Below are 144,179 nucleotides of genomic sequence, written 5' to 3' on the forward strand. Positions count from 1 at the left end.
TATGCTGTTGACGAGATTGAGAGAGGAGAGAGAGAGAGAGAGGAGGAAAGGAGAAGAGAGAGAGGAGAGGAGATGATTGAGAGGAGACATTAAGTGTGGTAAAACCTTAATACTGATGTTGACGAGAGAGAGAGAGAGAGAGAGAGAGAGAGAGAGAGAGAGAGAGAGAGAGAATATCATTAAGTAGTGCTGACTTAATATTGCTGTTGACTAGAGAGAGAGAGAGTGAGAGAGAGAGAGAGAGAGATCATTAAGTAGTGCTGACTCATTATTGCTGTTGACGAGAAAGAGAGACCTTAACCTTACATCTTGTTCGGGTTGCCCCAGGTCCCTCAGTGTGAGGCACCTCTAATGTCTACCAGAGAATTGCTAATGCATCTTCCGGTATATTTTGCATCTTCCAATCTTGGATGGTCTGGGATGCAGCTTAGATATTTGTCGAGCTTATTCTTGAACACATCTACGCTCACTCCTGATATATTCCTCAGATGGGCTGGCAACGCATTGAATAGATGCTGCATTGTCGATGCTGGTGCGTAGTGGATTAATGTCCTGTGTGCTTTCCTTAGTTTTCCTGGTATAGTTTTGGGCACTATTAATCTACCTCTGCTTGCTCTTTCTGATATTCTTAACTCCATGATGTTTTCGGTAATTCCTTCTATCTGTTTCCATGCCTGAATTATCATGTAGCGTTCTCTTCTCTCTTACAAGATCCTGAACTTCTTCTATTCTAGCTGAAAAAGACCTTTGTACACTCTCTATTTGTGCAATATCCTTTTGGTAGTGTGGGTACCATATCATATTGCAATATTCAAATGGGCTATGAACATACGTTTAATAAAGCATAGCCATGTGTTCAACATTTCTTGTTTTGAAGTGCCGTAACAACATTCCCATTTTTGCTTTGCATTTTGCCAATAGAATTGCTATTTGATCATTGCATAACATGTTCATATTCAACATCACACCAAGGTCTTTAACTGCTTCCTTATTAGTGATTGTCTCGTTATTAGGTCCCCTATAAGCAGATAGCTTTCCTTCTCTATCCCCAAAATTTATTTATTCAAATTTATCAGAGTTAAATACCATCCTATTTACCCTTCAGAGAGAGAGAGAGAGAGAGAGAGAGAGAGAGATCATTAAGTGGTGCTGACTTAATATTGCTGTTGACGAGAGAGAGAGAGAGATCATTAAGTAGTGCTGACTTAATATTGCTGTTGAGGAGAGAGAGAGAGAGAGAGAGAGAGAGAGAGAGAGAGAGAGAGAGAGAGAGAGAGATCATTAAGTAGTGCTGACTTAATATTGCTGTTGACGAGAGAGAGAGAGAGAGAGAGAGAGAGAGAGAGAGAGAGAGAGAGAGAGAGAGACTTCCTGCTGTGGAACTTCATTAATTAGTACTGACTTCATATTGCTGTAGAAGAGAGAGAGAGAGAGAGAAGTTCAGCTGACAATACGCAGTTTGCAAGATTGATTGGCATATTATGAAACAAAACTTATAGACGTAAATATTTCCGCAAACGTACTTCAAAAAGAGGTTGCGTGACATGCACATTTGCGCATCATCATTAGTAAATATTTCCGCAAACGTACTTCAAAAAGAGGTTGCGTGACATGCACATTTGCGCATCATCATTACTTGTAAACATTCTGTGGCCATTCATTTAATTATTTAATGCTTTTATAGATTCCCGAAGGATTCATACTGTCCTGCAAATCTCTTATTTATTGCCCTAAAATTCTTGAGTTGGTTTTTTTTACTGGTTCAATAATGTTACATTATTTCGGGTGTATAAAACTGAGTTTTGATATGATTTTACTCTCGATACAAAGTGTCCTTTGAAATTTGTAGAAGTCATGGCTTTGGTAACCTTCTAAAAACTATAACTTGTGAGTGATTGGAGAGTAATTTGCTTGCCTTCCTTCATAGGCTAAATCTTTATTTTTTATGTTTTTATTTTGTGAAATAAAAAAATATTTTCCTTGTCAGTTCTGTGTTAGTGCTTGTTTCGATTTCAAAAAATATTTTTCTTATCAAGTCTATCATTATTTGTTTTTATTTCATTGGTAATCAGTCAATATTGATTATATCTTTTGTAAATACATGTGTTCAAAAATAGACTATCATTAATAGGTTATACGAGTTGTAATGCTGTGAATATTTTTTCTTAATTTGTGTCAGTGTTGGCTTTTGTTACAGCATGTGTTCTGTTTACCATTGTTTGTCATATTCACTGTGGTGAATAATATCAACAATGTTTCGAAATTTTAGCTGAAACTCCACGACATTTCTGCTTCATTACATAGCGTATACATAAAAAAAAAAAGTACTCTGTAGGGGGGGTTAGTGTTATCAGTGCAACTCACGGGGTACACTGTAGGCATTACTAAATGTTCTTTCTAGCGTCCCTTCGGCCACTAGCAGCAACCCCTTTCATTCCTTTTACAGTGACTCCATTTATATTATTGTTCGTCCATCTTGCTTGGGCTATCCACCTTCGCCTAACAATAATTTCATAGTGTCACTGCCAAAGGTTTTCCTCCTGTTACGCCTTTCAAACCTGTCTACTCTCAATTTCCTTTCCAGCGCTGAATGACCTCATAGGTCCCAGTGCTTGGCATTTGGCCTAAACTCTATATCATGCCATTCCATTCCATGAGAAAGTATGAATAAACTAGTCACTGCAGTGACTTGGTCCTCGCCACTCGTCTAGCCTTGTCTTCCTGAAAGATTCATGTCCCATTGTGACATCCGCCACGCCATAAATCAGTCGGTCTGTCAATCAAATGGGGTATTCGCAGGAGTGAGGTCATTGCCTGGTCATTCCGCTCCCAGACGATGTCTCTCTTGTCATCGTGCTGCGTACATCTGTCCCTTCTGAAGCGTATAAGTGGTGTGGAATAGAACCCAGTTGTCAGGGGGTGAGAGGAGGTTACTCATTTCAGATTACGGGAGGGGGATGATATGGCTTGATTAAGCGTTACTTCTCGTGGTGCGTTTTGTTTGATTTCGATTGTTATTTTTTTATTATTATTATTCACTCATTTATAAACTGTATTTAATATTATCGCTCATATATTCCAGTCGTGATCCTGACCTGAAATTATATATATATTATATGATATATATATAGTTAATATATATATATATAAATATAGATATATTATATTATAGATAATATATATAAATCTAAACTAAGAAAGTTTAATAAGCCACCATGTTTGGCCCAATACACATCGGCCCTCGTTTCGATGGAAACTAAAGGAAGTTACCACAGAGGCTATATATATATATATATATATATATATATATATTATATATATATATATATATCTATATTATATATATATATATATATATATATATATATATATGGAGTCAGATAATGTATAGATTGTAGAGTGAACCAGTTTAAGTGGTTCCAACCGGGTGCGTTTTCTTCCGGACGACTTTTTGCCTTCTTGGAGAAGGACTGTAGTTATGATCTCTGAACCTTGGATTACAGGACTGACCTGGGAATTTGTTGAGCGTACGATCTAGCTGGATTATCCTTCTTATAAGAGGATTCAGGAACTCGTTCGTTGCCCACGATGTCTGCCTTCCAATGCCCCTCTGGCAAGATCATGTCATTATAGTTTTTTCTATATATAGTTTGGTGAATGATGACAGATTCCAGAATCTTTCATCTGTATGGACAAGGACTCCTAATAAGTAACGTTGGCCCACTCCACTTAGTACGATGTCCAAAGCTCTGCGATGGACAAAAATCCGAATTTTCTATCGAATTAAAAACAAAAGATAATAATTAGATTAATCAAGATCTGTGTAAACAACAGCGTGTTCCCTTATAAAAGCAATTTATACAGACAAAGATTCGGATGTTCCAAGGGCGGCCCACTATCCCCCCTTGACAGTATTCCCGAGTTCAGTTCTCAGCTCTAGAGGCCAACGTGGAATCAGAGGAATTGGTTTCTGGTATTTAGAAATTAATTTCTATATATAATATGGTTCGGATCTCACAGTAAGCTGTAGGTCCCGTTGCTAGGTAACCAATTGGTTCCTAGCCACGTAGAAATATCTAATCCTTCGGGCCAGCCATAGGAGAGTGGTCAACGGTCTGGTTAAATTAAGATATACTTAACTTTTATTTATCCCCCCTTTAAGCCAGACTCTTCATGGAGTACTTTGAGCTGATACTTTGACTTCTATCAAAATCAGTCCGCTATCTGATAGATCCCAGTATGAATTTTAACACGGAATAGGAAAATGGTGGAAGATTACCCTTCTTATAGCCTGTCCACGCTAGCGGGCATGCCCGTCGGGCACTTTTAGCTGTTCATATTTTCTCTCGCTTCTGAAACAGTTTTACCAGACAATCGCATCGTTCTGGCTTCATACTCGGTCGGTTAGTATAGTGGAATGGGTCATGGGAACAGTGTTTGCTTGTCGGGCAGTGCCCGATAGTGTGAACAGGGCCTTAGATTTATATATATTAATAATAAGGGAATCATCGAAGTACAGTTTCACCTCGTATAGATAGGTAAAATATAGATTTTGGGCCAAAGCCAAGCACTGGGATTTATGAGGTCAGTCAGCGCTGAAACGGAAATTCACAGTAAATAGTACTAAAAACCATAACAGGAAGACAACCTCGCAGTTTCACTATGAATCAGTTGTTAGGAGAGGGTGAAAAGTAAGATGGAAGAAAGAGAATAAGAAAGGAGGTACAGTAAAAGGAATGAAAGTGGTTGTAGCTTGGGGCTGAAGGGACGCTGCAAAGAACCTTGAGTAATCCTACAGTGCACCGTATGAGGTGCACTGACGGCTCTACCCTCCTGTGGGGTCACCTTGTATAGAAAACCAACGTTCTCTATTTTTTTATGTTCATATCCTCAATAAAGACTGGGTTAAGTTGTAATTCTTTCCTCTGAGGACTTGAGGACTAAGAATCCGTTCTAATAGTTACCGAGACAATTTTATACCATTCGTAAACAGCCTAGCAAGCAACTCTATCCCTCGTGTGTCATCGAAAAATCCGTCAACAAACCCAGCAAAATATATTCCGAGCCAAGAGAATAACAACAAAAGGGATTTTACCGACAACCTAAAACTGCCGTTCGTAGAGGGGCGTTAAGAACGTAATTGAAGACCCTTTTGTTTTTCGTAGCCAAGAGCCATAGGGAACGCTCTATGTCTACCGGAACAAAAGATAAATTTAATTCGGCGTTTACAAGGTTCCGTGTGAAGATTGAAAAAGTTCAAGTGGGGCAAACAAGACGCTCGCAATGGCAGAGATTTGCAGAACGCAACAGATCTGTTAAATATGGCCAAGAAAATTTTGGAATTTTCGTATGCCTTAGGCATTTTGGAGTTAGTCATATTTTCTTTATTAAAAGTGCTTGTCCATACAGAAGGAAGTTCCTGGATCCAGCCTTCGTTAGCCAAACAAATAACATGAACTTGTCAGAAGGACATTGAAAGGCAGAATCCTGATTCCTCTTATCAAAAGGATAAATCCAGCCAGACCCGACCTCCAGGTACCCACCGCGAGACAAAGTCCCAGAGATTATATCTGTCATCCACCTCTAAGAACATTTGTAGCACCCTGCTCTTGGTTTCCACCGAGACAATGGTCGATGTGCTTGAAAAATATATCTGTATGTATATATATATAGTAGCTACACACATACTATGTATATATATATATATATATATATATATATATATTATATATATATATTATATATAATAGATATATAAACTGGTAAAAATGTTCTGTTACAACAGAATTCCATCGAATAAAAGGAGCCCATAAAAACGCCAAAATATAGAGAGAAAATACTAATTTCAGAGACTGCTGCTCTCTCGTCAGTCTCTGAAATATGGTATTTTCTCTCTATATTTTGGCGTTTTTATGGGTTCCTTTTATTATATATATATATATATATACGTATATATATTATATATATATATATATATATATATATATATATACATATATATGTAGTATGCTTAAAAAATCAGAGTAGAGTGGACGTGACCTCATTAAATAAGCGAGTACACAGGAAAATGATAGGCAGAAATCCAAGTTACCAAGAAAACAAACAAGAACCAAGAATACCTTACTAGATCGTTAATTGTTCAAAAGGGTCAAAATCAAAGAGATAATCCAGGATTATCGGATATCACCCGGTCACAAACTTAATCATAGCTCTAACCATAAGAGAAACTAAAGCTTAGCCATACAAAGTCCAAACACACACACACTCTATATATATATATATATATATATATATATATATATATATATATATTATATATATATATGTATATATATATGTACCGAAGGGGAATTTTTAGTTGATAATAATTTCGTGCCCTCATGGAATCGAACCACTGTCCAGTGGACGAGAACGAAATCAGGACGGGCAGTGACGTTGGCGAATCGGCCAACAGAGAGGCTATAAGTTTATATCGATTCTGACCTTACAAATCACCGTCGAACTCGGTGTTTTCGTAATTAGAATCGATATGAAACCCCCTCTACCATGTTAGCCAATTCGAACGTTTCACCCACATAGCCATGTTATGAATAATTATCACATCACTGTGATTCATATAAATCATTCGAGCTACAAATGTCCTTTAATATCTAATTCGCTCTACCTCGGAATTGATATATTTTCATGCATGTACCGAAGGGGAATTTTTAGTTGATAATAATTTCGTCCCCTCATGGGATCGAACCACTGTCCAGGGGACGAGAACGAAATCAGGACGGACAGTGAGGCTATAAGTTTATATCGATTCTGACCTTACAAATCACCGTTGAACTTGATATAAACTTATAGCCTCTCTGTTGGCCGATTCGGCAACGTCACTGTCCGTCCTGATTTCGTTCTCGTCCACTAGACAGTGGTTCGATCCCATGAGGGGACGAAATTATTATCAACTAAAAATTCCCCTTCGGTACATGCATGAAAATATATCATTCCGAGGTAGAGTGAATTAGATATTAAAGGACATTTGTAGCTCGAAGATTTATACTGAATCTCAGTGATGTGATAATTATTCATAACATGGCTATGTGGGTGAAACGTTCGAATTGGCTAACATGGTAGAGGGGGTTTCATATCGATTCTAATTACGAAAACACCGAGTTCGACGGTGATTTGTAAGGTCAGAATCGATATAAACTTATAGCCTCTCTGTTGGCCGATTCGCCAACGTCACTGCCCGTCCTGATTTCGTTCTCGTCCACTGGACAGTGGTTCGATTCCATGAGGGCACGAAATTATTATCAACTAAAAATTCCCCTTCGGTACATATATGAAAATATATCAATTCCGAGGTAGAGCGAATTAGATGTTAAGGACATTTGTAGCTCGAATGATAATACATATATGTATATATGTATACATTTGTATGTATATACAGAGGAATGCCTACAAAACACAGACATATTGATTAGACCATAACACACCAGGCTAAAGTGAACAGAAGTTAATGGACGTCTTCCCACTTATCGGCAGCCTCGATCGGTTCGGAATTATCTTATCAGTCTTGGAGGAATCAGTTAGCCTCTTCGCTTGAGAGGGAAGGGGTTGTTGGGTGGGGGGGTGGGGGGGGGGGGGGGGCGGTGGGCACGGCTCTCCTCCTTCCTTTTGAAGGTTGTTCAGGCGATTCCCTTCTACGCGTCTGGACATTTATTGTACCCGTCTTATGGTTCAGTCCACTTCGTACCCCGGAAATGGTCTACTATGATGAGAGTAATTTGATATACGCCAGAGTTTTGGGATCAGGTTAACAGTTGAGAGAGAGAGAGAGAGAGAGAGAGAGAGAGAGAGAGAGAGGAGGAGGTTACAACGAAAAGAAAACTTCAAGTCAGAACTGAGAGAACTGAAAACGCTTAATTGAGATTCGGAAACGAATATTCAGGCCAAAAGTTTTTGCGAAAAAGAGTTGTTGTTAGGTTGAACTGGCCTTAAGCTAGCTCGTGTTCTTGAAGTTATGAAGAGAGAAGAGAGAGAGAGAGAGAGAGAGAGAGAGAGAGAGAGAGAGAGAATCTCTATCAGTTAGACCGTGGATAAAAAAAGCTGCGGCGTTTTGAAGAGCTGAACGATGTGACTTACTTTTGTTAATATTAGCAGAATGGTAAGAAGAAGAAGAAGAAAGATGGAGATAACAAAGATAGGTACATGTGTGCCGTACAGACATATAGTACCTAATACATGATTTTAAGAAAAGAAAAAGCAAATGGAAAAGTCAACAGTTCTCAAATATGCTTTCGGTTTGAACTTATTATATTCGATGATTATTATAGTGTTTGACAGTTCAAACGAGAGAGAGAGAGAGAGAGAGAGAGAGAGAGAGAGAGAGAGAGAGAGAGAGAGAGAGAGAGAGAAACACTACCACTGTGTAGTGTAGGGAGTCAAAGGCCAATAAATGCTGCGGAGCACACACTGGTCACGTGGATTTACACTCTCAAATGAAATATTCTCTCTCTCTCTCTCTCTCTCTCTCTCTCTCTCTCTCTCTCTCTCTCTCTCCTATTGTGCGAAGACCGACAGGAGAGGCTTATGAATTCCCATCTCCAGACTAGACAAAAACAAATATAATAATAATAATAATCCAGCTGTGAAAGAGCTGGTACGGGTGCAACTGAAGAAAGCGTAGAAATAAGTAATTGTAAACATTTCCGTCAAGGGAGCCTGTTTTATGGAAGCCTGATCAGCAAGTGTCAATGACCCTCAGTGGTCTGTTTCCATATGAATTTGTGTTCATTTCGAATGCTAATAATGAGTGAAACTCACACTGATTTGGCTGTCAGAACATTAAAAATACATTAATGCTCTTATCTAAACAGACTGAAAATGACAGTTCGAAAGTTTTATTTAGATTTTCCTTGATTTCGACCGAGAAAAATAAATAGTGTGGGTTTCTATTTACACCGCATTACTCACAATAGCAGAATTTAATAGAATCCAGTTTCAGACTTGCAATTATCCAGCCCTCACTCACCTTCTTTTATCAGTGACCCATATAAGTATGCAGTATGAAGGGAACTCGGTCCTCACTTTGGGATAGTACGTTTAGTACTTTGAGTCAAGACGTGTATTGCAAGCCTTTTCTTATATTACGGCCGTTTTTAAATGTAGGTGGGCAAATAATAATAATATTAATACAATACGGTGTTCGTGTGTACTGGATTACCCATAGTTATTAAAACCTTGTATCAATGGCTTTGTCGTTCCCTAGATGAATCCCCACAAGGGATCATTCATTCTAATCCCCCCCAGTTGCAGCACAAAGGGAACAAAGGGATAAGTTTGTGCGTGTGAGACCAGAATTATGCGCTGGTTTGTATCTTAAACAAACAACGGGTGACTTACCGTTCAAGCTATATAGATAGTATGCGGCCTTTCCTCCTATCAAGATTAGTGAAAGTTCAAATAGTAGTTCATTCTTAGGGTAACATTTTATTGATTATTGTTGCCTATAGGTATTATTGTGAGTGTGATCGATTACCTTATAACGACGTCTTTTGTCTGCTTATGCGAATACAAAAGAAAATTCATCTTTATTATCCTTTCCCTGACTCATCATATAGAAATGTTTTGGCATTTGAAACCAATAACTTGATTAAATTCCTTCTCGGACGAATCGTCAGTGGGATGTTACGTGAATCCCTGATGCTGATGCTTTGAGTTGCCCTATGAGTCATAGGTAGGCCTTAGCGGGTGTTTCCTGTTAAGCCATTAATTTAAGGGAACATTGAACTAACAATGACTATAATTATTAAAATCACTTGGAAATGTTTAATTTAATCGCTGTATTTAAGATTTAATGAGTTGCGAACAAAAGACTGGCCATTGTGAGCTCTGCCTGAGAGTTCAGACATATTTGTTTTGACACTAAATTATTGTTTCTAACAGTTAATCAAAATAAACCGTCAATTTTGCGAGGAATAAACTTTTTTCTTTTGTTTCGTAATTTACGGTAATTTCCACAGAACGTCATTCTCCATTCATTCTCCTGGACACATAACTTTATTTGGCAACGTTTGATCTGCACACCGTGCAAGTCGTACCAGGGATAGGACCTTCAAATCGATGTAATTTTGAACGTTTTGTTGTTGTTTGGATCGATTTGATTTCATTGTGTGGCAAGGATGTGTATAGGTCATATGTTATTTTATAAGGAAGGGTGCTCTTTTATCAATAATAATACAAAGAAAACGTACCCAATGAGCTTGCGAGCACACAAAAATAGTAAGAGAAAACGAGGTCAGTATGTCGTCTCGAACCTACTTCGAAAGGAGCGAAGCATTTACGAGCGTTGGGGGTTAAAATAAGCATTTTCTCACGCGATTCGATGATCTTACATCACTGTATGGGGAAAAAGACATGATAGACTGTACGTGTAGGTCCTGACCGGTTTCAGCTTTAATTCCAAGACCTTGAGAAAGTTTACATTAAGGAGCGTCTGTGAAGCAGGTCCAAAGTTCCGAACCAGTTTCGGTGCCGAACTCTCGCTGCTGTCGATCGGTACATGAGATCGTTCCCATCTGTGCTTGTTTTGGTTATGGTGGTGAGAGAGGTCCGATATCTGGGGCCAGCGAAGTGATCATTCAGTGATAAAAGTGGTTTTTTTTTGTGTTAAAATGGCGGCGCCTGGAGTTTTCGATTTAGAATTGCAAGAGGAAGACGCCATAGAATGTGACCAGTCCGACGACGATGCCATTGAAGTGGAAGAAGTAAGAGAATCCCACTTCTTTACCCATTACAGCCATGACGAAATCTGGGGGGCAAAAAAACCCTCGGTGTGTGACTGCTTTCGTGTTTGTTTCGTTTCGTTCTACCTTTTCCCTCGTAGTTTTCAGTAGCCTGATTAGAGATTGAAACGAGAGAAAAATAAATGTGGATCAACTTCTTGTTAAGTCACCTAGCTAGCCTACCTTAGCCAAAGTTGATGTAACCTAGCTTAGGCGAATCATAGTCTAGGTTATGCTAGGTCAAATTAACTTTTGGGTCAATCGTGAGAGCGTGAGGTTTTTTTGTAGCATTGAAGCCTAAAGTTGTTTCTATTTCCTTGGCTAACTTGAAGATTAGTTTGACCTCTGCTTGTAGCTTATAGGTAGTACCTAGCTACCTAGTTGCTGAACAAGAAATATTTTAGGATAGCCTATCGGAGGTCAAGGTTGTTAGCTAAGGTTGATAGGTAACCAAGATACAATAATTTAGGGCAAGTCCGCACTATCCAGTACTAGTAGTACATGAGTTTCTACTATGAAATGAGGCTACAACAGGGAAAAGTCAATTTGAACCACCTGATGTTACATTATTTCTAGGTTGGTCACAATAGATGACATCTAGGTAATATTAACTTGTAAATTGTGTAACTTCCACAGTATAAAGCTATGATGTGGATATTATGACTTTAGTTATGTAGTTTATGTAGGTATGCCAAAAATAAGCTAGCTATTTTGTTATGAATACTAATTTTCAAGTTGCTGACTAATGCAGTGTACCATCTGTCTGTAATTGATAGCTTTTCTGTCTGAAACATTTTCAATATTGAATCAAACGTATGGTTTGTCGTAGCCTAACCAGTCTAGAGAAACTGGTAGCCATTTTAGGTTATTAAAAAGATTAATGAATGGTAGGTCACTATGTACAATCAGAAAAATACTTGATGATAAATATGGCAACATAGGTAACATGTATACAAAGCAAATGAAATAAAATTGTTACATTGTTTTAGTTCAGTGGTAACCACATCAGTGACATTTGTATTGATCACTTATTTTAAAAAGTATTTACTAGTTATAAATGTAGTCCAGATTTAGATTTTACAATATGGTTGTAAAAAAAAAAAAAAAAAAAGAAGTCACACCAGTTAGTCATCCATATGGTTTGGTTAAGCCTGGCCTAATTCCAATATTATTAAGTAGGTTATGCCCCAGCCAACTGGCCTAGCCTGACTGAATATGACGGTTAGCACACTACTGTACATGTATAGATAGGCTAGAGTTATCAGTAAACAATATCCCCAACCCTTAAAACGTGTCTAGTTGAGATACTTTATGCGACTAAACATTAAATGAATACAAACAACATATGCAGTAAGGCTACTTTAGTAGTTTGTAGTACATGGTGTCTTAGGCTAGGCCTAGGTGACTTAACTTATAGCTAAGGATTAAGGAGAGTTTTGGGTTTAGTGAAATTCTTAGGTCAGTCAGGATGCTGCTGTGTAGTAGAGTTTATATTAGGATATAATCCTGTCTTGGTAATTCTTTGTCCTTTGTGTTTTATCATTCCATGATAGTATGGGGTCTAGCATATTCTACTACTAGCTATATTAAGATTAGGGCATGATTGATGGTTAGGTTTCATTCATAAGCTAGCATAGTTGGATATTTTTCTTTTTATACTAGAATTTTGAATATGAAGTGCTAAAGTGTTGAACACTGTTGGGGCATTTTAGACATTGTCTGTGTCCCAATTTTGGTAGTACATTTCTGTAATGATGACAGCTGTAGCTAAGTCAAAGCCTTTATTGGGGCAGAGGAGCTTGGAAATCCTCACCCAAGTCATATCCAGGTTGGGAAGTATGCTTGCAATGTGAAGTTCTTTGGGTAGAAGGTTCATAGCTGTGGGTCAAATGTACAGACATAAACATTAATAAAAACATTAATACCAGGCATATGATAGGAATCAGTAAACAAAATATATATTATGCAAACCTTTTACTAAACAAATGAATTAAATGTAAATTTTCACATTTGGCTAATGTGTGAGCATTATTACTATAATACTAGCTACCTATGAATATATATCAGTTTTGTCATTAGATGAGTATTCTTTTTATACATTTCTTTTGCTGATAAGTATTGAAATATAAAGCTAATGTCTGCATTTACTTTTTATATACTAGTAATCACGTAAGCTTAAAACTGCATCATGGAAAAGCTGTTATTTGTCATAAATGTAAAAATATTTCTCTTCAAACGTTTGTCTGACATTTTACCATTGTAGGTATAGATTATAAATAGAATATATAAATTATTTATAACATTTTTATTTTTGTAATCTTATTTTTGTAATCATATAAACAAAGATACAGTTGTAATACTACTACTAGTACGTATTTTATCTGTTTTGTAAAATGAGATACATTCCAGCAAGATTGTGCGAAGTTCAGTTTAGTAATGATTGTTCAGGTATGTTTTGTGTAGGTAAAGTAATTTTGAAGATGTCTTTGTGGCACTTTTCTTATGTTTTCAACTAGAGAATGTCGCCTCAATGGCCTGGAAAGTGTATTCTGTAGAGTAGGCATAACCTGGTCCATTCTTTGAAGGTAACACGTTTATGGATTTTCCTTTATAAAATCCCATTGCCAGTTGTAACTAATTCTGCAGTTTGTCATAGCTATTAGGATCAGATTAGGGTAGTATTTGTTCTATAACTGTACAGGTGGCCATTGGTTTACCTGCATGCTCTGATAGTTTGTGAAAAATGTTTTAATTTTGTGTACTATTGCTAATACATATACAAGAAATTGCAGATATGTATTATGAATTATGCTTAGGATTATATTTAGAATATATGCAAGCTGGAATATGTAATTTATAAAGTACATAATAAGATCAGCTAAAAGTTTGTTCATTGTGGTTTGGACCCTGCAGTGTCAGATTTCATCAATATTTAAGTGCCAGTGAATATCAGTGACTGACTCCAATTTACAGGCTGTATAGCAAACCTAAAATGGAAGTTTATTCTTTTTACAGATTTTTCCAGACCAGTTTAATGGAAATTGATCCACATTTCTTTTATTAAGGCTTACTGAAAGTTGATGTAGACTTCTGTTCTCTATCCACTTCTTGAGCATTACTGAGAATTGCTTTGTTTTTAATGAACTTTTGCTTATCATGCATTTTTGGCTTTTCATAGTGATTGCTTGTAGTTTGAAAATATTTTTGGCTTGTATGATACTTCCTTGCATTTTGAATATACTTCTTGCATGCATGATAATTTGCTTGCTTATTTTGCTTCAATTATGCTTTTCACTTATTGTAGCCATTTATAGTTGCTCTCAGTTTGTTTCCTACTCTTCATTCATATTTACCTTACAATTTAAAGCTAATGTAATGTTAAATAAATCTTGTCTTAAATTGTTTCGTATTCATCTGTGCTCAAAGCCACTGTTATTGATTTATAGGAAAATACAAGAAAACAATATTGTTTGTGTTGATAATTGTTTGGTCAACCTATTGGATCCCCATTTGATTGCCTTCAGTTATCATTAATTCATCATCCCATGTTGGATAAGTTATAGGGCAGATTTAATCACTAGGTGAATGACCTCTAGTCCTTAGGAACTGATTCTTTGTACGTAAGAGTAATTTAGGGTCAATGTTGTTGGTTGTCCATGAAGGATAGGGCTTGGTGGGGTGTGTTTTTTTTTCCCTTGTTTTTATTTTTAAACAAAATTACTTAGGTTAATGCAGTGCAGTATAGTGTGTATTGAGTAGATATATACAGGCAGTTCGCGGTTAATGGCGAGGCGATCCATTACAGGTCAAGTTTCGGTTATCGGCGCCATAAGGTGCTGTTATTAGAGTTATATGGCGCCATAACATACCTAACAGAGGCACCATTAACTGACACTTGGTGCCATTAGTGCCATAAATCACTGAGTTTCGGTTAATGGCAGTTTTCACTAATCAGGAACCCACCGATAACTGGGTAATGCTTGAACTATAGCCTTTTGTAAATATTAATATAATGCAACTAGCAGCTGTACCCATCCTTCAGACTTGTTGTTGAACACACATTCACTTTCAAGTGACTTGGATGTACAAGTTTCCCCTGTCAATGCTATTATGCCACTGACTGGCTCAGTCAGGCCCCACTGGTTGACAGAAGGCATGTACTACATGGTGTGACAGGTTGCTCAGGAAAAGTTTTCATCGCCAGGCCCCTTAAATGGCCCTTGATAAAACTCAGCCCATAGTTAAACTCTGAAATTGATGTTAAATGTGTTTGTAGTGATTTATATTAACTCATGGTACCAAATTTGATTGCAGTAGACCCATCTTTGACCCTTTTAGCCCCAATTCCAAAAGGGGGCTGCCCCCCCCCTGCTATGAAGGTTGGGGCAGGTAGGCTACGACCCCCTTCTCCCCCGGTCGGGAAGTCAAAAGGGTGTTGGGTGTTGTCTACTGGCCCCCATAGTGTGTGGAGCCTATTTGAACTTACACTTCTACATAGATGTCAACTCCGAAAGTTGTAAAAAATGAGGGGATGTGAAAGAAAGTGGTTATGACCCCCATAGAAATGGCCCTTGAATTTTGAATTTTGACTAAAGCCTTCCTTGGGGGGAGGGGAGAGTCTATGGTAAAAATTTGGTAGCTTTAGCTGTCAACTCTGAAAGTTAAAACTTTCCTGGAGGGGGGAGGGGAGAGTCTGTGGTAAAAATTTGGTAGCCTAGCTTTCATAGTCTGGGCATGCATAATGAGCAAACAAACGGACATAAATTGCCTTTTACATATATATACTTAGATACTATATTGTGTAGCAACCCATTGAAATGATGTTGAAATTAGCTTCTTTACTCATTTGTAAAATTTCAAGTATTTTATTCTCATCACTGTACATTAGATATAGAACTACAAATTACAGATGAGAGACTTAAAAAAAAATGCAATTGCTTATAACCCAACTGGTACTCCTTGTTATCCACGTGTGTAGTATGTTACACAATTTGGATTGAATGATTGAAAGCCAGGTTGCAGTATAATGAGTGTTGTAAAAATCAAGTAGAGTTGTAGTTGTAGAATTATGATTTACATATTAAACTTGTTACCAATTTCAAAATGACAAAAACATTTTTCATTGGTGAGGACCTTAATGAGTTTGCTACCTCTCATAATCTAGGCTATCAATTTTTGTTGAAATTTAAAGCATATTACTTTCTAATGAAAGTTTCTCCATTGCAGTGGGTTTCAAAAGGATTTAATCACATACTGCATGTCCCCTGTGGTAATAGCAATATAAAGTTTGGGAAAATTTTGAAAAGCAGTTAAGTTTTTCTTGAGTGTTTGCTTTAAACTGAAATATATAAATTTCTGGTTAAAGTAATTCCGCTTGATATTTGAACTACTTACACACACAATTTATGTTATCTGCTGCATATGCATGCATTAGTTTTATGCAATTTGATTAAGAGCTCTTTGGTTTCTTAATACATCTTTATACTTAATATTTTTTTTGCAGCCTTGCTTGGTATGCTTTTCTGACGCTTTGCATGCTGGATTTTGCACATTTTGCCATTTTGAATACTACTGTACTCTGTTTTCATGATGTTTCCACATTTTTTTTATATATTTGCTACTGTGCTTACTTTATTTTCTTGGAGTTTGCAATACATTTTTACAATTTTGCTACTTTTCTTGATGTTTGCAATTTAATGATTTTTGGCAGCTTTGCACTGTTTGTTTGAAGCATATGCCACTTTTTCTGCTGCTTTCATAATACTTTTTGTGCTTATGGTCTTCATGTTTATGGCTTTTGTGTTGCTGCTGTTTTTCTTAGTGTGTGAGTAATTGGCTCCCCATTCGTCATCTCAAGATGCATGTTCATATCCAAGTACAAACCCTCATTTATTTGCAGATTATTTTCTCATGCTGGGTATAAAACAAACTTGGTATTTGAATCAACATTTTCCAGTTTATAGTGGTGAGTTTTACAAGTCCTTGGTAGTTCTTATTTGTTAATCTGTTTTATAAACAGGACAGGTCCTAATCTTATAGGAGATTTAACAAGATGTTCTCTTGTGCTGTAATTTGAATACCTTAGGTTTTATAGTTATCTGTGATTTTTTCAAGAATTATTTCTCGATTAATAAAACTTGGCCTAGTGTCATTTTCAGTCTTGCATTGTTTATATTTTTTAAGTCCCAGTGACCAGTCAAAACATAAGTTGTCTGTTGTGGATGATACAGGTCTTGAATTATGCACGCCCACTATCCAGGCTTAGTTCTACTCAGGCATTTATTTTAATCAGTTTTAAAAACCTCTGTGTTCATATGCGGAGCAAACCTTCGGTCTTAACAATAGGATATTTTCCAGCCGGCTGGTAATTGGTTAAAACAATCAAGAGATTGTAAAGCAAGGAATCTGTGAGATCTGGGAATGCCTGCGGGTGGGATATCTACTGCCATTCGGATTCTCTCCCCCTCTCCGAGAAACCCCTTTTACACTGCTGAACTGTGTTGTTTATTTCCTTGCCTGATGCCCCTACTTGTTCTGCTTCCCTTTCTAGATATTTTTTTTACTATGACACCCTCTGTGACAGTCTCAGCTGTCATAGAGGGAAAGAATGAGACTCAAGGCTAGAATAAGGCAAAGAGGCAGAAGTGTGTGTCGTCTTCCTTGTTTACCTCTTTTGCACCTTCTTCACAGAGGAAGACACTTGTAGTCTTAGTCCCAGAAGGCTAATCACAAGATATATAGCTTCATGTGAATGCCTCCCTTCTCTGAAGGGAGATGGCAGTTTTTGCTTTTCTATCAATGAGACATAGTTTCCGCCCCATTCTTCTTTGGAGAAGAGGACACTCCCTTTGTTGTTCATGCAGCTCCGGATGTGTATTGGGGTCCTTCTCTGGTCCTAAGCATTTACACTTTCACATTCTCAGTAACCTGTTCTTGGAAATGGGTGCATGTGTGCACAGTAGTGGTCATGACTGCTTGTCTAGTCCTACTAGTTCCGTTTTGTCCGATCTTAGGGAATTATCTAAGTTTGTTGACTAGTTTGGATCATGCTTATTTTGTTCAATTTCATCTGTGGCTTGTGTTTATGGTCAGCATGTGTAGGTCTGATCATTCTCATCCACAATCCCCAGAGTGGTCACTGGGGAAGAGTGATCTGTCTCTTTTCTTGTGTTCAGGAGAGGAATGTTTGCAGTTCAAGAAGGATCTGTGGAGAAGGTTACATGCTGGAGGGCACAATTCCACTGTACAGTGTTTCTCAGGACCTCAGGAACTTGGAAGAGAACCACATCCAGGCTTTGAAGGACAGCTGTGCCTGCAATATTTAGTTCAAGAAAGGCTCAGTCCTCCTTTAAACCATGTAAGGGAGTCCAATATTTTTCCTCATAAAATGGTCCAAAGTCCTTCCAGCCTTTCCAGCTTCTTAGGTTGGGAAAGGAGGGTAGGCAAGGGGAAGCAGGGATGGGGAGGGTTAGGTTGGTTTACCACCTCCCCAGCTGCTGTGAGCTGAAAAGTACCTTCCATGACATTAGGCAAGGTGTCTGGTCTTGGTAGTCTTGTATCCTTGCTCCTTTAGATGGTTACAGATTACCTTTCAAGGGCCATTGCTCTCCCTTCTCTCATCTGCTGATCCACTTTCTGGCCCACCTTCTTGGATTGCCAAAAAGTATGGCCACATCTGTAGAGGTAAGTGTGGTGCTGGAGAAGAACGTGCTAGTCATTGTTGATGGCCAGTCCCTGGGTTTTATAGTTGGCTTTTCTCTATGGAGAAGTTGACAGGAGGTTGGAGGCTAGTCATAGACCTCTCTGTTGAATGAGTTTGTGCTCAAGTCTTACAGCCAGTCTTACAGCAAGATAAAGATAATGTGCATCATGTTAGACATCTTCAGAGAGAGCCTGTTATAATGTTTCTTCTGTCATATTTTCAGATATCTTTATGTTGGCTTTTCAGGACATACTACTATGAATTGTTTATCAGTTCACAGCACTGTGCTTCAGGCTGGGAACGGTCAATTTAGTGTCCATGTGAGTGTTTACCTTGGTGTCAGCATGATTCCATTTGATCAGGCTACACCTATGCTTTATTGATGATGGGATGGTTATGGTATCTTTGTAGGTACAGTTGCTACAAGACAGTGACCACCCCCTTGTATTTGTCATGATCTAGGAATCATAACAAACTGGGAGAGTCTTATCTCATGCTCAAGCCCTCTAAAGGACATGTACATTCTGATGGCCAGAGTTTGTTTCATTGGTTCCTGAAGCCGTGATGGTTGGCCTCTGGCAATCTACTGATGAGGTTGGACCATTAGGAGTCTTCTCCTCTAGGATTTGTGATATCCTGTGAACTTCAGTCCTATAAGAGAGGTGCTTGTTTGTGATTTGGAGTACTTTGGTCACAATGTCTTTGCATTATTGTTCAGGATTTTCTGTGAGCTTTTCTCATCTGTAGAAGTGCCATCCTTGACTGCTTCCTGGAAGAGGAGATAAGGGAGCTGTTAGTTATTTTATGAATTTTCCTGACCCACCTTATGTTTAGACTTCCATGGAAGGTTCACAGTGGTTTAATCCCCTGCTTAGATCTGCTCTGTCATCCTTGAAGTTTCCTTGAGTTTAGCAGAGGAACTTGATGGAAGGGCTGTGGAGGCACTACATTCCTCTATTGCTTCCTTTTTGTTCCCTTCTTTTACGGGTCATAAGCTTGCTTGTGTCTGGGTTTTTCGTCTGGGTTTTTAGTCGTGCTCTTGTAAGGGACTGACACAAACCATCACCCCTCTGCCCTTCTGTTGATGCTTGCGATATGTTTGGAAAGGAGTTAGTTCTCTGCTCTTATTTGACAGCCGTATAATATCTTCTGTCCCAGTTGGTTGTGCCCTTGCAACAGATGTGGGATTTTATGTGAAAATTCTGGATAGTTAGTTGAGTTTACATTGAGCAGTAGGGTCAACCAGGAATTCTTTTTCCAGGAATCTTTTGGTTTTGGCCTAGAGTCCATTCCCTTGAGTCCCTGCTTCATTATGACTCTTCGGATTGTTCTACTTACCTTCGCTGATGCAGCAGGGAGTGAATGGAGAGACCAAGGTGAGAGAAGGAACTGGTGTTCTTGTCTTTCCCCCGTTTTCCTTCCTCCCCATCTCCATGTGCCTTTGCCTACTGGCTGTTAAGATAGGGATGGCTGGAAGTCTTGGGCTATCCTTTGATACTCCTTTAGTGTTTCTTCTCCTTTAGGATAACATTGATCTTGCCTCCCCCAGGAATCAAATTTGGGAGAAGTTGGTCAGTCTAGTCGCAGTTTTTCCTGCCTGACCGTATATGAAGACTCCCTTTGGGAAAGTAATATTTGTGACATGTATTGTTCAACAATATTCCATTATAGGATGATCCTTAGACTCAGTAATGATCAGTCCTTTGATTTATTTTTTTATGCTTGGTGTACTTCTGGTACAGTACGATTTCACCCCAACTTGACAGACCTCTGTACTTATCAGGTACATTATTATTTTTTTTTTCTATGCTACCATTTTAGATTATATATGCATATTTTTAAATAAATCTCTATAAATCTCATCAATTGATTATTAAGTATAAAGCAAAGGTTAGTTTAGGTCAGAAACTGTGGAATCACTTGTAGCTGTGGGATATCTAAGGACTATTGAAGTGGAGGATAGCAGATCTGGAAACCCTGCTTGAGATTCTGGGAAAACGTTTCTCTGTTCAGGACATGACAGATCAGGCAAAAGAGGGGAAATGCATAGATGTCCAGGTTGTCCCAAGGGTGTTGAAGAGTGTCCTCTGCCACAGGAAAAAGATCTGCAACTAAACTATAGACCTCTAGCTTCCTGTTGAGCCTTGTCGCAAAGAGGTCTATCATTGGTCTCCTGATCCCTTGAACCTGTCCCCGATGACTTGACTTGTTGACCAGTGCATTCCTTTTGCCTGGAATGCACCTGGCCATAAGGTCCACTTGAGTTATTGATGACCCACTGATGCAATTCGTCTGTTATCAAGTGAAGTGGGCATGACACTAACTTCCCCCAGTTTTTTCTTTGAAGCTACCACTGTAGGGTTGTCCGGCATCAGAACAATGGAGTGCCCCATCACCCTTTTTTGAAACTTGAGGTGCGTGGAAAGCTGCTTTCAACTCTAGCATATTGATATAAAGCTGACTGTCTTAAGAACCCTACATATCAGAAGTCAGGAGATCTTCTAGATGTGCTCTCTCAACCCTTGGAAGAGGCGTCCAAGAAGAGAAGTTCCGGAGGGGGCGACTGAAGAGGCACTCCCACTCTCAGGTTTTCGTCTATCAACAGAACGGCCTGTAGTTGAGGAGAGTCCCTAGCTGAGGACCAAAATTCCTTCAACCTCCATTGCAGCGATCGAAGATGTAGACGTCCATGAGGAACCAGCTTCCAGTGAAGTCAAAAGGCGTATGATCACTTGCCGCTGCTGAGCTGGTTGTTTCTGTTCAGATAGGAAGGAACAAACCACTCTCCTGAACTTCTTGATCCTCTGGTTCAACATGAAGACTCTCGACGAGGCTGTGTCCATGATCGTTCCCAGGTAAAGAATTCCCTGGCTGGGATGAATATTGGACTTTTCCAAATTTATCACGATGCCTAAGCCGTGATGAAATTGGAGAAGAATGTCCCTGTTTCGAATGATATTTTCCCGGGAACTCGCTAAGGCCAGCCAGTCGTTGAGATATCTTAGGAAGTGGATCCCCCTCAGCATGAGCGATTATGCGACAATAGCTAGTTCCAAAAGAGCTAGTTAGCTGTTGTGCCATAAGAGCTAGTGGGACAAAATAGCAAATTAAATTATCACAGCTGGCAACTTAGATTACCTGAAGATTTTAAAACAATTACTGTAGGGAACAACAAGAAAACACTTTACCTTATGATGATGCCTCTCCCTTCCCGGGAATCAAAATAATTCCCGAATAAGAAGGGGCGACATACAAACATTAGCCTGGTGGCCTCCCGATACTTCCAGCGACGAATCAAAGGAAGAAAAGGTACCCCCCCTAGCCCGAGCATCTTCCAATTACCGCCATCTTGGACGCCACCGACTCTGGAAGAAATGAGAATGATGAAAAAAATAAAGCCTCCCCCTTCCCGGGAATCAAAATAATTCCTGAAGAAGAAGGGGCGACATACAAACATCAGCCTGGTGGCCTCCCGATACTTCCAGCGACGAATCAAAGGAAGAAAAGGGAGGAGACACAGGAACTAGTCTACTATCTTATTGTTAAGACTTCAGGTTTCTAGCTATGAAAAATACAAATTGTCTTAGAAAATTTGTCATTTTGTACGACCATGACCCAGCACCACCAGCTTTTGTGACAGATTTTGCCCATCAAGGTAATCTGTGACAAGAATGGTCTGCACCATACTGGTCAGTGACTGATTGATGGTTAGTGATTTTGCTGAAGGTCTGGGTGGCATTGAACTAGCTTGCATGTTTAGTAGTCTTATCCTTGATGAAGAAACCCCTTTTTGAATAGTTTCCTCCATGGGTGGGTGTGTTTCATAGGTGTGCATTGCCCATGAATTGTCTTGAATCACAGGTAATTGAGGATTCATAGTTTATTCTGTTCTCATAGAAAGAATCTCTCAATGGCATCCTTAATCCTCTTGTGTCAGGTACTGTACTATGCTTGCTGTATTCGGCTGAAATCTGGCACAGTATTTGTTCTTCTGCTGTTGAATGTACTCATGACTGGCACTGCCTCCAGGATACCTTGTCATTGAGCTGGTTTTCTTGAGCATGGGTGATCATCATCTTACTGGTCAGTTTTTTATTGTGTGTAAGTAGGGGCTTACTTTGTGGTTGGGAGTTCTTGGTATACTACATTGTTGTTATGGACAGTTTGTCCTTCCCCTTAACAGTCTTACACATCTTGTACCTGTTATGACCCATTTTCCATGTGGTGGTGAACTTGAGCCCATCTTGTTCTTGATGCTGCCCATACATACTAGTAGTATTGGTATATTGCCCAATCCAGTGTGGTCAGAGGATTTCCTAATAGTGGATTGCTCTTCTGCATTCCATGCTTAATGCTGCTTGTGTTCATGTCGTGATGGAACCCGCTGTTCCTGAAAAATACACCTAGCATGAATAGCCTACTCGGATTTTAATAACTTAAGAAAGTATATATTTTCTAAACAAAATATTTGTAAACTCTAATCATCTTTATTCCTACTTACTGAATTTTCATTTACCAAGTGAATATGTACTGCATTCTTTTAGGGAGAAATTAAATTAATATAGGAAGGGATTGAAAGTTCTGGCTAGTTGGCAGGGTACAGAAATAAAAGATGTTTCCACTTTGAATAGCCTCACCCATAGAATGGCATAGAGAATGTAAGGATATTAGATAGGAAACCACATTTGATTTGAAAAAGAGATTGGAATCCCATGAATTTCCTGCTTTACTTACATCTTCATTGTGAACTAATTTATGTGCTTAATTTCCTTAATTAACTTCTCCCATGCCCTTAGCCATGCCCCTAGCAGACTATTTAGGATTTGTATGTTGTACCAGTAATTCCAAATAGTATGTACTAATAAGTTCAACCATGTTCGTGAAAAGCTTGCTTTGTTTAACTTACATTGGCTACAAAAATAACTTGCATGTACAGAATTAATACAGTCCAGTATTAGGAATATATTAAAAAGCCCTTTAATGGTGAAGGAAAATACTGATATGGAATTTCCTTTTATCAGAATAGGGTGATTTGAGGTGCTTTTGAACACTTTACTTATTATTTTTCTTCATTTTACAGAGCCAGTATGAACAGGGACCTGACATCAATGCAATTCTTCAGTAAGTATATACATATGTTATTTGGTTAATTATAGTAGCCTATCTAATTTGTAATTTTTTTTTCAATTTTTTGTGAATGTACACATGCATAATATGTTTTGGTGATCTTTGTGTATAGTGGAAAATACATTTACCTAGTTACAAAAGTATTCTTGTCATCACATTGTGTAGCATGTTTGTGTAATTTCGAGTGTCTAGATAATGAGTTTCCCAAATGTAGGAGCTGCCATCTGTAAAATGTTTTGGTCTTGATGGGTTAGTAAGTGGATTTTGCTGGGATTATTACAGAGATTGAAAGATTTGCTTTATACAGGAAGTCCCTGGTTACCGGTGGACTAGGGTAATGGCGGTCCAGTTTTATGGCACTTGTCTAATGCCATAAAATCAGTGATTTATGGCACCACAATGCACTGAGTTTCAGTTATTGGTGCCACAAGGTGTCGATAATAGAGTTATGGGACCGCAACATACCTAACAGAGGCACCATTGACCGGTTATCGGCGCCATTAACCGAAACTCGGCTCCATAAGCACCATAAATGGCTGAGTTTCGGGTAATAGTGGTTTTTGCTTATCAGCACCCGAGCGAGAACGAACCCCCCCCTGATAACCGGGGACTGCCTGGGGATGTACTGGTTTATATAAGTTTTTTTTCAAATGACTATTAAATATGTTTTATATGCTAATGTAAACCAGTGTTTTATATCAGCAACTTACCGAGTAATTACATAGCTACTGGTGCTAACTATCGCAGCAGTTTAAATTTTGAAATTTGCTGCAGTGCCTATATTGTTTTACTGTAGGTAACTAGCCCCACCCACTTTCGTGGAAGAATAGGTACAACACAGCTTGAAGAACTCAATTAGTTTCTGTAGGTCAGTGACTGATCATTGGTTGTTTGAGGAGCTTATGTTGTGAACTTTTTACCAGATGGTTGTTGTTATTGCCATTTTTGGTGTAGTATTCATTCTTTTGGATTGGTTAATACTGTAGCCCAAATTGGGGTTTCCATCAAGGTCCTTATGGACAAAATGAGTGCTAGTGATATCAGTGCAAGTGCAGTTTCAGTGGAGGAGGTAGCTACTTATCTCACCGATGCTCCTAAACGAAGGTCCTTGTCAAACTCACCTAAACCTGGGAGGAGGCAAATTGGAGGTCCAAGGGAAGTTGGTGGGGGGTTTGCCCAGGATTACTATGGGTTTCACAGACAGTGCAAGCACGTTTTTGGGCAATAACTCTCTAACGAACACTCATATCACCACGAGATTTTGATGTAGTTTATTACACATAGTGACGTAATTTATAAAAGTATCATGAATCACTAATTTTAAAGAATAAAGACACTTGTCCCTGTACCAAGAGGCAAAAACTCGATTAGCCAGAAATGGATACGAACACAACAGTACAAAAAGCTCTGCCTACCCTCTCCCTCCAACACCACCACCCTCCTCCCCTCTCTTTCTCCCACTTGCCCTCCCCTCCCTTCTCTCTCTCTCTCTCTCTCTCTCTCTCTCGTTGTTTTCCCATCTCCATTTCCTCTCATTTATTTCATTTCCAAAAAGCCCAGAGTCTCTCAGTTGTAATTACAGGTACGAATACATCTTATTCTACTTTTAGTCGTTCTTTGTTTATTGTTTCTTTTCATACATTCAACTTCCCTGTCAGATATATACTTAGCTATAGACTCCGTCGTCCCCGACAGAAATTCAAATTTCGCGGCACACACTACAGGTAGGTCAGGTGATCCCGCCGCCTGCCGCTGGGTGGCAGGAATAGGAACTATTACCGTTTTAAGCCAGATTTTTCTCTGTCGCGGTACTAGTAACATCGTTGCTAGTTCCTCCTGACTTGAATTTCGAATTTCATTACGCCGTTGATCTTTTGGACTGCTATTTGGTGACGTATTGGATCTTTGGTTTGGCATACGCTATTGTGGACTGTTTTTTGGATTTGGCTTTAGAATTTCTCATAATGTCTGACGTGTCGATTTCGTTCAGAGTGTGTGTGAATGAGAATTGTTTTGTGAGACTGCCGAAAGCTTCGGTGGATCCTCACACCTCTTGTAAAAATTGTAGAGGGAATGTATGCTCTCAATTGAATGCATGTGATGAGTGCAAGAATTTGAATGAGGAGGAATGGAAGTTGCTTAATTCCTACCTAAGAAAGTTGGAGAGAGATAGGACTAGAAAAGCCTCTTCCAAGAGTGTAAGTAGGTCAGTCTCTAACGAGCCAGTTAGCGGACTATTGCCTATTGATAACCCTATTGTTTCCTCCCATACAGCTTTACCTTCCCGATTATCGGACTCGGCAAGCTCAACATCTGAAATTGCGAGTCTGAAAGCTTCGCTTAAACATATGGAACAAAAAATTAAAGAACTGGAAGGTAAGTGCAGTGAAAGTGTTCCCAGTGAAGTGGAGGGTGCGTCTGATCGGCTCTGTCTCGCTCCCAGGCCTAGACCTCTTTCAAGCTCCCAAGACCAGTGGAGAAGGAATGTCGAAAGCCGCAGGGAGGTTTCAGAGAATCCCCACCGGTCAGGCGTCCCCTCGGCAGATCCTGTAGTTACGTCCCGGGCTGCCAAGGATAGTCGTTGGAAAGACGTCCTGAAACAGTGTTTTTCTTCGTCTGATTCCTCATCTAGAAAAGGATGGAGTTCGGATAGATTGTCGAGACCTTCAAAGAGAACTTGGAAGTCTCCTTCATTCGACTCAAGCCCTGAAGAATTTCCGGAAGAATATCCTCCGGAAAAGAGGAAGAAGAATGTATATTCAGAAGCTTCTTCTCCTGCATCGGAGGTTGGAAAGAGAGACGTAGCTACGAAGATGTTAGAGGATATGCAGAAACAGATATCTTCCCTAGTAGGAGTTCTTAAATCTGATCAGCCTAGAAGGAAGGATAGATTTCTCCCTATCAAAAGATCCCGTCCTTTAGAACTATCTGAGAGCTCGGACGAGGCGCTTGCCAGAAGCTTGGCGCCAGCCAGACGTCAGGCTACTGTCAAGCGCAAAACGCCGTCAAGGCGACAAGATGTGTATAGGGAACTTCCTACGAGGAAGAAAGTACATGAGATGTCCGTATCGAGGAGTAAAATTGGAACTCCCGAAATCGGACGAACTCCTGAAAGGAAGCGCAAAGAGCCTGAAGCGTCTGAAGCGCCTGAAGCGCCTGAGGCGCCTGAAGCGCCTGGAGCGCCTCAGGCGCCTCGGGCGCCTGAAATGAGGCGTAAAGCTCTTCAAGTAAAAGGAATGAGGCGCAACGCGCCTGAAAAGCCTGAAGTGGCTAAAAGGAAATATTTAACTCCTGGAGAGCCTAGAGCGCCTGATATAAAACATAGGGCGCCTGGAGAGCCTAGAACGCCTCAAAGGAAAAGCAAAGAGCCTAGGGAGCCTGAGGCGCCTGAAAGAATAAGCAAAGCGCCTAAAGAGCCTGAGGCGCCTGAAACGAGGCGCAAAGCGCCTGAAGCGTCCGAATGGAGGCGCAAGGCGCCTGCAAAGCCTGAAGGACGTAAAGCGTCTAGAGCGCCTGAAAGCAGGCGCAAGGATTTGTACAACCCAAAATACAATTTGGATGAGTTATCGGAATTTGAAGCGGACTTGGAGGCTCCTCTTTGGGATTTTTCTCAAGATCAATTTTCCCCTGACAGGGCCTCTAGGTGTCGCACAGGTGATCGTAGCCCCTGTTGGGAAGGAGTTGATCATGAAAAAAGAGAACGACATATAAGGACTTCTCCTGGTAGGGACGAAAGTTGTCGCACAGGCGGCCGCCGTCCTTGTCAGGAGGGCCTTAGGGTAAAAGAACAACATCGGCCTTCTCCTGGCAGGGACTCAAGATGTCGCACAAGCGACCGTAGCCCTTGTCAGGTTGCAGCCGGTGTTGCTGCAAGCCCTGTGCATTCCCGAGAGAGGAGTCCCCCGGTCGCGCACTCTTCTCCGAATAAAACTCAACCAGAATTAGAGGATGTTTCGGACTCTGAAGAAAACAAGGGGGCAGGTCTTTCTGATTATAAGATACTAGCAGCCCTCTTGTTAAAAGAATTTGGAGAGTCTCTGAGTCCTGCTGCCCCTCCTTCTCCTCGGTCTTTATTTTCGAGTACGAAGGCTGCGAAGTCCTCCTCTTTCTTGAAGATGCAACCGACCATTTCAATGAAGAGGGCTTTGCAGTCGGTCGGGAATTGGCTTAAAACCAAGGAGGAGGCGGGGAAGACTGTGTTTACCTGTCCCCCTTCCAGGCTATCAGGGAAGAGAGGGATTTGGTATAGCACAGGGGAATCTATGGGACTTTCTCTTCCCTCATCTGCTGAAGCGGACTTCTCGACCTTGGTGGATTCGGCAAGGAGGCATGCACTTCCAGCAGCCAAAACAAGCTGGGACATGTCTGAAATGGACCATCTCCTCAAGGGAATATTCCATGTCTTGGAAGTTTTTAACTTCCTAGATTGGTCCCTTGGGGCTTTGGCCAACAAGACTCAAGACCCTCAGTTTTTGGAACCAGAAGTCTTGCATAGTGTTTTTGGCATGCATGGATAAGGCAGTGCAGGACGGATCGGCTGAAGTGGCATCCGTTGTTCGGGACAGGAGTATTAAAGAAGAGGGCTGTCTTTGGTTCTTTTCTTACCAAAGCAGTCTCTCCAGTACAGAGGGCTTCTCTTTTATACGCCCCTCTGTCTAAACAGCTGTTTCCTTCTCAGTTGGTAAAGGACATTTCCCATACGCTTACTGAGAAGGCAACACAGGATTTGCTGGTGCATTCTGCTAAGAAGCCTATGGCCAGCTGCTTCTGTTTCGAAAGAGGGGAGTCAACACCTGCCCAACAGCCCTTTCGAGGTAGAGCTTTTAGCCGAGCCCCAAGGAAGAGAGGAGGAGAGAAAAGAGGAAGATCTTCCATTAGAGTTCCAAAGAAGAACGCAAAATGAGATTCCAGTCCTCCAATCACCAGTAGGGGCCAGACTTCTGGGATTCTCGGAAGCATGGGCTTCAATGAAAGCAGATTCTTGGTCCCTACGAGTGCTGAGGAAAGGATACCTCATCCCCTTCAAGAACAGACCTCCATTGACGACAACTCCGAGGGAGCTGTCGGCGAGATACAAGGACCCTGTAAAGAGAGAGATCCTTCTTGGACTGGTGCAGCAAATGTTGGAGAAGGAGGCCATCGAGGTAGTACAGGATCCGCACTCCCGAGGTTTTTTTTACAATCGCCTATTTTTGGTGCCGAAAGCCTCGGGGGGGTGGAGGGCCTGTCCTGGACGTGAGTGCATTGAATCGCTTCGTGGAGAAGACAAAGTTCTCCATGGAGACATCCAACTCGGTTCTCTCTGCTCTCCGTCCAGGAGATTGGATGGTCTCCCTCGACCTGCAAGATGAATACTTTCACGTCCCCCTGCATCATTCGTCGAAGAAATATCTTCGATTCATGGTGCAGGGAAGGATTTATCAGTTCAGGGCTTTGTGTTTCGGCCTCTCGACGGCTCCTCAGGTGTTTACAGCGTTGATGAGAAACGTAGCAAGATGGCTACATCTGAAGGGGGTGAGGATATCTCTTTACCTAGACGATTGGCTTATAAGAGCGCAGACAAGACAAAAGTGCTTGGAGGACTTGGAGATAGCTCTTCAGTTGACCAGATCTCTCGGATTGCTCGTAAACCTCGAGAAGTCTCACACAATCCCCAGTCAGACTATCGTCTATCTGGGGATTCGGATGGATTCTCGGGGTTTTTGAGCGTATCCATCCCAGGAAAGAATCTCGAAAGGGTTGGAGAAAATCTCGGTCTTCCTAGAGAAAGAACGAAGCTCAGCGAGGGAATGGCTCAGTCTTCTGGGCACTCTTTCCTTGCTGGAGCAGTTCATCTCTCTAGGGAGACTGAATCTGAGACCCTTGCAGTTCCATCTCAGAAGGAGTTGGAACAGAAGAAAAGGAGATCTTTTGGATACCTTTCCTATAGGAGAGAGTATCAAAAACCACTTACGATGGTGGTAGGACCACTGACAAGAGACGAAGGATGTCCTTGGCCCTTCAGAACCCTCACCTAGTGTTATTCTCAGACGCTTCGGACACGGGGTGGGGAGCAACACTAGGGACGAAGGAAGTGTCAGGCAGTTGGACAGAAGAACAGAAGGCCTGGCACATAAATGCAAAGGAACTCTTAGCAGTGCACTTAGCACTGCAGGTTTTCGAGAACGAAGTCAGAGGCATGGTGGTCCAAGTCAACTCGGACAACACCACGGCTCTGGCTTATATAAGAAAACAAGGGGGGACACACTCTTTCTCCCTTTACCAACTAGCAAGGGATCTGTTGATATGGACAGAAGAAAGAGGGATTCGACTCCTGACGAGGTTCGTTCAAGGAGGAAAGAATATAAGAGCAGACAGACTGAGCAGGAAAAACCAGGTCCTTCCAACAGAGTGGACCCTTCATTCACAAGTCTGCCAGCAACTATGGTCTCTTTGGGGGAAGCCGCAAGTGGACCTGTTTGCGACATTCCTATCCAGGAGGATGGAGAACTTTTGCTCGCTGGGGGACGATCCCAGAGCCCTATCCATAGATGCCATGCTCATGGATTGGGAGGGCATAGACGCGTATGTGTTTCCCCCATTCAAGATGCTGGGGGAAGTAATGAGAAAGTTCGTGTCCTCGGAGGGAATGAGAATGACATTGATCGCTCCTTATTGGCCTGCAAGAGAATGGTTCACAGAGGTACAGGAATGGATAGTGGACTTCCCCAGATCTCTTCCCGAAAGGAACAAAGATCTGCTCAAACAACCCCACTTCGAGAGGTATCACAAAAATATCCACGCTCTCGCTCTGACTGCCTTTCACTATCGAAAGATTGGTCAGAGCGAGAGGCTTTTCTCGCGAAGCGGCAAAAGCAATTGCTGGAGCAAGAAGGTCCTCAACCATGCGGATATATCAATCGAAGTGGGAAGTTTTCCGTAGATGGTGTAAGGCGAAGAAGCTGTCCTCCTCCGATACCTCTGTGACCGAAATTGCTGATTTTCTTTTGTTTTTACGAGAAGAATCTCATCTGGCAGTGTCAACCATTAAAGGTTATAAGAGCATGTTATCAGCGGTGTTCAGGAATAGGGGCCTGAACATAGAGAATAACAAAGATCTGCATGATTTGATTAGATCATTTGAAACTAAAAAATTAAGAACTTCTCTCACCCCTAGTTGGAATCTGGATGTGGTTCTCAAATACCTTATGTCGGAGAGATTTGAACCTCCCGATAAAGTTACTTTCCGGGACTTGACTAGAAAATGCATTTTCTTAATAGCTCTCGCCACTGCGAAAAGAGTGAGTGAGCTGCAAGCGCTTGGACTCTAGAGTGGGTTTTAAGAAGGATTCGGCTGTATTGTCCTTTAAACCTTTATTCTAGCAAAAAATGAAAAACCCCTCGAGACCTGGGCCTAGGACTTTTTGAAGTAAAAGGCCTTTCTCAATTAGTTGGGAATGAAATGGGAAGAACTTTATGTCCTGTGAGAACTTTGAAATTTTACCTGCAGAAGAAGAAGCAGTTGCAGGGTTGCAATCAGAGTTTATGGTGTGCAGTTAAAGATCCTAGAAGAGCTATGTCAAAGAATGCCTTAGCATTTTTTGTTAGAAACATCATAACGGAAGCCCACATGAGCTGTGATAGTGAGGCATATAAGACCTTAAGGGTAAAGCACACGAAGTACGTGCAGTCGCTACATCATTGTCGTTCAACAAGAACATGTCAATGAAGAACATCTTAGCGGCCACGTATTGGAGATGTAACTCAGTGTTCGCCTCACATTACTTGAAAGATGTGAGAGTGACATATGAGAAATGTTTCTCTCTAGGACCTTATGTATCAGCAGATACAGTGCTGGGGAAAGGACGAGAAGACTGATCCTTAATATTTAATTTTGTCCTTATATTTTATATATTGTGATTTAAAATTATTGGTGTTGAGTTTTAGGTTGTTTGAAAGGTGTTTGGGGATAACGCCTTTCAATCATATTTACTAATCCACGGTTAGGATCGGGTGATCGGATCAGTATTTTACTCCTTTATATGCCAGGAGGCATAGGTATATTGTCATGTAAGTGAATAAGACTCCAGTGACAATTGCCATTAGGTTCTGTTGAGTAAGTGGATAAGACCCCATTGACAGTCCTTTTCAAGAGTTCTCAGCCATAGGGCACACCCTCGCTGAAGCTTTTGAGGCGAAGCAGACTTCTCAGCACAAGCTAAGAAATCTTCCGCCTAAACAGGTAGGAACTAGGGTATTATTAATTAACTTGTATTACCTACAACATATGTTGTTTACCTATTAGGTCAGTAATTAGCTGTCTCTTGCCCTCCGCCAAGGTGTCCAATCAGCTAAGTATATATCTGACAGGGAAGTTGAATGTGTGAAAATGATATTGTTATTGTACAATAAAGTTTCATACATACTTACCTGGCAGATATATACGATCGTATGGCCCACCCAACCTCCCCTCAGGAGACAGGTGGAAGAGAAAAATCTGGCTTAAAACGGTAATAGTTCCTATTCCTGCCACCCAGCGGCAGGCGGCGGGATCACCTGACCTACCTGTAGTGTGTGCCGCGAAATTTGAATTTCTGTCGGGGACGACGGAGTCTATAGCTAAGTATATATCTGCCAGGTAAGTATGTATGAAACTTTATTGTACAATAACAATATCATGTTTCGTTCCAGTAGGTCTTCACTTGAGTTCAGTTCTCGAAGCATCGGAAACAATTAAAATAATTAAAATCTCTCCGTTCTGTTTCTGTTTTGTCTCCTTGCTTTGCCTTTCAAACCAGACCCATTTCTCTGAAGTTTGAAGTTTTATTTCATGTATGGACACCATCCTTCCACCGTTTAAGGTCTGTCTTTTGCGTTGGAATGTGTGAATTTGTTTTTGTTTCTGCTTTTTTTGTTTTCCTTTTCGTGCCAAGCCTCACCCATTTCTTAGTGTATTAAATCCCAGGTAGTACATTTGTGGCTGATACTCTTGGAGATGGGACTGGAACTGATACACTCATCCGCATTTGCAAGATAGTTGAAGTTTTTTTTATAATTTATTGTTCAGGATGTATGAAGTTTTTTTATAATTTATTGTTCAGGATGTATGATTTATTGTTTAGAATTTTTCTATTCTGCATTTAATATTCTAAATAGAATATAACGAACTTGCTATTGGCTCGTAAAATTTCCATTGTTATATTTTAACGTATTACATTTTACAATACCCATCCCATTTGTTTATCGGGTTGTAATTTTCCATTACGTTCCTGAATGTCCGTCAATAAGCTCCTGTACTTCAAAAAAAAAAAAAAAAAAAAAAAAAAACAAAAAAAAAAAAAAAAAAAAAAAAAAAAAAAAAAAACGCCTATTTTACCAAATCATCGCGTTTGTGCAGAGAAAAAAAAAAATAAACAACTAGTAAGGGAAAAATCACAAAAACTCTACTGTCCTTACATTTTAAACTCACCATTGCTCACACGTTTGAAAATACCTTTAAAAAAAGAAAATTATCCCCAAAAAAGTAACAAAACCTGCCCCCAAATTACTACTAAAAATGTTCTCTTGAACTCTGATATCTACATTAACCCCACAATATCAATAAGAACCCCAGACATATCTCCTTATTTCACCTGAACAACTCAAAAAAAAAAAAAAAATAAGGCCCCAAACTATAAAATAACTAACCCCCAACGCTAATCATCAGGAACACATTATCCCTTGTTACATTGTCTGAACTATTTCCATTTCAACACAATTATATTGTCCGCTTAGACATTTGTGTCAACTTAAAAACAAAAAAAAAGCCTGTCTACTGATTCGTATATGCTGCAAAACGCCCAAATATTGAAACGTTATCACCATATCGATCTTGAAAAAAGAACCAAAACAAAAGCCCTGAGAATCCACTATCTCTCATCAATAAACAAAGACATGTCATCAATCACCAAACTAATACAAGACAATTAATTCCACCTCCAATAATCTCGATATTCCACAATTCGTAGACACAGTACTCACAACAGTTTACTGCTAACCTCAACTAGTACCAAAAAGAAAATGCCTGTTTCGAGAACTGAACAGTCACTCCCAGGAAATCTTAACTAAAACCAGATTCGGAAGTATACCTATTTCTGCCTATGCACAAACATAAACACGACCTGTCTTTGCCCTTGGTCATGGCTGAGACTGCTTTCTTCAACATGCGCCATCCAAAATGATGTGTGTACATTTCAAGACCCTGCTTTGTCTCCATGGGAGTCAATGATGACAATTTAAAAAAAGAAAATTCAAGGTGACCTTAGCAATAGATCTTGTTAAAAAGACATTCTCCTTCTGTCTGAAATCACCATTTTAAAAAGTAATGTCATCAGATTCAATATTTCGCCACACTCACTTTCTGATTACTGGTACTCCTCATTTAACTAAGTACTACTTGTTTTACGACAACTTGGAGTTACGAAGACAACGTGAAGAGAGAGAGAGAAAAAAAACATAAAATGAAAATGAAAACATTGACAATGGCAGCCAAGAGAAAGGCTATTCAGTGCCAATAATCTAGCTGAGCCTAGGTTTTGAAAACCTTGAAAACTATGGCTAAAACAAAAAATAAGTCTTTGATATAGTACTTTGTAAAGAAAAGCTATACCTTTTAAATTCAGCATTCTATGTTCTTGGGAAGTCCCCTGGTTAGCTTGATTTAGCCGCCATTAGTTCGTTGTGCTGCCGAACATGTGGCGCCATGTTTGCTTACAACTTCAAGACAGGAAAAATTATGCCATATCTCCTTTGTTTTGGTGAGAATAATTCTTAGTAATGAAAAGAAAATGTGTGATTCTTAGTAATGAAAAAAAAATGTGTGATGTCAAATATGTGTTTTATATTAACTTGAAAATAAATTTATATTTTTAAATTTTCCACTTTAGAAGTCTACCAAGTCATACCTTTTAATCAAAACAATGAGACATTTGGCATGCACGAACTCCTTACTCTTAGTATGCTTGAAAGACTTACATTTTTTATACAACTGTGTATTTACATACGTATTCGTTGTGTCACCCATGAGATCAGATGATACTAGAGGTAAGAAGTGCAAGCATAAATCTTTATCAATTTTAGAAACTGCTTATCCCCTTAGCGAATAGTTTAGTGTTCACTTTCCTCAATAGATGACGTTGCGCTTTGTTTTCATTTTGACGGCGACATTCAAATGCCCTGTGGTCGCCGAAATTCATTCATTATTTTTTTCATCTCACTACCCTCTACTATAAAAATAAATGATGAAGAAAGTAATATCAATAATTATGAAATACCAAACTTAGAATATGAAAGTCACTGTTAAATAATGTGCAGATTCTGAGAGGAGTTTAGCACTGTATTGACTTAGTACTGTACAGGCAGTCCCCGGTTATAGGCGGGGGTTCCGTTCCTTAGGGTGTGCCGATAAGCGAAAACTACCATTAACCGAAACTTGGTGATTTATGGCGCCATAATGGCTCTTATGGCACTGACAACCAGTTATCGGCGCCATAACCACCCTTATGGCACCGATAACTGGAACTTGTCCCGTTATGGTGCCATAAATTGCCGATTTTATGGCGCTAGACAAGTGGCATTAAACCAGATCGCCGATAACCGAGTCCGCCAATAACTGGAACTGCCTGTATTGACTTACTAGTAGGCTAACTCGGGAATGTAGGCTAATTGTGTTAAATAAAGTCCACTATTTTAAAGAAAATTATACATTATCAAGTTATAAAATGATGAAGTTAAAATATATGAGTAATAAAATAATAAAAAGCATTGTCAGAACTTTGCCAAGTAGTAGGCTATGTCGGAAACTAGTTCTGTGTATGTGTGACTGAAAATAAATGCTATTAGTTGAAATAAAGAAAATAACGCATTTAACAAAAATTAATGGTATTACATAGTCGAAATAAAGAGAATAACGAATTTAACGACTAATTCGTTTGACGTGGTTGCTGGAACGAAACCCGTCATTAAATAAGGAGTTCCTGTATTTTCATAGGACAGCAATACATTTTGCTATTCTCAATACTCATTTCACAGGATCAGAGCCCTCCCTTCTCCCCTCGCATGAACATAATGGCATAAACATATTGATGCATTTTGCTATGTTGTACCTCTCTTTCCCCCTGAAAGGGGGGTTGTGACTCATCTACCCCCAAAACATTCTAGTGCGACCTGCAAATTTCAAAATCTTAACTGGCAATCAAGTGAAACTAATAGCTATCAAATTACTGGGTAAGTATATAAAACCTTTTATTACAAAAATATCATTTGTAGAGGATTCATACTTTCCTGGGTTTGCTGGCAGTTCTTATGGCTGTTAACATGACATTGCAACTTGGGTATTTTTGAACAAAAATGCTCTGCTATTCCCAAATTTGTCCCGTGCTATTACAGTATAATAAAGGCAACCTTTGTTATGTAGCATTACATAATTTTTGTTGTGTATGGTTACTTTGCTGGACAGCATTCCAGTTCAGTTCTTCTTCAGTTTCAATAGTGGTGTTCCCCATGTGTTGTACTATCCTGCATGAAACAAATCTTTCTTAAGTGGTTTGAACCTCCTCTCCCATTTTTTTTTAAATGGTTCTATTTTAGTCATTTGTACTAGGGCATGATTTTCTTGATTCATTACCATTCTTTGTTCAGTTGTCTATTTATTCTTTTTGTAAAAGGGACGTTTGTATTTGCCATCCCAGTGTCATGGATTTTACGATGGAAATATAAGGAGAAATATATAAAAAAAGATTTTTCTTACCTCTGACCTATCCCAAAGAATACAGTTTTGTTTTGGCTAAGACAGATTATTTGTAGGCTGGGGAGGATGTGTGAGATAATTTTGGAGGATTATGCTACACTAAGGTAAGTACATCATAGTTATTTAAACTTTACTGTATTTAGTGATAATTGATTTTTGCATGTTTTTAGAGACTTGACCCTTACGTCCATGGGGATTTCTTGTACAGGTACTTCCACCCAGTACTAGTTAGTCCTGTGATAACAGTCATCTTAATCTGCTTATCTTTCTTTGGGTTCCTGTTGTACCATTCTTACTGTTCACATTGTAAGCCTTTGATGTCAAGTTTATGGGTTTATAGGTCCTTTTCATGTTCTTTGATAAGCTCATAATGTCTTTTGTGGGGAGACAATTTCATAAGAAAATAACCCATTAATGGGCTTATGAATAGTAGGTAAATGTATCAGTGGATCATGCTATAACTGTAAACATTAGAAATTTGGTTCAAGTCTAGTGTTTTATTAACCTATCACAAAAGCATTTCTGTTAATTGGTTTATTTTTGAAGTAAGTTATCACTTCTGCCTTAGAAGAAAATGCTGATCAATAGTGAATGCCAGAGATAGTATCATCTGGCTTGAATTTTTGTTAGTGCAGTAGTATCAGCAAACTCAGGCAGTGATTCTCTCTTGGTTTATTTCATATACAGTGGACCCCCCGTATTCACGGACTCTCACATTCGCGTATTTCTCTCGGGAACATTTCCCCGCATTATTCGCTGAAAATTCGCTGTATTTTTCTATGGGAAATATCTACAAATTCCTGTTTTTTTTTTTTTATTTCATCATTTTTTTTATTTCGTGAAAAAACTATTTAAAAAACCAGGTATAAAAATTTTTAATGGTTTTTTTTTGAGTTTAACTAACAAAATAGGAGGTTTTAAGCATTTTTATAGGGGTTCCAACTATTCATGGGTTCTAACTATTCACAGGGGGGGTCTGGTATACATCCCCTCGAATACGGGCGGACCACTGCACAGCCATTGAAAGCATAGTATACATGTACGAGAGTGACTGTTCCATTTTTCTAAGGGACAACACATCCATGGGCAGTTCTATGAGATAAAGTGTTAGGGAGGATATCTTGAGAATTCCAACATTCAAGGAATATCTACCTGTTAATCTCATTCTGCTGTGCCATCTCTTAACATATTATGGAGACATTCTACAAGCTTTTCTTTTACTCTCGATCTGTAGGCTTCTTAGTGTAGATCTCAGTTACTGTGTGTGCTTTTAGTATTGGGTATTTAAAAGTTTAAGATTCTGTTGCTACCAAAGTTTTTCTAACTCCAAATGTGTGTGAGGTTTTACAGTTGTTTTTATTGTCTGATATGGAACAGCCTTGTTTCATTGTTTTGACTGCCTTCCAGCGTTTTTATTTTGTTGGTGCGAGGTGAAGTTTGCCGCCTGCTCTTTTTCAGATTTAGTTTGGTTTAGCACAGCAGCAGGTCAAGGTCTCGACAGCTTAGCAGTTGGAGATGGTTGGAACTGCAGGTAGTGGTTACCTGTTGGCTGCCGTTGTTCAAGAATGAGAACTTTAATCAAGGTCTTGAGGATGAGTTGGTGGCTAGTCTTCAGTCGCCAGTTCAGGGGAGATATTCCTCTTGAGACAGTAGTGGTTGCTGTTGCATCAACTCTTGTGATCCTCTGTGCATTTTGGAGATTTTTCTGTTTGCCGTCCTGCGATGGTTTCGATCATTTCACAACAGTGTTCAATGGTCGTTCTGGGGGACCTTTGAAAGTTTTCTCCACTTCTATATATTTTTTATATTACTATTGTATTACTGAACAAGTGTATGGCTCATGTGTTTATGGTCATTGTTGAGGCTGATGAGCAGTGTACAGTGGACTCCCCGTATTCACGTTCTCCGGATTCGCGGACTCACACATTTGCGGATTTCTCTCGGGAACGTTTCCCCGCATTGTTCGCGGAAAATTCACACATTCGCAGTATTTTTCTATGAGAAACATCCACAAATTCCTGGTTTTCATACATTCAACTTCCCTGTCAGATATATACTTAGCTATAGACTCCGCCGTCCCCGACAGAAATTCAAATTTCGCGGCACTCGCTACAGGTAGGTCAGGTGATCTACCGCCCTGCCCTGGGTGGCAGGACTAGGAACCATTCCCGTTTTCTATCAGATTTTCTCTGTCGCCGGTGGTGTCAACATTGTTGTTACTAGTTCCTGACTGGAATTCTATTTTCAACGCAATTGATCCTCTTTCGGCCGACTTTTGGTGACGTACTTGGATTGTTGTTTTGGCATTCGCTATCGTGGACTTGTTTTTGGACTTGCTTTTGGATTTTTCTTAAAAATGTCTGATTCGAGTGTTGGTGTGAGAGTGTGTGTGAATGAAGGCTGTAAGGTGAGGATGCCGAAGGCTTCGGTAGATCCTCACACTGTATGCCGACGTTGTAGAGTAGTAGAATGTTCTTTGGCTAACACCTGTAATGAATGTGAAAGATTGAGTGCTGAAGAATGGAAGACTCTAACTTCTTACTTGAAGAGAGACAGAGTGAGGAAAGCGGCTTCTAAAAGCCTAAGTAGATCTAGATCTAATGAACCTTTATCTAGTTCTGTAGCTTCTTCTCCTCATAATATGAATTATTCTCCCTCTGTATCAGGCCGATCACAGTTTGCAAATCCGACTGATTCTGCATCGGAAATTGCAGACCTGAAAGCTTCCTTTCAAAGGATGCAAGAAAAAATGGCGGCTTTGGAAGGTAAGCAAAGTGATGGTGATATTTCAAGTGATGTAAGTGTCCCCAGTGTAGTGGAGGGGGCGTCTGGTCGGCTTTGCGACGCTCCCAGGCCTAGACCTCTTCCAAGCTCCCTGGCCCAGAGGAGAAGGAAAGTCGAAAGGTTGTGGAGATTCCCCACCGATCAGGCGTCCCTTCGGCAGCCTCTGTATCGCCTCAGACTGCCAGGGACCGCTATAGAAAAAGCACCCTGTGTGAGTGCTTCTCTTCTTCAGGGTCTCCCTCACCGAAACGCGGGTGGAAGGACACGAATCTTTCTCGCCCATTGAAAAGGAACTGGAAAGAGCCTGCTTTGGATTCTAGCCCTGAGCGCTTTTCAGAAGAAGAAGCGCCCTCGGTTATCAAGAGAGCTAGAAAAGAGTCAACTCCCTTTGCTGCAAGGAAACCTCAAGCGCCTTCCAGATCTCCCTCTCCTCCTTATGAAGAGGAAAGAGAGGTGTCGACCAAGAAGATCCTGTTAAATCTACAGGAGCAGCTAGCTTCTTTGGTGGGAGCCCTATCCAAAGAGCCTCCTCGTAGAAAGGACAACAAGCTGCCTATCAAAAGGTCTAGACACCGATCTCCTGCCAGGCGCAACGAACCCTCTGGGGAAGATGTCGCACAGGCGGCCATCTCTGTTGGGAACGAAGCACTGGACAGGCGAGAGGAAGAAGAAGAAGAAGCGCCAGCCAGGCACCAGGCGCCAAGCAGGCGCCAGGCAACACCTGAAAGTGATTCGATTTACAAGAGAGAAGTTTTCGCAGGGCGTGAAGAGCCAACCAGGCGCAAGGCGCCAGATTACAACCAGGATCCTTCCAGGCGCCAGACGCCAACCAGGCGCGAAGAGCCAGACAGGCACCAGGCACCAGTTAGACAAGATTCGCCAGTGATTAGACATAGGGAGCGCGATGTCACTTAGTCCCTCACCTATAAGAAGTCCTTCGCCTTCGGAAAGAGTGAGGTCGAAGGAAGAAACATGCAATATAAGGGATCTTTCTCCTTCTGACCCTCTCGAGCTAGAGGAAGTGTCAGAACATGAGGCTCCAAGTAAAGAAGGACTATCGAATTATAAAGTTCTAACGGCACTCCTTCTTAAAGAATATGGAGATTCTCTGACCCCAGCTGCTCCGCCTTCCCCGCGCTCTCTCTTTTCGAGTGCTAAAGCTCTGAAGTCGTCGTCCTTCCTTAAAATGAGACTGGCCATCTCAATGAAGAGGGCCCTCCAGTCTCTCGGTTCCTGGATACAATCGAAGAAGGAACTGGGGAGGACGGTGTTTTGTATGCCTCCTGCCAGACTGACGGGCAGAAGAGGCATATGGTACGAGACTGAAGAGGCATATGGTACGAGACTGGAGAGAACATGGGACTCTCTTCCTGCTTCGGCGGAATCGGACTTCTCGAGTCTAGTAGACTCGTCGAGGAGGCATGCCTTAAACTCGGCTAGAGTGACATGGGGCCTTTCTGAATTGGATCACCTCCTCAAGGGGCTTTTCCATGTCTTGGAAGTGTTCAATTTCCTGGATTGGTCCCTTGGGGTTTTGGCCAAAAAAGACCCATGACGCAGAAGGCCTAAACCCAGAAGTTTTGCTGAGCATCTTGGCATGCATAGATAAAGCGGTTCAGGATGGTTCGGGAGAAGTCACCTCTCTCTTTGGAGCGGGGATTTTAAAAAAGAGAGCGGTTTTCGTTCATTCTTGACTAAAGCCGTCTCTCCCTCGCAGAGAGCCGCTTTACTTTTCGCTCCATTATCAGAGCATTTGTTCCCTTCTCAGTTAGTGAAAGATATTTCACATTCTTTAACTAAGAAGGCGACTCAGGATCTTCTCATGCAATCTTCAAAGAAGAATAGACCTGTGGTCATTGAAGAAAAGAAAGGGGCTCGTACATCGTAACAGCCCTTTCGAGGAGGCCCTCCTTCTAGAGCAACCTCCAAAAGGAAAGCTACGGAAAAGCGAGGAAGAGCTTCCTTCCGACCCTTTAAAAAGGGTAAATGAGATCGAGATCCTCCAAACACCAGTAGGTGCCAGGTTACAGGAATTTGCGGAAGCCTGGGCACGGATAGGAGCCGACACCTGGTCGCTGTCAGTCATCAAGAAGGGATATTACATCCCCTTCAAGGACAGTCCTTCCCTGACGTCAACACCGAGGGAACTGTCTGCCAGATACAAGGACCCTGTACTGAGGGATACTCTTCGACAAATGGTGGATCAAATGTGGGACAAGAGGGCAATCGAACTAGTACTGGATCACAACTCCCCTGGGTTTTACAATCGCCTTTTGTAGTCGCGAAGGCTTCGGGGGGATGGAGACCAGTCCTAGATGTAAGTGCACTGAACAGATATGTGGAGAAGGAGAAGTTCAGTATGGAAACATCTGCATCAGTCCTTTCAGCCCTACGCCAAGGGGACTGGATGGTATCTCTCGATCTTCAGGATGCCTATTTCCACGTCCCGATTCATCCTTCGTCGAAGAAGTACCTTCGTTTCATGATGGAGGGAAGGATCTATCAGTTCAGGGCCTTGTGTTTCGGCTTGTCCACAGCTCCTCAGGTTTTCACAAGCCTGATGAAGAATGTGGCAAGATATCTGCACCTAAAGGGAATAAACATCTCCCTCTACCTAGACGACTGGCTCATCAGAGCCAGATCGCAGAGACAGTGTTTGGAGGACCTTACAACGACACTAGACCTTATAAGGAAGAATTAAACAAAGATTGGGATAACATTTTCGTAAGTGATGACATAAGGGTAAATACGGAGATATTATATAAAATATTGGAGAAAATAGTGGAAAAATATATACCGAAGAAGAAAAGTAAACATCATTCATGCATACCAAGAGACAGAAGGATCTTGTTCCAGAAAATCAGAAAGTGGAAAAAAGGTCTTGCAAAAGAAAAAAATGCATGGAAAGTTATAGAACTAAAAAGTAAGATAGAAAATGCAGAACAAAAGATTATACAATCAAAAGAAAATGAAAAACGGGACTTGGAAGAAAAAACCCTATTAAATATCAAGCAAAACCCCAAGCTATTATACTCATATGCGAAGAAGATGAATAAAAGAAGAATAGAAATAGGCCCTCTGAGAATTGAAGGGAGATTAACGAATGAAAAAAAAGGAAAATTTGCAACATACTGGCAGAACGATATAAGAGAGAATTCACCCCTAGAATAGATAATGAAGATAATGATATAGAAGTTTTAAGATGATGAAAATAGTGAATATTTAGCTGACATAGATATTAATGAAGCTGATATTGTGCAGGCTATTAATGAAATTAAAAATGGAGCTGCTGCAGGGCCTGATGGAATTCCTGCTATTTTGTTAAAGAAAGTAGTTCATTCTATCGCAAAGCCACTTGCAATATTATTAAGACAAAGTGTAGATACAGGCAAGATTTATGATAGTCACAAATTAGCATATATTTTTTACCCCTACTTTCAAAAGTGGATCAAGACTAGAGGCAAGTAATTATAGGCCTGTGAGTCTAACATCACATATTATGAAAGTGTATGAAGGGTAATGAAGAAAAATATTATGAAACATTTAATAAAAAATAATTTGTTTAATAAAGGACAACATGGTTTCGTACCCGGAAAAAGTACACAAACCCAACTGTTAGTCCACCGTGAGAACATATTCAAAAATATGAAAAGCGGAAATGAAACAGATGTGGTTTATTTAGACTTTGCAAAAGCTTTTGATAAAGTAGACCATAATATATTAGCGAAGAAAATTAGAAAACACAATATCGTGGATAAAGTAGGAAGATGGTTAAAAGAATTTTTACACAATAGAAAACAGATAGTTATTGCAAACGACGAGAAATCGGATGAAGTCAAGGTAATATCCGGTGTGCCACAAGGTACGGTGTTAGCTGCAATACTGTTTGTTATTATGATTGAAGACATAGACAATAATGTGAAGGATTCGGTAGTGAGTAGTTTCGCAGATGACACAAGAATAAGTAGAGAAATTACTTGTGATGAAGATAGGAACGCTCTACAAAGAGACCTTAACAAAGTATATGATTGGGCAGAGGTAAATAGGATGGTATTTAACTCTGATAAATTTGAATCAATAAATTATGGAGACAGAGAAAGAAAGCTATATGCATATAAGGGACCTAATAATGAAGACCATCACAATAAGGAAGCGGTTAAAGACCTTGGTGTGATGATGAATAGGGAACAAAATGTTATCAATGATCAAATAGCAACTCTGTTGGCAAAATGTAAAGCAAAATCAAAAATGGGAATGTTGTTACGGCACTTCAAAACAAAAGAAAAGCTGAACACATGATTATGCTTTATAAAACATATGTTCGTAGTCCACTTGAATATTGCAATATGATATGGTACCCACAATATCAAAAGGATATTGCACAAATAGAGAGTGTACAAAAGGTCCTTTACAGCTAGAATAGAAGAAGTTAAGGACCTAGACTACTGGGAAAGACTACAATTCTTAAAATTATATAGTCTAGAAAGGAGAAGAGAACGCTACATGATAATTCAGGCATGGAAACAGATAGAAGGAATAGCAGAAAATATCATGGAACTAAAAATATCAGAAAGAGCAAGCAGAGGTAGATTAATAGTGCCCAAAACTATACCAGGAAAAATAAGGAAAGCACACAGGACATTAATCCACTACGCACCAGCATCGATAATGCAGCGTCTATTCAATGCGTTGCCAGCTCATCTGAGGAATATATCAGGAGTGAGCGTAGATGTGTTTAAGAATAAGCTCGACAAATATCTAAACTGCATCCCAGACCATCCAAGATTGGAAGATGCAAAATATACCGGAAGATGTACTAGCAACTCTCTGGTAGACATTAGAGGTGCCTCACACTGAGGGACCTGGGGCAACCCGAACAAGATGTAAGGTCTGTAAGGTAAGGTCTGTAAGGTCTAAGGTCACTAGGATTAATCGTAAACCTCGAGAAATCTCAGATGATCCCCAGCCAGAACATGGTTTATCTGGGGATTCGGATGGATTCTTGGGGTTTTCGAGTTTTTCCTTCTCAAGAGAGAATCACAAAAGGTTGCAGAAAAGTCTCCAGCTTCTTAAGGAAGGAGCGCAGTTCAGCAAGGGAATGGTTGAGCCTTCTGGGGACCCTTTCCTCGCTGGAACAGTTCTTTCCTCTAGGAAGACTTCATCTCCGTCCCCTACAATTCTTCCTAAAAAGGGTTTGGAACTGGAATACAGGACAGCTCACCGACACATTTCCGATTTCTCTAGAGGTGAAAGATCACTTAAAGTGGTGGTTGCCCCCTCTAGAGGAAAACGGAGGTGTGTCCCTGGAAATTCGGAACCCAAACCAAGTAGTATTGTATTCTGACGCGTCGGAGACGGGGTGGGGTGCAACCTTGGGAACAAGAGAAGTGTCAGGCACCTGGTCAGAAGAACAGGTGTCATGGCACATCAACTGCAAGGAGCTCTTAGCCATACATCTTGCTCTAATGGGCTTCGAGCCGATAGTCAGAGACGGGGTAGTTCAGGTAAACTCAGACAACACCACCGCTCTGGCTTACATACGGAAACAAGGTGGAACGCACTCGTTCTTCCTATACGAGTGAATGAAAGACCTTCTAGTATGGGCACATCAAAGGAACATTATTCTACTGACAAGATTTGTCCAGAATGGACCCTCCACTCAGAAGTGTGTCAGAGCCTCTGGTCACTTTGGGGGAGACCTCAAATAGACCTGTTCGCCATGTTCCTCTCCAAAAGGATAAGCACCTTTTGCTCATTGGTAGAGGACCCCAGAGCATTTGCAGTAGATGCCCTTCTCCTAGATTGGTCGGGACTAGATGTGTACGCCTTTCCCCCATTCAAGATCCTGGGGGAAGTGCTCAGAAAGTTTGTGGCCTCAAAGGGGACAAGAATGACTCTGATAGCCCCATTTTGGCCAGCTCGAGATTGGTTCACAGAGGTAATGGAGTGGACGGTGGACTTCCCCAGATCTCTTCCAAACAGGACAGATCTGCTCAAACAACCCCACTTCGAGAGGTATCATCAAAAGCTCCCCGCTCTTGCTCTGACTGCCTTTCGACTATCGAAAGACTCGTCAGAGCGAGGGGCTTTTCTCGCAAGGCTGCAAGCGCAATCGCTAGAGCCCGCAGATCTTCTACAATGTGAGTATATCAATCGAAGTGGGAGATGTTCAGAAGTTGGTGTAGGTCAAAGAAGCTGTCCTCCTCCAATACCTCTGTGACCGAAATTGCCGATTTCCTTCTTTTCCTGAAAGAGAAATCTCATCTTTCTGTGCCAACCATAAAGGGATACAGAAGTATGCTTTCAGCCGTATTCAGGAATAGAGGCCTAGAATTGGCTGACAATAAGGATCTGCACGATCTAATTCGGTCGTTCGAGACATCAAAGTCAAGAGAACCAGGAGCTCCGAGCTGGAATCTGGACGTAGTCCTAAGATTCCTGACTTCGGAAAAGTTCGAACCTCCTCCTCTGGCCTCCTTTCGAGAAATTACAAGGAAGTGCTTGTTTCTGTTGTCTCTCGCTACGGCAAAAAGAATTAGTGAACTGCACGCCCTAGAGTCTCGTGTGGGGTTTAAAGGAGACTCTGCCATCTGTTCGTTTCAGACTCTGTTTCTAGCGAAGAACGAGAATCCTTCAAAGCCCTGGCCCAGGAGCTTTGAAGTAAAGGGCCTGACTACCCAACTAGTAGGTAGGGAGCAGAAAGGTCCCTTTGCCCGGTCAGAGCACTAAAATTCTATCTAGATAGAAAGAAGCAGATGGGGGGTTCTCAACAAGGTCTATGGTGCTCTGTAAAAGACCCGAAAAGACCTATGTCGAAAAATGCCTTGGCCTTCTTTGTTAGAAGCGTTATAACGGAGGTGCATAATAACTGCCCAGATGACTCCTTTAAATTTCTGAGAGTAAAAGCTCACGAAGTTAGAGCAGTCGCGACGTCACTTGCTTTCCAAAGAAATATGTCTCTAAAGAATATCTTGGAAGCGACATATTGGAGATGCAATTCGGTTTTTGCATCTCATTACTTGAAAGACGTTCGGGTAACTTACGAGAAATGCTTTTCTCTAGGTCCGTTTGTGTCAGCGGATACGGTCCTGGGTATTGGAGCAAGCACCAATCCTTAATTGTATTATATGTGCGTAACCCTCTTGTTGGATATGTTCTTGACTTCCTGCTGGAAAGAGTGTTAGTTGTCGCACAGGCGGCCGTCACTTTTGCTCAGTAAGGAACTCGGGTTGTATCTGACTAATAGAGGGGTAAAATTTTTTTTTTTTTTTTTTGTACTTTAAAGTGTGCGCCTTGACTGTGTGATTCGAGTTATTGGTTGTTTGTGAGGAGTTTGGGGGATAACTCTTGACAATCTTAGAACTAACACAGGTGTTAGGATCGGGTGATCGGGATCGGTTGTGTGCTCCTTAAATAAGGCGTGTTGTCATGTTAGTGGATTAGCACCCATTGACAAATGTCAGTTAGGCTCTGCTGAGTAAGTGGATAAGACCCCGTCGACAGACCCACAAGAACTCTTGGCCACAGATCAATATCTCGCTAAGGCTCTTGAGGCGAAGCAGACTCCTAGGCAGTAGCCACGAAGTCTTCCGCCTAATCAGGTAGGAACCAAGGTCTATAAATACCTACAACATATGTAGTTTACCTGTCTATTTCAGTAGTTAGCTGTCTCTTACCCTCCACCAAAGGGTGCCAATCAGCTAAGTATATATCTGACAGGGAAGTTGAATGTATGAAAATTATATTGTTATGATACAATAAAGTTTCATACATACTTACCTGGCAGATATATACGATTAATGGACCCACCAGCCTCCCGCAGGAGACAGGTGGAAGAGAGAAAATCTGATAGAAAACGGGAATGGTTCCTAGTCCTGTCACCCAGGGCAGGGCGGTAGATCACCTGACCTACCTGTAGCGAGTGCCGTGAAATTTGAATTTCTGTCGGGGACGACGTAGTCTATAGCTAAGTATATATCTGCCAGGTAAGTATGTATGAAACTTTATTGTATCATAACAATATCATTTTTGGAGAAACAAATCCACAGTTATGTAAATGTACATAGTATATTTAAGTTTAAAACAGAAAAGATAGCTTTCAGGAATCTGTACGGTTCCCCTTACAGATTCCCGAAAGCTATCTTTTCTGTTTTAAACTTAAATATATGTACATTTACATAACTGTGGATTTGTTTCTCCATTTGAAGACTCGTGCTACTATGAGGAATTTTTAATATTTTTTTTATCACTTTCATCATAAAATGCACTTTTTGTGACAAAACTATTAAAAAAACCAAGTATGAAAATTTTTAGTGGGTTTTTCTTGAGTTTTAGTGGGTTTTTCTTGAGGTTCCAAACATTCGCGGGTTCTAACTATTCACGGGGGTCTGGTACTCATCCCCTGCGAATACGGGGGGATCACTGTATGGCTCAAAATATTTTTTTATCATAATGTATTGAGGGTTGAGCAAGTGTATGGCTTATGGCTCTGTTATTTTTTTTTATATTATGGTATTATTGAGGAAGTGTATGGCTTTGTTTATTTTTGATATTATGGTATTATTGAGCAAGTGTATGTGTCTGTTTATTTTATAATCATTGTGGATTTTGAGCAAATCTTTGGCTCTGACTATTTTATGTCATCGACTGTTGCTGTATCATACACCTTTATTATAATTTTGACTAATCCTGGAATTCGCTTTATATATGTACAAAGTGAAATATTGATAAATTAGGTTTAAGGTAGTTTAGTTGTTTATATTGCTCCCTCTTCCTTGATTTGTTTTTGGGCTTCCTTTCCTCCAGTTCCAGTCCTAATTTATGAAAGAATCTGATAGAACCAAAATCAGTTCATGACTGAAAATTGTATCAATTTTCCATCCCTCTAGGCTCAAAATGAAAGTGTCCCTTATTGTTGATTCACCTTACTCCTCTCCTTATTTTTTCCTCTAACTACCATAGTATGAAGTATTAACTTTATGCCTCAATAATTTCTGCTCGCAGATCATGTAGGGATATCATTTGGGTCCTTTCCCTTCGCATGTTTCACAACACTGTCAGTGCATGATTTACCTTGTCTTTTCTTATGCTGGTGGCAGTCTCTTCATTCTGGAGTCTTTCAGAATAGTATTATCTACCTTATCCTGGTTGTGCAGATTTGCTTTCTGTTGATCCATTATTTGTCTTAATCCATTGTAGATCCCTGGCTGCTTTGTCTGCTATGTGTATTGTTCTTGCCATGGTATTTCCACCTCTTCGCATGCCTCAAATAGTGTGTGTTCTCTCCTACAACCATATTGTCATTAGTTATAATTTCCTAATTTTCATGCCTCTGATATGGCTCATTTTCTTTCCTTATCACATTATACAGATCTGTTTCACCATCAGGATTCTTTTCTCCTGCGAGTGAGGAGCAGCACGTCTGTGTTCCTGAGAGTGTTGGTGTTTCGGAGAATGTCAGAATATCTTTCATGTGCAATCTGCAGTGGCTGCTTCGCCCTCTGCATTGAGTCACGAGTGTGTTGCAACCTCCCCCATCCGTGCACATGTTGCAGGCTCTCCCATTTCTTCTCCAGGGCCTACACGTTGCCGTAAGGATTTCAAGGTGCCTGTCAAGAGGTCGAAGGTTGTGAACGCGGAGTTGGTGCAGCAGGAGTGGTTGCCTGCCTCTCTCCCTGGTTCTTCCAAGAGTTCGACTCTGAGGGATTCTCATTTGTTCTCGAGTGTTCGAGATTCCTCCCAGCTCATGTTTGTACGTCTGACATGCCCGTGCCTGTTTCCGGCCATGTTAAGGAGTCAGCCGTTGGTGAGGGCGTAGTGATGTTTCTGGTGTTGTGGTTGGTTCGTCCCGGGAATCAGCGCTTGCGCCCAGCCCGCACAGGTTAGTTGGTGTTTTGGGCTGTTTGGGCGCTGGTTCTTCCGTTATTTTGAACGAGGAAGAGGTTTTAGATGGACTGCACACCCTTCTTGTCATTGGTCTCCGTTGCCGAAGCAGGAGGAGGGAGACACGCAAGAATTTTGTCTTTCTTTTTCAGAAGTCGTCAATCTCTTTCGTGGTTTCAACAATGTGGAGAGTAGGACTCAGGCTTGGTCGTCTTACACCCCTTCCTGCTTGGAAGCCTTGCTGGGAGCTACGCAGGATCCCAAGTCTTCGTTTCAACTTCCCTCGTCGGGCCACATCCAGTTGGTCTTTCATAAGGTTAACACCTCTTTGTTCCGATACGTATACAAACCCTCGGTCCTTTAACAATAGGCAAGTACTTAGCGGCAGCTGAACTGGTCGTAAGCTTCGAACAAGGGGGTTCTGTAGTTAACTACTTGTCCAGCAGTTGGCGGTTAGCTCGACTGCGAGGAGAGGAGCCACTTTGCTTTCGGCCGCGTTGGTGGATGGACGTGTTGCTCGCCTCTCTGCCCACTTCTTGTCGTATGCTTTGCTTGCTTCACTGCATGAAGGCTATTTTCTTTCCCTTTTACTATGTGTATTTGTGCAAGGATATACGTAAGTACGTGTGTGTTTTTGTATACAATACAGTGAATTGTGTGATTTTTGAGATTTGAAATGGAATCCCAAGAGCCGGAGAGACCCCCTCGTCCCCCCATCAGCCGCAGATTGTGCTCTGGTGTGGAGGGCTGTAAGTGTGGGGCCTTTCGATCATCTGTTGAGGTTGATCCTCATGAGTTTCGTACTCGGTGCAGAGGGCGGGAATGCTCTCGCACCGAGACATGTGATGTTTGTGTGTTTTGGTCGGAGGAGCAGTGGGAGCGCTATGGGGGGATGAAGAAGCTGTGTAAGCCGGCCAAGGAGTCGTCGGAAGGTTCTCCGGCTACGCCCTTGGTTACGGACATGTCTTCTTCTTTTCTCCCTCAATCTCAGCTCCTTCCCCTTTGGGGGAGGTTTCTCGCTCCTTCTCCTCTCTCGATCAGTCGAGCGTGGAGTTGGGGGCCAAGATACCCTGACATCCAGTTGTAATCGGGGTCCTCCGTTCGCTCGGGGCGGGAACTGTCCCCCCCCAGGTGAGGGGAGACCCCCCACTAACTCGCCCAACTTTTCCTTCCTCAGATCTGCTTGCCATGGGGGACGATCTCTTTCGGGCCTGGTACTCGCTGGGGCTGCGAGGGACACCGACGGTCCAGGAGCTGCTGAGTCACCTGGCGAGACGGGCCATGCTGGTAACACATGGCCCGACCACCACGACTACCACGAAAGTGTCCACCTGGCTACGCTGCTCGCCGCACTCGGTGTACACCCAGCAAGTAGCCACGGTGACCCCTACAGCTGCTGTGCAGGCGCCGCTGCCGGAGGTTATGATGCCCGCTGTGACGCCGCCACCTGGTTTTGCCGCTTTTGCTGCAGCCCTGGACTTCCGGTGTCCCAAGAGCTCTCCCCTGGACTTGCCTCCTGTGCAGAGGATGCCGCTGGTTCCTGCCCCGCCTCCTGTTCCTGATTATGCTGCTGCTCCAGTTCCGGTACCAGTTCCTGCCGCCGTCGTTCCTGCTCGTGGTGTTGCTGCTCCCACCCCAGGTCCTTCCGGACAGGTGCAGTTGGGCCCTGTTGCTTCGGCAACTGCCCCAGCTCCGTCCTGGATGGAAGACCTGATGATGGTGCTGAGGAAGCTGACGAAGAAGAAGAAGAAGAAGAAGAAGAAGAAGGTGTCTTCGTCCTCTTCATCGTCTTCTTCATCGTCGTCGTCTGTTCCCGCTTCCCCTTCAACTTCTAAGGCCCCACAGCCGAAGAAGAAGGTTGCCTCCTCCCCCCCTAAGAAGCCTCGCCCTGAGACTTCTAAGGGTCCATCTCACTCCGGTGGGACGGTTGGCACTTCCGCCGGTCCTCCTGTTCCTTCAGGAATGGGGCCTGTCTCTCCATCCGCAAGGAAGAAGAAGACGGGGACCGGAGGAGCGCCGGCTAACACCGGTACAGTGGACCCCCCGTATTCGCGTTCTCCGGATTCGCGGACTCACACATTCGCGGATTTCTCTCGGGAACGTTTCCCTACATTATTCGTGGAAAATTCGCGCATTCGCGGTATTTTTCTATGAGAAATATCCACAAATTCCTGGTTTTTGTTATCAATTTCATCATAAAATGCACTTTTTGTGATAAAATTATTAAAAAAACCAAGTATGAAAATTTTTAGTGGTTTTTTTTAAGTTTTAACTAACAAAATAGGCTGTTTTTAGCCTTTTTATAGGGGTTCCAAACATTCGCGGATTCTAACTATTCACGGGGGGGTCTGGTACGCATCCCCCGCGAATACGGGGGGACCACTGTACCACCTCGCCTGGTGCCAGAGGTTCTGCCTCGGCGCCAGGTACCGTCTCGGCCTCTCGTTCGCGAGAGTTACCGAGTGTACGGTCACATGCGGGTGACCGTACAGCCAAGACCCAGGCAACCGAGTCCGCTCGGCGCCAGGATCCAGGCCCGGAGCGGAAGACTGGCGGGGGTCGTTCAGGCGACTCCCACCAGACCAGCGATTGCTCTCGCGGCGATACGCTGGTACCCAGGGTTGACGCGACAGTCCCAGACCGCTCGTGGGCTGAGGCGAGGAAGCGGTCCCCTCGGTTGCCTGAACCAGCCTCGGCTGGTCCAAGCAGCGTGACGCGCCGTGAGGACAGGCCTTGCTCCCACTGCGACAGCGGACTCTGCAGGTCCCCTGACCGCCGCTCCTACTGGGACCGGGCAGAGAGGGGGAAAAGCAGTAACCCTTCCGAGGCTCGGGACTGTCGCCGCTGCTCTCGGTCCAGCCACTCGACCAGGCCTACAGCTCGATCGCCACAACGGGTTGGTGATCGCCTACAGCCCCCTCAGCACACCGGTTCTGCCGGTGGGGGCGGGGGGAGCGTCAGGTCTTCCTCTCCGATCCCTTCAACTTCCTCGGGCTTCACTGGGGAGAGCGAGGCGATCAGGAGTGATCGCGAGGGGTGCGCTCCTCACGATCCCGCCACGACGGCCTACGAACCTGGCACGGTCCTAGGACCGACCAGATCGTATGCGCAAGTGGCAGGAGGAGACCAGGAGGGGTCTGTTGTGGTTCCTCCTGTGGAAGGAGGAGGGTCTCGGGAGGCATTCTCGCTGGACGGGCTTGACGGTCCGTCTCTGCAGGATGCAGTCACTCCTGAGATCCAGAGGTCGTTTGCGGAGGTTATTGCACTGATTCGTCAGCACAACGACCTTGGGGAAGGATCGACGCTCCCACCTTCTGAGCGCACATCGGGCTTGGAGTTGTTCTGGGGACCTAAGAAGGAACCCAGGACGACGGTGGGTCTGCCGCAATCGCCCTTGGCTGACAGCATACTGAGCCAAGTGAACGCTTTCGTCTCCGGACAGGCGGGTTCGCTTCGGTCCGGTAGGTCTTCCAAGCTCCTTCCTCCCCCTCTACCGTGACAGAGGCGCTTCTACGTGCCTTCAGAGGACCCTATGCCGCCCAAACAGGTTAACCCAGAGCTAGCTAGGCTAACTCTGGTGGTGTCTGCAGCAGCTCCTGTTGGAGAACCTCTGGTTCTCGCAGGAAGAGGCACTTGCCTTGGAATCTACCGCAATGGCAGCATTCCAACCAGTTTCCTGGATCAACTTGTGGTCCCTCACAGTGTCGAAAGCCGCGGCCTCCTTGGGGAACATCACTCCTGAAGGGGACCTGGCTTTTGTGAGACTGTGCCAGTCTGGAGGTAGGGCCATCTCCTACCAGGCCCACCAGACGGCTAACCTGTGGGTCAACCTGGTTCTCCGGCGTAGAGACGCTGTTCTCACCTGAGTGACCAGGGTGGCTGGGTGTGAGGCGGCCCTGGGTCTTCGTAACGGACCGGTGCGGAGTTCCTCCTCTCTCTTCCCCAGAGAGATGGTGGACGCTGCGGTGGAACAGCGGCGCACTGACAACAGTGACCGTCTCGTCCACCAGGCAGTCTCCAAGGTGGCTGGGCAACCTCGGACGACTGCGGCTAAGCCCAAGAGTTTAGCTAGCGCTTCCTCTGTTGCCAAGACGATCGCCTCGTCGATGCCGAGAGGAAAGACTCTGCCTTCGACTTCTGTAAGGAGTGATCGCAACCAACCCTCCTCCCAGTCCTTCTCTCGAGGAGGATCTGGGAAGAAGAAGTCGAAGAGAGGAGGGAAACGCTAGGGACGGCGTTCCCCCTCACCTGCTGCCGGAAGTAGGGGGGTGCCTGGCGAGCCATTGGGCAACATGGCAGCGCCACGGTGCGGAGACCTGGATAGTGAACGTTCTTCGGGAGGGATATTTACTACCCTTCGAGTCTCGGCCACCCCTCACCTCCAACCCGGTCCATCTGCAAACCTACGTTCCCAGCTCGACCAAGGACGTGATGCTTCGGCGGGAAGTAGAAGCCATGCTGAGCAAACGTGCTGTGGAGATCGTATGGGATCAGTCGCCGGGCTTCTACAGTCGACTCTTCCTGGTGGAGAAGTCCTCGGGGGGCTGGCGCCTGGTGATAGATCTCTTTCCCTTGAACCGATTCGTTCGCCAGACTCGGTTCACGATGGAAACAGCACGTTCAGTGCTCGATTCCATCAGGGAGAACGACTTCATGCTTTCGGTGGATCTGAAGGACGCGTATTTCCAGATACCCATCCATCAATCCCTAGGAAGTACCTCCGCTTCATCCTCGATGGGACGGTGTACCAATTCAGGGCACTTTGTTTCGGTCTCTCAACCGCCCCACAGGTGTTCATGCGAGTGTTTATGCTGGTGTCGGCTTGGGCCCACTCGGTAGGGATACGTCTTCTGAGGTATCTCGACGATTGGTTAGTCCTGGTGAGCTCCCGCTCGCAGTTGCTGCAGGACAGAGATCGACTCCTCGAATTCTGCCGCGATCTGGGGATCGTAGTGAATTACGAGAAGTCAGACCTCGAGCCCAAGCAGAGGATGAAGTACCTGAGCATGTTGATCGACACGGTAGCAGGGTGAGTCTTCCCCGCAGATTCGCGGATCAGCAGGTTCAGGGAGGCAGCAAGAGAGTTCCTGTTTCTACAGGAGTAACCAGCTCAGCAGTGGCAGGTCGTGATCGGTCACCGGTCGTCTCTCGAGAAGCTAGTCCCTCACGGGCGTCTTCACCTGCGGTCTCTTCAGTGGAGACTAAAGGAGTGTTGGTCACAGGCAAGAGAACCTCCCTTCTTCCCCGTGTCCCTCACGGAAGAGGTGAGGCAGGACCTAGCCTGGTGGCTGGACGACGGGAACCTCGTAAGAGGAGTGGAAGACTCTGGATTCCTATTTAAGGAAACTAGAGAGAGATAGGGTTAGAAAGGCTGTCTCTAGAAGCTTGAGTAGATCTCGCTCTAACGAGCCAGTTAGTATAACTAACCCCCAATTAATTGGTTCCTCACATGCAGTATCACCCTCTCCCGTAGCAGATGTTGCAAGTTCTGCTGCGGAGATTGCAAATCTGAAGACAGCATTAAGGAGGATGGAGCTTGAAATGCAAGCTCTTAAAGGTAAGACTGTGGAAAGTGACATAAGTGTCCCCAGTGTAGTGGAGGGTGCGTCTGATCGGTTCTGTCTCGCTCCCAGACCTAGACCTCTTCCAAGCTCCCAGGCCCAGAGGAGAAGGAATGTCGACAGTCGTACGTAGGTTACGGAAAATCCCCACCGGTCAGGCGTCCCCTCGGCAGAATCTGTAGCGTCCCAGACTGCCAAGGATCGCCATTGGAAAGGCATCCTAAAAGAGTGCTTTTCGTCATCCGATTCATCTCCTCGCAGAAGTGGATGGACTTCCGACGAACTGTCGCGTCCGATCAAGAGGAGTTGGAAAGCTCCTACGCTGGACTCGAGCCCGGAACGTTTCCCGGACGATTCTCCCTACGAGAGGAAAAGAGCCAAGAGGACAATGTCACGATCCCCTACGCCTTCCAGGGCACATTCTCCTATTCCTGAGAAAGAAAAGGAAGAAACCGCGATGGACATCCTACTTAAGATGCAAGAACAAATATCCTCATTAGTAGGAGTATTGAGAAAAGACCCTCCGAGGAGAAAGGACGATTTTCTTCCTGTTAAGAGATCTCGTCCGACGGGCGTTCCGGACTCCAGACTCCTCTCCTCTACTCCTCGTCCGAGAACAGAGATGATTAAGGAAAGACGGACGGAAACTCATAGGCTTGGGACGCCAGATACGGACAATGAAGAAGAGTGTCCGAGTCGAACAGAACCATCCAGGCGCTTGGCGCCAGAATTGGACGACTCGGACAGGAAAAAGTGTCCTACGCGGACGGCGCCACCAGACACCATCCGCCAGATGCGGGCAGCCCGGACAGGCAGATTTGTCCTATGCGGACAGCTATGACCAAGCGCCGTGTGCCGTTTACTGACAACCTGGACAAGGCGGACAGCCTGGACAGGACAAAACGTCGTGCGCAGGCAACTCCGTCCGGGCGCCAGGCGCCAGAAGCGGACAAGATGGACAGGCAGAAGTGTCGTACTGGAACGACACCAGCCGGGCGCCAAGTTCCACATATGGACAGCTCGGACAGACGACACTGTCCGAGACGGACAGATACGTCCAAGCGCATGGAACGAACCAGACTTTCGGCGCCAGATAAGCACCAATCGCCAAGATTTTCTTCAAGAAAACCATACGGAGAAATCAACCAGGAAGTGTCTCTTTAAGTTTTGGACCAGGAACGGGTTTCTCTGGACAGAGACGAAAGACGTCGCACAGGCGGCCGTTGTCCTGGTCACGATATATCCGTTTCTGGTGGAAACTTGTCGCAAGCACAGCTGTCTCCTGATAAGAATGCAAGACGTCGCACAGGCGGCCGTCATTCTTGTCAGGAGGACTTAGATGATGATCGGGTTTTTTCTCAGGATCAGCATTCGCCGGACAGGGACGCAAGATGTCGCACAGGCGGCTGTCGCCCTTGTCGGGAGGGAGCTGATCCTGCGAAGAGCCCTTCACCTTGCGAGAAGAGACGTTCTCCCTCGGCTGATAATGATTCTCCGGTGGAACTTGAATTGGAAGATGTCTCTGATACCGAAGATCAAAAAGGTGCTGGACTATCGGACTACAAAGCGTTGGCGGCGCTTTTGCTCCAAGAATTTGGAGATTCTTTGAGTCCTGCCGCCCCTCCGTCTCCTCGGTCGCTGTTCACGAGCATGAAGACCTCAAAGTCGTCCTCCTTCTTGAAGATGCGGCCAACAATTTCCATGAACAAGGCTTTGCAGTCTTTTGGAAATTGGCTCAACTCCAGGAAGGAGGCGGGAAAGACTGTCTTTACCTGCCCTCCCTCCAGACTTTCTGGGAGGAGGGGTATCTGGTATGAGACAGGCGAAGCAATGGGACTTGCCCTCCCAGCTTCTGCAGAGGCAGATTTTTCAACGTTGGTGGACGCGTCGAGGAGACAGTCTCTCTCTTCAGCCAAAACAACTTGGGGAATGTCTGAAATGGACCATCTCCTCAAGGGATTGTTCCATGTCTTGGAAGTTTTCAACTTTCTGGACTGGTCCCTTGGGGTGATGGCCAAGAGGACACAAGACAATGAACATCTGAGCCCCGATGTCCTTAATAGTATTTTGACTTGTATGGACAAGGCAGTGCAAGACGGATCGGGGGAAGTGGCCTCCCTGTTCGGGGCGGGAACACTTAAGAAGAGAACTGTATTCAGTTCTTTTCTTACAAAAGCTGTCTCTCCGGTACAGAGGTCGTCCCTACTGTACGCCCCTCTGTCTAACCAGCTTTTCCCTTCTCAGTTAGTGAGAGACATTTCTCACCCACTTACTGAGAAGGCGACACAAGATCTGCTGGTACAGTCAACCAAAAGGCCGAGGACAGCTGTTCCCTCGACGAAGAAGGAAACACAGAACCCAAAGCCGCCCTTTCGAGGGAGTTCGTCTTCTCGGCCCTCCTTTAGGAAGAGAGGAGCAGAAAGGAGAAGTAGGTCTTCTGCCTTTAGACCTACCAAGAAAAACAAGTGAACTTCAAGTCCTCCAAACACCAGTAGGCACCAGACTTCTGAACTTTGCAGAAGAATGGGCGTCGAGAGGGGTGGACAACTGGTCCCTCTCAATAGTGAGGAGAGGATATCTCATCCCCTTCAGAGACAGGCCTCCCTTGACGTCTACTCCAAGGGAACTGTCGGCGAAGTACACGGACCCTGTCAAGTGGAAGACCCTTCTTCAACTAGCAGAACAAATGTTGGACAAGGAGGCCATAGAATTAGTACAGGATCCACACTCTCAGGGCTTTTACAATCATCTGTTCCTCGTACCAAAAGCCTCGGGAGGGTGGAGACCTGTCCTGGATGTGAGCGCACTGAACCGATTCGTAGAGAAACAGAAGTTCTCTATCCTCCTTGGATCTACAAGACGCATATTTTCATGTCCCTCTGCATCCGTCATCGAGGAAATATCTACGGTTCATGATGCAGGGAAGGGTCTTTCAATTCAGGGCTATGTGCTTCGGCCTGTCTACGGCTCCCCAAGTGTTCACCACCATCCTGATGAGGAACGTAGCACGATGGCTTCATCTGGAGGGGGTGAATATGTCCCTCTATCTGGATGACTGGCTAATAAGGGCCAAATCGAAACAACAATGTTTGGAGGACTTGGAAACGACTTTGAATCTCGTTCGCTCACTCGGACTGCTTGTGAGCCTCGAGAAGTCTCAGATGATCCCCAGCCAGGACATTGTCTATCTGGGGATTCAGATGGATTCTCGGGGTTTTCGAGCATTTCCATCGCAAGACAGAATTGCTCGAGGCTTGGAGAAAGTCTCAACCTTCTTAGGGAAAGAACGAAGCTCAGCAAGGGAATGGTTAAGTCTTCTGGGCACCCTTTCGTTGCTGGAGCAGTTCGTTTCCCTAGGGAGGCTCAATCTGAGACCTCTGCAGTTTTACCTGCAAAGAATGTGGGACCGAAAGAAAGGGGAACTTTCGGATCAGTTTCCCATTCTACAAGAAATAAAGTCAAATCTGAGGTGGTGGTTAACCCCGCTTCAAAAGAACGAAGGTATATCCATTGCGATTCAGAACCCCCTCCTAGTGTTGTTTTCCGATGCCTCGGAAACGGGATGGGGAGCAACACTAGGAAAGAAGGAAATGTCAGGAACCTGGACAGGAGAACAGGTGTCCTGGCATATAAACGTAAAGGAACTTATGGCAGTTCATCTAGCCTTGAAGAACTTCGAGTCGGAGGTCAGAGGCGTGGTAGTCCAGGTAAATTCGGACGATACCACGGCTCTGGCTTACATCCGAAAACAGGGGGGGACTCACTCGCTCACACTATACAAGATAGCGAGAGACCTCTTGATATGGGCAGAGGAACGAGGCATTGTACTGTTGACGAGGGTTGTACAAGGAACCAAGAATGTCAGAGCAGACAGACTCAGCAGGAAGAACCAGGTCCTTCCAACAGAGTGGACCCTCCACTCCGAAGTCTGCCGAAAGCTCTGGTCCCACTGGGGGAAGCCTCAGATAGACCTGTTCGCCACGTTCCTCGCTAGAAGGATGGAAAACTTTTGCTCCATAGTCGAAGATCCCAGAGCAATAGCGATAGATGCCCTTCTCATGGACTGGTCGGGCATAGATGCCTACGCTTTTCCCCCATTCAAGATTCTGGGGGAAGTGTTAAGGAAGTTCCGTTCCTCGGAGGCGACGAAACTGACACTCATCGCCCCATTTTGGCCCGCTCGAGACTGGTTCACAGAGGTACTGGAATGGACAGTGGACTTCCCCAGATCTCTTCCCATGAGGACAGATCTGCTCAAACAACCCCACTTCGAGAGGTATCACGGAAACATCCACGCTCTCTCCCTGACTGCCTTTCGACTATCGAAAGACTTGTCAGAGCGAGAGGCTTTTCTCGAAAAGCTGCGAGCGCAATCGCCAGAGCCCGCAGATCCTCTACTATGCGGGTTTATCAATCGAAGTGGGAAGTCTTCCGTAGATGGTGTAGGTCGAAGAAGCTGTCCTCTTCCAATACCTCTGTGACCAAGATTGCTGATTTCCTTCACTTCCTCAGAGAGGAATCACGCTCAGCTGTTTCAACCATAAAAGGATATTGGAGCATGCTCTCGGCTGTATTCAGAAACAGGGGCCTGAGCATAGAGGACAACAAGGATCTCTATGATCTGATACGATCCTTTGGAACCACAAAGACTAAGTCCTCACACCAAGTTGGAATCTTGATGTGGTCCTCCAGTTTCTCTCTTCGGATACGTTTGAACCGCCGAATAAAGCATCTTTTAGAGACCTCTCGAGGAAGTGCATTTTTCTCTTGGCCCTCGCGACTGCCAAGAGGGTCAGTGAGATACATGCGTTGGATTCTCGGGTAGGTTTTAAAGGAGATTCTGCTGTTGTCTATTTCCAACCTCTGTTTCTGGCAAAGAATGAGAACCCCTCTAAACCTTGGCCCAGAAGTTTTGAGGTAAAGGGACTCTCTCCTCTTGTAGGTGGAGAAGCAGAAAGGTCTCTCTGTCCAGTCAGAGCACTGAAGTTCTATCTGAAGAGAAAGAGTCAACTTCAGGGTTGCAGTCAGAGCCTATCGTGTGCGGTAAGGAACCCGAAGAGGCAAATGTCGAAGAATGCATTAGCGTTCTTCGTGAGAAATGTGATAACGGAGGCTCACATGAAATGCCAGGAGAAAGCATTTAAGCTGCTTAGAGTTAGAGCACACGAAGTCCGTGCAATTGCAACTTCCCTAGCCTTTAATAGGAATATGTCAATGAAAGACATCTTAGCAGCAACATATTGGAGATGCAACTTGGTATTTGCCTCCCACTACTTAAAAGATGTCAGAGTGACTTATGAAAAGTGCTTTTCTCTTGGACCTTATCTATCAGCGGATACTGTACTGGGACAGGGAGCTGGTACTGATCCTTAAATAATATTGTTTATGACTAAAAAATTGTTTGGTTTTGAGTTTTTTATGGTCGTTTGAAAGGATGTTGGGGGATAACTCCTTTCAATCGTAGTACTAACCCCGGTGTTAGGATCAGGTGATCGGGATCGGTGTTATGCTCCTTGATGATGCCATATGGCAAGGTGTTTTGTCATGTAAGTGGATGGGACCCCATTGACAAAGATCCTTAGGTTCTGTCGAGTAAGTGGATAAGACCCCATCGACAGACCATCAAGAACTCTTAGCATGAGGTCACTACCTCGCTGAGGCTCTTGAGGCGATGTAAGCTCCTAGGCAGTAGCCACGAAGTCTTTCGCCGACACAGGTAGGAACCAAGGTTTCTTATATTTTTGTTACCTACAACGTATGTTGTTTTCCTGTCTATTCAGTAATTAGCTGTCTCTTACCCTCCGCCAAAGGTGCCAAAATGCAGATACAGGCAGTCCCCGGGTTACGACGGGGGTTCCGTTCTTGAGGCGCGTCGTAAGCCGAAAATCGTCGTAAGCCGGAACGACACTTGGAAATATGCCTTAAACTAAGAAAAAGTTAGAGACCTTACCTGTGTGACATGCAAGTATATTGCATGATGTGTAGTGTGGTTATTTCAATGGCAAAGGATGGTTCTTGAAGGTATAATTCTTTATTAAACTCTTGTGACACTATAAAGCACAATGTACTACACTTAATCCTTAGGTTAGATTATACACTAAACACTATATTATGCACTGTACACTTCGTAGTAGTATTTGGTAGATCCTGGAGTACACTAAAATCCCAGTCTGGTAGCTCTGGAAGGTAAAAGTATAACACAATTAGTACAAAATACTACACAAAGTCCTGAATGCAATATGTAAATTATAGATATCAAGAGTAAAAGAGTTAATGTATGTTAATTAATTCCTTACTTTTAGTTTATAATTCCTTACTTTGAGTTATATCAAGAGTAAAAAGTTAATGTATGTGAATTAATTCCTTACTTTTAGTTTAAAGTTGTCCTGCTATGTAACCCTGGATGCACAAAGTCTTATGTGGCCCCATAGCCTACATCATTCAGGGGGTTCTGGAATGTACAAAAAATAATTAGTATGTCAGTAAGTACTCTATGCATAGTAAGTTACATACAGTAATATGCACCATACAGTGGTTTAATATCACATACGTATATAACATGTATAAAACTTAGTTAATGTATGTTAATTAATTCCTTACCTTTAGTTTAAGTTGTCGTTCAATGTAACCCTGGATGGACAAAGTCTTATTATGTGGCCCCATAGCCTACATCATTCAGGGGGTTGTGGAATGTACAAAAAATAATTTTGTCAGTAAGTACTCTATGCATAGTAAGTTACATACAGTAATATGCACCATACAGTGGTTTAATATCAACTGGTATGCATAGTATAAATGATTGGTCTACACCCCCTGTTCAGCAGGGAGTGTACAGTATGTACGTAATTCCATGAGGGACCTTGATCACTTATCCCATGTGAGAGATCTTGGTCACTTTTTTTATATGTACGTATAACATCGACTTAAATGTATGTTACTACACTATGTTAATTCCTTACCTTTTGTTATGTAGTAACCCTGGACAAAGTTTTATGTGGCCCCATAGCCTGCATCATGGAGGGGGTCCTGGTTTTCTGGAATGTACCAAAAAAGTATCAAAGTTAAGTCATGTTATGTATGTTTAGTAAGTTACATACAGTAACCATACGTTACAGTGGTTTATAACATGTATGTACATAAATCAAACTTGGTTGGAAATTCCTGTAAAAAAAAGTTATGTACGTATGTAATACTACTGTATGGTAAAAACCTTACTGTTCATACTTTGTTACACTACATGTTACATGTGATACGTATACTTCCTGAAGGGTTTTTTCCATCCAAAAATGGTGCTTCTACTTGTAGTTATCCCTTGATGACACTTGTAGTAGTAATTTGTTAGTAACAACCTGGAGTTGTGTGAAAAATGTTGGTTCTGGAAGGAAAAAGTAACAAAATTAGTGTACAAAATATACACTACAGAAAGTTGTGAATGCAATATGTTAATTACTGTAGATATATTCAAGAGTACTAAAGAGTAATGTATGTTAATTAATTCCTTAACTTTTAGTTCAAAGTTGTCGGTTCAATGTAACCCTGGATGGACAAAGTCTTATGTGGCCCCATAGCCTACATCATTCAGGGGGTTCTGGAATGTACAAAAAATAATTTTGTCAGTAAGTACTCTATGCATAGTAAGTTACATACAGAATATGGCACCATAACCATTGGTTTAATATCCACATATAACATGTAGTATAAAACTTAATTTAGGAAACTTCCGTTACAATAACTTACCAACTTTTAGTGACGTCTTCAAAGATGTTCACCTAGGTTGTGGGAGATGGAGGTGGAGGTGTAGAGCATTCATGATAAGGATGCATTCCAAACCTAACTTCAGTGTGCTTTATCACAGATAACAGGCTAGGATGATGGGCAGTCTGGAATGAAGAATTAATATTAAAGGACAGTATGTAACCACTTAGGTGTACAAAATTTATTGTACGTATGCAAACATTAAACACAACTGAGAATTCCTTACTTCAGCAAAATGAAGACATGTAGGCTATGTAGAGGTCTGGTTTTATGTAAGTCACAGGTGCATGCCAGTCTGGAATGATAATGTAATAGTACATATGATTATAGTATGTATGTTACATACATAACATGGTTATTACATATGTAATAATAAAACATTAATAAAAAAAAATGTCCTTACCAAATTCTAGTGGTTGGCTTGCTTACTGGGATGGCCATATGGTACATGAGAGTGGGTGGCTGGGCTATGGAGTAGGGATGGGCAGGTGCTTGGGAGTCTGGAATGATAAAAAATATATAAAATGATAGTTACTACTACTGTAACTATGCACATGTTTATTACTGTTTGACATATGTAGTGTGTAATACGTATGGTTCAATATAAAAAATGAAGAATTCTTTTACCTGAAGGAATGGGAGAGGATGATACTACTCGTATCAACTGATTTGGGCTCTGGAGAGTGATACTAGTATATCAACTGATGAGGGAACATCTACATCTGGAAAGAATGATAGGGTACATAAATATATATTATAAGGTGGATGTAATTGTAGCATATGTACACTTTTAATAAAATTTCTATTAGCAATTTATAAAACATTTTATACAAATTTGTTAAGGATTCCTTACCTGATGTATAGGGCGAGGCATCAAAACCATGGAAAGGCTCAGGGTCATCTGGGTCACTGTCACTATCAAAGGGTCTGAAACGAAAAAAAAAAAAAAATAATAAGGTTATGCAACATCAAACACATTGTACCACTATGTAAGTTAGTGTACGTATGTATGTAGGGTGTAAACAATTTCCAACATGAAAATGAGAAAAATCAAATGCTTACCTGATTGTACACGTACAGGTGGGCGGGATGATACAGAGGGGTCCAGGTACAGGGGGATCTGGAACTGTCCACAGGTAGTACAGGGGAGATCTGGAACTGTCACAAAGGTAGTACAGGGAGATCTGGAACTGTCACAGGTAGTACAGGGGGATCTGGAACTGTCACCAACTTCTGCAATAAAATTACAAATGATGAAAATTAATGAAGTACAATTTACCTCTTACATTTAGTTGTTACATTAAAAAATTAACACATTTTAATATTTACACTATGTAAACACATAAATTAGTAAAACAGTTCAGAATTCCTTACCAGGACTAGGAGTGGGAGGTGGTGGTACTGGAGACTTGTGAAGAAAGTGTCAAGCCTGGACTGCACACTTCTCTTCGTCTGCTTCTCCTTCAGGGTCTCCTTGTAGAAAGTCACCAAATCCATGATTCCTCTCTTGATTTTGTCAAACCTAGAAACGTTAGGGTCTTCTGCCTCAAAAGAAGCCAAGGCTCTCTCCAGATGAGTAAAACCCTCTGACAAGCCTTTCACAGTTAATGACCTGGGTTTTGGCTCTGGTGCCGCCTCCTCTTCCTCATCATTTGTTGTTCAAGTTCTAGTAAGTCCTCTGCAGACAATTCCTCTCCATGGGAAGCCAGCAGCTCTGTTACACAATCAGTTCAGATCTAGTTTCACCTCTTGCTTAGCCCTACGATCTTCCTCGTCACAGTCTCGACGTCTTCTGCCTGGTCAAAGCCTTCAAAACTGTCGCACAAACTGTGGGGACACAAGTTTCCTCCAGGCCCCATTTAAAGTGGTCGTCTTCACCTCGTCCCAAGCACTTGCAATGTTCTTCACTGCATCTGCAATGTTGTAGCCCTTCCAGAATTGCTTCAGTGTCAACTCCTTGTTAGCTTCTATGGCCCTCAAAGCAAAACGTATGTCCTTCTAAGGTAGTAAGCCTTGAAATTAGCTATTACTCCCTGTCCATTGGCTGTATCAGCGATGTGGTATTGGGTGGGAGGTACACCACCTTCACATTAGGATGCATGTCGCTCAAATTTGAAGGGTGACCAGGGGCATTGTCCAGGACTAAGAGGGCCTTAAAAGGCAGACCCTTCGAAGTCAAATACCGCTCCACTGCTGGCACGAAATGGTCATTGAACCAATCTTCGAAGACCATTAAGGTAACCCACGCCTTCTTGTTAGATTTCCAAATCACAGGGAGTTGACTCTTGAAAATGCCCTTGAAAGCCCTGGGATTCTCGGCCAAATACACCAGCAAGGGCTTCAGTTTCAAATCACCACTTGCATTGGCCCCAAACAGCAAAGTCAGTCGCTCCTTTCCAGCTTTATGGCCAGGTGCTGACTTCTCCTCCTTGGAAAGGTACGTTCGATTTGGCATTCTTTTCCAAAATAATCCAGTCTCATCCACATTAAAGACTTGGTCAGCCGTGTAACCACCATCCTTAATTATCTCAGCCAAACCACCTGGAAAACTTTCTGCTGCTTATTCGCTATCAGCAATAGCAGCTTCACCTTGCAGCTTCACATTATGCAAATTTGCACGAGCCTTAAAACGGTTAAACAACCTCTACTCGCGGAAAATTCACCACCACGCTGCCTTCGCCAAACTGTTTTCCGACTATGCCTCATAGCAGCGCTCTAGCCTTCTCCTGGATCACACTTAAGCTCACCGGAACACGTCGCTGGTTCTGGTCCTCCAGCCAGATCATGAGCAATTTCTCCATTTCAACAATGCTCTGGCTACTTGCTTCTCGTTTATCACCGTTGACTTCATCGGTGCAGCATCCTTAACATGCTTCAGAATACGTTCCTTATCCTTCACATGGTTACCACCTGTCCTGCTCAAGCCTAAAGAACGGCCTATTTCGGTGTTAGTTTCTCCCTTCTCGCCGAAACACTTTATCACGTCATATTTTGACCTCCATCGTGATGACCTTCCTCTTCTTGGATGACTATCATCGGAGGAAGTACTTTGGCGTTTAGGAGCCATTGTAAATTTGCGAAATGGCAAGGAATTTCAGCAACGTCTCAGCACACAACCTAGTGAATGCAGGCAGGCACGCGATTGAAGTGGCGTCCTTTCGTATTGTTACGCTTGGCGTCCTCGACCGTCCGAGGTCGTTGTTCGGTCAATTTACCATACAGTTTAATAGCGTTAATTAATTTATGCACCTCCCGCTCAAAAACTAGTTCTGCATATGAGGTATCGTTAAAAAGCATAACAAAAACGTCGTAACCTTGGAATTGTGTTGTAATCTAACCAGAGACTTAGTTTTTTTAATTATGTACTGGAAACAAGCAATGATTTTTCATTATATTTGCGCTTTTGGACTGTTTTAAACTGCGCATCCCAAGCTAGTGTATTCATTCGCCCGCAAACTAGTTCCGCATATGCGGCGTCACTAAAAAAATTCAAAAAAATACCGAAAAAAAAGTGTAAAAACATCATAACCTCAAAATTTTTGTTGTAATGTAACCAAAAACTATTTTTATTATGTACTGTGCTAAAACTATAAAGGATTTTTATCATAGCATACGTTTTTTTAAAAGCGTCGTTAACTCGGAGCGTCGGAAGCGTCAGCGTCGTAACCTCGAACAAGCGTCGTAACCCAGGACGGAATTTCCATTGAATATTTAAGAAAAAGCGTCGTAACCTCGGAACGTCGTAAGCCGGAACCGTCGTAAGCCGGGGACCGCCTGTATATACAATTAAATGGCCCACCCAGCCTCCCCTCAGGAGACAGGTGGAAGAGAAAATCTGATAGAAAATGGGAATGGTTCCTATTCCTGCCACCCAGCGGTGGGGCGGTAGATCACCTAACCTACCTGTAGCGTGTGCCGCGAAATTCGAATTTCTGTCGGGGACGACGGAGTCTATAGCTAAGTATATATCTGCCAGGTAAGTATGTATAAAACTTTATTGTATCATGACAATATCATTTTTCTTAGGATTTTTGACGATGTTCCGGCTTACGACGATTTTCAGTTGCGGACAAATTGTTATATTTCAGATCGGGATGGTTCGCTTCGCGCTAGGGGCTCTCCCAAGCTGCTATCCCCGCCTCTCACGAGGCATAGGAAGTATTATGCTACGAACTCTGCCTTTTTGATGTCACATCATCTTAACCCGGACGTTATTCGTCTGAAGCCGGGATGGACTTTGGAGCAGGTGAGGTCGGTGGCTCCTCCATCGTTGTCTCCACAAGATGCCTCAGTGTTGGAATCTACGGTAGTCTCCATGTTGCAGATGGCTTCTTGGCTGGACTTCTGGTCTATGGTCATTGCCAAGATGGCTTCTGACAGGTCCTGAGAAGGGTTGGTGACTGCATTCTCTCTTGCCAGTTTGTTGCAGTCTGGAGGCAAGACGTTTCGTATATGGCTCACCTCAATGTTATCTTGTGGACTAACTTTCTCTTGATTAGGAGAGACGCGGCTGTATCCAGGATGGAAAGATCAGTTGACCCTGAATCCTTGCTGGCGTCGAGGATTGAGGATCTGTTGGAGTCTCAATTTTTGTTCCCTCAGTCCGAGCTGAAGGATGCATAGACTGGTGCCGGGCCATCACCAAGAACTTGGTGCACCAGGCTGTGTCTAAGTCAGAGTCTCGTCCTCTGAGTAGTCCAGCTCCTCCTCCTTCCCCTGCCCAGCAGCAGTCACGAAGATCGTCAGTTGGAGGTAAAGGGAGCCATCGGTAGGTTGACGCCTCTCCCTCTCCTGTGTCATGGGTGGGGGGGGGTTGCTTGGCGGGCCATTGGGCCAAGTGGCTGAGTTGTGGGGTGTGAAGTGGGTGGTAGATGTCCTTCCGGTGGGGTACCTACTGCCATTCGACTTCCCTCCTCCTCTCTCGGAGAAGCTGCAGCTCAAAGGGTGTATCCTCTAGATTCTCTGAAGTTCTTGGCTCTTCGGGAGAAGTGCAGAAGATGCTGGACAAGGATGCGATAGAGGAAGTGGTGCGTCCGTCCGGGGTTTTACAGTCACATCTTTTCAGTGCCCAAGGAGTCGGGAGGTTGGAGACCTGTGATCGACTTATCCACCTTGAATCACTTCATCAGGAAGACACGGTTCAAGATGGAGACCCGCATTCAGTGTTGGCAGCTGCAAGGGAAGGAGACTTCATGCTGTCGGTGACTTGAGGGACTAATACTTCCAGATCCCTATTCATCCAAGGTCCAGGGAGTTCGTTCGCTTCTCCCTCGGGGGACAAGGTCTTCGAGTTCCAAGTCCTGTGCTTCGGACTGACCACAGCCCCTCAAGTGTTCACAAGGGTCTTCTCTCTCATATCAAGTTGGGCCCATGCTCAGGGGATCTGTTTGCTGAGGTACCTTGACAATTGGTTGGTCTTGACAGATTTCGGGGAAAAGCTGCTGCAGGAGAGAGATTGTCTGCTTTGGTTTTGTCTGGAACTGGGCATTGTGCTTAACCACGAAGAGTCAAACCTTGTACCCAGTCAAGGATTCTCTACCTGGGCATGGTCATCGATATGGCGGTTGCAAGAGTTTTCCCGGCGGATCAGAGATTAGAGAAGTTGCAAGTGGTGGCATGCAACTTTCTCTCAGACCCACATCAGTCAGCTCATCAGTGGCAGGTTCTTCTAGGAGTTTTGTCATCCCTGGAGAAGCTGGTCCCTCATGGGCGTCTTCATCTTCAGTCTCTACAATGGAGACTGGGGGAATTCTGGTCTCTGGTGGGGACTCACCCTGTTAGAGGTTCCTCTGTCTCTGGAAGTAAGAGCAGACCTTCGTTGGTGGTTGGACGACCGAAATCTTTTGAAAGGTGTCTTTCTGCGTTCTCTACCACCAGACTTCCTTCTGTTTTCAGACGCCTCCCTTGCAGGTTGGGGGCTCATTTAGGTGGCCTCATTGTCTCAGGCGTTTGGAGTTTGAAGGACAAACAGCAGCATATCAGCATCTGGCAGTTGAAGGCAGCCTTCCTGGGTCTGAAGGAGTTTTGGGAGAGGGCTGAGGGTCATTCTGTCATTCTCATGTCGGACAACACCACTGTGGTTGCCTATGTGAACAAGCAAGGAGGTCTGGTTTCATGTCAATTTCATGCCTTGACCATCGAGGTTCACCAGTGGGCGGTCAGCAATTCAGTAGAGCTCTCAGCCAGCTATATCCCAGGCAAACGGAATGTAGTCGCAGACAAACTCAGTTGTTGGGATCAGATCCTAAGCACAGAATGGTCCTTTCAAGTAGTAGCAGACAAGCTCTTCCAGGTTTAGGGGAGACCCATGCTGGACCTTTTTGCGACTCAATTCAACAGAAAACTGGAGATATTCTGTTCAGTGGTTCCAGGTCCTTTGGCGTTAGTGGAGGATGCGTTACAACATCCCTTGGACAACCTGGAGGTATATGCCCTCCCTCCGTTTTGTTTGATCCGTCAGGTTCTGAACAGACTGATGACTTCATAGGGTCTCAGGATGACTTTGGTAGCCCCTCTGTGGCCTCAGGCGGAATGGTTTCCAGATCTGCTGTAGTCGTTGTCGGAAGTTCCGAGGGAAATTCCCTATTGGTGGCATCTCCTGTGTCAGCCACATGTGGAAAGGTTCCACTAGTCAGTAGAATCCCTGTCTCTTCACGGTTGGAGGCTATCAAGTATCTCCTCTGAGATAGAGGCTTTTCTCAGAGAACAGTAGGGCATATGTCCAGCAGTCTCAGAAGTTCAACCTCTGGTTTACCAAGGCTATGGGCGATCTACTGTGATTGGTGTTGTAAACAGGGTTTTTCTCCACTTGCAACCTCTTTTCAGTGAATAGCAGACTTCTTAACCTTCCTCGGAGATGAGAAATGTTTGGCCATTTGCCATTAGTGGCTACAGGGCAGCTCTTGAGTTACTGTTACACCTTAAGGGTATCGACATCTCGTCCTGGGAACTTTCCTTGCTAGTTAAGGGGTTTGAGCAGTCGAGTTCTCCTAGGGAGCTCAAGCCTCTGACGTGGGATGTTTCCTTGGTTCTCAAGAGCTTCACTAAGGGTCCATATGAGCCTTTGTTTCGCTCATCTGACAGGAACTTGACGCTCAAAACAGTTTTCCTCCTGGCCTTGGCATCTTCGAAGAGGGTAGGAGAGCTCCACGGTCTGAGCTATGATGTGAAGAGCACCAGGGGTTGTGGGTCGGTGTCCTTTGAATTTGTCTCAGAATTCGTGGCCAAGACCCAAAATCCCTCTGTGCACGATGATAGGTTCACTTCATTTTCCATTCCATTACTGAATGACTTTGTGGGTGGTGATGCTCAAGAGCTGTTGTTGTGTCCCGTCTGTGCCCTGCGTTGCTATCTTAAAAGGTCATGGCACCTTAGACCAGGCTGCTGCAGACTTTTTGTTAGCACAGGACGTACAAAGAAAGAGGTGTCGAAGAATACTATCTCTATTTTGGATACGGGAAGCCATCAGACAGGCATACTTGACTCTTGATGATTCTGCCACCATGTCTGTACAGGCTAGAGCGCATGACATTAGGGGTATGGTCCCTCTCTGGCTTTCAAAAAGAACTTGGCTGTACATAGAGTGCTGAGTGCTGGTACTTGGTTACGCCAGTCCACGTTCACCTCCATCTATCTTAAGGATGTTGCCCACAGATCTACGGACACTTTTTCCTTGGGTCCTGTGGTGGCTGCCCAACAGGTTGTGTAACTCATAGTTGCCCATAACAGGGCACTTTTGTATCTTACCTAAGATGATTGTGTGGATGAGAGAATGAGAGAGTTAGCTGGTCTCTTTCTGTCTTGTACCTTTCCTTCTTCCTTCAGGTGGGTTAAGGAATAGACACGTAATTCGCTTGGCTGGTCTGATACAGGTGAGTAAGGTACTATAGTCTGTCCAGAATGTCATGAAACATAGAGTAGGTTTCCGACGTTGCCGCTTTGTGCCAATTTCATTCATTAAATCTCACTTAAGGCGAAAAAACAGTGTAGATTTGGCATACACTATGCCACATCTCTCTCTGTCTCAGGTCAGGAGGTTAAGAAGCTTATCACTTTGGTTCTGATACCCAAGCGTGACGGTTTAAGATGAAAGGCTCCCCACGACAGCAATTAAGTGCTCAGACACGAGAAGTCATATTCAATGTCCACGAGTACTTCAAAAGGGAGAAAGACAATTTTTTTTTACTAAAACAGTGCCTTATTTTAAAGAAAATGTCTATTAATTTTATCGTTTCATTATCCTAACATCCAATAAATTGTTTTAATGGAGAAAAATATTATTTTATGAAATATTTGATTTTTGGCACATTCATGCACATTCATCAATTCTACAACAAATATGGTAAGAGAGAGAGAGAGAGAGAGAGAGAGAGAGAGAGAGAGAGAGAGAGAGAGAGAGAGAGAGAGAGAGAGAGAGAGAGAGAGAGAGAGAATGACGATGCCAGTCTACAGATATCTTCAAGAACCTGACAACACATTTGATAATGTTCAAATATAAACTGATTCAATCAGAATTCAAATTATATAAAGAATAAAAGTTAAAGCTTAATGCGTAATAAAGCTGGAAAACATTGAGTACATTAAGATTCCAGTATTGTACTGAACTAGATTGATCGTAGGGCACAGAACGTTCAATTTTATTTTCATCCGAGATGGATATCTTAAAAGTTGTAGAAAAACTGTGATATGTATTAAAGGACACTTACTTGTCTCCCGTACTTTATATGGTGCTCGAACTGTTCCTAAAAAAAAATTTTTTTTATATGAATGTTTTTAAAATAAACAAAGCAATGAACTTTATGAACTGTTTTTGAAACACAAGGTCAACTTAATCCACAACAAACGTTCAGCTTTTGTGCGACTGGAAAGATTCAGATTATGGGATTAAAAAGGAAATTTTACGATCGTATTAAAGGACCCGGAATGGAAGGATGCTGGGATTAGCTTGAGTCAGATTAAAAGTCTTGAGGAAGTTTGGCATCGTCGCAAACCTACTCGATGTTTCATGACATTCTGGACAGACTATAGTCGTACTGATAGTGTGGTCGCTTGGTATACAAATTTCCAACCCTCTATTTAGTAGTATATGCCACTCCCTGGCAAGGGGGGAGTTCGGAGCAATAACAAACCCTGGTGTGTTGGTTTGTTATTGGACAGTCAAAGTTTCTCTTTGTTTCCCTATAGTACAATGATTCTCCCATATATCATTGTATGTCACTCAGTGTTTGGGTAGTTAGATTTCAGTTTATCTAGCTTCTCACAGAAGTAATTTCTTCTGGAGTTGGACTGGTGGGTAGGTCCCCAGCCAGTTTAGGATATCTTGTACCTCCCTCCAAGTATGAGTTTATCCTCTTGTTAAGACTGAAGGTTTGTTCGCGTATGAACAAATGAAAAATTTTCTAAGACAATCATTATTTTTCATAGGTACAAACCTGAGGTCTTAATATTATACTGCCCACCTCTAGCCGCCCCTCTGTCTGCTAAGACATCCTGAGTTGGGATGCCCTTCAAAATTATCTCTGTCTTTCTGTTGGTCAATCCTATGCCACTAACACATATCCTTGCTATTAATGGAGTGCTCCACCCTTCATATCATGGGCCCAAATCATCTCAGTTCTTGTGCCTTCATCTGTTTTCCAATCTCTAAACACATTTGTTAGCTAATTCCATATTTATAGCACACCCAGCCATGAATCTCAGCCACTTTTTGGTGTATGATACCTTTTAAGAATCTGCTTCATTTTCTTTTCAAGTGCCCATGTGTTGCTTTGTAGAGAAGCACTTGCTGCTTTATTCAGGCTGTTGGTCCTCGCCCAGAAATAGATTTTTCCTACGTCAAAATCCCTTTTTTGTACTGTCCTTTCCCTTGGGCCTTCAAGTCCAGTATATTGGTAAGGGAACAGAAATGTCTTACCTTGATAGATATGCCCCTCCACCATAACAGAAACCTCTTCCATCTTATCACCATTAGCTTTTGTTTTACATTCCAGGCTTTAAAAATCTTTTACTCTCTTTAAACTGTGATCTTCACCATTTCATGAGATAACATGTTCCATTAATGACATTGCATCACATCTGCAACACTCTCAGCATTCATTCTCATTTCCATTCTCCAGACTTTGGTATTTCCTTTGCTTCTTTTCCATTCATCATATTCTTGGTTTTCCTATGTTGATTATTTATTTTCTCCATTTTTCTTTTTTATTATCTGAATATTTTTCCAAAGCATCTTCTTTTAATTATGTATACTGTTGACACCAGATCATCATCTTCATAATTCTGGGGAGTTTCCTTTCTGCATTCTGAATAGCTTTCTCAATTTCCACAAGAAATCAAGTTCTTCCAATCTTACTGCCACTATCCATATGCTAGATTTGTGCCATGCGATAGTACCATCTCTTGCTCTAATTGTTTGTCTGTTCACTACACTATCTGATAAATGCTAATGATAAACAATGAAGCAAAAGATGCAAAATTACGTATGTTCAAGCACTGTGGAGTAATTAAAGCATCTGAACACTTTAACCTTGGCCAGAGCAGAGGTGACCAAGTTGCTTAGCCTATCTTGCATTTAAGGGTTAATAGTGTTTAGTGCCTATAATTTATGCCAAAATGGTCCAAAATGTTTAGAATAGAAACAGTAAGAAAAACTCATCACATTTTTTGCTTTTCAGATCAGAGGGTATTGAAACCCTACAGCTGTCAGATAGTACTGTTAATCCTGGAGCAGAGAAGGCACGACCCTCAGACTTTCAGCTTCTGAAGGTGTTGGGCAAAGGGGGATATGGAAAAGTCTTTCAGGTACAATGAATATACAAATATCTTCTGTTATTTACTGTTTGCTTTTTGGAAATCTATACACTTCATATTGATTTTTTGTTTCTTTTGAGATATCAGAAAAATGATTCCTGCATAGGTTTGGTCTTTAAATTTTATGAATAGAACTTACCTGGCAGTTATATATATATATAGCTATAGTCTCTATCGGTTCGGCAGATTTTTCAAAACTCGCGACAACCGCCGAGTGGTAGGTGTCCGGTTAGGTGGTTAACAACCCTTACAGGGTGGTACTTGGAACCATTCCCATTTTCTATTCTTCAGATCATCTCTGCCGGTTGGACTGTCAACATTGTTGTTCGTCCTCCATCGGGTTTTTCGCTCGCTTCCCTGTGTCGCTGTATTTCTACTGAATTGGTGACGTATTCTGTGGATTGGCAATCGCTTTTGGCTTTATTTTGGTTTATTCTTTGGATGATTCTTTGATTTGAGATGTCTCAGAAACAGTTTCGAGTGTGTGTGAATGAGGAGTGTAAGGTGAGATTGCCGAAGGCTTCGGTCGATCCTCACACTGTTTGTTTGGGGTGTAGGGGTTTTGAATGTGCCTTGGATAAAAGATGTAAAGAATGCAAGGGTTTGGATGAGAAACAATGGTTGGATATGAAACGCTATGTGCGTAGATTGGAATTAGATAAAGTCAGGAGGGCTTCTAAATCTAAATCTAAATCTAGGTCTGGAAGTGAAACTAGTGTAGACCTTTCCATTCCCTTAACCCCTGTATTATTAGAACCTGCTCCTGAGGTAGTAGCTCCTTCTCCTGTAGCAGGACCTGTAGCTACTTTGGATGACCCTCAGTACGTCAAGATGGCGGCTGAGATGCAAATTCTTAAGGAGCAACTTGCAGCCTTAAAACAAGGTAAGAGTGAAGGTGAAATAAGTGATAGTGCTTGTGATAGTGCAGTGGAGGTGGCGACTGATCGATCCTGTCATGCCCCTAGGTCTAGACCTCTACCAAGCTCCCAGGACCAAGGGAGAAGGTACGTCGATGACCGTAAGGGGGTGAGAGGAACTGATCCTCGGTCAGCCGTCGCCTCAAGCAGTCCTGTTGCTTTTTCCCAGGCTGCTTATGACCGCCACAGAAAAGGCGTGTCGGAAGTGGTAGCGTCTTCTCCGAGCCCCTCTCCTCGACGCAGATGGCAGTATGAGGAATCGAGACCGCTCAAGAAGAGTTGGAAGCAGCGTCCTGATCTGACGCAGTTTCGTTCGCCCCATTCTAGTAGATGGAGTAGCCCGGAACCGTTTCCTTCTGATGATGGCTTGGACGCATCGCCTGCGAAAAGGACGAGAACTAGAGAGGATGATTCTCCGCAGGATGCATGGAGACATGAGAGATCTCCTCTTCCTTCAGGTTACGGGGAATTCTCTAGAGAACCTTCTCCTTCCTCCAGCATACCTCGACGCCCGTCTCCTTCGGAACCGCAGGACCCAGCAACGGTAGCGAGATCGTTCATGGCGGTCATGCAAGAGCAGTTGACTTCGCTAGTAGAAGCTTTTAATCGCCCTCCTCTCCAGTCGGGCAGACGTAAGGATGACAGGCTGCCAGTGAAGAGATCAAGGGAGGAAGCACCGTTTCAAGACGTTGAACAACTCCGTCCTCGTGATGTCAGGAGGTTACGATACTCTTCTCCTGCTAAACCTTCCCTCGATTCTCTACGCCACATTAAATCTAGCTCTCGTCGCCTCTCCTCTCTTTCACCTAGACGACGAGATTCGGACTTGGTAGCTCGTCACGACGACACCTTCAGGTCTCCTCGCCAGGAGAAAAGCAGCGCTCGTTCCCGACAGTCTGTCGCTCAACAGCACGTATCCAAAGTGGGTCGGCAGGACGCATGCAGCGCTCGCGAACAAGACGCATACAGCGCTCGCAAACAAGACGCATACAGCGTTCGCGGACAGGGCGCATCCGCTGTTGTACGTCAGGACGCATCCAGTACTCGTCTTCAGGACGCATCCAGCACTCGTCTTCAGGACGCATCCAGCACTCGTCATCAGGACGCAACCAGCTCTCGGCGACATGACGCATCCAGCTCTCGACGCCAGGACGCAGCCAGCCCTCGGCGCCAGGACCCATGCATCTCGCGACGAAAGGACTCTCACAGTGCGCTAGCAAAGAACGTATCCAACTCTAGAAGGAAGGACGTATCCAGCTCCCGATGTCGGGAAACATATAGCGCTCGAGGCAAAGATGCAGCAAGGGATCGGCCTCAGGATGTACCAGCCGTTCGGCGCCAAGACACTTTGGACTCTCGACGTCAGGACGCTTCCAGTTCACGACGCAAGGACGCATCTGACGTTCAGGAATTTTCGCCTGACACAGGTGTTCATCAGCAAGGCTTTGATGAAGGTACACATGACAGCTCGGATCAACAAGGACCTTCCGACTTTGTTCCTTCTACCCATAAGGATAAGGAGATAGAAGGAAGTCTGGAATTAGAAGAAATTTCAGAGGATGAGGATAAACCTTCTAACGTGGCTGCAGACTATAAAGTGCTTTCTCGCTCCCTCCTTGAGCTGTTTGGAGAGGAACTTAAACCAGCGGCTCCCCGTTCTCCTCAGTCACAGTTCGTTAGAAGGAAGTCGCAAAAACAGTCAGCCTTCATCAAGATGAAGTTGTCTATTTCGGGGCGAGAAGCGATGACAAGAATAGGAGACTGGTTGAAGGAACGGAGACAAGCAGTGAAAACCACCTTTTCCTTTCCTCCGGCTAAGCTGGCGTCTAAGGCGGGAATGTGGTACGAGACTGGAGAAGCTCTTGGCCTGGGAGTACCTGCCTCCTCCCAGGGGGACTTCTCCGGTATTGTAGATTCCTCAAGGAGACATGCCCTCAATTCAGCGAAAGTGATGTGGTCCATGACGGAGTTAGACCACTTCGTTAAAGGTATATTTCGATCGTTTGAAGTATTCAGCTTCTTGGACTGGGCCCTGGGAGTGATAGCCAGGAAAGCAGAACAACCATACAGCCATCAGAAATGGAGGAGTTAACTAGCATTATGGCCTGTATGGATAAGGCACTGAGGGATGGAGCGAACGAGATGGCTTCCCTGTTTACGGCGGGGATTTTGAAGAAAAGAGCGCTGTTATGCTCCTTCGCCACCAAAGGAGTTACGATCGCGCAGAAGGCGGAACTCCTTTATGCCCCTCTCTCGGAACATCTTTTTCCGCAAGCTCTAGTTAGGGATATTACACTTTCTCTAACTCACAAGGCCACTCAAGATCTTCTAACTCGCTCCGTAAGAAAGGGTCTTCCGGGCAGTCAGGCATCAGCAAAGAAAGAAGAAAAGAAGGTTTTGCAGCCCTTTCGAGGTAGGGCTCCGACCAGGACGGATTTCAGAGGAAGAATACAGGAGACAGGCGGATGAACAAGCAGGAGATCATTTAGATCCCGTGCTAGGAAATTAGTTACAAGTCCTCCAGTCAGCAGTAGGAGCAAGACTGTCAAGTTTTTGGCAGACTTGGAAAAGGAGGGGGGCGGACACCTGGTCCCTCTCAGTCGTCAGGGAAGGTTACAAGATCCCTTTCTTGAAAAAGCCACCTCTTTCGAGAACACCAAGAGCCTTAGTGGCTCAATACTCGGACGCTACGAAACAAGAGGCTCTCCTAGATCTAGTAGACCAGATGCTAGGAAAGGGAGCCATAGAACCTGTACTGGAACTAGAATCACCAGGCTTTTACAATCGCCTGTTTCTAGTACCCAAGAACTCGGGGGGATGGAGACCCGTTCTAGATGTCAGCGCACTGAACGTCTTTGTAGAGAAGACAAAATTTACTATGGAAACGACTCAGTCTGTGCTGGCAGCAGTTCGTCCAGGGGACTGGATGGTGTCCCTGGATTTGCAAGACGCCTATTTTCATATCCCCATCCACCCAACTTCAAGGAAGTTCCTAAGATTCGTGGTTCAGAACAGGTGTTTCCAGTTCAGAGCCCTTTGTTTCGGCCTCAGTACAGCCCCTCAAGTCTTCACCAGGGTAATGTCGAACGTAGCGGCTTGGCTTCATCAAGAAGGGATAAGGGTATCCCTATACCTAGACGACTGGCTGATAAGGTCACAATCAAAGAACAAGTGTCTGGATGACTTAAGAAAGACGTTTCTGATGACCCAGGAACTGGGACTCATCATCAACAAGGAGAAGTCCCAGACCGAACCGAGTCAGACAATTCTCTATTTGGGGATAGTTCTGGACTCAGCTCGTTTTCGGGCTTTTCCCTCTCAAGAGAGGCAGAACGAGTGCCTCGAGAAAGTGCAGCAATTCCTAGGGAGAGAGAAGTGCTTGGCGAAGGAGTGGATGAGTTTGCTGGGCACCCTCTCCTCGCTCGAGCAGTTTGTCTCCCTGGGAAGGTTGCACCTCAGACCTCTGCAACACTTCCTTTCAAGAGTATGGGACAGGAGAAATCAGGAGGACTCCTTTTCTTTTCCCATTCCAGCAGACGTCAAAAGGCAGTTGAGTTGGTGGCTGGATCCCGCAAAATTGAGGGAAGGAATATCCCTATACAAGAAGAACCCAGACCTAGTGTTGTTCTCAGACGCTTCGGAGTCAGGTTGGGAGCAACACTGGGGGGCTCTTGGGAAGTGCAACAGAAAGGATGGCACATCAACAAGAAAGAATTGATGGCCATCCTATTAGGTTTAAAAGCCTTCAAAGAAGTAGTCTCGGGGAAGGTAGTAGAGGTCAACTCGGACAACACCACAGCCCTGGCGTACATAAGAAAGCAAGGAGGAACTCATTCTCTGTCCCTATACGAAGCAGCAAGGGAACTCCTTCTATGGACGAAGGAGAATGGAATAAATCTGTTAACGAGATTTGTACAGGGACAGAAGAATGTGAGGGCAGACATGCTCAGCAGGAAAGGGCAAGTTCTTCCAACAGAGTGGACCCTCGATCTGCAAGTTTGCCAGGAACTGTGGAAGTTATGGGGGTGAGCCATCAATAGATCTCTTCGCCTCCAGCAAGAACAAGAGAATCCCCAACTACTGCTCCCTGGTACCAGACAAGGAAGCAATAGCAGTGGACGCCTTCTTGATGGACTGGACAGGGATGGATACTTATGCGTTTCCCCCGTTCAAGATCATCAATCTGGTCATCAAGAAGTTCGCCCTTCTCGAAACAGGGAGAATGACCCTGATAGCACCTTTTTGGCCAGCAAGAGAATGGTTCACAGAGGTAGTGGAGATGCTAGTGGACTTTCCAAGAAGCCTTCCTCCAAGTCCAAAGCTTCTCAAACAGCCCCACTTCGAGAGGTATCATCAAAACCCCCTCGCTCTACAGCTGACTGCATTCAGACTATCGAGAAGCTTGTCAGAGCGAAAGGCTTTTCTGAGCAAGCGGCTAGAGCATCGCAGAGCGAGGAGGATATCTTCGCAGAGAGTATACCAATCGAAGTGGGAAATTTTTAGATCTTGGTGTAAACGACACAAAGTGTCCTCAACCACTACCTCTGTGAGTCAGATTGCTGATTTTCTTCTGTTCCTCAGACAGGAATCTAAGCTGGCCGTATCCACGATAAAAGGATGCAAAAGTATGCTTTCAACAGTCTTTAAGCATAGAGGCATCGACCTATCACTAAATACGGATTTGAAGGATCTTTGAAGTCGTTTGAAACGACTAAACACACAGTAAGACCCCCGGCTTGGAATTTGGATGTGGTTTTGAAGTTCTTATGCGGTAGGAAGTTCGAAACCATCTCGCAATCGACCCTTAGAGATTTAACTAAGAAGACGTTATTTCTGATGGCTCTCGCCACAGCAAAAAGGGTCAGCGAGATTCAGGCGATGGAGAAGCACGTAGGCTTCACTCAAGACGGAGCTGTATGTTCCTTAAGGCTCGACTTCCTCGCTAAGAATGAGAACCCATCCAAACCGAGGACGTTTGAGGTTCCTAACCTCACAAACTTGGTGGGTCAAGAGGAGGAGAGACTTCTCTGCCCAGTTAGAGCTCTCAGGACATATTTGTCACGGACCAAGAGTTTAAGAGGACTTTCCAGTGCTTTATGGTGTTCCGTTAAAGATCCTCAAAGGCCCCTCTCGAAGAATGCATTGTCATTCTTCTTGAGGGAAACAATTAGAGAAGCTCCCCTCTTATGTGAGGAGGAGAACTTTGGTCTCTTAAAAGTGAAGGCCCATGAGGTGAGGGCTATTTCTACGTCTTTGGCATACCAGAAGAACATGTCAGTTAGACAAATAATGGACTCGACATTTTGGAGGAGCGACTCTGTATTCGCTTCTCATTATCTCAGAGAGGTAAGAGTAGACTACGAAAAGTGTTACTCTTTGGGTCCATATGTAGCTACGTCTTCGTTATTGGGCGAAGGAGTTACTACCTCCCCTCAACCTTAACTTTAGTTTGACATACCTTAATTGGGGTTTGTGTTTTTATGGTTGTCTGAGGAGTGGTCTGGTCGAGATGGCACCCTCAGTCTAGCTAGATAGATAAAATATCTAGTCTGCAAGGTTAGGTGGTTAGGTTGAGTAAGGTTGCAGCTAATTAAAAGGGGAATAGGTAGTGCAGAAGTCTAGTCACGTTGTTGGTCTCGCCCCGTTTGACAGACTCTATTGAGTGGTTTCAGCATAGCAGGTCTCATCCTGGCTGGCGCTCCTAAGGGAAAGCGACTCAAGAGGCAGGAACTTTTGAAGTCAGCTACCTTAGCAGGTAAGGAATCAAGGTTATAACCTACAACTTTTAGTTGTTTCCCCAACGATGTTGGCTGTCTTTCACCCACCTCCAAATGTGTGAATCAGCTATATATATATAACTGCCAGGTAAGTTCTATTCATAAAAATGAAGTATTTATGATAAAACCAAAGTTTTATGAATACTTTACCTGGACAGTTTATATATATATTGTTTTTAAGGCCCACCCACCTCCCCTCAGGAGACAGGTCGGGCAAGAGATGATCTGAGGAATAGAAAATGGGAATGGTTCCAAGTACTACCCTGTAAGGGTTGTTAACCACCTAACCGGACACCTACCACTCGGCGGTTGCCGCGAGTTTTGAAAAATCTGCCGAACCGATAGAGACTATAGCTATATATATATATAACTGCCAGGTAAGTATTCATAAAACTTTGTTTTATCATAAATACTTAATTTTTACTTATGGTTATGGCAGTATCTTTTGGAAAATTTAAACATTTTAGGAAATGTGTCTTCAGCTGATAGTGGGGTGGGTTAATTTTGAGGTTTGTAGAATTCAATATAGTAACCAAAAAGTAGATTTTATCATGGCTTGCTTGATAATACGTACTGTACTATAATGAAATAAGATAAGTTGAGGTAAATCTTAGCTTTCAAAATCATTGAAGGTTGTAATTTTTCTCTTACAATATTAAGTAGTTTTCTCAAATATAGTTCTTGTATCCATTGTAATGTATTTTCTTGAATTGCTCAGATTTGATTGGTTCACTTATCATAGATTTTACCATTGCAAGACAAGGTTTGCAATTTGGAAGGTTGTAGAGTTTTATGAGCTGATTCAAGTCAACCAAATTATATTTATTTCTCATTTTTTAAAATATTTTTAGGTCAGGAAAATGACTGGAGGCAAGAGAGGCAAAATATTTGCCATGAAGGTTTTAAAAAAGGCAACTATAGTTCGCAATCAGAAGGATACAGCACATACCAAAGCCGAAAGAAATATTCTTGAGGCTGTTAAGGTATGTTTTGTTTAAATAACTATTTCTATATACTTTATTAAATTGAATGTCTTGAGTTAGATTTGTGATTTATGTAACTCTTTGGAACAATATTCAGTGGGTCTTCCATTTAATGTTGTTAATCTGATAAGGCTAAAGACCACATTAATAAAATTGTTATTGTATCATTTGGAAAAATTTAATTAAGTTTTTTTTTTATTTGTTACTGTGGGTCTAAGAAAATTGCACAAGAAAAGTAGAAATTTACGAATAAAATTTGTCTGAAAAGTATAGTGCTGGAGGTTTTGGGAACTGGACATGTTTTTCCAGTTGGGAACTGTCTACTTGAGAAATGTTCTTACACCACAGTACTTAATTCAAGTATGCTAAATATATATTTTTACATCTTATTTTGTTTTTGCAGCACCCTTTTATTGTAGACCTTGTTTATGCATTCCAAACTGGTGGAAAGTTGTATCTTATCTTGGAGTATTTGTCTGGTGGAGAGCTCTTCATGCACTTGGAAAGAGAAGGCATCTTTATGGAAGATACTGCCTGGTAAGTGGCTATATTTCTGTTTCTTGTCAAGATGCATATTTCAAAAGAGCATAATCTATTCTCTTCTTTTTTTTCCATCATCGATGTGGTGTGAAGTATTTATGTGTAAGTGATAACTTGAAGAATGCATATTTCTTCAATGTTGGCCTTCACAGTTACTAAGTTCTTTGTTATGTAAGACTGGGAGTTTGTAGTGCTGAAACATATTTTGAATAGGATAACTACATATTGTTAATTATACATATCTGTTGTAAGGCCTCAGAAAATGTTTTCAGCTTATGAGAATAACTTGAGTTCATTGATAATTCCTTTTGTATTTTTTATCCATTTAACATTTATATTGGGTATCTTTTTTGTCATTTATTTCATTTCCTTAATTGGTGAACACGTATTAGGGGGCTTGTTATGGGATGGTTTTTATGTTTGAATGCATGAAGTTTAATACTATACAGTTACTGTTTGTTTTGACATATTCCTTGCAGTTGCTGTCCATCGTGAATTGGATTTGCAATTTAAAATGTTACAGGGCTTGCAGCAGATTTTTCGTAACGTCATGGTTCATTTTTGTATTGTTTTATAGTATGTACCTTTTTAATTAGTATGATCCTGCAGACTAGTTTCTATGATGTGGACATTTGGAACAGGGTATTAAATGTCATTAGGTTGCTCACCTTAGTTGTGAAGCCTTAGGGAGCTGATCATTATCAAAGTTTGTTAGGCATCTGTCTGTATGGAAGTCTTGCCTGTTTGTCTAGCACAAAATTTACATTTTTTACTTCTCTAGAACCACTGGATAAATTTTAGTCAGACTTGGCATAGAGCATCCTCGAGTAAAAGGAAGTCAGATTTGTTTAAATGGGGATCATTGATGATAGATACCTAAGAAAAAGTGAAAATAGGAGTAAGTGTAGCTAGAAATGACAAAACTTCGTGAATGCCTCTATTTGTGATCTTAATTGGCTTCCTGTGAAACATTTTGGTTACACACTGGCAGGTTGTATACAACTGTATCTACAAAGCAATTAGTTTTGCCATTTCATCTGCCATTTTTCATCAATCTGATTATATTTGGAATAGGTTAAAATATAATCTGGTAAGCTGTTAATTGTGTAAGATACCTTGAGGCTCAGGCAGATTGCCTGATAGCCACTTTACTTGATGGTCCTATTCCACTTATGCTGGAGTATGTTTTGAATGATTCAATTTATATGATAAAAATTGTGAATGTTTAATGTTTTCAGTTCCTTTTTTATGGTTCATAAATTTTGAAAGGTACTCAGGGTTTGTGATCTTGGAGGAAAGATACTTTTTTATAGTAGGATAACTATATCCAAATTGTATGTTGGGTTTATCTGTAATAAATTTATACATACAATATAATGAGGCTTCCACATTTCAAACTGAATTACAAATTTGATATTATGTAAATAGAGAGAAAATTGGTATTTATTGGTAGGAAGTCTGTAATGTGTATTTGATGTTCAGTTAGCTTATGTGTAGCGTTAATCACCATTCCTACTTGCAGTTTTGGTGATGGCCATTGCATTATAAATTGAAATTATAACATACATAACATGAAAGCTTTTAATTCAAATCTGGTTGACTAGTGCTTGCATATTTTTACTCTGAAATCTTAATGAGACTTTATAAGATTTTTTTAGCAAATCTTACAGTTTGTCTTCAAGTCAAGATATGTCAGTGATATGTTATTACACACCAAAACAAATCGATTTGATATTGAAATTTATTCCTATGTATGTAAATGCTTCTCCATTTTTGGAAACAGTTCTGTAATCCTATTATTCAATTAAGACTCGTTCATTCTATTTTACATTGGTATATTCTGTCTTTATAAAGTATGGATTCCTTTTGACACCGTTGTTATTGCATTCTGTGTGTTAATGAGAATGCATAGGGGGAATGATTGGAAAAAAGTCAAAACTAAGTAGTCATATTAAACTTGTTTTCACTAAATTTTTTTCAAAAGTAAAATCCATGTATGTAATATTTCCTGTTGTTTGAGATAATTTTTTTTGTGATGATTTTCTCAAGTCAATTAGAAACTTTTGTGCATGCACCTAATATTCTGTGTAAGGTGAGTCTAATATGATGTTGTTTTTTCCTTTACAGCTTCTATTTATCTGAAATTATCCTTGCTTTAGAGCATCTTCACATGGAAGGCATTATCTACAGGGATTTGAAGCCTGAAAATATCCTCTTGGACCATGTAGGGCATGTAAAATTGACAGATTTTGGTCTCTGCAAAGAGAAGATTCAGGTCTGTGTCATTTCTGTAGCCTTATTGTTTTCTTGTCATAGTTTCCATGTGTGTAGCAGTTCATGAAGAAATAAGTGCATTGAAATTTGGTGCTTTGCTTGAGTCTAAAGTTCTGTGTCTGCTATACAGTAGAACAGTTTTATTTTCATCAAGCACTGCTTGAAATGTTAGGAGAAACTTGCATTTTGTTGTTTATTTGTTTGCTTTTGTTATTGTTGAGCTTTATAATATTTGTGAATACTGGAATACATATCTGGGAGTATAGTTTAGATTATTACTTTTATGATCAAAATATGTGTAAACTTAGTGTTAAGGTGATTATAGATTATTAGTGTCGTATGTCATCAGCAGCATTTTCATTCAGCTATCCAAACTCTGTGATCATTTTTATGCCACTATTCACCTTTGTTAGTTCATATTCCAACTCATTATTTTTCAGGATGACTCTGTAACACACACATTCTGCGGTACTATTGAGTACATGGCTCCTGAGATTTTAACACGGACAGGGCATGCCAAAGCTGTCGACTGGTGGTCCTTAGGGGCACTTATGTATGACATGTTAACCGGAGCTGTGAGTACTAGCTGGTTATTTTAAAGTCCCTATGTCAGTTGTTAACTAATGTACAAACTCAAATACTTCTTCATGGTAATTTGAACTTTGAACTAAACCCTGTTAGATACCAAGCAAGCCTCATGCAAGACTTGAGATGTGTGAACAATGGAATCATAATTTGCATATTAACCCTTTAACGCCGAAGAGGTATAATAAAAATCGTCTCCCGTATGCCGAGGGGGTCTCGGAGTGAGCCGTAACGGAAAAAATATTTTTTTCAAAAAATCACAGCGCGCTTAATTTTCCAGAGTAAGAGTTCATTTTTGGCTCCTTTTATTTTTCATTGCCTGAAGTTTAGTATGCAACCATCAGAAATGAAAAAAAATATCATTACATATATAAATAATGCGATATATGATAGTGCGAAAACAAAATTTCATATATAATTGTATTCAAATTGCGCTGTGAGCAAAACGGTTAAAGCAAACAAGTTATTTTTTTCTGTTGTAATGTACACTAAATTGCAATCATTTTGGTATATAACTCATTGTAAAACGATCAAAGCAACTCAGAGAAAATATTATCACAAAATGATACATGAATTCGTAACGCGCGGACGTAAACATTTTTTTTTTTTTTAAATTCACCTTAAATCTAAATATTGTTCTAGAGACTTCCAATTTGTTTCAAAATGAAGATAAATGATTGGATATTACTATATTGTAAGAGTTTTAGCTCACAATTGCAGTTTTTGACCATTTCGGACAAGTTAAAGTTGACCGAATGTCAAATTTTTTTCATATATTTTATTTATATGCAAATACTTCAAAAATGAGAAAAGCTACAACCTTCAATTATTTTTTGTTATATTCTACATAAAATTGCACACATTTTAATATATAAAACTATATGAAACGGAGCAAATATTACGAGAATGCGACGTACGCATTTCGGAGATTTGCGGCGGAGAATATGCGCGCGGAGGGAAGGAAAGTTTTTTAAAAAATTTACTATAAATCTAAATATTGTGCTAGAGACTTCAAATTTGTTTCAAAATGAAGATAAATGACTGAATATTACTAGACTGTAAGAGTTTTAGCTTACAATTGCGTTTTTTGACCATTTCGATAGAGTCAAAGTTGACCGAACGTGGTGTTTTTCCTATTTATCGTGATTTATATGCAAATATTTCGAAAATGAGAAAAGCTACAACCTTCAATTATTTCTTTGTTGTATTCTACATGAAATTGTGCACATTTTCATATATAAAACTTTATGTAACGGCTAATTTAAAATGGTACAAACATTACGACAATCGGACGAAAAAATTTCTGATTTTTTTCGGAAGAGTTACCGCGTGGACGTAAGGAATTTTTTTTTTTTTTTTTTCATAAATTCACCATAAATCAAAATATTGTGCTAGAGACTTCCAATTTGTTGCAAAATGAAGGTAAATGATTGAATATTACTAGAATATAAGAGTTTTAGCCTACAATTGCGTTTTTCGACCATTTCGGTAGAGTCAAAGTTGACTGAAGGTTGAAATTTTGGCACTTATCGTTATTTATATGAAAATATTTCAAAACTATATAAAACTTTATGTAACGGCTAATTTACAATGGTGCAAACATTACGACAATCGGACAAAAAAATTTATGATTTTTTCTGAAGAATTACCGCACAGACGTAAGGAAAAAGTTTTTTTCATAAATTCACCATAAATCAAAATATTGTGCTAGAGACTTCCAATTTGTTGCAAAAGGAAGGTAAATGATTGAATATTACTAGAATTTAAGAGCTTTAGCTTACAATTGCATTTTTCTACCATTTTGGTAGAGTCAAAGTTGACCGAAGGTTGAAATTTTGGCACATCGTTATTTATATGAAAATATTTCAAAACTTATAAAAGCTACAATCATGAATATTTTTTGTTGTATTTTACATGAAATTGCGCACATTTTCATATATAATACTCCATGTAACGGCTAATTTAAAATGGTGCAAAAATTATGTCAAAGTGACTAAATAATTTCTGAGATGTGTCACTGGTCATTTTTAGTGCTATAAGAAAGAAATTCGCGCTTGCATGCCTGGGTAACGATTATAAACAAAACAACGCCTTGAACCGTGAGCTCCCAGCATCCCCCAAGGTGCGTGATTCAAAAGTTTTCGCCTGGTACGCCTATAAGTATTTTTCCGGGAATTTAAAAAATATTTTTTTATCGATGTACCATATGTCCAATCGGCACCCGACAGACAATTTATGTCGACGTTAATATGTCCAATCGGCATTAAAGGGTTAATTTGTTAGTAAAGGTTTATATAATGATAAAAGTATAATGTGATGAAAAACTTTATTTAGGGAAGGTCAGAAAAGGCCATATTATTATTATTATTAATAGGGCTTAGGTTTTCCAGACCTCTGAGTCTCGAGAAAAGGCCATAAACCACAACATGATCTAAAGCCTAGATCTTGGATTGGTTACATCTGGAGCTTTTATAAATAAGTAATTTTGACCATAGAAGTAGTAAGCAGATTGTGTAATCTGTAAACTTTTTTTATACTTGTGACCATTCAGGTGAATACTGTAAATGTTATCTGTATTATATCATGATACTTTTGAACGTTATGCTGCAATAGATGGTAAACACTTAAGTTGTTAGTTTTTTGTTCACAAGAAGTCAAATTTTATTACTATAGATAATTACTAATGAATATTCAAGTCTTTTATGTATTGTAGAAAGTAATTTTGCTTTTGGTGGGTTACTCATTGGCTTTCCATTTATGAGTAAGCTTCACTAGTGAAAGAAGTTTGAATTCTAAATATTTGTTTGGGTGATGCAATTTTTTCTTCCTTTCCAGCCACCTTTTACTGCAGAGAACCGGAAGAAAACCATAGAAAAAATTTTGAAAGGGAAGCTCAACTTACCTCCTTATTTGACACCAGATGCAAGAGATCTTATCCGGAAGTTATTAAAAGTAAGTACAGTTCCCCCCTTCTCCCCATTTTTATGTGAGTCATTTTATTTTATTTTTTGTGGAACACATCATCCACTTGTCCGTGAGGTAAATTTTGCTAGTTTATGGATATTTCTTTGGGCTGTATCTCCAGAATTATCACTAATTAGCTTTTTTTCATAGAGCAATGCTGTATATTCACTAAAAATTAATATATACTGAGAGAGAGAGAGAGAGAGAGAGAGAGAGAGAGAGAGAGAGAGAGAGAGAGAGAGAGAGAGAGAGAGAGAGAGAGAGAGAGAGAGAGAGAGAGAACTATGGTCTTTACATTGAAGTCTAAGCTCAGTATAAAAGGATTCCATAAGTGATATAATGTTTCATTGATATTTTGCTGATATTTTATTTCAAAGGCTTTGTGTATAACTGAATCACGAAAGTTTTGAACGTGATAAATTCATAAATAAAGGTATAAGCCATGAAGGAAAGATAAAAAACAGAGTTTCTGCAAGATCTTTCGACTCAACGTCCTTTACTTAGCAGACGAACTGACTTACCTGAGAAATTGCGAGTACAGGAAAGGTCGTATAAGTGACAGATAGGGATTATAAGGAGATTAGTAGTACCTAGAATCCAACACACCTGGAGAATGAGTAACCTTTCCAAACAAGCATAAACATGGGTACAATTTAAGAACAAAAAGATTTAAGTCCAACTGCTCAGACACAGGGACAAGACAAATAAAGGATTATACAGGGCAGTAGCTGACCACATTCAAATCTTTGGTAAAAAAAAACTTATTCACAAAAACATATTAAACATACATATACAAATTAGTTGCCTTAGAGATATTTCATTTGTATATGTATGTTTAATATGTTTTTGTGTGTACAGACAGTTGTCATTTATAAGGACTTGCAAATTTTTCAGACTTCATCCTAAGTCACAGTTGCCAGACTGGCCTTATGATGTTTCAGAACCATTTGCTAACCGTTCCTTATTAGTGTTTGTAAGGGATTCTGTGAAGAAATGCTCTGGTTTGTAGCTGACATTTAAGTAGATGATTCATGCTACATAGTCTTTAAGACCTTGTTGCCAAAGCCTTTTTTGTATTTTTGGAGCTCCTCATTGTATATTCTCAAAGAATATTAATGCCTTTTGGTTAAAGGAATCCTTCTCCAAGAGATATGCTTTTTTTCAACAAAAGGATTTCACTTTCCATTATGGTGCACAAGTTGTGGTCACAGTGTCATTGTTCAAATACAGTTTAAACATATATTGTAGTCTGTTAGGATTGTCAGTCTACTCATAATAACTACTGTTCTTATTGCCCTTTTCATACTATCAGTAATTCCATAGAGATTCTCTCATCATCACTCATTATTGTGGTTTCTCAATTGATTATCCAAATATTCAGGTAAATTCTACCGACTGTTGGACTGGGTTATGGGATTTTATGTTATCCCTATCAGTTATTGTCACCTTTTAACCTTGGTTCCAAGAAGTCTTGCACCCCTGTACTTGCAGTGTGCAAATGTGATGAGTCCAGCTCAGTATGTCATTCTTGATGGTGTCGTGGTAGTGTGTGTGTGTGTGTGTTCCGTTTTAGTTTTATTGCCTTCCAACCTAAGTGCATACTGTTTTACTTAAAAAAAAGGTATGGGAAGAATTATTCTATGTAACCAAAACCATTGTCTTGAATCAAGCCCCTCTCCTCTTTCTCTTTCCTTCTAGTTAGATGCAGAGCTATGCCATCTGCAAAGCAAAATGAAATGAATAGGTTTGGGTAAGAAAGTAGGGATATATTTCATTCAAGTAACAATAAGTCAGTCTGCTCTTCAAAATCTGTAGTAAGGCAAATACAGGCGGCCCGCGGTTAACGGCACAATCACTCAACGGCGAATCGGTTTTACAGCGGTCGTCAAAAATATTCATTAAAAAAATAAGGCATTTTAAAGGTATCTTTACGGCACAATTTTCAGTTAACAGCGCCGCTAGCGCCGTTGTCTAACGAGTTCAGACATTTGTAGAAATGCCGTTCAGACCATAAAGGTTATGCAAATTATATTAACAAATTTTATGGAGAGTTATTACGTAGTTATTAGGGTAAAATATATGCCTCTGACGCTGTTCTATGCCGAAAATATCGAGTTAATAAGTGCAAATTTAGCTATGGATGTGTCGATTTATAAATGTTCATGCTTTTGTTTAAAATGTGTGTGAAAATGTATTACGTGAAAGGCATTTTTATTTTTGTGCAGAAATATGATACAAAGGCAGCTTTTGAAACTGCCCTTCATGTTATCAAATATGATGTTTTATCATGTTCTTTCTTGTGAGCCGCCGCCTGCCGCTCTTCCGAAAATATAGATTTTAAAAGAGTGCAAATTAGCGATCGATGTGTCGATTTTATAAATATTTATGCTTTTATGTTTAAAATGCGTATGAAAATGTATTACAAATAGGGTATTTTTATTTCTGTGCAGAAATATGATAAAAAGGCAGCGTTTGAAACTGCCCTTCAAGTTATCAACTACGATATTTTTTCAAGTTCGTTCTTGTATGCCGCCGTCTGCCGCTCTTCCGAAAATATAGAGTTAAAAAGAGTGCAAATTTAGCGATCAATGTGTTGATCTTTTAAATGTTTATGCTTTTATGTTTAAAATGTGTATGAAAATATATTATGTAAAGGTATTTTTATTTTTGTACAGAAATAAGATACAAATTAAGGCAGCCTTTGTAACTACGCTCCATGTTGTCAGGGGATGTTTTTTCATGTTCGTTCTTGTCCGCCATTTCCGAAAAATGCATTGTGTTATTTTATTAATTATGCATTTCTTCCATAAGTCCTTTAAAAAGTTAAACATTATGCACTGTATCCAAGAATATTGAATGTACATATTCTCATATTATTGTATTTTAAAATACTACAGCAAATTTAAGCCAGTATTCCGCGGAGCGGCCAATGTTGTGGTTTGAAATCAGCTGATGAATACGAGTTTGTTTCACCATAACGCAATTCTGAGCGAATGCTCTTGCTTCTAGTTAGCATAAACGAATATCTAGATACTTGACTTATATGAGACAAAGTTATTTTTCCTTATACAGCGTGTTTTTAGGTGGAAATATTTATTGAATATGTCTCGTTGTGAATGTGAACTACTTTTTTTTTTTTTTCGTTAACATATTGCGTAAAAAATTACGTGATTCCGTTAGCAATAATCCTTTATATCATCGTAATACGAACTTTACGTTATTTATCTTATATCGGCGTGAAACCAACAGTAAAATGTGTTCTTTCAAGCACAGTAGTTTTGATTAAAATGATTTTATCCCAATTTTATCTACGGTTGTGTTTGATGGCATACGTTTACTGCAGTTTTATCCTTGTTGCCGATGTACGATAATAGTCATTAGCAGCTTGAACAGTTTTCTCAGCTTCAGTTATAACTAGGTTTAAATTTAACAGTATATTTCCCGATTGATCTTTAATCTTTATTGATCTCTGATCTATAGCGAATAAAGTTATTACATTAAGATATCTCAGTTCTATTCTATACATAACGCCATTTATAACAACTACGGTAATGTTGTACTGTAGTACGATGATTCAAATACAAGCCAAACCGATGTTATCCAGTTCGGTTGTACTTAGAAAAAAAAAGTCGTTTCTCGTTCAGTTGTTCATGGCTGTACACGTTCACGCAACGAGTATAACGTTAAAACCATACTTTCATCATTCTCTTTTGCTGTTATTGAACTTATGTAACTAGAAGATGGATAAAGTTAGGCCATTGTAATTTGTTCTCTCATAGAATCGGACTATCGTAAGACTAATGATCATAACCTGAACACTACAGCTACCTGTACACTGTATAAACTTTATTATATCTTTACATACTCTAGACACCCAAAAGTACTGTACAGTAAATTCTATAGTACTATACTGCATAAATATAATTTTACTTATTGCGCCGTTGTGGGATTACGACGCCTGTGACTGGTCTAGAGTTTCGAAAGAAGGTGTGCGGTGGCCGTAGGCTTTAAAATCGCTCAGCGTCGAAAATCGCTTGGCGTCGGCGGCCAGGAACGGAACCCCTGCCGCTAACTGAGGGCCGCCTGTATAGAAAAATATAATTTTTAGGGTTTGATGGAATGTGCATTGATATTTTTACTTTATTATGAAAGCAGTCAACTAATGATTTATGTGTTTTCTCGTTTCAGAGACAAGTCAGTCAGCGCTTAGGTAGTGGACCAGATGATGGAGAACCCATTAAAAGGCATCTTTTCTTCAAACATATTAACTGGGATGATGTCTTGCATCGCAAATTAGATCCCCCCTTTAAACCTGTTTTGGTAATTTTTTAGATGTTTTAAATATTTTTGGGATTGGTGATACTGTGTCAACTATGATTAGGTTTTGTAACAGAAAAAATTCACTTTTAACTCAAAGTACTGTATGCTGTGGTTTAAATTAATAATTTTAGACCAGTGACAAGATTATGCATTGAAGATGAAGAGTGTTTCAGTATTGTTGTTTAAATTTATTTTGTTTTTAAGTGTTTTTAAAAGATAAAAACTAGTTTTTAAAAATTATTTTTTCAGAGTGGAGAGGATGATGTTAGCCAGTTTGACAGCAAATTCACAAAGCAAACCCCTGTTGACTCACCGGATGATAATATGCTAAGTGAAAGTGCAAATATGGTCTTTGAGGTATGCAAATAATTTCTTTTAACTTAATCATCCATATTTTTTAGTTAACAATTTATATTTTTAGTTTTCATTGTGAAAGGTAATTAGGTGGGTAACCTTGTTCTTGGATAAATTAGACTCCAAACTAAAAATGAAGGATTGACTAGCAACCAAAAATAAACTGATCAACTGTTTGTGGAAGGAGGGAAGGTTCAGGAATTGGGGAAGGCAAGCAAAATCTACATTTTACTTTGCATTCATTCCTTATGGTCTTCTCCAGTTCAGATTTTCAACTTTTCTAATGTTCTAATTTTCACCTTTCATGTAAGAACAAATCTTTTGGACTAGCCATATGAATCTAGAAATGTCGTTAAATACACTAGTATAGTAATTAATCCTTTGGAACCAATTTTCACAGCTTAACTTTGTATTTGTAAGTTCACTATGAATAATGAATTAATAGGAAGTTTACATATTCATACTGTTCTGTGGAACTTTTTCATCATTTATATAGTTCAAAATATGTGAAATGCACATGCAATGTCTGCTACCCTTGTACAGCGTGTTTCATATAGTACATCGTCTGGCAACGTAGAATATTCTTATAGGTACAGGGAGTCCCTGGGTTACGGCTGTCTCGGTATATGGCTGTCTGTTTATGGTGTTGCAACTTGACGGCACTTGGGTCATGGAGCTGTTATCCTCTTATGGTGCCTTTACCCGCTTTACAACGCTGTAACCTGGTTTTATGGTGTTTAAAGCACTTTAACGCCTATTTATTCCCGTTATAATTATGATGTTCCAATTTTTGGTGATTTTTGGCTTACGCTGCTCCCTGGGAACGGGACCCCTACCATAAACCGGGTACTGCCTGTACGGGAATTAATTTTTTATGTGTGGAGGTTGGTGTCTACTGTAACAAAAGTTTCTAAGTAAGGTCTCTGATATTTCAGTCATGTATAATGTTTTGTACATAATGTTTGTGAAGTGAAAAGAAAGAGACATAACTATTTATTAAACAATCTACAAAACTGCAACATACAAAGGAAATGAAAGTGGTGTGAGCCACTACCTGGATCTCAGTCTAGGTCTACATGTATTCATGAATTATTTTACAGCTTTCATTTTAATTATACACTTCATTTTTGTAGATTGTTTAATAAATAGTTATGTCTATTTCTTTTCACTTCACAAACATTATGTACAAAACATTATACATGACTGAAATATCACCTGCAGCCATTTACTTTAGTTTACGGTTGAATTTTTTTTTTTTTTTTATGTAACCATTGCAACATTGTGTCGAGGATTTACTTTTGTAGTGCGGTCTCTTGCTTTATAATCTTATATAAGTAACTTAGCAGGTAATTATGTACTGTACCTATAAGTTCCACTTATATGGCAGCTTAAATTCAAAATTTCAGTGGTAGCACTTCAACTGTGTGTGCACATGACTAGGTCGGCCCCCTAGCTGAAGTGTATTAGAAACGACTTCAGCATGTGATGTCAATCTGTTCCTGCTGTTCTCGGAGTAAACACTTGAGTAATGGCAGTACTCTTATTCATGATTTTCTGGTTATATAACTGGATTTTTGTGGTACCACTGGATTACATTTTATTAACTTTCAGGATCCTTTCAAGAGGAATTTTTTCTTATGTTATTGTTACATTGATTCATCAACAGAATTTTGTCCTAGATGTATTCTGTTTGGCCAATCCTTTGTTTACACTAGGCTTGGGAGCTGCTGGTAATAGTTCTGCCCTAAAGGTAATTCTCTGATGTTGCATTCTCTGATGTTGCACCATTCATTTATACTGAAATCTTTTACATTGTTTTGATTACCATGCCTAGATTATTTGCAATACTTCGGAGTTTAGTTTTGCCTTAATATTGATTTTTGAGTTTTTCGGGGATAAACACTCGTATGCTACTATTAGTAACTGCCTTAGAAGTAATATTTGAATGTTTCATTAATCTTTTAGTCTAAAACCTAGGCAAAGCTTTTGTCTTCTTTGCTTAGGCTGCTTGCAAGCTGCTGACATAGTTTTGCCCTAGATACTCTGGTGGGTATTGTCTCTCCTCTGTCGAGGATTGACTACCGATTCGAATCTCTGCTCGGCAATCACAGTCTCTGGTTGGCTGGAATTCTGGCATACGTGTATGATCATCTCTCCTGCATCACATTTTGCCATTGCAAGAATTTTCAGACAGATATATCTCACTAGACTCGTTATCATCTTTCTGTTTACCTCTCAGTAACAGAAGTCTGTAGCCTAGTCTTCCGCGTGATCGCACCTACTGCTGTGATGACACAGAATGATTTCTTCAGACAATCCGAGTTTGTCTTCTGATATACATTTCGTAATTTGTAAATTGTGCAATTATTCTTTGTTCACCCCGAATTATAAATGAATAACGGAAGACTTTGCCCATTCCCCGCTCTGCCAGCTCTGCTTCCAAGGTAAATAGAAATGTCCTCCCTGATCCAGCCCACCAGAAGCGGTACTTCAGGCAGTACAATCCCTGCGTTTTCATTACAGAAAGACGCTCAGCTTTCATTGCAACTCCGACTTTCTCACCGAACAGCAATGAAATAGCGGTTTAGCTTTTTTAGTCCTCTGTAAAACAGCAGGGATTAAAGCCGTCTTCACTGGTTGGTGTCATTGACGGGACTTTTTCTATGTTCAGAATCTTGAGAGTTTACTTCTCTCGATTCAATTGTGAAGACGTATTGTTTCTCCTTAGTTGAGATTCAACTACCATGAGAACTTCTGTCTTGCCATGAGGGACCTTGGTCTCTATAAGGCAATTGACTATAGTCTGAAGTGCTCATGCCTTGAGAGAATCATCATCTAGTCTCCTATCATTGGTGGTGAACAAGATAGATGACTTGTATGGTTGTTCTCGGCATAACCCTTCAAAGGTGGGTGTCATGTTGTGACTACGTCTCGGATGCATGACGGCTCACTGTCACTGAGCGCATCAGTCGGCAGCTGTTGACGAGACCGAGACCGTCATGAGCTACGCTGTGGACTTTGTATTGGTTGATCCAGATCAGTCATTACTTTGTCCTATTGGCGTGTTGCTGTACCCATAAGGATCGACACCCATCATGGAGTGTTGTTGTCTTTATCCTCTGTGGACTTCTCTGCAGTTGGATAGTCCAGTGAATGGGTACATTTCATCACTCCGAAGAATTTGTCGGACAGGAAGGTAGATGAGGTCTAATTATGACCATATTTATATCTTTCTTCCTTCAGGCCTGCCCACAGGTCCTTTGAACCTACTTTCCTTGGACTGGAGGTGGATGCTTGAAGGTTTGCTTACCCGGCTCCTTCAAGAGGACAAGTTGCATCTCGCCTATGGTGTGCAGTTCTAGAGGTAAGAAGGATGCGAGAGTGACTGGCCTCCCCACCTCATCCTTCCACTCCTCTTCCCTCAGGTTAAGGATAGGACTCTAACTTACACTGGCTGGTCGGGCGATTGATGCAGTAAGCTTACACACAAAGCTTTCTTTCTTTGTTTCTTATCAGAATCATAGAAGCAATCCCGCTCCTTCCTCTAACAAGGGGAGGAAGGAGACTGGCAATAATGCAAACCCTTCCCAGAACTTTGCATTAATGCCTCCGAATTTAAATATTCTTCACAGCCCATTTTCAGATGAGTTACAATTCCTCACTCATTTTGGAAAGGTCCAGAAGTCTGACTCTTGATCATGCAGCTCCTATACTCCGATCAAGTTGTCAGAGGCAGGGCACTCCTCCTCGCTCTTACGACCAGCAGGAGTAGCCCAGGTGTGTAGAACTCCAGTCAGTTTTAGAGGCTCACTCATATTCCTCCCACCAATCAGTGAGTCTTCCTTATGTAAAGGACTGAGGGTTGTATATCGTGTAGAAAAAAAATCACAATTTTTGGAAGTAAATTGTATTTTTCCTAACTACATATACAAACCTTAGGTCCTTTACATATATGCCCACCTTGTGCCACCCCTCAATCTGAACCTGGGCCAAAAGGCAGAGTGGAGTGTTTACATCCAGGCAGGCTGGCCTACCCGCCAGCCACACGGTAGTTACTGCCTAACTGCCTTGTTCAAGAATTTAACGGCCATAATTCTAGCTACGCCAAAACTGATTCCTTATGTAAAGGACCTCAGGTTTGTATAGTTAGGAAAAATACAATTTACTTTCAAAAATTGTGATTTTACAGTGCTTGTTCAATATATTCAAAACTGGGTTTTACCCTCCGTAGGGTTTATAGCACCATTGTCTGGTTATCGGTGGCTTAGGCTAAGTGCCGAGACTGCCTCATAAAATACAAACAACGAATATGCACCTTTCCTTGGCTCTTTTTAAAATGTTATCCTTTACTTTGCTGTATCCAATGATAATGTATGTAGTCTAATATTACTATTGTATGGTAAAATATACAAGCAAACTAATCATGTTTTGGTTTGGAAAACTATTTTGCCATATTTAACTCGATTCAGAGTGATTTTCTTGCTTCTGTCTAGCGTAAATTAATCTCTAGAAAGTCTATTCATATGTGACGAGGTTATTTTTCATTATATGAAGTATTTTTAAGTTGAAAATTGACTTAAATACATGAACTAGACTTAGTTATCTTTTTCGTTAATAGATGGCGCTGTTGTCTGGTTATTGGTAATTTGCCTAAGCGCCGAGACAATCATAAAATACAAACATAACGAATATGCATTTTTTCCTTGGCTCTTAAAAAGTGATGCTTACTTCCCTGTATTCAATAATACTGTATGTAATCTCATATTACTATGTACACATAGTATTATAAAAATACAAAGTGATCTAAGTTTTGGTTTGGAAAAATCAGCCGAGTGCAGAGGCAGGGTCATTTCACCGTATTTAACTCAATTCAGAGTGATTTTTTTGCTTCTGTTTAGCCTAAGTAGATCTCTAGAAACTATTTATATGGGATACGGTTATTTTTCTTTATATGAAGTGCTTTTAAGTTGAAATAATACTTGTTTTAAACTCGATAGTTATTTTTTTCTTTAATGGATGGTGTCAGGAGCATGTTTTTTGTGTAAAAAAAACTTATTCCGTTGGTTATTTTCATCCTGTTTCATAATAATATGAGATTTACGTATTTATCTTTTATGGGCGTGAAAACAACAGTTAAATGTGTTCTTTCATGGCCAGTAATTTTTATTAAAATACTTTTTCTCCACTATTATTTGCAGTAGAGTTGTATCCATGTTGCTAATGCACGATAATTTATAGCCATTAGCAGTGTGAACTTTTTGTTTTCTCAGCTTCATTATTGTCTTCCAATATTTTCTCCATAAAAAATAAAGGTATAATGTAAAAATATTAAAGTCCTGTTCTACTTAATGGCATTTGTAATATAACTACCGTAATTTTTTACTGTCTTACAATGGCTGAAACGCAAGCAAAACCTTGTTGTTATCAGTTTCAATTTGGTTGTTGTAGCAGAACAACAGTTTTCATTCAGTTGTTTGTGACTGTAGCATTCAAGCAACGATTATAACGTTACTAACAATACTTTTATGATTCAATTTTGCTTTTTTAACTTATTTAACTAGAAGATATGATAAATAACGAGGTGGAGGAAACTTTTCCAGTATGAAAGAGGTGACTCTCTCTCTCTCATACTAGGCCAAGATTTACCAATAAGTTAATTGAATCTGACATTAAAAATTTGTGGAACTACCATTCAGACCATAAAATGATTAGGCAAATGAAATTCCACATTTTCATTATCCCTTATAGATGGATTGATCCTCGGGAGTAGTAATAACAGGTTTAGGGCAGTAGACGGATTGATCCTGTAGAGAAACAATATTAAGAGCCATCAGTTTGGAAAGAATCGGGCGAGAAAGGGGTGCTAATACTTCTATAGCCCACAAATTCACAAATGGCAACTTTTACACTGGCTAAAACCACGAATTGGGGGTCTCTGGACTTCAGTTTTGCTTGTAACTTCAAGGGGGAATGTAATACCTCTCTGTCTCACATGATGTCTCTTTGTAAATTTGCGCATAAATATACCAAGGGGTTGCTGTTGGTTTCTGTTCTTGTCTTTTACAGTAGTATGTCAGTTGAAAGTGTAATTTTACAAAAAGTGCAAAGAAATATTAGAAAAAATGTAAAAGTAAAAAAAAAGTTGCTGGATTTTTGTTCTCCGTAAATGTACATAAATATTTGTCAACAAATATGCTAAGAAATTGTTACTGATTTTATTTCTTATTTGTTTTTATATTGTGTGAGTAATAATTATAATTTTACTAAATATAATAAAATTATTTGTTAGAGAAAACATATAAGTTGGTAAAATTTACAGTTGTCTTATACAGTAATACCTCGACATAAGAGTGCTCTAACATACGAACAGCCCGTGACACGAGCACGCTTACAAATGCTAACGCTAGATGGCTGAGCACGTGAGAGCACTCTAAGTCCACTTCATTCAGTCAGTTCATGTGGTCGTTGAATTCCGTACATGTCTCCCAAGCATTTCCTTTGTTGTGTTTGTGTTATTTATGTGATTTTCACACTATTTGTGAACATTCTTTGTAATAAGTGATGGGTCCTAAGGAAGCAAGTGGTAAGGCTGACAGTGAGAAGAAAAAAGCGCATGATGATGATGGAGATGAAGCATGAAATTATCGAGAAAAGTGAGCATGGTGTCCGCTTGAGTGAGTTGGCATGTGATTACTAGCAAAGTACATTGACGATATGTACAATCCTCAAACAGAAGGATGCTATCAAGAGCACAAAGGCATAACTATCATGTCTAAATTATGAACAAATACAAAAAATGAACAGTATTAAATAAGGTACCGTCCAACTCTCTCTCCCTCCCTTCCTCCCTCCTTCCTCCTTCCTCCTCCGCACGCAGTGCCGTTAGCTGCTATCATCTGTCTTGATGGTAAGAACTCATAATAAAACCACATTTTATTTCATATCATGGTAGTCATTTATTATATCATTTTGTGTGTGTGTGTAACAGCATTCAATTTTTGTCAGTTATTTCATATGGAAAAAATTGAATTGAGATACGAGCAAATTGATTACGAGCTTGGTCCAGGAACGAATTATACTTGCATTTCAAGGTATTACTGTAAAAGAGGCCCCATAAGGGGTTGTAAATAGCGATTTTCAACTTTTCGTGGATGGTAGGGAAAATTTTTAGAATTTTTTTCTTTTCACCATATACATTTGCATATCTTTCTCTTTCCATTGATGTGTTTTATTTGTAAATACGCCGACCTCAAAGTTTACCCGGCCTGAGGAGCTACATATCGATATATATACCTGTCTAGTAAGGGTTAAAGTTATTACATATTAGGGCGAAATATCTGGCCGTGACACTGTCTAAGGCATCGTTAACAAGTCTAGGGCACCATAAGGTAGGTTGTGACACCTGTAGACTTTTGAATTTCGGTTAATGATGATTTTTGCTTAGCATCAGGCCTGAGGAACGGAACCCCTGTCATTAACCTAGGGCTGCCTATATTGTTATTTACATAACTCAACATTACTGTTAGGGATTACTGTTGAACAAATATATTCTTATGGGAATATACATACATTCTAAACATTATTTTTAATTAGATCAGCAGGTAGTGTGAAAATCTCAAATATAGACCAGTCAAGAGGATCAATCAAACCTTTTTTTTTCACAGGGCTTTACGTATGTTGCTCCATCAGTTTTAGAAGAGATGGCGCGCCCCAGTGTTGTGAAGGCTCGCTCACCTAGGAAGCCTTATACACCAAACTCTGCTGGACCTTTTTCACCTCGTGTTGGGGCCCTACAAAACCCCTTCACTTTCGCAAATGGAGCAGACAGTGCATCATCAGGACACTATGAACAGATGGATACTAGCAATTGCATACAACCTGTGTCCCAAAATCAGCACATACAACACAGCCAGAACCACATGTCGCAGCGACACCAACCCCAACAGACTTCATTTAATTGGAAGCATTAACCTCTATGCCCCTTAGGAGATCATCAAAATATTGAGCTGTAGCTTTCCTTCTTTGATGCTTATGTTCCCTTCAGCATATTTAGCATATGGCTGCAGTTTTCTTTAGTTGCAGCTGCATCCAGTGCCTACTTCCGACTAGCACTGGTCTAGTATGAAATAATAGTACAGTATCATTGCTAAGAAGTTAGCCTTCATCATTATGTTGTAACAGTATTTAAGCCAATATTTAAGCAGAGTTATAATATAATTGTCGCAACTAATTGGTAGTTGTATTTTATGATAATCATCTTGGCATGCAGTGAAAATGAAATTAGTTGTGCCTTTTTTTTTATCATTGTGAGTTTTGCTTTTTTTATTGTGCTTTCTTAAGGGTGCTGGTTATCAACTTTGAGACTCTCTTCTTTGCCAGCAAGCTTGTTAAGTCAAGAAAGCCCATTGTTAGACGTTTTAATGATACCCTTCTCCATGGTTTTTGACAGGGTGTGAGATGACCAGTTTGTGAGTCTGTGCAAGCATTAGGTGGCCTTCCAGCCTGCTTAGACTAAGGAAGAGCAATTGCAATGTATAGAAGTTTTTTTTTTTTGTTGGATGTGATATTGCATGGTATTTTTCATGCATGGGCAAGGTAATTTTTTCATTTATGTGATGTATTACAGAAATGAGGAATCTTTTGGACTGCTGCACTGTCAGCCCTCCTCCTTAAGTTTTGCTTATGTTTTCGGTGTGTTGATGTATCGTCAGTCACCTTAGTCTTATTATTATGGTGAATGATTGTTGACCTGGAAGTTGGATATCTGCACTCTGTTGTGTCCTAGAATTAAGAAATGTTTAAGTGCTTTCAGACTGATTAGAATAGGCATTGTAATTTCAGTTTTAGTATAGAATAGTGCAATGTATAACAAATATCATGATTGATTTAATCTTGCACCTTAATGACATTTATATCAGAACAGGTAAGTGTTTTGACTTCAGAACTTTTTTTTTTCTTCTTTTTTTTCATGCTATTAAGTCTGATGAGGCTGATGAAAAAGTTCCTTTCCATGGTAAGTTATAATTTCAGTATCTTGTGTAAAAGTTAGGTGAACTCACACTTTGTGTGGTACTGCTATGCAGCTGTAAGCAGAGGTACTACCTGGTTGTCATAGCTAATTGGAAGAGCTGTTTACTGTATTATAGTGGTGTTTTTGGATAGTTATCTGATGACATAAATACTGATCAAATTTGACTATGATTCAAGATATTGTTAATTGTTTCTTTTCTAAAAGTTACAGTTTTTGTGTCTTGATAGAGGATTTCCACTCATGTAGAATTATTAACGATAAACTAAAATAGCAGACTTAGATAGCCTTGAGTGCATTGTATTTCATTACTGGATTATATTAATGAATCTAACAAGACCTTGTCACTGCAGAAGGTGAGGATAGGGTTTTAAGCTGTTTTGCTTTGCAGGGAAGAGGTTGCATTCTTGAAAATACTGTAGATTATAAATAGTATAGTAATTTGTAGAGGTCAGTCTTTATGTTTGGGCAGGTGCTAATTCAGTATTTATTTAATCAGTGTCCAGATGAAACTAGCAGATATTGTATTGTTATTTAGGTTACAGGTTTTAATAAAAGTAGTAGCAAGGATCGTTTATTGAAGGTTGATACATTAATAGAATTTTAATTAGAATTATATCCTTTTCATTTCTTCCTTTAAATTATGATTGATAAAGAGCATAATTGTGCTTTGTAAGCTGACCCAGTTTAGTGTTTATCTAGATCACCCTTGTCTCTGAGAAAGTTTCATGAATTTAGTTATTTGATGGTTGTACCAAATTTACATAACAGACAAGTTTCATTTGATAGTAAAATCATGTCATCAGCCCAATGTCATGATCATATTATCATAAGTGGATTAATAATGAATGCTTAAATGAAGTAATGTGTTAGCCTTGTGCCATCAGCTCTCCTTAGAAATGAGGCCCCCCTTTTTTTGTACATCTCATGCATCATGTATTATCATTATTTTTCTGTGATGAACTGGACATGACAGAAAGTAATAGACGTAGATGGTTTCTCTAAAAAATATTTTTATAGAAAGGTTTATGGGTACAGCCATAAATCTTAGGGTAATTCAAGGCACAAATTTATAATAATAATTGCCTCCTAGTGTTAGATTTTTGGACATTTAATTTTTCAAATATTTTTAGGAGTTCAGTACGCCACAAGTTGTTAACTTTCTACCTTAACTGCGTCGCAAAGTGTGTGTGAGAAGTGTTCTGCTTGAGAAGTATGGGTTTGAATTTGTATTTCACTTTTCATAGCCAATAAGAACTGTATGTAAAATAAGAAATGATGTAAGGTATTCTAATTAGTTGTGGGGTCTTATTCTTATTCATTTTTGCGAAAATCATTAGACAAGCACCGAGTTGAGTTAATTCATTACTGAGTAGCAAGAGTGTCTGTACAGTAGAGTAGATATTTGAGGCAGGTGTAGATATGTTACTTCATTGGCTGTAAGACAGCTATAAGTAGATTGTAATGAATGCCTGAAATTTTGTATTTTGGAATTTTGACATAGATTTACGTTTGTATATAAAAAGGAAAATTTTGTCTTCACTAGAAACAGTGTTTGGTATCTGCTAGGGTTAACCTCTAGCTTACCCATTAATGCCTTGTATGATCAAGATCGGATGGATAAAGTGTATTGCAAGTTAAAATTGACATTTATCTTGGGAAAAGATTAAATGTAATAAAAAATTAAGTTTAGTATAACTGACATGAAATATCTTGAGGGTTAGCTCCTCAGAACTATGTATGTAGCTCTGGTGTAATGCTAATAGATTATTCTTATTTTGTCTTATAAAAAGCTATAGCATCATTTATTGCTTACAATATAGCATATAAAAAGCTATAGCATCATTTAATGCATACAGTATACTAGCTACATTTGGATCAGAAGTTGCAGCTGCTACTTTTCCAAGATATTTTATCTTTGGTTGAATGAGAGTCATTTCTCAGGAGTGCTGGTAAACAAGCATTCGTACATTTTGCAATTCATTTATGTAATCAAGAGGAGTAGGATGGTCATTTAGATGTTTATCCCTTTGCAGTCTTAATAGCTTATCTTGATACTGAGGTAGTCATCGATATTTTCATATATGCTATTTGAAATAGTTTGATCAAGCCATTTTACTAGATGTTTAAGCATTAACCCCAAGAAAAAAAAATAGTGTGGTTACTGGAAGTGCTGTGTCCCATTTAAGGTGTAGCTTTTGTTCACATGGAACACCATACAGGGTACTTCTTGAGAATATACTGCAGGTAGTACCTATTTTTAGAATGGTAGGGTTTTGAAATGATTAACTATTTTGTCTTATAGTTAACATTTCTTGTCAAGTGAAAGTACTCTGAGGCTATTACAGTATATGAAGAAGTGTGTTTTTCTAAGCAGACAATTCTCAGATGGTAAATAGTAGTTCTTTAACTTTCACCAGAAAACCCCTTTCCAAAATGTGACTTTATTTCATGAGTCAGTTTTGATTTCATATTGTTATTTTTTCCTTAATTTTATCATTTCATGGAGTGATGAAGACAGTGTTTAGCTTCATGCCCTTCTTTATCTATGGTTATGCACAGAAAGCATATCATGTATGGTGAGTGGTTAATGATTCAGAGCATGAATAGGTTTGGTATGAATGTGTTTTTACAAATGGTGTTGCCCTTTTTGGGAACTGATAAGGATTGCTACCAATTGGAATGTTATGCTCATAAACTGAAGGTATACTTTGGAATGAAGAGGAAGTGTTTTGCTCTGCACAATTTCATTGTTTTGTTTTTACTAATTAGATTGTTTGTCTACAATACTGGGTAAGTGATTTGATGAACCTTTTTTTTTTCTTTTTGTATTTGATTGAATTCAGAGCAGGAATTACTGTTTTCATTCCAGCTTCAGCTCAGTTGTTTAGTTATTACTACATGTTTAAACAAAATGAGAAGTTATTAAAGGCAGTCCAGCTACTGTACTAATAACAATGGTTTCTCTGCTGTTTATTATTTAATTAATTGGACAGGAACGTATGCATATTTTGGACAATTTCAGAAGGGAATTCCAGTTATAGAAGTAGCACATACGGATGTTATACCTTTTGTGGCGAGTAGAGTAGAAATTTGGGTTGATGTAGTATTCCTGTTTACCTTATGATCATAGGGTTAATCTTGTTGCAACTAGTGGTCATCCAAGTTTGTGCGTTTTGAGATAATGGTCACCTATGTCACATCCTGTTTCTTGTCAAGTGTTGTGAAACGTATTGAAGCAAAATAACCAGACTCCCTTTTTTATGGAAATATGATGCAAAGTGGAGAGGTTGGTGAGAAAAGTATATATGTATATAGTTGTGTGTTAATATTTGTTAGTGATTTTTACAATCATACTGGCTACCTTTCATATAGGCACAAGATTTTTGGTATGTGAATGCAATTCCCAAAGATAGGTCCCCTGAGTATAATGTGCTGAATTTAGTTAAGTGGTAATGATAATGAAAGTGTATTTATTATTATTTTATTTATAATTGCTACTATTATGAATATTGATATAATTATTATTGTATTGTGATCACTTATCTTTTCTTAATATTTGATATATTTATCAGTTTTGGTTTACTTTGATTGCATAGTACTGTATCAGCATTAGATATTAACTATTTATTGTCATGAGCATCCCAATTATTATGCATTGATTTAATCCTAGGCACAGTAGATTATTTAGCTTTATGTGATTGTTAATTTTCATTCTTAGTCAGTGTTCTTAGAAATGTAGGGAGTAATATGGTTTAGAGAGTACTAATGAATAAACCTCCAGCTCCATATCATAGTTTTAGAGTCGAGGACCTTGACAATGAAAGGGAAATGCTGAAGAAACCAAGAATATTTATCTCTTTTTGTATATACATACAATATAAATATTTTTTGCACGTAGTCCATTTTCCCTAGTTCTTCCAGTTGTGGCTTTATCAGCATGTTATACAATAAGTGCATTCCTTTTTCATTTAGGGGGTTGGGAGGGAGGGAAGGCTAAGAAAATTTATCTTTAAATTATGACTGCGGTGGAGTGAACAGGTCACGGAATGTCACAAAGTCCTCTAAAGTTTGAGTAATGGCAACTGTTCTTATAACCAACCTCTCATATTCTGTAAAAGGGATTGAAGCAAAGTAACTGTATATCCTCATTAACTTCCTTGTCCATAACCACTTCAACATCCTGTTTGGCATTTGTGGTTTGTAGCCTCTTGTTTAGCTATGCAAAAAAGAATTGTGACAGGTAAGAGTGTTTTTTTTCAGTGCTTGCTCAAATTGAACCAAATGAGTATGTTCATTGTAAGGTGCTGAAATCTTGCATTAAAGCTAGCCTAATCTATTGCTGTACCAGTTCACCATTTACTGCAAAACTTAGCTCTTTTTGAAGTAGTCATAAATATTTGTTAGAACTACTTTTTCTGGAAGCTGTATCAGCTACCAGTAATGCTTTGAAGCTTGGGAAAAGGAACCTAGTATCAGGGCATTTTTACACTTATGTGAAATTTATTGCAGAAAAGATTTACACTACATAGATAGTTTGGGTGTTTAGCAGTTGCAAATGCTTTATTTTGAATTTGTTTGATATTTATTTCAAATTTTTTCTATTTTAAAGTGGTTATGAATTATGGGTTTAGGGAATACGCAGTCTTTTAAAGGCTTTGTTGGAGTTAATTTTAGTTATATTTTTAATGTCGTCCTATTTGAGATAAATAAGTAAAGAAAATCTCATATTTTCTCCACTCAAGTTTATGTACATCTGTAATTCCTCAAGGAATATAAGAAAATATTGGTTGCTCATTTTTTTCAGGACTTCTAGGGATACTAGTTTATTAGTGTATTCTGAGCAGGGTTCTTGAAAATTCGACGAATGCAGATGCATGAGTAAGAGCTTGAAACAATGAACTCTTAACTTTGACCAGCATTGTACATGTAATTTAAGGATGAGGTCAAAGGTCAGAAGTTGTCATAAATGTATTTGCATCTGTTTATTTGCTTTTCAGCTTTTAAGTTTTCAAGGAAATGGGAAGTATGGACTTTGTTGCTGAATTCATACCTAATTTATTGAGAGGAAAGCTTCTTTTTTTTAAAGGTATTCTTTGAATTTAACATTAATTTTAATAGGGCAATTGTATACCATTAATTCATTTGTTCTTTTTATGAATGGTAGAAATGTTTTAAATGGTCCTGGAGGCCGTTGTAGGCTTTAAGTTACCTGGTCCTGGAGGCCTGTTTTGCTGTATGATATTGTATCAGGTTTCGTGTAATGTTTATGGAAGTCGACTTCTTGTCCTAAAAGATAAGGCAATATTTTATATATAACTTTATGATATAACTTTTGAGAGTTGAACGTGATTTGAGTGAGTGATGTGGTACTCATGGGGTTTGATGTGAAGTGGCTGTTCTTGGCAAGGTTATAATATTTGTTTCTGGGGCATTCCTTCAGGATTGATGCATTTTGTCATCATGCTGTTTGTGTCTTCCTTTTGTTTAGTTACTCTAATATCACTAGTGGACATTTTCCTATGTTATCAAATCAGTTGAGTTAATATAGTACGTACTACATTACATAGATAACTATATTCCCTGGTTTGGCAAAAGTATTAGTAAAAATGTATAAAGTTCATCAACATATGCAGATAGTAAATGAGGGTTTTATGTTTTTTATTTTTTTATTTTTTTATTTTTTTTAATGTTTTCATTTAGGTTTTCTTGAAAAATTTTTTCCAAACATATTTTGTTGTAGTCTGAATTCATTTCAGTAAATCATTCAGTTTGGCATTTTCTTGTATTTCATATAATGGATAGAAATCCTTGTATCAGTTTCCTGCTTACATTCTCATCATCTTTCTAATCTAAGAGCTATCTTGCCTGAGTAATTGGCATCAACAGATTGTTGACAAAAGCAGATTTTAGCAAGGGAAATGCACCTGAGGACATAATGGAAATATTTATCTTCTGTGAATATAAAGGGGGTTAGTGCTCTATTTGATTTTTTCCAGAGTATTTTTCAAACAACTTAACTCCTTAAGGCCAGTTGCCAACAGTCCTTTGTATTTTAGAAGGATATTATGCTCATGTGACGATCATACTCAGTAATGTAGTTTTACCAGCCTGTTAGATATGAACTTACAAGACCTTTATGCTTGCTCTATAGCCATTACCAAACAGTTTGACCTTTAAAGGCCACTCAGCAGAGCAGCCAGGTCAAAAAATACAATACATACATATATATATAATATATATATATATATTCATATATATAGTTCTATACAGTATATACAGCATCTATATATTATATTGCTGTGTAGGCTTCATGGGGCTGATTGATCTTTATGTGGGAAGTGCTGGTGTATTTTTTTTTATTTGTTGAGTTGGGAAATGATGTGTGTGGTGTGAGTTTTTGTGTAAAGGAAGATTGTTTACCATACCGTAGGGGGACAAGGGTCCCGTTTCCCTTGTATCAAACGGTTGTGCCTTTTTTGTATGTGAATAATGTGTGTAAATGTCATGTATACATTATTCCTTATTGTATATTTCTTGGAATGCAAAGCAATACCAATATCTATATGCTAATCTTTTTTGTCAAAATATTTGAAATTAAATGCGGAGAGTAGATGCAGTTTTCTAACATTTTTAGCCCATGTGGCTTTAATTAACCATGTATAAGTAATCTTTTTGTTTTTGGAATTAAAGATTGTTTTTAGAGTTACTGTGTCTTTCAGTTCATCCTTTTCATTAAGTTTCAATGATCAAGGTCTTTTGGGCTATTTTGTTTTTAAGTTTGATGATACAGAAGGTGTGCTTTTATCTTTGCACTGGAACAAGCCCTTTTTTCTGAGAATTTCTAATAGGGTTACAATCCAGTTAGTGCCCAGCACTTTTGAATGGATTAAGTTTGATGTGCTTATGTATACTTAGATACTAAGTGCTACAAATTTAAGAATTTCATATGATGAATTGTATGTAGCAGCTGTTTTGAAGTACTGTGTAATGATGACCTTTGGGTATTGGAGAGAAAATTGGATGAGTTTTTACAGAAAATCATAATGCCTTTTGAAGGTAACCCTATGTATGCAATTACATACAAATGGTAAATGTACATTGGTAATGAGTGTGATTATTATTTTATCTTTAAAATATACTTTTAACTAGATCACAAGGCACATTTGTGGACCCATGAAAAAATTAATTTTTTCGTGGAATTTGAAAATTGGAGTCCAGTAGTTAGAGAAGTTGAACATCTGTGAGAAGAGCAGAAGGTAATGGTAAGTAGAAAACAGAAACTATCCATCTGAAGAGATCCCACAAGGAACTTGAGCATACTGCCTTCATTGTTCCATGAGCCATGCTGTAACCAGTACCCCAGTACTGGGGATGAATTTAGTTTAGGGTTCGTGCTGAATATACAGCTGCATTTTCAATGATTGGCTTGATGTAGAATATGAAAATAAGATCATGTAATATTAGGTTCTCTAGTAAAATGTAATTGTAATGAAGTTCTTCATGTATGTACTGCTGTTAGACAGTTTTAATGTTATGATTGATAAGCAGAGACTTCCAAATTATACATTTTTTTTGTTTTTGTTTTTTAAAAGTAATTTTTTCAAATTATAACTGCCATGCACTATATTATATTATGTTCCATTTGTGACAATGTTTTCAGAAGGAAGCAGCAAGGAGTAATCATAAATAGAGTATAAACTATTGTAATATGTACTATACCCTAACAAGGTTAGAGTGAATACTGGTAGGTAAATCAGAAGAATCTGAGGCAAGTTTTTTCATCTACGATAAGTGCAGAATCTTTTAACTGTTATTTTGTAATGTAGGAAGTTGCAAGGGTGTTCAGAAATCTTGGCCCTTGGAAGTTACTTCATAGGAATTTTATGCAGATGAAAACGTTAATAGCAGTATTAACAGAAGGGATCGTGGAATGGAAAAGAGATATATGACATGGCAAATCAGTGTAAGCAAAACCCCAAGGTTATGGTGGCAAAATCAAGATTATGGAAAACGGAAAGGAAGTGAGCATTAAGAGGAGATAAAGAAAGTGGTTACATTTTGTTTCCAGTAAGTTGTAAAAGTAAAGGCAATGTAGTGTATCAAATGTAATAGAAAGACTGTCTTGGTGGATTAGTTAAAATTTTTCTGCCATTTCATCAGACCAAACACCTATCATATCAAATTCTGTGTTCAGTCAGTGTAACAAATAGCTACAGATCTTTACAATAAAAAATGGTTGAAATATGAGAGGCTGTTACTGAGAAGACAATAAAAGTGTCAACAGCCTGTAAAATGTAAAGAATATTGCTGGATTAAAGTTAAATAAGTGCTCATGAAACAAAAAGCTTGATATGTGAGAGGACCTGTGGGTCCGCATACAGAAGAGACTTGGGGGACTTGCAAAAACAGTGCAAGATGGAAGGTGTTCAACTACAGAATTTTGAGATCATGGCTGATGGGGTTTGGGAAGCTTGTACTACTGTCATTTGGTAATTAACAGAAGGAGCCGTCCAGAGGTCAGAAAATAGATGTAGATTGCTCATGCTTATGATGAGAAAAATTCACGGAGAGACGCCCCCAATGAGGTTAAGATTCTGGAAGGAATTCTGGCAAAAACTGCACAAGATGGAAAGGTGGAGAAACATGTCTGCTGTCTCTTTGGGGGACAATATGAGATAAACAGTTAACACCATTATTTGATTTGAATTTGCTGGTTGGTAGCTTGAATTGTTAACTTAATTTGTTAATTTTTTAGGATGAGGGAAAATGGTCCTAAAAAATATGGCATATGAATGAGAATCACTGAAGACGGGAGCTGATATGGGCCTTTTCGCACACTGACAATAGCTGGGAGATTTTTTAATATGTAAGTGGTTTAAAAGCAAGATGGTGGAGGAAATCAACAAAGAATGGTTGGTTGCTTTGAAAGATTATGATGAAGTGCATTGAAGTACAACTAGGTATAGAAGTCAGATGAGATCTGATATAATTTGTGTATAACCATTCCCATTTCTGTCAATGTAAATTGGCTTAATAGGGATTGCACATTGACTTGTTTTTCTAGAGATGAATAGTACATTCCACTTAAAGAAACTGACAGGGGAGTCCAGGCTTTATCTTAAAAGTTACATCATTAGGTTAGGATTTATTTGAAATGAAAAATAAGATACTGCATTTTCATGGATTAACCTCATTTTTGGTGAGGAGAGAGGTAACATGGATTAATTTATAAGAGTTGAAATTATTATTACTATTATTGTTATAATTTTCCCCATCCCTAACTCTTCCAGACTTGGGAAATATGCCGGCGGGCAGCGCCCTACGTGCCACCGTCGGGAGGAGTGAAGTCTCTTGAGTGGTGTTAAGGCTGGGTCTCTCCTTCCCGATGTGTAGGGCCTCTAAGAGGCGGAGGCGACGGTGGTCTGCTGCCTTATCGATAATACCAATATTAGGAATAATGTCCTTCCGAGTTATCCTGGTATTGTGGACGTTTTTTGCATGATTATGGATGGCGCCTTCCTGAGCGTGGCAGGATATCCTCTTGGAAAATCGCATCGTTGTCATACCAATGTAGCGCCGGGCATTCCCGGACAGGGCATTACTATTATTGTTATAATTTTTGTTGGTCTATCACAGTCAACCAATTCGACTGTGTGGTTTTTATAATGTGGTGCTATGGGTTGCATCCTGTCTCCTTAGGAGTCCATCACATTTCTTACTATGTGCTCTGTTTCTAGTAGCACATTTCTGCATGAGTCCTGGAACTGCTTCAGCATCTAGTTTTTCCAGGTTCCTTTTTAGAGGGCTCTTGGGTTCATGGCTCTTGTTCCTATGATTATGGGTACCTACAATTTCCATTGGTATATCCAATATCCTTCTTATTTCTATTTTCAGGTCACGATAGTAAATTGCAAGAAAACATGACAGCTCAGCTTAGCGTTATTTGATACTAGCGTACGGATTGCTTAAATTCTGCACATTTTTGCATGATGAATAAACGCATGCACGAACTAGCGTCAAATGAAAGTTAAGATATCCTCGTCAGTTCTTAGTGATGTAGTGGTTTTGATTTTTAACCTGTTGTTTACAATCCCCAACCACCCCCAAACCCCCGCAAAAAAAAAAAAAAAAAAAAAAAAAAAAGCAATTTATGGATTTTATGACCTATAAGTATCCGTTTACGGTGTGACTCGCCGAGGCAATATGTCACAATGAAATCTTGACCGTCACTGGCCAATAGCCTTTGTCTTATTCTTTGTTTCGGGGAGTTGTAGGAACAAGAGCCATGCTAGCATAAGGCCAGCATAGTCCATAATACACGCCCTATTCATTTCTAAGGTTGTTAGCTGTTACCAAATGATGAGTGCGATTTCGCAAGATAACAAATTTCGGAATCTCTACGGGAATCGGGAGCGTCTCGTTTTTTTTTTCCTAAGGTTTGTGGAATTATTTCACATAACCAGTCTCCGCACCAAAATAGATATTTCTCCCTATTCCGAACAAAAAATAAGTAGTCCGATATTGGATGATACATACTCTTTTCATAATAAAGTATGTACGTACATATTTGATATAATTTTAGTTTTGCGCATAGAACACTAGCAACACCGATAAAGTTGACAAATGTCAAAGTACCATAAAAAAATTTTTTCAAATAAGATCTGTGATGAAAAATATTTTACCCATTTCTGAAAATTCACAAGTATAGTAGTTCCATTGTAAAAAAAAAAAAAAAAAAAAAATGAATGTCGTTAACTGCAAAGTAAGACATCGGCAAGCCAGTTGATTAGTGACAAGTCTCCGAATAACAGTGGGCAGCTCCTGTAAAGTGTTTTTGTAAAGCTTTACCTCTGTCGTCGGCTTTTATCGTAAAGTGGGATCATCGTTGCAAGATATTATTCAGATTTTTCCAGATCTTTCAAGGTAGCAAACAAAGCCATTTGTTTGTGATCATTATTACTTGAAAATCACCAGACTTATAATAGACCTATACTTGATTATTATGCTCTGAGTTGGGTAATTTGTTTTTGATATCTAATTATTCAGATTTTTATCAATGCCTGGCAAAGTCAGAGATACGGCTTTTGTTTGAGATCATCGCCAGTGTGAAAATCAGTATGTTTGTTTATATGCAGTAGTATTACTACCTACGACCATTCCACGATGTATGTTAAAATGAGCCTAGATAACAATTAGTGACAATGTTGTAGCCACAAAATATATTTGTAGGCGAAAACAGAAGGGTACACTAATTGAAAACATGAGTAGGCCTAGACAGAATTTACATGCTAAATACATGAATAGGCCCATATAGAATTTACTTTTTTTAACAAAAGTAATAAACCTATATAAAATTTTACTTTTTTGGATACATGAAGAAGCCCAGTGCTATGCAGAATTTACATTTTTTGAACTACAAGAATAGGTCTATACAGAATTTACCCTTTTTGAATACATGATTATAGGCCTATACATAATTTCTTTTAGATGCAGAATAGTTGGACTCATGCACGAGGTCACATCAAGGGCCCCATGAGGGGGCGAATCCCTCTTTCAGGGCCATTTCAGGTTAGGGTCGATCCTTAGGATAGCTGCTTAGGTTTAGATGCATCTCTTTGATCGGCTTGTAAGCAGGCTATGGCTTGCGGACATGAGCTTTGCGTAAGCAGCTTGACTATAACAGCGGCCTGAAGTAAACGTTTTATAAGATTCACGGTAAGATTCAACATTCCCGTCTCTATCCACCCGGCTTCCGTAGGGGACAGTGCTGCTGCCAGTGCAGCAAACGCGGTGCACTGTAGACATTACTTACGGCCTTTGCAGGGTCCCTTCGGCCCCCAGCAGCAACCCCTTTCATCTCTTTTACTTGTATCTCCGTTCATATTTTCTTCCATCTTGGTATCCTAACATTTGTTTCACAGTGCGGCTGCGATGTTCACCAAACCTTTACTATACTCTCAGCTCTTGGCCTCTGGCCTGAATTTTTTTATTTCGGTTTGTTCCATTCTACCAGCCCAACAGTAAAAAAGGATCGATTAGGAAAATGGTTACACAAAAATGCAAGCTGGAGCGAATTGAAAAGGAAAGCTCGTGAGCAGTGTCGCAATTTCATCATCAACAATGATAATCATATGTTTAACCTAGCCTAATATAGGATGCTTCCAGACCCCTACACCCCCTCCCACTTATTTGTTGCTAAAACGTGAAAAAGTTAGATGTAGGTACTGTTGTCAAGTTAGCGTAATTTACACTAGGACTAGAGTACTGACTTAGAATAAAGCACAGTAAACAAAAGGCTGTAGCGTATAACGCAAAATCTAGAATATATTCATCATGCCCAGCAAAATTTGTAAGTCATGCCCCTTGGCTGTAAATTTTTTTTTTTTTTTTTTTTTTTTTTTTTTTTATTATGATAAATGATATTTAATAAGTTTACCATATAATTCTTACTTATTCCAGTTAGATTTGTGGCCAACTTGTTAATGTTTCTTTGTTAAATTGGAATAAGTTACTGGCTGATTCATATAAGGCTCAAGTCGACTGCAGTATGAAACCATAAATATTTATATGATAATTTATAGTGTGACTTATTGTTTGATAGATTTATGCTGATCATTCAAGATTTATCAATCCTTTCGGATCATTCAAGATTTATTCATCCTTCCTATTCAAGTTTTTTGAATCCTTAGTTTGCCAAGTTATATTTTTCATGCCTATGAAATTTAGTCATGTAATCAACGTTTTCATAAATGCGATTTGGCCTGGTTCATGAGTAAAATCACGTGCATGAAATTTCTCAACGTTTCTCTTGAATCTTAAGAATTACTTCAGTAGCGTCTGTAGACGGTTTGCACATTTGTATTATGTAAACCAGGACCTTTCGTCTTCTGCCCTTTACTTGAAATGGTAGTTTCTTTAGGACGTTTTTTTTTTTTTTTCTTTTTTTTTTTTTTTTTTTTTTTTTTTTTGTGAATTCAACTACAAATGTATATGTTGGCTATTAGGATGAGTCTTTCTATTATGTTTTGTGTGTGCTCGTCTTTTTAACAGCTGTGATGATGGGGCTGGACCCCTAAACATCGCTTAATAAAGCTTTGTGAAATTACCACAAGCGTTTCCCTTGCTTCCATATATTATATATATATATATATATATATATATATATATATATATATATATATATATATATCTGGGAATAACTGGCACTCAAAAGGAATTATAATTAGTAAGTGCCTCAGCGTCCAAGGCGCAGCAAAATCACTTAGTTATAATTCCCTTTGAGGGTAAGTTTTATGAGGTATAGAGAAGTCGATATTAATGATTATAGCTTTGTGTATATACTGTATATACATATATATATATATATATATATATATATATATATATATATATATAAATATATATATATATTATATATATATATATATATATATATTTATATATATATATATATATATATATATATATATATATATGTATGTATATATTATATATATATATAATTATATGTTATGTATATATAGATAGATACAGATAGTTTATGACCACCTGGTTTGGGTTATGTTATCTCAAATTGTCAAAATCACGTCGTGCCACTTTCCGTTTGTTTCAGAGATATGAGAGCTCGTGTTATAATGTTTATTCCATCAGTAACCACAGCTTTCCTTAAATTTAGCTCGTGAGCACAGAGATTTATTTGGCTTCTTTTAGGGCACTTATGTTAGCCCCATTGATAATGTTGTTTTCGTTTATGATATCAGACACATTCTGTTTAGGTTGAATGATGAGTACTTGACCATTAAAATTGACTCTTAAGGGCCCAATACACTGAACGATTGTCGTTATCGACACACACTTTTCAGACATTTCAGTCTGAACAAAGTTTTTGTCTCAGGAAGACATGGCATCATCTGTAGAAGAGACGTGCGCGATAGCGTTATATCCCAGACACACACGTGGAACGCTCTGTGTATGACAGACATTAGTCGCAAGCCAGCAACTTGGTCGTGACAGATTCCCGCCGAGATCGTTCAGACCACGAAACCCTGCCCACTTTTGCATTCAGACAGGGCCATACACAATATTTTTGCGAACGATACAGACAGTCGTTCAGTGTACGGGGACCTTTACACATTTTGTGTTTATAAAGGTTTTAGCGTCCCCCTCGATTCTCCATTTCAAAGACTTCACGACTACGCTTTAAAACTTGCATTTTTGGTACTTTATGAAGGATTACAGATAAACATCTCGGCAAATTTAGAGCGCTAGAACACTTGGGACTGGTTTATAAACTTGATAATCACACTTTTACAACCTCCTGGAAAAGGGCTTGTATTTTATATAATTTCAGCTTGTTGAAATTAAAATCATATAATTATTGATTTATGGAAAACGAGGAATCAATGATTCATCATCAGGAACAATTTACAGTTTCCTATAATTTTCTAATAGGGAATACTGGTCCAGGGATGATTTAAATTTCTGATAGGTTAATACTCATTGGTTATTTTATCCTGGCAGGGTTATCCTCTGTTAGTCTATGATGAGGATACTTGTGAATTACCTATAAATTCCACTCTCCTCCGTTGGCTTAGTCTATATCTCTTACTCGAAGTTGACTATTTGACCTAAGCTTATCCCATTCTCTTGCTTCTCAAGCTCACTTGCTTAAAATTCATCCTAGGATTTTTATGGTATATATCTCGCTGTGGCATTAGTTTAAACGCTGCACCCCTTTCGTCAGTGTAAATCATCATGGTATCATTATAACAAAGTAATAGTCAGAGTCTGGACAGCTAGTTAGTTAGAAGAGAATGGAAATAGATAAATAAAAAGTAGAATATAGAAGAAAGTAACGCAGTTGGCGCGGAAGGGATGGATGATGAGCAGTATCATCTACGGTTTGTAAGGTAACACAATCAACGTTACCGATCACAAGATTCTTCAGAATTAAACAAAAATATAATTTCAACATCGTTTATTATTTACTTATCTTTAACATTGCACAACATTCATATTTAGGACACAAAAACAGGTACAGAAAATAATTTATGGTACTATAAAATACACTTTGATATATCTTTCAGTGCAGCACTAATTTATTTTTGATTTTTTAATTTTGGTTTTATTTTTCTATCAAAATAAATAATCATATTTTCTTAAGACATACTCTGGCACCTAACACTACAGTGTCACTAAATGAAAAGTTAGATTCCGAAATCTACTATAGAAAGGGAGCTGCCTCATTTCCATTTAGCCTACAGACTTTTTTTTTTCTTTGAAGAGTTCTGGATTGTTTGATATGAAGCCTGTTCTCTGAAGTGGCCTTTGTGGTTTATCACAAAAATCTTGAAAACCAGTGGGCCAGGTGTCGCACTGTTTGGTAGAATCACCCCAGGATGCTGATTATTATGTATAAATATATAATAAAAGCCATATTCCATGACACTATTTGTAGTTTGTCACTATGCCGCAAAATTTACACGGACTGGTAAGTTTGATTATTTATTCATTTTTTGTGTTGTATAGGTATTCTCTTTCACAGGCTTCCACGGAAGTCGTGTTGATTTTCATGAGCAGGCTTTCATGTACTGTACATGCGAAATGTTAGTCTTTTCTTGCTTACGTCACCACTAGGGCACCTCATTGCACCTTAGAATTTGTGCTCCGGTAACTTCTGACCATCAGTTCCTGATCTGCTTAAATTGTTCGTGTAACTGAATAGTTTTTTTTTTGTTTTCACTGTAGAATCACCGTTTTTTCTTTGATGCTCTATCACATCATTTTCATTTGACCGTGGAGCTTATCGGTTTCCTTACGTTGAAAATGGACTATCGATTGTTCCTTTCTGTTTATATTTTTTAAGACGGAGGTGATTTGCAGTTTTATTGAGCAACTCTTAGGGACATATTAGGCTGATTGGTTGGTCACATGTAAATAGGTAGTGGTGTAATGTAAGTGAAAGCATTACTAAAACTCTTGACCATTTTGAATTCCAGTGATGTAAAAGTAATCATTGTTTTCCCAAACCATAAGATTGCCCCTGGCTTCTGTATAAAACTTTAGAGCAGGGCCCCCTCAGTCACACCTGGGTTTCTCGATTCCCTAGCTAAGCTCGGGAAGAGCCTCATTTTGTAGAACAGTGGCCTCTACACTCCCAAGGAAACCACGAGAAGAGGCCCCTTGTACCAACCCAGGATCCTTGAGATCCTTCTAGAATCCCTTAAGGAGAGCCTATAGTAATGATTTTGATTTTGTTTAATATTAGGAGAAGACAACCAAGCCTACTCCTATATCCTGTAGATTCATAGGAGTCGCTGGATCCTTTCCACTAGCTGTTCCGTTACCACATAGAAACTGAGGCGGAATTTGGAGCCAGCTCCAAATTCACTGTGCCAAGTGAACCAAAATGGCTTGTTGAATAGATCTTGTTTCATAGAAAAATCACAGAATGCAGCTGTGTCACATGTCTTGTTCTAATATCAGAGCAATCCTGCATGTTTACCTGAAGGAGCCTTGTGTCCCCTGCCTGGCAGAAGGGCTATTTTCTGGTGCTTCTCAGGGAAGCCCGAAGTCCTATGTACCACAGCATGGATCTCTTCTAGGGCCTAGCCGTGGAACCCTAAAACCTAGCGCTTTCTGCTGAAGCTGGGAGGGACAGGGGATTGGTAAAGTGAAGTTGTGATTGTAGTACATCATTGAAATTTGAAGGGGCTAAGAAAATCCTCTATGAAAGAATTCTTTTCAGTGTTATGAAATTGAGATGGTGTGGATCACTTAGAACTCAGTAATATACTGTGTTATATATATATATATATATATATATATATATATATATATATATATATGTATGTATGTATGTATATGATGTATGTATGTATGTATGTATGTATGTATGTATGTATGTATATAGAGTTCATTTTATTTCACTCTATATAAAAATTTCGTTGGGTAATGTTTGTAGTCTGTACGCATAGTTTACAAAGGCGGATCTTCTAGAAGTACATAATACAGTAACCAGACAGTCATGTGCAATACAGTTTCAGATTACACTTAACTCACTTTATCTAATGGTTCTACCAACACATTGAGATACATTGATGTTTACATCAAACAGATTATACTTTCTATGACTGACACCTTTTATTTTATTTTTTTATTTAGGTCTTTTACTGGGGAACTTTTTATTGTCCCTAAAACCATACAATGAGAACGAACGATGGGGCATCGGCAGGTCACAGTTTGTTGTATTCCCGAATTTCGAGGAAGGCCTGGCCTCAGGCGTTCCAGTTGGAGATATGGAAAAAGACACTGATCTTCTGCATTGGTACCTCAGAGGCCCAAGGTCACAACCACTATTGGTGAGTCTCCTCCTTGGGGTATAACTGAGGCCTAAGTCATCATTTGATAGCAACCTGGAAGTCGAGAGGGGCGTCTCGGAAACTCTTCTGGAGCATTCGTTCTTGAATATATCCCTTTGCCTGGGATTTAGGATCGACATGTGAGAACACCCACTGCTCCTTCGGGAGCAGCTACTGATGGAGACCTTTTTCGAGACGGAATAAAAAGGCAAGTCGTCCTCAGCTTCTCTGGGTATCAGAAAGGTCAGCGGGGTAGAGGGAGTGTCCATATGGCCACTGGTTAAGCAAGTTGAATTGGAATCTTTTCTCTCCATGTTGATGATGTTGAGGGAATTCTCTCGTGTTCTGTCTTTCGACTTTTTGGCGCTACCTGGAAAGATATGTCAAAGTTAGTACTGTATTTGATGTGATGACAGTAGGGAGCTATTTATCGTAAAAACAAAATTTTGCGTGCTGAAAAGAATTCATTAATAGTGATCTATATTTGAAAGGGAAATTCATCAATAGTTATTAAAGTTTTCTTCATGTGTGTTGGTTGTTTCACTAATATTCTATGCGTATTGATAAAATATATTTTAACGCCCTAGTCTGTATTCACAGTTAGAAGTTGTCTAATCTCTTTGAATACTGAATATTAAGAAATAATTTTTATATAATTAGAAAGCGACCGTGGTATCTATAGAAGCTGCAGGAGAGGATTTGGCATTCGCATTTGAACTGTTAACAGAAATGAGCTTTACATTATAGTCTTTTGCATTAAAAGGTCCATATTCAAGGTTATTATTTAGTTATTATTTATTATTTAGTTATTTAGTTTATAAAGAATTTCGTGATGTCTTTGTGTATGAGGAGACAGGACAGAATTACTTAAGCTCAAGCAAGCTGCCAAGAAGCGCTTAGCAGAACCCATCACGCAGAGTAGTTGCAAAAAAAAAAAAAAAAAGAAAAAAAAAATCGTGGTCGTCGTTCAGACTTCAGCAATGTGAGGACAAGACTTTCACGCTTTCTTTTACAGCTGTTAAACCAAGCTGAGCTATAGGCGAGTTGACAAAAGCAGCCTAAACGTTACCTTTCAATGTTTTCCAGATTGTCACAGTTAGCCCTTATTGCATCTTAGAATATAGATATGTCCTGGTTTTCATTACAGCTGTTAAACCATGCTGAGCTAAGGAGGAGAGATGCTGTAAGCAGTTAATGTAATTGTTAGCCTTTTGCTCACCTTAAAATCTAAAGATTGATATCCTCAGTATGTTTTAAAAAGGAACAAATGTCAAATAAAGGCGAATGCTTAAACTGAAACACAAGACAGGAACAGTTGTATTAGTTATGTGTGTGGCGTTGTAAAATATACTGTTCTGTTGGTGTCGGTGGTCCTGGTAGTTGTGACACCAGATAACTCAAGAGTCATTCAATTTCTCATGAGCAAAGGGAAAACAGGCTTGTTAGTTTTGTAGTAGGCCTTTGTTTTCCGAAGTGTAAACATGAAGACAAAAGTTGAGAAATTTTGTGACATTGCAGAAGGGATCAGTATGAAGTTGAAGTTGGCGTTAGCATAACTGTGTTTTATCGGGTATTTTAATGCCATACCTACATGAATAGGTCAGTTAAAGGATGAATTGGCAAGTTATTAATCTCATATGACATTATGATATACAAGGTGTCCATAAAGTCCCAGTACCATTACAAGAATGGTACTGGGATTTTATGGACACCCATATATGTGTGTGTGTGTATATATATATATATATATATATATATATATATATATATATATATATATGTGTGTGTGTGTGTGTGTGTGTGTGTGTGTGTGTGTGTGTGTGTGTGTGTGTGAGTGATCTTGGTAGAAAATTAAAGATTAAAAGTAAGACTCCAAGAAACGAGTCAGTACATAATCCTCGCAATTCATAAGAAGTGAAAATTTACAAAGACACACGACTGAAGAGAGATCTGCGGGACCTTCTAAGAAACTTCACGAGACTCAGCTTTTGTGAGAAGTCTGAAGGGCCTTGGTAAAAAAATCGTTGCGCTGGATGGGATTAAACAATCTGAGTGCGCTTGAATATTCACCACAGGCAGCTGCAGTGTGATGTTCACTTGTTCAGCTGTTGCCATCCACCCATACTCTCCCTTTTGGTGAGCAACACCAGTTTCTCTGATAGGGTTTCCATTGGCGGCTTTTTGTCAGTCATATCAACCAACTGTTGATGTGTGGCCACATTATTTGGAGAGTTGTCGTTGGACCACTGTTGCTAATATTAAGGGGCCTTGCATGCCTCTTATGATCATTTCAACTTGTAAACCACACTGGATAGGACTAGAGACTCCCTTGGGACAGTGCTGTTCTTCATTACGAGGGCAGACATTGAGCTGGGCGGCTGACGACTCGGTTAATGGCATAACAGAGAATAAATGGAACAATGAAGTGGTCATTTTTGTCTTTTACATCACAACTTCAACATAGAAAATAGGAGGACGTATAGGAGGCTAGAGAGGTATCTCCTTAAAGTAGTAGATACATGCGATTTGTGTATCAATTTACAACAGGACTGTTGTACAAAGTGAGGAAAATGAAACAATCTAAAGGAGCTTAAAAGCGAGGATTAGCATAGTGAGTCCCTGAGGTGCTGATGAAAAGGCAGTACCTCCGAACTGCTTTGAATTAAGAACACACTCACAGGTAGTTATATATATATATATATATATATATATATATATATATATATATATATATATATATATATATATATATATACACACATAAATTATTAGTACTAGGCAACTCTTGTGTGGTGAGGATGCTCAATCTATACCCCTTCCCCAACCTGATTGTGAATCACTGCTGTCAACTACCTATCAGGTGCTTAATTCACTGTTTACATCAACAGATACTCAGTGGTATTTAACATAACAAAGTTTATGGTGGATCTAGTAAAAAAACAAGAATGAGTCACACGAAAAAGTGTATGGAGACATTAGTCTATTTCTTGTATCCGAGTTTAAACGTGTAGGAACTGAAATTCTTTCTAACGTACAATGATCTCTTCACCTGGTCATAATGTAACCTTTTTACTCTCTCTCTTTCTCCCTCTTTCCAGAGCATCGGCCATTGTTGTAACTTGGTCCGCGTAGCTTGACGTAAGCGTATTCCATTTGCAAATTACTCCGTTTCAGTTGTTAGGGTAATTGTTACGCTTTAACACTGAGAAGAAGCCATTCACCGTGGTATATCACTATTGCAACTTCATGCGTATATACGGGATGTATTTTCAGTCAGGTTCATATTTCATTTTGGGATATCCATAGGGCCGTTAAGTTTCAGAGGGTTGACTGGTGTGATAACGGAGGTTTTATGAAATGATGGACGAAAGGTTTTGTCATCATTATTGAAGTTTGAGATATGATATCTTTGATGTTTAGAGTAGCGCATTATGTAATCATGTGTTTGATGTTTTGAGTATCACACGAGATAATCATGTATTTATTTCGATTAGCGCACGAGATAGTTATGTCTGACGTTTTGAGTAGTGCATGAGAGAATTCTGTCTCAGATGTTTTGAGACGCTTACTAAACGTCGAGTTCAAATTTCTTTGTGTGTCTGTGAAGTTTGAGGCGTGGATTTATTTTACACAGTAAATAGAGTTTAAGTGGAAGGAAATAGCAGACTGTGGCAAATAACCAACAAAGATATATTTGAAATGGCCAGAAAGTTATGAAAAATGTTACTTGTAGTCTCCATCTGCTACAGTTTGAGGGTCAATGGGATATTGACAGGTGTACTTCTTTAGGACTTGAAGCCTTTTGCTGTATAAACTTGCTCTTAATCGTTCTGTTGGGTTGTAGGATCTCGCTTTTGTTGGTTGGGCAAAGTCTCCCCCTCCCCCCCAAAAAAAAAGAAAAAGAAAAAAAAACTTACTTTATCCCTTTAAACACGTTACCATTGAACACATTTGTTTTTGTGGCAAGGCATGTACGGGGACAAAGTTGGCTTAATCTGACCCTCCCAACACCACCTGAGATCTCATCCCCGAAGGGGTGCACTGTAAGCATACAAAAGGGTGTTTGCAACGTCCCTTCTGTCCCTCGCTGCATCTACTTTTCAGCCTTTTTGCTTTACCTCCAATCCCGCCTTGTTTCTTCAACTTTGTTGTCCAACACCTCTATCTGTTACTTCTGAGTGCAACTGTGGGGGTTTTCTCCCGGTTCCACCTGTAGATCCTTGTGTACTTCATCTGTTTTTTCTCGATCTCGCTGTCCAGTGACTCCAGTCACCCAACTCGCTCTTTTCACTGTCTTGAGCTCCGAATGTCCACAGTATTTGGCTTGAAGCTCAAATTTCATAAATCAGATCAAATCAGATCAGATTAACCTTAGATCCCACAAACCATCACCTTCTATCACTGTACACTAAGGTCTGTGCTAGTTTCAATTTTTTTTTTTTAGACACTAACGGTCATTCAGCCGGTTAATGGTTCTCTGAGTAGTTCCAAGTTTGCAGCGCAATGTAACTCCTCATATGCTGAGTATGGAAATGAAGGCTAAAAGTCGCAATGACATTACTCTCCTAATATACGAAAGATTTAAATAAAGGCTTAGAGAGCACCTGGTCCATTGTCATTATAATGTGAGTGATAATAAGATCTTAGCAGGCACTTTAAACTTTCATGCAAATCGTTTAATATTTTTGTACTACACTACCATTGTGGCCAATACTTTTCAATAACGATAGCAGTGTAAACAGTAGTTTACTGATATTTGTGCACATCTGAAAATCATCTACACCGGGTCAATGATAGTCAATGATTAGACCCGGCGAGAGTTCTGTCATCGAACGGAGTAATCAAAACATCTTGTTCGAAGTTCCAATCACGCCTTTTCAGTATATTTCAATTCCGCGTGGAAAAGGCAAACGTCGGGAAAAGTCATTCCATGTCGTGTTTATTTTGCTACTGCTTTTCCCGGAACTGCATCGATTTTCTGATTGGTTTCTCCTCGTCTGGTCTGCGGTACGGTTTCGCTTTACCCTGTTTAGATAATGTTGATCGCCCGTTCACCTGTTCATTTGTATTGATGTTTATTCGTCAAATAATGATGACAGAACTGGGGATGAAAGTTTTAGGCTCATAAATAAAGTAGTACAAGTGTGCCACTGTTGACTTGATGAATTAACCTAGTTATGTGGCAGTTAGTCGATTGTTTTTATATATGTAGTGACCTCAGCTAAAAAGCGCCTCAGTGGCGTGATCGGTATGTTATTGGCCTGCCACCCCTGTGGCCGCGAGTTCGATTCTCGGGCATTCCATTGAGCGGTCAGAGATGTGTATTTCTGATGATAGAAGTTCGCTCTCGACGTGGTTCGGAAGTCACGTAATTTTAAGGTGGGTACACACGTGCGAACCGAACCTTGTATTGTAACCGATTCTTGTAACAAAAACGCAAGTGTGGACGGTTCCTCGAACCCGAACCCCGAACCCGCGAGGTTCGAGGCTCGGTTCGCCCTCCGTCCCGCCAATTGTCGGTTTTTGGGCTCCGAATCAAAGGGAGGTCTCTTTGAACGTTACGCCATGTGTGGACGGGACCTGTATTACACGCGTAACAACAGAGGTTGCTGAACTTGTTAACACCGACTATGAACAAGACCGTCCATAGTAGAGTCCCTTGTTTTGGTCAGTCAGTACGTATATGTCTACCATGGCTGATTTAAGTGACGAAGAGGTCCTTCAATTTATTAGCTATTACGAAGAAAAGACTTTACTGTGGCCAGAAACTTCTTGGAATCTCATGTCAGCGAGTAATTCCCGACCACTGTATTTTACCCTTCTAGTATATAACCTTGATTGCCACCATCTTCTTTTATTTCGCTTCATCTTCGTTAAATAATGTGTATAAATATACGCGGCAGCTGCTACTTGCATGGTGGCCATCGTCGGTAAACAACCCGGACAGAGACAGACTGGTGATCGCAGTGGATTGAAATGAAGTTACGTGCTTAACGTGGTTATGGTTCGTCCTCTACATTTTGACACCTTGTAACCGTATATGCGTAACTCAGTTACACATACAAGGTTCGGCTCTCACGTGTGTACCCACCTTAAGGCCGGTGGTCCCGTTGCAGAATAACCTCTGGTTCCATGCAACGTAAAAACACCATACAAACAAACAAGTTAGCTCAGCTAAGAGGACTTGGACACCCTTGGAAACCACCCCTTTTGAACGAAGAAACGGTGTATTGTGGAATTTATAAAAATCTGTGTCTATGTATCTATCTCTGTCTATAGATTGATAGATATTATTCTTATTAGCATTATTGATTATTCAGAAGATGAACACTATTCACACGGAACAAGCCAACAGGACCCATTGACTTGAAATTCAAGCTTCCAAAGTATATGGTGTTCATTCGAAAGAAGTAACAGAAAGTAAAGGGAAATACAGAAAGAGGAGATCAGTTATTAGAAAAACAGACAAATTAACAAATTAACTAGTTAATCAATAGATTATATATAAATCAAGGAAAGTGACTTACTCCTGGTAGAAGATCTGCACGAGAGATGGAAGGTGCTTTCGGAAACAGGCTGCCCGACGGAGAGCCCTGCTCGTTTTGCCAGCCATCTCAGGTCAGCCCGGAATCCCTCGCTCATGAAGTAGTAGATGAAGGGGTTGTAAGCCGTGGCAGACTTGCAGAAGAGCGAAGCTCCTATGCGCAGCCCTGCAAATTTATTGGGTTTTAATAAAAAGACATCGTATGATTTTTACATTTTTTAAAAACAAACTTACTGGTTTGATAAGACTATCAAGTGCACAGGAACATTATGACAAGGTTCTTCTTTGTTTGAAGGACACTATAGGTCATCTCTTCTAGTGCAAACAAACACCGGCCATTGCAGACATAAAATATATTGTAAAAATGGACCATACGGTGATAATAATACTGGAATCTGGTTGCCAAGAAAGAGTCAATGAAATAAAGATAAGGAAAGTGAAAGAAAACCGTCAGACAAACGAGGCTACTATTGAGGAAACACTAATATCGCAGTGACTTTAAAATGCCAGATTATGATGCTTCTGTTCTTTCCTAGATGAATATTCTGGCTGTTTCTATTTAGCCGTGACATTCCACGAGATGTAAATGTTGGAGTTGCCTGTTGATTAAAGCAATTGCTCCCTTGTAATCCTAAACTGCAGGAAATTTCTGTTGAGTAAGATCAGGTACATTTCCCGTTTCAACGTAATTGCAGTTTCATATCGGGTTGATTTAACTTGCAGGAGGTTATGCGTAATGAAATTGAACTCTTGTTCTTAAATGGAAATCTAACGAGTATTAGCAAGGGGAAATTTAGGTTCTACAATCAGGAGGAAAATGAAGTTAGAATGCTTCCCTAGTTTTCATGTATGTTAGTGCTTAATGAAGATACTGTAAACATATTAATAAATGAAGTAATAAGTATGTAATGATTAAGAATAGACAAGATATTATGATGGAGAGGTATGTAATCAATGTAGAAAACCAGTGATACTGGAGTTCATGGCCACATTCACAATGTATGTGTTGAATGCATTATAAATGCAAGTGTTCTGTAAAGATAATTAATAATTTATTTCTAAGTTTTTTTTTGGTACGAGGTTTGTGTTTAGATTAAAGGTCAAATAGAGTCACTTATTTTGTTAATATTTTTATTTCAGAGCCCAAGAGGAAATGAGAAAACCTGAGGTATACAACAGCCCAAGAGGACAAGAGTAAACTAAGTATTCGACAGCCCAAGAGGAAAAGAGAAAACGAAGTATACGACAGCCCAAGAGGAAATGAGAAAACTTGAAGTATACGATAGCCCAAGAGGAAAAGAGAAAAATGAAGTAAGGATAGCCAAGAGGAAAAGAGAAAACTTGAAGTATACGACAGCCCTAGAGGAAAAGAGAAAAATTGAAGTATAGGATAGCCCAAGAGGAAAAGAGAAAACTTGAAGTATACGACAGCCCTAGAGGAAAAGAGAAAAATTGAAGTATAGGATAGCCCAAGAGGAAAAGAGAAAACTTGAAGTATACGACAGCCCAAGAGGAAAAGAGAAAAATTAAAGATAGGATAGTTATATTAAAAACCCTAGAGGAAAAGAGAAAAAATGAAAGTATAGGATAGCCCTAGAGGAAAAGAGAAAAATTGGGAAGTATAGGATAGCCTTAAGAGGAAAAGAGGAAAAGAAGTATAGGATAGCCCTAGAGGAAAAGAGAAAAATTGAAGTATAGGATGCCCTAAGAGGACCAGAAAAGAAAAAATGAAGTATAGGAGCCCAAGAAGGGAAAAGAGAAAATTGAAGTTATAGATAGACCAAGAGGAAAAGAGAAAAATTGAAAGTATACGGAGCCCAAGAGGAAAAGAGAAAACTTGAAGTAAGGATAGCCCTAGAGGGAAAAGAGGAAAAGGAAGTATAGGATAGCCCTAGGAAAAAGGAAAAGAAAAATTTAAAGTATTAGGATAGCCCTAGAGGAAAAGAGAAAAAAGAAAAGTATAGGATAAGCCCTAAGAGGGAAAAGAGAAAAATTGAAGTATAGGATAGCCCTAGAGGAAAAGAGAAAAAATTGAAGTATAGGATAGCCCACCCGAGAAAAAGAGAAAATTGAAGTATAGGATAGCCTAGAGGAAAAAGAGAAAAATTGAAGTAGGATAGCCCTAGAGGAAAAGAGAAAACTTTGAAGTATAGGATAAGCCCTAGAGGAAAAGAGAAAAATTGAAGTAATGGATAGCCCTAAGAGGAAAAGAGGATTGAGCCCTATAGGGATAAAGCCCTAGAGGCAAAAAAGAGAAAATTGAAGTATAGGATAGCCCTAGAGGAAAAGAGAAAAATTGAAGTATAGGATAGCCCTAGAGGAAAAGAGAAAAATTGAAGTATAGGATAGCCCTAGAGGAAAAGAGAAAAATTGAAGTATAGGATAGCCCTAGAGGAAAAGAAAAGTAAAATTGAAGTATAGGCAGCCCTAGAGGAAAAGAGAAAAAATTGAAGTATAGGATAGCCCTAGAGGGAAAAGAGAAAAATTGAAGTATAGGATAGCCTAGAGGAAAAAGAGAAAACTTGAAGTATAGGGATAGCCCTAGAGGAAAAAAGAGAAAAAAAAAACCTTGAAGTATAGGATAGCCCTAGAGGAAAAAAAGAGAAAAGACTTGAAGTATAGGATAGCCCAAGAGGAAAAGAGAAAAATTTGAAGTATAGGATAGCCCTAGAGGGAAAAGAGAAAACGAAGTATAGGATAGCCCTAGAGGAAAAGAGAAAAATTGAAGTATAGGATAGCCCTAGAGGAAAAGAGAAAAATTGAAGTATAGGATAGCCCTAGAGGAAAAGAGAAAACTTGAAGTATACGACAGCCCAAGAGAAAACTTGAAGTATACGACAGCCCAAGAGGAAAAGAGAAAACTGAAATATACGAAAGCCCAAAGAGGAAAAGAGAAAAACTGAAGTATACGACAGCCCAAGAGGAAAAGAGGAAAACTTGAAATATACGACAGCCAAGAGGAAAGAGAAAAACTTGAAGGTATACGAAACGCCCAAGAGAATGATTAAAACTTGAAGTATACGACAGCCCAAGAGAAAAGAGAAAAAGTGAAGTATAGGATAGCCCTAGAGGAAAAAGAGAAAAATTGAAGTATACGGACAGCCCAAGAGGAAAAGAGAAAAACTTGGAAGTATACGAACAGCCCAAGAGGAAAAGAGAAAAATTGAAGTATACGACAGCCCAAGAGGAAAAGAGAAAAATTGAAGTATAGGATAGCCCTAGAGGAAAAGAGAAAAATTGAAGTATAGGATAGCCCAAGAGGAAAAGAGAAAACTTGAAGTATACGACAGCCCAAGAGGAAAAGAGAAAACTTGAAGTATACGACAGCCCAAGAGGAAAAGAGAAAACTTGAAGTATACGACAGCCCAAGAGGAAAAGAGAAAAATTGAAGTATACGACAGCCCAAGAGGAAAAGAGAGAACTTGAAGTATACGACAGCCCAAGAGGAAAAGAGAAAACTTGAAGTATACGACAGCCCAAGAGGAAAAGAGAAAACTTGAAGTATACGACAGCCCAAGAGGAAAAGAGAAAACTTGAAGTATACGACAGCCCAAGAGGAAAAGAGAAAACTTGAAGTATACGACAGCCCAAGAGGATAAGAGAAAACTTGAAGTATACGACAGCCCAAGAGAAAAAAAAAGAAAACTTGAAGTATACGTTAGCTCAAGAGGAAATGATAAAACTTGAAGTATATGATAGCCCTAGAGGAAAAGAGAAAAATTGAAGTATACGACAGCCCAAGAGGAAAAGAGAAAACTTGAAGTATACAACAGCCCAAGAGGAAAAGAGAAAACTTGAAGAATACAACAGCCCAAGAGGAAAGGAGAAAACTTAACGTGTACGACAGCCCAAGAGGAAAACAGAAAACTTGAAGTATACGACTCATACGACTAGAGATTGAGTGGACAGCTCATTGTTTGTTAGATCTTCTGAAGAAGGAAATTACCTTCGATTTTTTAGGTGCAGGAAAATCACACTCCTCAGTTGTTCCTAAGAAACTCGGGCTGAGAAGTGTCCCTCGACTTCCTACAAGGTAAGTTGGACAATAGATATGTCCTTTTTTTTTTTTTTTTTTTTTTTTTTTTTTTGCAAGCCGAACGGATGATGATTAATATTAGTAGTAAATAACTGATTGAACTTATTCGTGTGTGGTATAAATTGCATAGCCGTTTGTTTATTGTAAGGAGTTAGTAAACGACTTCTCTATCGAAGTGACCTGCAATGTGACAGTATAATGTTGCGTAATTGTGATCAGCATCGAAAATGAGAGTACCTGTTTTGTATGTGCATTCCATTTGAACTACCGCATAAGTTCAAAGGAACAAATAATACAAAAAATCATTCCTATTTGTCCCCTCTTATCTCGCCATGCATATAGTAGAAGGTGCCATGTGATAATAGGTACGCCGGATCACAGTGGTTGGTGAATTTTTTTTCTTAAATTGTAGACCTTGTCTTTATATGTATTGTTTCGTCTACCTTGGTGTTCATTGGACATGTAGTCATGTTGGTTTGCTTTTGTCACTGTTCTGAGGAACGTGTTCGTCGCAGCGGTTTCATGAGAAAACAAAAATCATTTGTAAATGGTAGAATATGAAAGTGGATTTAAATAAAACTAATTAATCTATCATAGTTTCGGGTATCGTTAATTCCCTCTTGTTATTTTATTGTAACTAACGAAAAATCCACGTTTTGATGAACAATCATTCCATCGTGTGAATACCATGCAGTCTTTTTCGTAAAACTGAAACGACAGTCATTTGTTTTTATTAAACGTTTATACCCAAAAAGCATATTCAGTCATACGATCAACAGTACAACTATTCCCAGCATAGCACATGGGTCTACATATCTATAAATAGGTGACTGAAAAAACATCACAGGAGTGCGTAAAACCTCTGTGAATATTGCAGGTATACTGATAGGGCGGTTCAACTAGTTTAATTTTTTTTTTTTTTTTATTAGCTCGTGATTTGAGGTTTATCGTTTTTTTCAGCGTGGTGTAGTGTGCTCGTGGTTTCAAAGACACTTATATTAAATACTCGGAAATCAGGGCTCTGTTTAGTATTTTTCATATTTTTTGTTTCAAAATAAAGGTTTAGAAAGTTGTGAATGTCTTTCGGTCAGCAAGGGTTGCCAACGCTGTATTCGGTCAGTAGTTCAATGGGTGACCACTCACGAAAGACATATTCAGTGGTCAGATGAACTCCTGTGACCTTAGAACGGGCCGGTTACCCTCATCTCACTCACTCAAAAAAAAAAAAAAAAAAAAAAAAAAAAAAAAAAAAAAAAAAAACAGGGTATCTTGAAGTGACGTTCTTTCTTTCACGCACTTATCAGTTATCACACATTCGACTTGATCTTCTATACCTGACCTCATTTACCCCCCTGCCGCTCATATAAGACTCCTAAGGTTTGTTATAATTTGAGTTTCAGGATGCAGTTGCTAGTCCTTAAATGAATTCGTTGGATGTCGAACAGACGGAACAGTGTAGCAGGTATATTGCTACTTGGCATCATTTGATCATCCATCCAAGTAATGACCTAAGCGAATACTGCGTTACTTTTTGTAGTTGGCAACGAACATATTACGGTTTGGCCTGAAGCAGTGGTGGCCTTTCCAATTACTCAGCAAATCTAACGGTAAACGACTTTTGTGGCTTGAAGACCAATATATTCACTTGGTCATTCTGGTTGTTCCATGCGGTACTTCATGTCTTTAGGGTCGTGACTTGCTCTCTGGATTGCCCTTTATGTTGCCATTTTTTTTTTATTGTACTGGTAATTTATTTGTAGAAATAATCTCCTCGTCAGCTCCTGGCAATAATGCTATACGATATGGTCTGCTTAATTCTTTTTTTCGCTTACTCGAGGAGTAAGTCTGCAAATTACTTTGTTGTTTTGTTGTTGTTGGGGGGGGGGGGGGGGGGGGTGGGGGGGGGGGGGGGGGGGGGGGGGGCGTGTTAGGAAAGCATAAAAAAGGTCTGAAAAAGGTGTTTCGCCTCGAGTTATAGATACGGGAATTTTAGGATAGGATATTTATGAATTATTTATTAGAGTGAAAATGTGAAGAATAACTAATGTGTATGTTAAACTGTACAGAAAAATGATTTCTAATAAAATCTAACGTATTTATTTTAATTATCGTTGGTGAAACAACGCTCTATTTGACCGTAGATTTTATCACGTTTTGATTCACGTTAAAAGTTGGGAATGTAATGTTTACAACTTATACATGAGGGAAAAAAAAAAAATTCTTGCATGTGACCCGAGTAAGCTGGAGGTCGGATCACGCATTGTTCTAGTACTGGTTAGTGAGTTAGTAGGAGAGCATATTTCTGACCTTACAGATTGAATGATTTTATATCGAAGTCCTTTTATTTTAACTACGTCATTTTATTCCTTAAAGAACATATGCCTAATGCATGTTAGGTACCGGTGTGCGTGAGCGAAATCTCGCTTTTAGTAATTATTCAAGTTTTTAAAGAGTCAGAGAATTCATACTATGGGAACTTTTATATGGAATTTTTTTTCACCGCGTCGATGACTTTCGATATATGGATCGCCAGCTTGTATACCGAACCCACCAACCAAAAAGCAGCGGGAAACGTCTACTTAGGTGTTCGTACTTAAGTTACACGTAATTGGTGATTAAGAGGAATAAAAAGATATTGAAGAGGGACTTTTTCATTTCGGTGAAATCCCAGTGATGCGATGACCTCCTTTCGCTGTTCGGTTTTTTGTATCTCCGAGAGAGAGAGAGAGAGAGAGAGAGAGAGAGAGAGATGCATCTGCCTGATCTTGAGAGACCACGTTAGACTGGGAAGTTGGGATATATATATATATATATATAAATATATATATATATATATATATATATATATATATATATATATATATATATATATATATATATTATACATGCACACACACACACACACGCATATATATATATATATATATATATATATATATATATAAAGAGAGAGGAAGAGAGCCCGAGAGAGACCGACCGACCAGATACATATTTTGAGCAAGAGAGAGAATAATAACATTTGCCATGTAAGCATGTTGGAAACTTTTCGGAATCTATTCAGACAAACTCGATGACCCAGAAAATGAAATGGAAGCGAAGCGAGGAATACTACAGGGGGCTTCCGGCTTCTGCTATTTTATGATTTTAATCTGCAGAGTTCCTGGTGACAGGGGGTAAGGAAGCCGCCATTTCCTCCGCAGAAATGGCTCCACTAAAATAACTGTGTTTGGGATTGAATTTAGCGGCGGTAGTGAATAAAAGAGTTTGAAATTGCGATACACTTTGTGAACCCCCAGAGCTGTCGTCAAACGCAATAACTGTTGTAAAATGTATTCTTGGTATGGAAGAGTCAATTGGGAGGGTCAACACTCAAGCACAATATATACTCATATATATATACATATATAAATATCAAATATGTACATACATAATGCATATATGTATTTATATATATATATATATATATATATATATATATATATAATATATGTATATATATATACATACTGTAGATAAATGTAGATGTATATATATTATATATATTATATTTATATATAATATATATACACACATACACCACACACATGCCCTCACACAGAATGTATAAAAGTAACGACATTAAGCATCACATACAAACATACTTGCACTTATATTATTTTTTCTATGAACGGTGCTATGCGCGCTAACTTACATCATTTTGAGTAAGAGTGGTTGACCTTGGAAGGGTAATAAACGTGGTAAAAAGGTCAGTACAGGTGAAATTTTCAGAGGAAAGAGTAAACGGAGAACGACAAATGGCTGGCAGTTTTGGGGGAGGTAAATTGTGATGAAATGAATGGGTCTTCATATCAGTGGAACGAGAGGCTTTTAGAGAGAGAGAGAGAGAGAGAGGAAGGAGGAAGTGGGTTGATTTGTTACCTATGAACCCTCTGAGCAAGTAACGTATTTTTTATTTGAAGTGACTACTGATATGCAAGTTTCCTACACAGAGGATGCTATTCTTGATTCAGAAATTGAATCATGAACCCACAGGAAATGTGGCTTGTTTTTATTTGAGGTTACTTCCTATTAGAAGAAAAAGCTTCGTGTGCTACACACACACACACACACACACACAAAAGCGCCAAAATATAGAAAGTAAGTACTATATTTCAGAGACTGCAGTCTCTGAAATATACTACTTACTCTATATATTTTGGCGTTTTTATGGGCTCCTTTTATTAGATGGAATTCTCTTGTAACAGAACATTTTAACCGGTCTATATATATATATATATATATATATATATATATATATTTTCCTCTTTCTTTCAGAAAGAGGAAACCCTGAAAAATGACATGAAACAACAAAAGATGGAAGCAAATTTCTGTTCATAAAAGATATTTGGGGCCAGCCACGGGTGCGGGGACTGTAGGTCTTGAAGCTGACAATGAATTCGTGATTAGATACACAAAAGTTCGGATCCACATTCAGGTACGCCAACAGTAAAAATAAAAATAAAAAGGTAATAACATAAAATTTGTATCCAGGAACAGTAACGATACCAAACCATCCATATACAATAATGTTAACATATGTTATCTCTTCTATTAACTGAGGTTATGTACGTAAACTTATATAAATGTGCACTATATACGTACATATATACTATACATACATACATACATACATATATATATATATATATATATATATATATATATTATATATATATATATCATGCTATCTCTTCTATTAACTGGGGTTATGTACGTAAACTTATATAAATGTGTATTAATATATATCATATATATATATATATATATATATATATATATATATCTATATATATATATATATATATGTAGATATAAATACACATTTATATAAGTTTACGTACATAACCCCAGTTAATAAAGAGATAGCAGATATATATATATATATAATATTATATATCTATATAGATATAGTATGTCATGTAGGTATATATGTAACGTATATATATGCACATTTATAACGTACATAACCTCAGTTAATAGAAGAGATAACATATATGTAAACATTTTTGTATATGATGTTTGATATCGTTACTGTTCCTGGATACAAATTTTATGTATATTACCTTTTTATTTTTACTGTTGGCGTACCTGAATGTGGATCCGAACTTTTGTGTATCTAATCACGAATTCAATTGTCAGCTTCTAGACCTACAGTCTCCGCAACCCGTGGCTGGCCCCAAATATCATTTGAACAGAAATTTGCTTCCATCTTTTGTTGTTTCATGTCATTTTTCAGGGTTTCCTCTTTCTGAGAATGTCACATTTTCCTCTTTCTGAAAATGTCACATTTTCCTCTTTCTGAAAATGTCACATTTTCCTCTTTCTGAAAATGTCACATTTTCCTCTTTCTGAAAATGTCACATTTTCCTCTTTCTGAAAATGTCACATTTTCCTCTTTCTGAAAATGTCCCATTTTCCTCTTTCTGAAAATGTCAGGTCGTTTTCCTTATCTTCGTCATCCGGGATGAGGAGTCTTTTCCGCGGACGTTGGCTGAATTACTTATTATTAAATATAGTGCTGACAGATCTACACTTTGCCAATTATATCGGTTATTATTTATTGTATTGTTGCGGATTTTTGTGACATTTTTGTAACGATAAATGTAGAATTATGTTATTAGTTTAGATTTTTGTTTTCCATTTTCACTCCGAAGGCTTGATAACGCGTGAAGGATATGCCATATTTAAAAGTCTGTAAATGTTTAAAAAATGTGAAAATTTTGCTCACTAAGCCTTAACGCACCTTAGCTGGAGTTTTTTTTTTTTTTTTTTTTTTTTTTTACACGAGTACAGAAAAATTGTACAATGAATTTCGCAAACAACGGTTTTTTCTTCTCTGTTCTTTCAAATTCTTTCTAATGAAAGTTGACTTTAATGATTATTTGCATAAAAAAAAGTAGGACGAAAAATTTAGATTTCTGTGCTTCCGCCATTCGTGCTTTATTCGAACAGACCCCCACCTCCTGCCCCCCCCCCCACCCCGCCCAAAATTCTCTACCTTTCGTCTATGTACCGAAAGGGAGAAAACTTCACAGAGACCAGCGTTGTTCGTCCGTGGTCGCCATTTTTGGAGAATTGTTTCCCCAGGGAAAGCTTTCTCCTGTGTCTTTGACAGTCTCCACCAATAGCAGTATTTTTGTCACATCGTGCGCAAAAATATGGTCACTAAAGAGTCTTCCCATCAGCATATTTAATCGCTTAAAAGTAACATCTCTTACGGCGAAATATTTTTGTGTTTTTTTAATAACTTCAGAGCCACAACCAGCTTCACTGGATGTCATTTCATTTCTGTTAGATGCAAAATACGTTCTTGTGTTTGATTTATCCATCAATTAATTTTTTTTATTTATCTATAAGTTGAAGATTTGTTTCAATTTTGTATTTATTCGTTATTCACTTCACTTTGCATTCTGTTCTGTGGAAGAATACCCTCTGTGACCACAGTCAATGACACACTCCTCTAATGCTTCGATTCCCAATCACTTCCACCTATCCATCAATTGCACCCCTACGTTTTCCTCTCTCTCTCTCTCTCTCTCTCTCTCTCTCTCTCTCTCTCTCTCTCCTGTAGAAGACAGCTTCGTGTATCAGCTTAGCGCTCTTGTCTTCCGGCAATAATGTCATTTTGAAGTGCAGCAGAGTGAAATATTCGTGAAGAATGATTAATTAGCTCTCTCTCTCTCTCTCTCTCTCTCTCCTTCCTTTATGAGACAGTTTTTCCTTTCAGCCCTGGTGTTATTTAGAAAACATTTAGGGTGAAATTAGTTTTTATCATCTTTCCTGTTATGAAAATGAGTTACATGAGCTTCGAGGAAAACATCGAGGCCGGTTCTTATGATGTTGGCTGCATGTATGTGCAAAAATGTTATTTTATTTGCGAATATTATTCAGTATCGCTTTAATTATATGGCAGCTATGTCCTCTGGGAGGGAGCAGTCTCTCAATTCCATTGTGAGGAACCCATTTTAGAGAGAGAGCAGAACTTTTATTATTTTTTTTCTTTTCTTGAAAGAGAGATGGAGTGGAAATAAGACCATCTTTTCAAAAGAGAGCAAGAAACTGTTCCTTTTTATGAGGGCAGAGAGGTGCTAGAGTAGATTCACATCAACCGTGCATTTGATGTCTAGGCCCGTCCCTTACGACGCTCCTGATTGGCTGTTGATAAGCCAGTCACTGGGCTGGAAACCCTGTCTCTCTCTCGAGTTCACATGGGTAGGATCTATGTTCCACCTCTCCTGAGGGATACGTCTTTCAAAAGCATCCCTCAGGAGAGGTGGAACATACATCCTGCCTATGCGAACTCTCGAGAGAACCTTAGACTGAGAGTTTCCAGCCCTGTGATTGACTTATCAACGGCCAATCAGGAGCGTCGTAAGGGGCGGGCCTAGACATCAAATGGACGGTTGATGTGAATCTACTATAGCCTATAGAGAGAAGAAAAGCTGATGGAAAGGCGAATAGCCTTTAATTTTGCTGAGAAAGTGAGTTTCATTTTTCAAATGGACGTCTCATGCGTTATGAGGAAGGTCGTTGAATATATTTGCATTTAACACGTTCTGACTTTTAATGTTTTTTGTTTTAATAAAGAGAAGTGAAATCAATCTGTTGCTCAAAAACAAAGTGAGATATTATTTAACCACAAGAAAGGGACATCAGGCTAAAGGTTTAATTATTAGCTTTTCATCCACTTGATAAAATGAAAAATGAAAGCTCCTACGGGCAAAAATAAATAAATAAATAAATAAATAAATAGGCATCTGCGAACTTCTTATGATGATGCTAGCTTACAAAAACAAATCAGTTACTCTGTCGTTAAAAAAAAATGGTGGTGGTGGGGGGTTGCCGTATTGGTAGTACCCTTCGTACCTTTTTGAGAATAGGATAGGGAAGTTTCTCATGTTCAAAACAGGATGACAGGATCGATCTATTTTGAAGAGGGAATTTTTTTACTTGACATTTTCTCAGTCTATTCTTGTCTTGGTTGCTGAAAATTCGATAAAATGAAAACTTAGATATAATCTTCCGGGTTTGAGGAAGTGTGTTCTCTGTCCAAGTAAAGTAAAGGGGATAACCTTTTGAGATGATATATTTCTTGTTTTCTTATAAACTACGCTGGCACACCAACTGTACATATATATATATATAGTATATATATGTATATATATATATATATATATATATATATAATATATATATATATATATATATATATATATATATATATATATATATATATATATATATATATATATATATATATATATATATATGAGAACACAAACCTTATACCTGGAAAATTATGTACAGCATACATCTCCATCGTAAGGGGGTAGTGCTGTCGGTGTACCTCACGTGGTGCACTGTAGGCATTACTCAAGGTTCTTTGCAGAGTCCCTTCGGCCCTTGACTGCAACACCTTTCATTCCTCTTACTGTCCCTTCGTTCATATTCTCCTTCCATCTAACTTTCCACCATCTCCTAACAATTCTTTCAACATTATTTTCAGCTGAATGACCTCATAGGTACCAGCACTTAACTTTTGGCCTAAATTTCATATTCCAGTTCTAGTTTACATCTCGTCCTTGGTTGCAACCAGCCGCAATCAAATAGTTACCTGGTAGAAAATTCACTCCCTAGATCAGTGGTTCCGAAACTTTTTTCTGTCATTTCCCTCTGCACCCAGTTCAATCATCCAGATTTCCCCCTTCATGTGTATGAGGGAAAGAGTAGTTAAAACACACTGTGACTATTTACTAATTTATTTTTCAAATGTACAAATATACTGATAAACATATAGTCACAGAGTAAAGTGGATAGAGAGCGGTTAGTAACAAATAAAAGGACATGAGAAAATCCATCTGAGATTTTTTTAGTTAGTAGGTAGTAAATCATTTCTCCCCTGGTAGCTTCAAATTTCCCCCTTGGGGGAAATTTCCCCCAGTTTGGGAACCACCGCGGCCTAGATCAGCAGAGGGCCAGTGATACTTAACGGAGCGTGTCTTCACTCAGGAGTCGAACTTTGGGTTGTTGAGATTCAAGTCGTAATCATCGTGTGTGTATGCATTCACTTACCAAGTGCTTGCACCTTCAAAGAAAGAGAAGAGGGGGCCTCCTTTTCCTTTTCATATCTATCTGAACAGCTTCTTCCCACCATAGAATTGAATTCCACCCGCTAATTGGTTCCAGTGGCATCGATCCAGGAGCCTGGAAAGTCCCCAGTAGTTCATTGATTTCATTATCCGATACATGGTCCCCACACCCGAAGCCTTGTATCGGTGGAGATTAAGTTTTCATTTTTCATTTTTTATTTTCAATTTCATTTACTTTTTCTTTTGGGATCAAATCTTCCCCCCTTTTCAATGGGTCTTTTCAGTGTCTAATCGCATTAACTTGCAGTAGTGTGCTCTGAGCCATATTTTATTTTGACTAATGACTTCTTTAAAATGTTCCGACACTCCAGAGTGCTACTTGTAATCTCTCTCTCTCTCTCTCTCTCTCTCTCTCTCTCTCTCTCTCTAATGACTTCTTTAAAATGTTCCGACACTCCAGAGTGCTACTTGTAATCTCTCTCTCTCTCAAGGAGGAAGGGTTTCACCTTTATGCTGTTTAGCACGTGTTTGAGCAAATGGTGTACTTTTTTCAAGCTGTTCTTTAGGAGCTCAGTTGCTTAGTTAATGTTTTTGGAATAACTTTGATTAAAACTTGGTTGTGGCCAGCAAGTAGTTTGCTCGTAAGCTTTGGTTGTTTCTTGTATTCTTATTATGTCAAGAAGCTCCTTCTGTCACCCATTCCGCTGACTCGCTGGGTTCAGTGTGGACCCCTCCCCACTATTCTGTTGTGTACCGTTTCATTCCGGAGTTTGTAATCTCTAAGGGAGGTGGTCTTCCTTTCCCTCTTTCAGTCTCCCCTGTTAGGGGTGGGATTGCCATCGTTGCACCTCACGCAGTGCACTGTAGGCATTACTAAAGGTTCTTTGCAGTGTCCCTTCGTCCCCTAGCTGCAACCCCCATTCATTCTTTTTACTGTACCTCCATTCATATCTTCTTTCTTCCATCTTAGTCTCCACCCTCTGCTAACAATTGTTTCATAGTGTAACTGCTTTGAGGTTTCCCCTGTTTCACCAGTCAAACCTTTTACTTTCAATTTCCATTTCAACGCTGAATGACCTGATGGGTCCCAGCGCTTGGCTTCTGGCCAAACTTCCTTCTTTGAGTCTGGTCTGTGGGGAAGTTATCGAGTTTTACTATTCGATAGAGCTATTCATCCATTCATTCATTCACTTATATATCTTTGATAATAAAATCCGAGTGGATCTTGTATGTAATACCCCGGGTGACAGTGAGGAAGGCATGACACAATGCCATCCACCCACTGTAAACTGGTTTGTTCACCCTGGGTGGGGCCGGAGTAGGTAGGAAAACCGAAGGGTAAGGGAGATCTCTACCCTCCTCCTACAAACCTGCTTGTCCACCCTGGATGGGGGCGGGGTAGGTAGGGAATCGGGATGGTTGGGTCACGATGTAGTAATGACAAGGTAGTCCCATTCTAGCGATGAATTTGGGATTTAGTGACGTCACACAAATCGGTCGAAGCGACAATTTACTGATGTAAACAGAGATAATTGCCTATTTACATTTTGAAATGCGATTCAATAAATATCCCTCCATAGATTTCAGCGGTGAATGCGATTTTGGGCATATTAAATATTGTAGTTCATGTGAATTTCGATATTGGAGAAATCAAATAGTCGAAATACTGCACAAATGAGTTTTTTTTTTTTTTTTTTTTTTTTTTTTTTTTTTTTACTTAGAGACAGACGGGATCCTGGAGACTGAGGTCACGGGATTTTTTTTCCACGTTTTTTTTTTTTTTTTTTAACTTCGCTGTCTTGTCCTTGCGTGCATTTGTGACCTCATTATCAATTGTTTTAAATTTGATTTCCTTTTGTAAGTTGTCCGTTGGCGCGACTCCGCCTTTCACTTCATGTATTTTGTTAACTTTACATAGCTTAATTTTGTGATAAAATTGTGAAAGTCCAAGTGAAGTGTAGATGCGGAATAAGAATGAAGAAAGTAGGTATTTGTGGTATACAAAGGAAATGGGTGAGAAATGTGGAGGCATACAAGAGCGGTGAGAGAGTTAGTTAGGTGAAAAAAGTTGGATGAAGGTGTGTAGAGATGGTTCAGTGATATGGAAAGTGTGGAGTAACGAGTTAGCAACGAGTATGCAATATGGAAGTGTTAGAAAGAACAGGAAACGAAAAGTGCGTGCAAGTTAGTTGCTAATGGTGCAATGTTTGTAGGGGGGGTTTGACACGCTGCTAGTGACCCATCTGATTAAGTGTATGAAACAGCTTTTGTTTTGAAAGCTTCCTGCACGAGGGTTCATACAGTATTCAGCATTTTAAACGTGAAATTGACTAGGATTGTTGTCTGTTCTTTGAATGGGAGATATCCTGTTTCGGAAACGGATTAATGTCGAGATAAAATGTTTTTAGAAGTATTTTTCTTATGACGGACACAATTTGTGCATATTCTGTATGTGAAAAAACTGGTAGACGACAATTTTCAGACGAGACAACATTATCGGACGTTTCTGAAAGAGAAATACCTCCCTTTAATTTTCGCCCTGTTTAGGAATGTTTTTTTTAACAAGTACCTTTGAAAGCCTCGTGTTTTTTGGCTGGAGGTTCTGAATTCGCAATTGAATAGGAGATAGAACTCGCGCTCATATTGTCTCCAGGTGCAAACTATTTTAGGAATCTCTCCTCTTTGAAGTCTCTCCTGAGACAGGAATATATTCCGGACTGCAGGCGTCTCCTTGTTATGTCTGCCTTTTGATATTTTGATCTTTGATGTATATTTTCGAGACTTGTTTGCTAATATACGCACCTCTCTGCTCTAGATGCAGCTCGCAATTGATAGTGACTGAAATCGAAGTTGAAAATTTTTGTCTTTTTGGTTAAGGGCCTCGTCATGACCCTTTACTGCTCGCATCTGGGTCTTAAGATATGTTGCAAGCTGCACAAATACTTGTTGCTTCTAACAAGACAGGTCCGCAGTACTTACTGTCAGTTTCTGGTGTCATTAAATTTTCATTGGGGTCTTTCGTTGGAAGATATGCTGATTTGCAGGTTTGCAATTGCTTTCCATTACATCACGTATATTAGTTTCAAAGTTATAGTTCCACAGACAAAGGAGATAGATATCTGTGAATTGTGGAGGTTGACAACGCCAGGGGCTCTAGAATCCTGCCATTGGTAATCAAACACTTACGGTAAGCCAGCCCTATCCAGGAGTTGGAATTCGATTGCATGTGGTCAGCTCTTCAAAGGATTTTCCTGAACTTGATGTCTAAACTATTACCCCATTAAACTTTCAACAGATTTAGAATCTCTCTCTCTCTCTCTCTCTCTCTCTCTCTCTCTCTCTCTCTCAGCTTAGTCAGTTTTACTGTAGGTACTAGAAGTTTCAAAAATGCTTTTTGGGGTTCTCATGGAAGAATAACTGGCCATTTCACATCTTTATGTATGGAATGCTGCCAGAGGTCAGAGGAATGGTAATAGATGTAAATGTATAGTTACGGAGCGAGTAGGTAAAAGCTTCACTGACGTTCCTGGATTTGAAAGGATCCATGGGTTCGCGCCCTGGTCCAGGCAAGTCTATTATCGAGAAAAAATTCCCCTTCGGTTAAGCATATATGAAAATATATTAATTCCGAGGTCGAGCGAATTAGATATTAAAGGACATTGTAGCTCGATATATGTATATGAATCACGGAAATGTGATATGACTTATATATATATATATATATATATATATATATATATATATATATGTATATATATTTCCAATGCAGCGCTAAGGAACGCGTGCTTGAGAATTATCACAAAATCCACGTAAGAAGATGAGTGAAAACCGGGACTTTGAATAAGTACTTTCACAAATATATATATAATATATATATATATTATATATAAAAATATATATATATATATATATATATATGTATATCATATTATATATATATACCACGATATATATTATATATATATTTAAATATACATTAATATTATTATATATAATATTATATATATATATATTACATATATATTATATATAATATATTATATATATATATATATATATATATGATATATATATATATATTATATATATATATCTATATATATATATATATATATATATATATATATATATATATATATACTATAGACTATATATTATATATATGTTTGTGTTTGTGTATTTGTGTGCGTACGTTCCTATGTGTACACGTACATACAATATATGCTTAAACGACATTATTATGGTAAAAAGTGCCTTCTCGCGGTGGACCGCAGCGCTTTTCCCCGCGGGACAAATCTCCATTAATGCCGAGCATCGTCTTGCGTGTACGTCACCTTTTATCTTGCTCGATGGATGTCTTCATTTCCCGGGTTTCCTTTTATCTTTTAAAAGGTTCTTTCAACTTCAAAACTATTCCTTTGGGGGAAAGTGAGAGAGAGAGAGAGAGAGAGAGAGTGGTGAAAATTGTTCACTTTTGCGGTAGGAATATTCTTTAAGTAATCCAGTTTTTCACATTAGTTTAATTAATTCCTTGTAATAGACCATGAGGGGGGTTAAGTGCCGTCTGTGCACTTCATCCGGTGTACTGTAGGCATTACTACATCAGGTTCTTTGCAACGTCGTTTCGGCTCCTAGCTACAACCCCTCTCTTTCCATTTACTGTACCTCCGTTCATATTTCCACCTTCTCTTAACAATTCGGTCTTAGTGCAACTGCGAGATCTTCCTCCTGTTACACCTTTCCTAATCAATTTCCCTTTGAATGACTTCATAGCTCCCAGCGCTTGGCCTTTGGGTTAAACGCTATATTCCAGTAATATGAAAGCAGACAGGAAAGTTTTCCATTGAAATATGACAACAGTATGGGGTTGAGTTGAATATAGAATTTAGGCCAAAGGCCAAGCACTGGGATCTATGAGGTCATTCCTGGGCTGAAACGGAAATTGACAGTAAAAGATTTGGAAGGTGTAACAGGAGGAAAACCTCGCAGTTGCACTATGAACCAAGTGTTAGGAGAGGGTGGAAGGTAAGATGAAGAAAGTGAATATGAAAGGAGGTACAGAAAAAGGAACGAAGGGTGTTGCAGCTAGGGGCCGAAGGCACGCTGCAAAGAACCTTAAGTAATGCCTACAGTGCATTGCAAGAGGTCTAACCCCCTACGGAGGACTACAGTATGGAGAACTGATAACTTGAGTGGAGTATCGCAAACCACTGACACGGCAATTAGTAGTTATACTCTGTTTTTTTCCATCTGTCCATCCGCCTTTGGTGTTTGCGTATGGTAACACTGCGTCCCGGGCTTTAGATAATTACATTCAACAATGATAATAATATCCTATTTCAAATATTAACGGTGTAATTAGCATACAGTAATTTATTAACATAATTTTCTGTTGCAAATGTACACCCAGATATCCTTTTAATTACCTAAAACTTACACATAGCGTAATTATTTAAAGCCCGGGACGCAGTGTTACCATGCGAAAACACCACAGGTAGATGGACAGATGGAAAAAACACAGAGTATAGTTGTTGTGGAGTTCCGTAGCTTAAAGAATGAGTGGCTGAACAAGTGAGAACTGCTAGAGAACAGATGTAACGACCATACTGGTTATTTTCGTGAAGTAAACACTCACTTTGGCGCCATTAACTCATCAGAATAAAATAGGATTGTCTCAGATTTTTTTAAATTGTCCAGTTATCTCCATCTCTTGTTGGTGATTGCTTCTGATGTGGTATAAGCCTCGTTTTCATTTTAAATTTGATTTTGTATACGCACATATATACGTATTTATATAAAATTATAATCATGTACATATATATATATATATATATATATATATATATATATGTGTGTGTGTGTTGTGTGTGTGTGTATAGTACATAAATATATATTTTATAAGATATATATATATGTTGTGTGGTGTGTGTGTGTGTGTGTGTGTAGTACATAGATATAATATATATATATATATATAAATAGATATATATATATATTTATATATATATATAAATTATGAAATTAATATATATATACATATATATATATATATATATATATATATATATATATCTAAATATATATATGTATATTTTATATATATATATATATATTTTATATATAATAATATATATCTATATATATATATATACATATAGATACTATAGACTATAATATATATATATATATATATATATATATTATAATA

General features: G+C 39.9%; 2 protein-coding genes across 4 annotated transcripts in view; one reads left to right on the forward strand and one right to left on the reverse strand.

Moving 5' to 3' along the window:
* The first annotated feature begins 10,528 nt into the window (after positions 1 to 10,528).
* LOC135215323 (ribosomal protein S6 kinase beta-1-like) lies at positions 10,529 to 107,609 on the forward strand. 2 transcript variants are annotated; one of them, XM_064249887.1, is made up of 11 exons: positions 10,529 to 10,820; positions 23,555 to 23,595; positions 73,023 to 73,149; positions 80,704 to 80,835; positions 81,239 to 81,372; positions 83,503 to 83,650; positions 84,090 to 84,224; positions 87,070 to 87,186; positions 91,387 to 91,518; positions 91,768 to 91,875; positions 99,537 to 107,609. In XM_064249887.1, the coding sequence occupies exons 1-11, from the start codon at positions 10,662 to 10,664 to the stop codon at positions 99,840 to 99,842; spliced, it is 1,539 nt and encodes a 512-aa protein (XP_064105957.1). In that variant the 5' UTR covers positions 10,529 to 10,661; the 3' UTR covers positions 99,843 to 107,609. The 2 variants fall into 2 exon arrangements, with proteins under 2 accessions (XP_064105957.1, XP_064105963.1); XM_064249893.1 differs by having other exon boundaries at positions 10,542 to 10,754.
* Positions 107,610 to 117,775: 10,166 nt separating this feature from the next.
* Positions 117,776 to 144,179, reverse strand: part of LOC135212782 (melanopsin-like) — a 230,267-nt gene continuing 203,863 nt past the window's right edge. For both annotated transcript variants that reach the window (XM_064246563.1, XM_064246558.1), the window contains exons 9-10: positions 124,791 to 124,973; positions 117,776 to 118,633 (exon numbers count right to left, since the gene is read on the reverse strand). In XM_064246563.1, the coding sequence (XP_064102633.1) occupies positions 118,059 to 118,633; positions 124,791 to 124,973 (758 nt within the window). In that variant the 3' untranslated portion in view covers positions 117,776 to 118,058. The remainder of the gene's footprint in view (positions 118,634 to 124,790; positions 124,974 to 144,179) is intronic.

Source organism: Macrobrachium nipponense, chromosome 19 (assembly GCF_015104395.2).
Source record: "Macrobrachium nipponense isolate FS-2020 chromosome 19, ASM1510439v2, whole genome shotgun sequence".
In the NCBI taxonomy this organism is placed as follows: Eukaryota; Metazoa; Arthropoda; class Malacostraca; order Decapoda; family Palaemonidae; genus Macrobrachium; species Macrobrachium nipponense.

Excerpts from the sequence above, each read along its gene's own strand:
- LOC135215323 (XM_064249887.1), top strand. The coding sequence starts at position 10,662 with ATGGCGGCGCCTGGAGTTTTCGATTTAGAATTGCAAGAGGAAGACGCC. Across the intron at positions 81,373-83,502 it reads TTTATGGAAGATACTGCCTG|CTTCTATTTATCTGAAATTA; the intron begins GTAAGTGGCTAT and ends TTTCCTTTACAG. Across the intron at positions 91,876-99,536 it reads GTGCAAATATGGTCTTTGAG|GGCTTTACGTATGTTGCTCC; the intron begins GTATGCAAATAA and ends TTTTTTTCACAG.